The sequence below is a fragment of the Maniola hyperantus genome, chromosome 21 (assembly GCF_902806685.2).
Source record: "Maniola hyperantus chromosome 21, iAphHyp1.2, whole genome shotgun sequence".
Lineage (NCBI taxonomy): Eukaryota > Metazoa > Arthropoda > Insecta > Lepidoptera > Nymphalidae > Maniola > Maniola hyperantus.
Genome location: NC_048556.1, coordinates 4,207,289 through 4,351,467, shown reverse-complemented (window position 1 = coordinate 4,351,467; position 144,179 = coordinate 4,207,289). Strand labels below are relative to the sequence as shown.

Here is a 144,179-nt window from a genome sequence, read left to right as displayed (position 1 = left end):
TATGACCTTTCCCGGGATGCAAGCTATCTCTATACCAAATTTCATCAAAATCGGTTAAACGGATGGGCCATGAAAAGCTAGCAGACAGACAGACAGACAGACGGATGGACAGACAGGCAGACAGACGGACGGACAGACAGACACACTTCGCATTTATAATATGGGGGGATATGGGTTTACGCACACAGTTACAGGTCATGAAATTTAAAAAATAGCTAAATCGATATCTGGTTTAGTAATACAAGCATGTAACCATAAATTCTGCCAATCAGTACAATCGCAATTGGAAAGATTATCACTTTCGTACTAAAGGGGTAGAACTCTTGACCGGTGGTAGTGGTCTCGACATCTAAGCTCACCATACAGTAGTTGATAATAATCATCAAACGTCTGTCAATAAGCGACTATCCCACGCGAAATGTAGTGGCTTATAAGTGGCTTATGTAATTTCACTTTGAACAACGACATAACCATTGTTTAATGTGAAATACCGCTTTCCCGTACGTATGCATTCTGCATAATACAGAAGCTTATAGCTGGTTCACATTATTCCACTTGCTGGAGCCAGTAAGTTCAATCCAAGGCTGGACTGGACAAAAATGCACAGTTCACTTAGATCACACGGGACGATGTCAAAAGCTAATCTCAAAAAATATGCCAGTCATTTATAGTATAGGTTATAGAGCTACAGAGACACTACGGATTATGCAGCGCAGTCCAACAACGTCATTTGGTTTGACTGTTTTGGCTATTCCAGTAGCGCCAAATTAGGTAATCTGGCTTCATATGTAGGCTGTACCTAATTTAGAGAATAGTAGACTTCCTAATTTTCTAGAGTAGATTTCAATTTTAGTAATAAGTAGTAAAGTATAAACTGGACCGTGCAGTGGATTCACTAGGTACACTGTACTACTAGAATTAAATGCTGTTCATTATTTTTCTAGCAATAGATTATTTTACATTTTACATTATTAAGGATAAAGAGGCTGGACTGGAATTATGTGTGTCCCGGCTATTAGGAAAATAATTCTTGATTATGTTTATTTTTGAGCTATTAACGATTTAACTAATTGTACAAAGAATTACGTGATCACATTTGCAATTGAAAAAAGCGTGTTCTAGCGTTAATGATGTAATCAGCTTTATTGATTATGGCTAAAATAGATAACCCATGGCTCCATTTACAAGCATTAGCATTTGCAAAATAGTGTAATAGATGTTTTAGCGTTATTTTCATATTTTCTAACGAGTAAAGATGCGATGTAACCTTTGTCTAATTCTTTTTGTCTATATCTTATCTTTCCATTAGGTATATCATTTCTATACGAGCGGCCTCGTCTTTATCTGATGTTTGTAAAACAATTGCTAACATAGAATTTACCTAAGTACTAGCTTTTGCCCTCGACTTCACAATTATGAATTATGTGTCAAACTGCATTTTGTGATTAGTTAGAGCGGTATTTGAATTTTATCGAGGACGACTAAAGAAAAGGTGGACGGATTGCGTGAAAGAGGTCATGCGTGTAAAAGGGGTGGATAATACGTTGACGGATGACAGAAGTGAGTGGAAGAAGAAGACATGTTGTACCGACCCCACGCGGCGGCTTGTTGCCAGCGTTGCTATAGATATACTTTGAACATGCAGTCTCATATTTATCTGATGTTTGTAAAACAATCGCAAACATTGACTTTAGAATTAACAGAACCGCGAACCGCTGCGCCCACGCCCACACTGTTGTTTTAACTTACTGCAAAATAAATCCTGCGACTCATTTCTGATTCATGAAAGCATTCAAGTCAAATGTTCTTAGGCTGAGATCTATAGAGCGCACTTTGACTTGCTCAGACTTAAGATTGAGTTAAAATGAGACAGATTTATGTGAGAGATATGCATCTACCTCGTTTTAACTCTGTCTCAAGTCTAAGCAAAGTCAGAGTGCGCTCTATAGATCTCACCCTTAATCTCATTTTAAAGGTTTTAAGGGTGGGCGGAGAGTTGCTAAAGTCATAGATTCAAACATTTTACTCCGATAATCTGTGGATTCAAACTTTTCATCTTACTTGTTGGACTGTTATTGCACTTCTAGTACCTACAAGATTTACGCTTCTTCTTGTTCTTTTTCGTCAACCGATAGACGTCTGCTGTTAGCCATAGATTTCTAGACGCCTTAGTAGGGCGCCGCCTGTATATGCAGCGGTTCCCTGCGATTCGACCATCACACCTAATTTCTCCTTTTACCAAAGGCTGCCTGGTGGAGATTGCTCTGAGCAATAAGGCTGCCTTTGCAGTGTTTTTAGTTTTTTTGTTTTCGTCTTGGTTATTTCATGTTTTGTGTGCAATCAAGTTTTTCTATCTTTCTATCTATTGGAGGGTCTGCCAGCGCTGCACTTTCCGATGCGAGGTTGCTATTCCAGTCTATCGGTTCCTCGATCTATGTGCTCCACCCCTTGTCACTTCAGCTTCACAATCCATTGAGTTATGTCGGTTAGTCCACTCTGGCTCTGCTATGAATCTTGTCATATCTTATTTAATCGTGCGACCCGCCCCGGCTTCACACGGGTAGCTTATTACAATTTTCGTAGGTATCTCTAATTTTTTTAAACAAAAAAATATGGCCTATGACACTCAGGAATAATGTGGCTTTCTACTGGTGAAAGAATTTTCTAAATCGATTCAGTAGCTCCAGAGATTACTTCCTACAATCAAACTTACTTTACCTCTTTATAATATTAGTATAGAATAATATTAGTATAGATGTAGCGAAACTCTGATAACATAGTTCTTTCTGTCGCCTGGTAAATGACTTTTACTTTCTCATAAGGCCCGTAGCTTTAGTTTAGAGGAAATATAGGGATGTGAGCTGTTACAAAATATTAAAATAACGATAAAACTAATGAAGGTTAATGTCTTTTCAAGATTGATGCTATGATAATTTAAGAGATAATAATGAATTATTATAAGTGATTACCTATTTACGAATGTTTACGTAAGCAAGACTTTTTAATAAGTTTTTTAAATGTTGGATAGAATCAAGAGTTACTTTGCGGAATTCCACACGGGGGATATACAAGGAAACCCTTATTTGCTATAATCCGCCAAAATAGACCAATCTGTATACTTAATTCAACGTCCAGCCAGTATGCGATATGCTCCGCCCACCCTCCTATTACTAAAGAAGCAAGAAAAGTGAGCAATACACACCACCACACACGCGAACTCGACTGTCAGAGGAAAACGTACGTCGAGTGCGTTCTGGGAGATCTGCGTGTTGGTAGTGTGTATTGCTTCCTTTTCCTACTTCTTTAGTAGTGGAAGGGTTGGTTGTGCATATCGAATACTGCACGTTGTACCATATAGATTCGTCTGCTTTGGAGGATTATAGCAAATTAAGCTTGTAGTCCCTTACTTCCTTGTATAAATAAGTTTTTTTGACTTGTAGATTTAAAATATTGGAAAGTCAGCTCAACGTGAAATAAAAAACTTAGCGATTAGTTAAGTGAACAAAATGATGGAATTAAAAAGATCATCGTAAGAGTCAGTGTACTTATGTGAAAAACAGTGAAATAGTGAAAGTTTGAGTGAAAAGAAAAACGTTGTCCAAAATGAGTTTAACTGTTACTACCACTAGTAACAACAGTGAGGAAATCGGTAAGTTTAATTTTGATAAGGCTGCCATTACACCTGTAAGTTTTACTCACATAAGTAGGTAGCTTACGTTATTAATTATTACGTTATTAATAAAACGGAAGGAAGTAACGCGAACGTTACTCCAAGTTATATCCGATCAGCATCATATCATGTAGAAAGTAAATACTGTTTGGTACTTTAAAACACCTCAATAAAAGATGGCGGCCTCAAAACAGCGGTTCTTTTGGATTCAGACGGAAGTAACGCGAACGTAACTTCCGTTCGGAGATTTGAGTTGCTCTCAAGTCGCGTGTAATGAAGCTTTACTCCAAAAGCTAAGTGCGCTCAAGGCTCATAAGTCATAACCTAATCAAAACAAACACAATATTAATATCAAAGCAAAGTGAACTGCGTACTTGACCGCGCGGTCTCGTCCGCCCACACGCGTTACCCACGTCTGTCACCATTATGGACTAAGAGCCAGACACCCTTAAACTCTAACAATTTATTAAACTTTAAGGGCGTCTGGTAGGGGGTTGCCACTATACTAAGTGTCTGGCAATGCATGACATGATTTCTAATACTATTCCGAAGAAAAGAAAAAAATTTGAACTGTACTTTGACGTAAGATTTCTTACACCTTTCTTGTCTCAAAAAGCCACCATGATCCAAACTTCATAGTCGCTGATCGTTCCTCCCTGTGTTGGAGACAATACGCAGAGAAATTTTCAGCTTTTATAAAAAAAACGAAGGTCTGGCACGCGCTGGCTCTATCTCTATTAGCATCTCCATTTCTCTTCGTCGTCCTTTGTTATAATTGCACATTCGCAACGCATTTTTAATATTCATTTTTATTATTTACTGGGAAATAACAGAAGCTTCCTTAGCGTGCTCCTCAATGATCTTCATACAAACGTGGTTTGGTTCTCAATCAAACTGTAGGTCGATTTCGTACAACCTGCATCAATCATTATTACAATCCCAATTGTAGTGATTGACTAAATTGGTGCGATTCTTGTGACAACAATGCATTGTAGCCAATAGTGAGCGAGCGTCAACCAATCAGAAGTGATTGCGATTGTGACTTTGAAGCTCGATTCGAGCAGCTGATTTGTCAAATGACATTTAAAAAAAAATAGTTTCTATTGGTTTCATTCGACATACTACATAGATGCGACTTCTACACGCCTGTATTAATTTACATTATTTACACTGTTCTTTACAGTATCAATTTAAAAAAAAAGATTGTCATGATAAACATCCATTACTTTGATTTCCATTACATATTAAGAAATTAGAAATCGTACATTCCAATCTTTAATGATCATATTTTATATCTAACTATCTGTTAATTTTTCGTTGGATATCAATATCAATAAACAATTTCTTGTTGTTGATAAGTCAAAATAATATTGATTTATTGAAAAGTCTAATTGAAATAAAACTCGGAAGAATCAGTTGCTTATGGTATTTCTATTGCAACATCAGTTTTATTATGTTTAGTGTTTACGTCTTTTACTGCAAAGCTGTAAAAGACGTATGCCTCGGCTTCTGTACTAGTGTCCAGGTAAAACCTCTAGGTATATATTGGGGAAAACTTGGATGAAATTCGTTTAGCACTCTATTCTCAAAACGAGTAAGCTCAAAACTATGTCAACCATATTCTCCTTCCTTTTATGAAATATAAGATATTCAACATCTGTATCCATTTCACCAGGATGTTAATGAGATAAAATAAAGTAAACGGACATTTTCGTAATGCATACTCAGCCACGTGTTTGCTTTCAAACCCTTCGATGCTACTTTAGTTAAATAAAGCTTGCTATTAAACAAGCTATTTCTGTAGCGATGAATACGTAAGTCCAGATTAGAAGTAATTTTATTAGCCCGTCTCTAGTTTTCACTGTCTACGCTACTAAAGAGTTTGGGACTCAAGGATTTTAGAAAGACGTATATTTAATAAAGTTATAAAAATATGAAGTAACTTCCACCACACAGTATCAACTATCAAGTCACAGAGCCTTGAGTTTTTCAAGTAAACAACATCCGTTATCCTGCGCATATGCCTGTAAAGCACAGGGGTGTACATAAACACAGGTGTGTGCTCTATTCCCTCACTAGTGTAGTCCGATAGGTTAACAATCTGTCACGAATGTAGAGAGATAATACGTAGGACTAACGGTTATGTGGACTCTTAAAGGCACGAGGGCTTAACACCGCCACCTTTCCAATCCCGAGCTTTCCAACAACCAGTGACTCGATTCTCGAACCCCAAAAATTTAATGATTCGCAGAATTTTTTTTTAATTCACAATGCAGTTAACACAAACACTTACACTACTCGTACAGACTACAAAAGTGTCTATATAACTTTATTTCAATAATCAAAACAGGCATCATAATAAATTTCTTTGAAGATGAATACGCACGTCTTTAAAATTAGCAGTCATAAGTAGGTCGAGACGCACTCTTTTTCCTCTCGATCATTATCTATGCCGTGTTGCAACTGCACAACTGCAGCTTACGTAACGACAGCCGGTGGCAAAAACATTTGTGCCAACGGATTGAGTGTCAATTTGCTCATGCAAATGACCTTGCCTAGGCTACAAGTGGTCGAGCCTTATAACTGGACTTGTAGATTATGCATTCGCTTTTAGATCTGAATGCGTTATAACTTATAACCTCCAAGGGAGAATTGATGTCGCCTATACGCTTATATACATTATTATCATATCTTTCTTACTTCCATGCAGTTCATTTGAATTTGACTGTTTGGTTTGATTTTTTTTTCAAATCCTAAACCCAACCTAACCCAAATCAAAAAAATTGTTATGTCTAGGATAGTTTCTTGATATACTTAACCACTATTTGAAATCACAAGTTCTTTTTCGTCTAATTTTGTTGAAATAGTAGTAGATACATATTATATCGAGTCCTTGTGATGCGATCTTTTTTTACCTAAATTAAATAAAGTCCCACTCGGAACTTCACTAACTTAGATATTAATTTTATTTTAAAACAAACCTAGAGTATCTATTATTTAGTTCTTATATAGTTTTATTCTTGTATATATACAAGCTATTTTTAACGTTGACTATTTAATGTGCGATAAAAAACTAGTATACAGATTTCTGCATCTCATCAATTGATGTTAACGATCAGTTTGCTTAGATCGGCATTTAGAAATCTGCTTTTCTCATTATTACAAATGAAGTCACCGCAGTAGAGTCGTGGGAGTAAGCATTTAATAATGTTTTTGGTTCGCCTCATTGTTTGATCCTTTCTTAAGTGTTTTATTCAATTGTGTTAATATTTTAGCGGATTTTATATTCGTCTGACATCATTCATTTAAATAAATTATCAGTTACATAACTACGAACATCATAATTACTGAGTGGTTATGTCATACCTGATATAACTGAGGCTCGCTCAGAAAGCAGGTTTAAAGTTGTACCTATTAATTATTTTACATGACCAGGCAATATCTATGGTTTTAGTGAACTCGAAAACAAATTCCGTGTAATATCTCTCATTTTTGGCAATAAAAATCGATAAATAATTACTACATGGTAAAAAACACCGGTCTCTAGCTTTTGATCAATTAACCAGATATAATTTCTAATGTCACGATTTATGTTTACTTTTTACCTTCCTTCCTTTTGATAACAAAAATGTTATGATAGTCTTTAGCATTTCCTCTTACATAAAACCTAATTCAAGATAAAGAGATGTTATTAATTGGAATTTCCTCTATCTGTTTTATCGTTCAGTCGGATTAGTTAGACACCGTAATAAGCTTACGTGATTGAATTAGTTACGCAACTAATTAATTATTTGGTTCACGTCGACAGTTCCTGTACATTTTTGGTGCGGAATTCTTTGTGCTATACTTGCACTGCACATAGCGAATTTCTAAGGTGAATGACTGTATCATTGATCACTATTGTAGGCCAGCAAACTTTTTGCAAACGCATTGATTTTCGGCAAACCTAATAAAAATTTGACATACCTTTTATGAATGGTTCCGAGTGACAATAGCTAGTCTCCTAGAATTTTCACTATGCTAATGTACCCATCAGTATCCTGTTACGTCTAGTCCCATAATGCCCAGTATCAATCTCTCTTCGTTTTCTAATCTTAATCTTTTTCGTTTTCAATATTTCATATTTCCTTTTATGAAAAAAAGAATTCTCTTAGTCGTTAGTTAGTAATGGAAATGTTTTGCAAATGTGTCTTGCTTCGATTACAATATATTCATATTTTTATATTTTTAGGATTCATAAAATGTGAAAATAAAATGATCTTTTTTCAACGACCTCATCTATTATTAACATTATAGTTAAATAGGTTAGGTCGATTACTATTTAAACGTTTATTCGCAATTAGGTAGACCTACCAAGATAACCCCTTTATCTATGGCTTGTGTAATTGGTTGAACTTATTTTTATGAATCTCTAATCTGCATTGCAACTGGCAAGTGCAAATATTATATATTAATTTGTCAATGTCGCTTCGCTAGCAACTAAACGTACTGTTTTTAATATTGCTTCTGCAATTTGTAGAAAAACGTTATTTAACATCTCGAACGATTATGTGCTAGTTGCTTTGTGCATTCTAGAAATCTCAATCTTTCAAATTATTGTTGTATTGAGGTCACCTACAATTTGATTTTAGCCAATCAATCAATCTGCCTTTTTTACTCTCTGTTAATTTGAACTTCGCGAAACACAAATTCATTTTGTAATAAGGCCTATATTCGAATGTACATTTTAAGATAATAGATCGCCCCTCGGCTAACGTTAGTTTTCCGTCTGTCACAACCTATCCGCAATAGTCTGCCACACGTTCACCGGAATTGACGCCTTATACTGTTTGCAATAGATGCACTAGTCTAAAATTCAACCTTTGAATAACAAAATTTTCCGTCGTGATCTGAGATGTTCGTGCAACATTGATATCGTCTGTATCTAGTTGGAATAAAGGCTAGAGAAACAATAGATTGTTGAAACATAAATTGGTGCAGTTTCGACCTTGCCGCCTGGTCGACTCCCGCGCACGATCGGGTTGACAGTGCTATAATGGATCGAGATTATCATCCTCCTTACCCAGGTATTGTGTTAGTGCCGTGCAGATAATTGGTATAATTGGTGTTAATTTTAATATCCTCTGGTGTTCATATAATATTCTGTGCTAAATATATCTTGGAAATCATCTTCGCGAGTGCATCATTAACCTTCAGACAAATAAATTGTGTTAAAAACATTGGAATGGAAAAAAATCATGGTAATGTTTTAATTTTCTCAAAATTATATATCATCTGTATGAAAAATCTTTTGTTCGAAGGCTTATCTGTTGATAAATGAATTTAAATCTCTAACAATTTGGCATGAAATATTTTCAGCTCTAAGAATTTCTTAAACATACCTAATAGCTTTATTTTTACTCTTCATCAAATTTCTCTACATTAATATTCTATTCTATTAACTTTCCGCTGCGCTTTCGATAAGGTGTGAAACCTTATATAATTTGTTTGCTTTCTCTACACAAGTGTGTGGAGGATATGTTGCAACCATACAGCTTATTTTATTCACCATACAGTTTTTAATTAATTTGCATATCAAGTTCTCAACTTGTTATCTTAATTAAATTTAATACGTTCCATTTTTTGACCTTTTGATTTGTTATATTTGATACTGCTATAAGTTACGTAACAATAATATAACATCAATCAATCAAAATATAAATTGAGTAACGGTGCAAGAATTTTAATTAAAATTGAGTATTGGCTGCATTCGATTTAATCAACGTTGTGTTTAATCCAAATGATCGTATCTTTATCTGAAAAGGAAAAAAAAAGCTAAATCTCTACTGAATGGATTTTGTTCAAGTTTTCGTAAAGAGATAGATTGTTTATATAGAAGAAGTTTCTTATATCGTATACAATTCCACAAGTCACTACTCACTACCGCAAAGGAAGACGTGTGAACTGTGAACTAGCTTTTTATAAAGGCATTAATTTTATTTTTATTAAATTGATTCAATTTTATCGAAGATTGGCTACTATAACAATTTGTCTCGTACCTATTACGTATTTTCTAGTGGCCGAAATAAATAATAATAATAGCTATATGTCGCTAAGTTACTTAGCTTTGTTGTTATTTACCAAAAATTATATGGTATTTTTTGCCAATTAACAAAGTCGCTAAGTAACTTATCTACAGATTACGGATACAGATTATTCTATTTATTTCAGCCGTAAAGATCTTGCTAAATTTTATCCTTTGTTAGTAGTTTTACATGGTATTACAGTTAGTGTTTTGCGTTCGCACATTCATACAAAGTTATGACTAGCCTTATTTATCACCGTAATTTGCATTTTGATTTATTTAAGCCGTCCAATTTACAAATTGCGCTCCCAACAGGGAAGTAGTAATGGGTTGAATTCGACGTCGAGCCACGGAACATGAAATTGCCTTCCTGCGGAACGCAAATTGGTCAGTGTTCCAGCCAAATCGATCCTTGAAACAACTCTGTACTCGTTTGGCTAATTGTAAGACTTCATTGACTTCCCGTCCTTAACCTACTTTGAATGATTGGGAATTAAGGGATTTAAGGTCAGCGCAAACATACGGATTGGAGTAAAGCGGAGTCTTTTTAGTAACAACGTAATTTCAGCTTTATGCAGTTTGGTATACTGAAAATAATACACAGAACGCGCGCGGCGCTTGGGCGCGCATGAGCTTGCCGTGCGTCGACGCCTCTGTGCCAATCTAAATAAAATTTGGTTTGAGGGATGATTTATGCCAAGACGAGCCGTGCCATGTACGAGGCGCGGACGAGTCACGGATTCAAAACTTCACGAACATTTTATATGAAGCCGTTTATGCTACACCGTGCCATGTCCGTGCACGGATGCCACACGGTGAAGCATGAACTGCTTCATATAAAATGTTGTGTTGGCATAAATCATACCTAAAAAGGACGCTGAGCCTCGGCCCTGCCGGTGTGTGTTGCATCTTACTCTTTTTTAAGACATGCTTTAGAAGTTCGTGCCTCGTAATTCTACGAATTTGTTGAAAGTATAAACTCTATAATAGAAGCATAATTATTCTCTTAACTGATTTATTTTGGTCGTCTACCTATAGCAACCCTATAAAATTACTTACCTACTTATTAATTAATTAATATCTATCTCATCAAAATTCATAAGCTAAATATTGAAGTCATCTAGATCGGATACAGCGGTGCTAAGATGCAAATGTAAACAGAAACTTAGCATAAAACACGTTCTATATTTCTCAAGTCTACATTTCGAGTCGAAGGCCCAGAAAAATCTGGTTACAGTGATTAAATCACTTCCTGACAAGACCAGTCCGAAGTAATTAATTACGTACATATTGTGAAAATTTGCAAGATCGTTACACCCGCCAGTAAGGGAAGCCCGCACCGTGAACTTTTGTGACGACTGTGAACTGGCAACATTTATCTGAAATTTTGGACGACTTCTTTTTATTCTAAGTATTTCGTACTCCACAGTGTCACAGTTCACGACAGTTATCTAGCTTGGAACAAAAAATTAAAAAAACATGCATACAAGCGCGGCTTGAATTTAATGCAGTTACAATCAAAATTTAGCTGAAGGAAATTCATCTTGTAAATTATCAAAATACGAGAATCACGAGAAAGTTTATTCGCCGTGTGTTTAAGTAAGATTCAGTGCGTGGACTACAACCCGCCACAAAAAAAAACCTCGCGGACATATTTCGCAGTGCGTGCTTACCCTAAATCTGTCGGATTGTTTAGCATCAAAGGCAAGTTCATGGACCCGATGGTATTTAGAGAGCTATAATAGACACTTCTTCGTAAGTTCCGCCTGCTGCTGCGGCCATTTCTCATTTATGATCGTTTACAAGTACTTAACGATGTCATTTTGGAATCTGTATTTGTCTTCTGTCTTTCCTAATTTATGATACTTCCTCATTGTCTACAATCTTTATGGTTAACTTCGAACTTAATAAGTAAATCTGAAACTGCTTTGTTACTTGGATATGTTTTATTGCTTTTCCCTCGTGTAAAAATAAAATTTCGTATAGGTATAAATTCTATATAATTTTTCCTCGTAATTTTTTGTTTAGCGTTATGAAATGATGCTAGAATACTCACCTATTTTTGAAACTCCGTGCCAATCACCCCGAATGATGTGTGCTCCGTGCTTACGTAGCTTTGGCTATTAAAAGTTATCTAATGGGTTTACTATTGTTATTCAGATTATTATAATGTGTATAATTTTGATAAAGCTGACAGATAACGGCCAGTCTTTATCTATATTAGATTTATGTGCAAAAATTATATTATCGCTTGCTAAAATTGCTTTTATCAATAGGTAGGTATCCTTTGCGTGAGTAATAGCATTCTTCTCATGTAGGAAGTAGATTATTATCTTCCGTTAGGTTTACTACCTATACGATTTTTATCTTTATACTTACCTACTATTTCACTATCCATATTTTGCGGATATTATCTGGTTCCCTATAATTATGCCTAAGTACACAGAATTCAACCTCCAAAGTCGTACCTACTTCTAGCACACGCCTGACGCTTAGTTGGAGAGGAAAGGGGAATATTAGTCATTTAACATGGCTAATATTCTTAAAAAAAAAAAGTAGGTACATAGACACATATACAAGGTTTTGCATGAAAACAAAATCGTAAAATGTTGGCGGGGTACAGGGGAGAATGCTTTGTTGTGATTGGTGAACTCAAAAGTCACCTAACCAAGACAATGTGTGGAATGAGGGTACCGAATGGGCGTGGGCCGACTTTTATGCTAAGCAACTGTCTAAGCTTAAGGATCGGGGGTGTCCAGCTATTAGGCGTCTATAGGTTACATTGAAATTCTATATTAAAAAAATGCTTCATTCAGGCATACCAGTTCATCGCGGAATTACTCAATCGGATCGCTGTTGTTTCAATGATAATGATCACTGTTGGGCATAGGTCTCTTTTAAGGATTTCCATCGAGATATCTTATGTGACGACTGATGTCTAGCGACTCACCGCGACTCGTTCAACGTCGTCTAGGGTATTTACCAATAAATGTAGTGCGCCCCGATTTCCACGGGTCGTTACTAGTTTGAACAGCATCCGGGAAGCGTCTGGACTAGGCTTTCTAAACTGTCCTCTTTATGATTTTGCAATGATATCAACCCTAGAAATACCTATCTAAATTGTAGAATCACTACCCATATTATAAATGCGAAAGTGTGTTTGTTTGTTGGTTTGTTGGTTTGCCCTTCAATAAACGGAGCAACGGATTGCATGGCGTATCATTTTTTTTTAATATTAGCCTTGTTAAATATGACTAACATTCCCCTTTTCCCTCCAACTAAGCGAAAAGTTTGTGCTAAGAGTCGGTACAACAATAGTGCAACGGGTGGGGTTTGAACCGGCGCCCTTTCCGAATTCAGCCAGCTGATTTACCGTTGATCTATTAAGGCTATCATTGATTTATATCAGCTAGCAAATATGCATATCTATGTTAAATGTAAGTACACATACACACTAAGGGCGGTTACGCACTCATCCGATCCGAGTCCGTGAAAATACGTTCCTTTTTGTTTTGTATGCTTATGACATATTGTCGTAGATAATCGCTGGTATTCTCACGGATGACGGATAGAACTCGGATGGCGGAAGTGCAGTGCGTAATCGCCGTAACACTATTCTATCCCATTGGTTTTTTAAAAATCCCGTGGGAGCTCTTTGATTTTTCGGAATAAAAAGCCTATGTCACTCTCCAGGTCTTTATCTATACCCATGACAAAAATCACGTCAATCCGTTGCTTCGTTGCGACGTGATTGAAGGACAAACCAACAAACAAACACACTTTCGCATCTTTACATAGTATAAAATAAAGTCGCTTCCCGCTGTCTGTATGTATGTATGTATGAACGCGTAGATCTTTTAAACTACGCAACGGATTTTAATGCGGTTTTCACCAATAGATAGAGTGATTCAAGAGGAAGGTTTATAGGTATAGTTTAAGTCTCAAAAAATTAGAGATCCCTAGGAAAATTGAAATCTCACTGACACCGCATTAGTATCTACACTGCACCCATGCGAAGCCGGGGCGGGTCGCTAGTTTATAATAAGGCCTACTGATGTTATATATGTTTTGTAAATTTTTTATTAATAATAAAGAATTTACAAAATAAAATAATAAATGATAACCTCTGGCGGTCCTGGTATCTTGCTCTATTAAAGATACCAAGACAAGGTGTAGGTACCGTTAAAAATACTTTGTTTACATGCAGTAGCTGGCATGTAGTTTTGGCTGTATGTGGGTCGGTGCACGGCCAGTGTATGGGCTATGTGAGTTAGTGGGTTAATGTATGTATCATTACAACTGTTGGTTTTGTGCCAGCAAGACCGTACTTTTGGATTGATTACGCTTTGTAAAATATCCGTCGGATAAACAAAGATTTATGTGGTTGTCGATATATCTATGTGATGTACGAATTTCGTGCATATATTTTTATAAAGGCTACTCTTATTTTTTATTATGATAACTCAGGTGTAATTAAGAGTAATTACACCTGAGTTTTCATAAATAAAAATATGGTAGGTATGAGGGTTTCTAAAATTACTAATTAACATAATTTAACAGCTACTTAGCAAAACTTCTAAGCGCTAAATTAAACATTTCTTTTCGTGACCCCGTAAAGTAAGTACTGTCAGTTATTGTACTGTGCTCATTGGCGCATCTCTATTCTACTTAATAAACTTTTAATCAAGCTTTTTTGCTAAACAAGAGAAGGATTGTATTACACATACCCAATATATGAAGAAATCTCGTAATCAAATTAGCATGAAACTTAGGTAGATAATACATATGTTCATATTGGTCGAAACTTTGATCTTTTATGAATGCTTAAGCAATATATGTAAAAGAAATAATATAAAAATAGAGCAGCAGAGCACGGGCCCAATCCGTACCGCAGAAAAAGGTGGTTTAGTATGGCCATTTCTGACCTTTTTTTCCGATTCGCATTGGATCTGGAACAATACGCCCTTACTCCTAAAGATCTTACAGTTTTACACCGACGAAGTTCAAATATTTGCTAGGATAGTACCAGTCCAGTTTAAATTCCTCGCCAAAGAAGATTACTATTTGCATCTAAGCAATAGGTATGTACCTATTTGTATGGCCGGCTATTTCTATACAGCCTTTGTTGGTAACTGACGTCTTCCATGCTCAAATATGGCTCTGAATACCTATGTTAATGAATGGCGAACTATGTGTGAACATTTATTATAATGGAGCATAATATGTTGTATTGAAATGAAAAATATTCTTTTCAACTGTGTTTGAATGGAATATAGCAATATTTCTATAAGAATATTATGATAGACTTACAACTCCCTACCTAAATCTTTCTAAGAAATGTGCAAAAAATAAATACATTTCCTTTCCTAAAATTAAGTATAGAACGCACATTCGGAAACGTTCCAGGCCTTGCACATTCCTAGACTAAATTATTTACAGAATTGATAAGTATGTCTCTATTGTCTATGTCTACACATGTCTAGGTAGGTACCTATCTCACTGACGAAGACTTAGGAAAATGGTTCAAGACCACATATTGTGTACCACATGTGGTTCACAGGGTATTGTTAATAAGATATTTATATAATATCTATACTTGCTTATATAGGTAGACAAATTTTTACCCTCTATTTTGCCTCCTTAGGGGTTGAATTTTCAAAAATCCTTGCCTCGGCCAGATGTCTACGTCATAATAGCTATCTGCAAATTCTGCATGCCAAATTTAAGCCTGATCCGTCCAGTAGTTTGAGTTTTGCGTTGATAGATCAGTCAGCTTTTCCTTTTTTATTTTTTTATTTTTTTATATATTTAGATTAATTATCTAATTAATTAGCCATTGTAGTAAAAAGTAGGTACGGTACGCCTTCTGTCGTCCTCACCTGCGTTTTGCTTATCAAAAGGTTACATATTTGCATAGATATCAACCTACTGTGCATTTAGGCTAATGCAGAACTCTGAACGAATGAAAAATTTACTTGCAATTTACACTTTGCTAACATGTGGCAACTTTTTCACATTTGTCTCGGTCATTGTGCTAGAAAACTGCGAATTTCACGGAATGCTACTCTTTCGAATACGTAAAAATACATTTCTAAATAATGCAAGAAAAAATTATTTACAAATTACACATTCTGCAACGCTGACAATTTTAAGTACGTTGCAGTGAAATTATAGTAGGTAGGTAGGTACCTAAATACAATACGCGACTGATATCAGCGTAGGAGAAATTCGGGCTAAAAGGTAACTGATTGTGACCAACATTACCTACCTGTCGCTCACAAAGATACCCTCGTGAGCTGATCCTTTATAGATATTTTGTAAGAAACCTTAGGCCTAGGCGTTAAATTTCTCAACTAAATCATGTTCACTTATTTAAATGTTAAAATAAATAAACATTTTCTTTTGTCCTCCAGCTGTGTCAGCAAGATGGTCGGCGCTGCGAGCGGCGGCCATTCGTCGTGGAAGCGCACGTCGCTTGCGCCGCGAGATCGCAGCGCTACGCGAAACTCTTGATGATGTCTGCGAGCCTGGTGATTGCGCTCCCCAGCCACACACCAGAGCACAGCTGAATAGGAGGATTGAGGAACTCAAGGTAAGAAAAGAAAAGCAACTTCAAAAAGCTCTTGTTGATTCATGATAGCCTGGTATCTGCGCTTAACCATCCACTAACGATGAAGTCTCAACTCTACGTACGATTCTACACGTTATTGTTATTTTGGTGGCTGCTCTCTCCAGCTCAAGTAGGTATAGCTGAATATGGAATAATGAGGAGTTTAAGATATAGAAGTTCACCGGCCTAGATGAGGTCACGAAAATTCTTGAAGGCGAAGAACCGTATCCAAAGTAGACTCTGATAAGGTATTGGCAAGAACCCTATGCCACAAAAAACACTTGCCAAGACAAGATAGTAAAAAGTAGGTATACAACGACTAATTACAAGTACAAAAATGTACCTAGGTATATTTAGTAGACACAACCATTATATTCGACATCCCGTTATCAGTTCATGCAACCTACACTAAGCATAATGATCTGGCAACCTTTCAACCGATAGTACATCAAAATTGGAACGCTCGTGAATCAAGTTTAGCGTCGTATGAAACGACTTTGTCAGATATCAGATTAGCCCAACTGGTTTTAACTCCATCCATCCATCCAAATTGTTAGTCTCGCTAGTCATTCCTCATACGTGATAACATGGGGAACTGGTTTTGTATTATTATTTAGAGTCTATCTAAGAAAGCTTTCTCTTCTTTTCTTTTTTTTAAAAGAATATTAGCCATGTTAAATGACTAATATTCCCCTTTCCCCTCCAACTAAGCGTAAAGCTTGTGCTAGGAGTAGGTACGACAATAGTGCAACGGGCGGGGATTGAACTGTCGACCTTTCGGTTTTCAGTCCACTCCTTTACGTCCGTTGAGCTATTGAGGCTCATTGAGCTGAGAGTTTATTTTGTGCTTTTAAAAACCTGTAACAATACGGAAAGGTCACTTAATAGAACCATTTATTCTACCCATAGGAGCGACTGTCCCGTCTGCTGGAATGCAAGGTGTCAATGCTGAAGCTAACTGTGTCGGTGCGCCGCGCGCTGGGCGAGATGGAGTCGGATGACAGCGGCCTTACTGCTGACCTCACAGCCTTGCTTGCAGCGTGGGACGATGCACATCAACGGTTAGTAATTCAACAGCAAGTACAAAACGCGGCAGAAAATAATGTACATCGACCTTTAGCGGATCGAGATAGCCGATTTGTAGAGAATAGTCTCTGTCGTTGAGACCGACGAGTTTTTCGAGAATAGACTTGTTGTTCTCCAGCACAGCACATCTTAAGAGCGTCTATCCTTTTCTGCAGGGTCCACATTTCTGAAGCGTAGAACAATATGGGAACACAAACGCTCTGACTAACCGAGTTTTAGTGGTTTTATACAAGAAGAAACTAGAAATTAACGAGTGACGCTCGCTTGACTTCAACCTATATTTTCTAAGTCTGTTTTTTATACCAACTTCTATATTTTGTGTAAAATATAACCGCAGATAACATCACCAAGTGTATACATTAACCATGTACCTACCTAAACAAGGAAAAAATTGATAAATTGATTCGGCATAGCCTAATTAACTATTTAAATAGGAATAACCCAAATTATCCTATGTGAAGTAACTATACCTACGTCTGGTAAATGGTCAATTATTTTAACGAGGTAATAGAATGTCTCTAATTGGAAATTGTCACGAAAGGCCTTGTACATAATAATTATAGTAATTACACTCATTTTTGAGAACCAATTGGGAAAATTTTAAAGCGTATAATCACAATTCGATAAGTTTAATCAAAATCTGTTGAGTAGTTAGTACGGTTTGGCGAATACTACTAGACTGCAGTTTTACTGCGCCTGATAGGTCCATGAATCCATGATACTTGTTTAAACTTTGAAAGGCTCTTCAATCTTCCCACAAATACCATAATGTTCCAGAGAATCAGATATTGCAAAAGATTTCTGAAATCGCACTCACTTCTACAACTTTTCATACAATGATTTCTTAAACTGTTCTAAAATGCGTTTGCAGCTGCTAGAACAACAAATAATCGCAATGTGACTACTGACTATCAAAACTTTGTTGCGACACCTGTTGAATGTCAAAGTCGAAAATAAAGTAGTGAGTAACATAGTCTTAATAATCTTGTTTCTCTTTTACCTCAGCACATCAAACGAGCTGCTCTCTCTAGAGAAGGCAGTCTGCGCATGGGCAGAATGGGAAAGCGCACTACGGGAGCTGCAAGGAGCTTTGCGAGGAGACCTTGCAACGCTTCAATCGCTGCACGACCGCGGCACAGCGCTGGCGGATCACTCAGAACTGGCTGCTCATATCAGACAGCTGGCTGCATCGCTGCTGGATAAGAAGAAGGTAACACGTTATTTGCTAGATTGCACCAACACCGCGCTAAGCCAATCGCAAGGCGCGTGGAGAGACCTGGCAATGCTTCAAGCGCTGCACGAACGCATCACAGCGCTAGCGGATCATTCGACACTGGTTGCACACCTTGCTGCATCACTGCCGGATGAGAAAGATGACGTATTTATAGAAACACTTGGATAGAGATCATAGATATAATGTGTTTGCTCCGCTTCGAATGTAGGTACCTACCTAATCATACTTTTTTCACATTCTATGTTTCGTCAACAACGTACCTATAGTGCGACCGATAGGGCATGATAATAAATTAACCTAACCTACTACAAAAACTTGTACTCTTCACATTCTATACAAATTACATCTATGTGTTTCATCAACGATGTATAGTGCGACCGATAGGTCATGATACTTAACTAGTACAAACAATGTAACAGAATAGTTATTGTAATATTCCCATTTTGCTTCCAGGGTGGATCAACATGCGATTCATTGTCCGACTCAGGAATATCGGACGGCGACAGTGAGGGCGCGGGATGCCGCGCGCGACGCCTGAGTGCGTTACGCGAGCTGGCGCAGCGCCTCCAAGCCGCCCTCGCGCCCAACTCGCCCGCACATCGAGCCATTGCCAAGGTACGTAGCCCTTACAAAGTAGGTTCACAGCATAAAATCTGCATACATACATACATACATACATACACCCCCCCAAACACACAAAAAAACACAAACAACACAAAGCAAATATACTTATAATAAATATATTTGTACTCCTTACATAGTCTGAGTACAAATATATTTTTTTCCGTTGACAAGCTGTTAGCCATTGACTTCAATCTCATCTGGTGGTATGTAAGATCTCAGATTAGACAGACAGTTCTAATCTGAAAAGAATATGGCAGATTATAGCCCAGTCGGTTGCTATGTGGCATCATACCAGTGGGGTGATTCTCTAACTCAGTGTCTAACACTGAACGATAGCCACAGAGCTCATTTTTTAATCCGTTGAAGGTTTTCTACGAAAAAATATTTTACTACCACCCAGTGAAGCAGCAATATAGAACCAACCAAACTCGGTGGCTATCATTCTGTGTTAGACACTGAGTTAGCGAATCACCTAGCAGAACGCTAAATCGCTTAACGGCACAGCTTTGGTAACTTACCACGGCCAAAGGTTCCTACCAGAGCCAATTTTGAAGTAATTTTTCAGACTTTTCCTCGAACCGTGTACCACCCCTAGCGTCGCTATTAAGTAGAAACCTGTGTTATTCATTTCTGTCCTTTATTAATGAGCTAATATTATAATCTCCTTTTTAGCGCATGGAACAAACGGAGAATGAGGTGAAAACGCTACAAGAATCATGCCGGGCTTTGGTAGAGCAGAACATCCCAGACTTGAAGATAGATGAAATTTCGTAAGTTTATAAAATTTTTTCCTTGAATTTCATTGTCATAAAAAAAATATTCTCTATTACTCTACTTATTTCTCAAGACCTTCAAAATAAAAGGCATACTAGAGTACCATCATTACCAAAGTATGTATTAATATCCGTCCCAAGGAAACAGATCGATAAATAATTTTGGTTTTACCTTTTTTTTTATACCTTTAAAATACTCATAAAAACAACATTCCAACTCGAAAAACCTAGAAGTTTTCAGTATGCAAAAACCTTGCCGCAAGTCTCAACGACAACTGTGCAAAGTTTTATCGCAATTGGTTGAATGGTGTAGGAACGCATAAGGGACAAATAAACCAACAAAGATACATTCATTTTTAGTACCTATATGTGTAGGTACCTAGTTATTATATTATTTCTGTTTACTATTTAAAGGACTGAACACGCAATTGCCGTCTCGAAAAGCAAAACAGATTCTGGCGATCCGGACTACAACCCGCGCAGTGGATGGGTTTGGCGAGTATTGCGGTCCTCTATCCCCATACAACTGTGCCTCGTTGCTCTGCTCTTAGCCGCTTGGCTAGTGGAGCGGCCGAGGTGCTGCGACGCCTTGAACTCACTCGCGCAAACTTTGACTCCCCAACTACGCTACGTCCGTGGACCGCCGCCAGTGTGAATACGCCTTTACAAAAGCCTTGTGTCAACTTGGTGACAGCTGTCAATGTGACATCTGTCAGCGTAAAACCTGTCAATATGACAGCGCTGTCGGTAGTTTTCTACTCGGTAAGTTACGATTTTTAGTCGTTCGACATTTTGTAAATAGGTATGACAACTTATTTTGAATTAGTGTTGTCGGTCTATAAACAAGTCTAAAATCTAATAAATATCGAATAGTAGGTACGTCAATTTGTCATCGGACATTGTGACGGTGTAAAATATTATAGTTAAGTACTATATTATGTAAAAGATCTGTCAATAAGACAAGCGATAAGCGTAAATAATTATTATCGATAATTTTTAATGGAATTATACAATATCGATAGATGAGTATAAGCAGTATAAGTAAAAATTAAGGTTTGACATTTTAATGTGCTTATTATTGTAATGACACTTTGGATGATGACAAAAAATATCGATATGAAGTTACAGCAAATATATCGATAATAATGGTTGATGACATATTGCATTAGCAATAAAAAGCTAATCTGTAGCTAACTGGAAAGGAATTAATATGACTTTGGTGTTTTGGGGTAAAAAAACTGTCGTTGATAGAATCATAGATGGATTCGATAGTTTTGATACTTAAAATATCTAATCCATTGATGGGCGATAAACCGTAGGAATAAAGCTGCCTATTTTACAGAGAGGGCATAGGAATGAGAGTTGAAAGAACAATAAAAATAGCTTTTGCTATTCAATCGCGTATGCGAGACGTTTATCACTTAGCGTGAGTTTTTTTAAGGTTGTGACATTTGAAACATTAAATTAGTGTTGTGCTACTTTATTGTATCGTTAATATTTTAACAGGTGAATTTGAGTAGGTAGGTGTGTTTTGGTTTTTGGAGTTTGGTTCGTTTTAAAATCATAAAAAGTAGTGGCAGATGGGACACTTATCTTAGTCTATATTATGTTTGTATGGTAAAGAACATTTAAGAATAATATTTTCGAAATGACTTTGACTTCAAAATAATTGAAAAGTACTCTAACGTCGCTCGATTCGAGTAAGTACTAAGCGTTTATTTTAAAATCATTTACTTACTACAAAATGTAGCGTAAGGATAGGTACCTAACTGTAATTCCTGCATTTTACTAGGACCAGGCTTAATATTAAAAACTATTAAATAATTGCTCATGGCAAGAGTTCAAATGATAAACAGAAAAAGTGTTTCCAAAATAATATCATCTGTATCAGATGAAGTTCAAATTAGCTGTTTGTAGTAATAATTTTACTAACAATTGACATTATTGATAAGTTTTATTTAAGTATACCTATTTTAGTACAATAATTAATAAATAGGTTACTTAATTAGGGTGTGTTTGTGCTTAGTATGGTTGAAGTTTTTCAGGTTTCAAGTACCTACTTACTTAAGTCTAAAAATATTTATAATACCTACTTAATAACTAATGCATGCAATTCTTTACAACAATAAAAAAATATTTTAATATCATGGACACCACTAAGATTAGCAATGCTATTCTTTGAAGTTTTTAATAAAAGCTCTATATTATATTGTTTTTTAAAGTACCTAATGATGAAATATCATTAATTTTATTATATATCTATTTCGATAAGGCCATATTCGAACAAGATTATAATGGTTAGTTAAAATATTTTACTGCTTATTTCATTTATTGGCAGTAAGCAGAGCATTTTTCAAAAAAATAACAATTACTTTTTTCAGTATTTTTATACATATTATATCTAAACGAAAACAAATATTATGCCTTTCCTGTTACTCACCATATCATTATATAATACATGCAAGCTATCCATACGGGTTGTTAAATTAGTTCGTTCGTGATTCAAACTAGGATTTAATGATATTGAACTACCTACTAATAATATTATAAAACGTATATTTATAATATGAAGACCTATTTTTCTAGACAAAATTCTAAAAAATGCGAACGAACTTAAAATAACGTAAATTATAAAAATGTAAGGACAAAATATTATTTAATATTATTGCTATCGAAAATTATAAATTTCAATTTTCGGTAAGTATGTAAAAATTCCTCTATATAAAAAAGAATTCTTTTGGACTTTATAATTTGTTTACTTAATTTTTTATTATAAACAAGTTTAAATTTAACAACCCTTCCTCATCTGTGGCATTTTAGAATTACTTATAATAATTATGTATTGTATCACATTTTAAGACTGATATAATGAAAGTATGAAATTGCTTTTTACAATATTATTATATATCAATATAATATTCTATGAATATTATCGAGCACTTCAAATATTTGAATAGCTATTCTATTTATTATTTTATATGTGACATTTTCGTAGTTACTTTTATAAAAAAAACTATTTATTAACTAATGCACGAAACGTTGGCGTAACTAAGGAGCCATAATATTTTTCTACTCTTTACCATAAAACACATTGATATAAACTTTTCACGATAAAAACAATAAGATTAAAATTACCATGCTTTTTCTTAACAAGTTAATCAGATTTTTTTATGTAAGCACCTCTTACATGGCCCAAAGTATCGAGAATTGTTCAGTTGCGTGTGTTATCCTGTGCCTTAACAAAAATAGCCTGAAAGTTACGCCATGTTACCTTTATTTATTAATGTTGTATGCGAATATTATTTTAATGAAATATAATGATAATATAATATTATGATGAATTTAATTCTTTATATATTATATTGTATACCTACCAATTTTGTTATTGTTGATTTATATGTTGTGACTTACCAACAATATTATATTTTAATTCAAATAATGCGTATTATGTGGAACTATTTATCTGTATTAGGTTTTCTTCTAATTTTAGACTAAGGATGACTTTTTTTGCGGTAAAATTAATGTATAAAATATATTTTATTATTAATACAGTGTAGTATTAGTATATAGGTAATATTTTAGGATTAATTTTGCCGTAGAGGAACAGATAAGAACAAATAGAGAAACATTTTTTAAGTGTAGTGACACTGAAAATTATTTTTTCCCGCCAAATAAAACAATTTCTAATTACATACTTAATTATGAGTATTTAGGAACTTAATTTTAAACATAAGCTTTGTATTATGTAACTTATTAAAGGGAAATGGATTCAAATACAACTTCAAAATTATTAAATAGCTTAGCGAAATGAATTCGCGATTTACTTATGATATAACAGTCCCAACTACAAAGAATTTGTGCTTTAAAGAGTTTGTGTGTCAACTTATCAACTTGCACAATAAGTATAATTAACTTTCATAAGAAAGGGCTCAAAAGGGCAAGAATCCAGAGCCGTAAGGCAGTTAAAAGAATAACAAGAAAGAATTCCCTAAATATTATGGCATCCACGATGTACCCTTTTCTAGAAAAATAAGTAGAGAAATATAATAAGCGATTATTGCATCCTGTTTTTTCTCTGCAAGATTAGGAAATGGGAATGCATCGTGACGTGAACCTACCTATTGCCTGTATTTTGTGTCATAATATTCCCTATAACTATTTTATTTTAGCGTTAATTGAACGAAATAAGTAAAATAAAATAAATGTTTTGAATGAGACGTTTTAAGATAGTGCATTTAATTTTTTTGATAATTTTAAAGGAAGGGAGCATAATATAGGTTGCATAACATCATGTTGGATTTTTTGAATTGAAAGTAATAAAAATTAAAAAATTTTTTAAATAAATCATTTTGTTTTATTTCTTGAACTTTACAGACCCTCAAATCATTAAAACCTTCATACACCATCAAGTATAGCGTCCAATTTGCTTGAGGCTCGTTCCAATCGGCAGTTCGTCTAATTTGTACCTATGCTTGTCATGAAAACTGGGATCCCCACGTGATCAAGTTTGTTTGATCAATCCTTCAAGCCTCATGCTAATTGAACTTTATTATGTAGGTGATATCTATCATGGAATTAGGAAGTACCTACTTCGTCCACGAAGTAAATAAGAATAAATTGCTTCCTACATCCATGTGTGAAAAAGCTGTGATAGCCTAGTACTTAAGACGTCCGCCTTCTAACTTTTAGGAATTAGTAAAAAGGGACGAAAATTATCTGTCCCTTGACAAATTACACTAGAGTTGTTCTGAGGTCTACTGCACTGTTCTGAGGTCTACTGCACAATTTAGTAGGTATGAATCGAATCATTTACAGCGCACAACGCCAAAAACGCAAAATGCCAAAATTATTATTTGTGGAAATCGTAAAGGCATCTTAAATTTTATTTCTTTTTGGCAAGAAAGTGTGATTGCCAAAATTACATTTAACTAAATCAGTGTATTTTTGCAAGTGGACCTCACTGGGTGAGTGGGTCAGAAATGCGTAAGTATAAAGCTACAAAATATGAATAATAATAACTTTGACCTGCTATAAAAATGAAATACATGTCAAGAAATTAGGAACTAAAGTACCTATGCTTGGAAAAGTATACTACAGAAAAGTTACGATAAATTACAGGATAGCGCTGTTCACTACAAATGTGTGAGAAATATACTTAGACTAATTACATTAGCTTTTTTTTCCTGAATAGGCAAATGCAGATAAAACCGATTGGTTGCTTTTTTTTAAGCCCACCGCTCATCATTCTCACATTTCCGTACTGGTGCATTTCAGCAGCCACGCTATGACTCCCAACTTTACCATTCTCTCAAGTCTAATCTGAGTTAATTCTACTCAATCCTCAGATTGATCTATAGGTTCTTTTTTAACATTCACAAAATTCGGTTCAGGTGCGTTATGAACCACTGCAACTGGTTCGACATACACTTCAGTGAATCGCGCTTGTTGCTGCGTTATATCATTCTCAACAGCTTCAAGCTCTTTCAAGATCATCTCCTGAATCTTACACCGTAATTTAAGTTTTCGCATCATTGGAATGTTTTTCACGTACGGCAAAAGACTTTCGAAGAACTGTTGATCGTCTAAATTTCTTTCTTGATAATTATCTATGTCATCATATCTATTTCTTTCTGGGGGTAGTTCTAGCGATTCATTTTTAGTGGTCATAGAAATTCTTGGCTTCTTTCTCTGGCTTGAATTTGAGTCGGAATCTGAATTTGCTTTGTTATCGTCGTTATTGTCGTCGATCGTTTCGCCTATACTCGAATTACTATCCTCATTCTCTGCACGCACAGATTCCCTCTCCAGTCCGGGGGAGCAACACTTGAGGAATGATAGCTGATCGTAGAACTGCCATGTAATCGTGGACATTTGGTCGCCGTTGTCGCTTTTTCGGTGTACCTTTATGAAGTAGGCTCGCAGATTTTTCCATCTTGTCTTTATTGATGTAACTGAAAAATAAGTTGGTAGTTATTCTTCTATTCGCACATTCTCCAAGCTCATTTTAGAGCATTTTGATTAAAAATTAATTGTTCATAAAAAATTAGGCAAAATTAATACGCAACTGCGGCTAGCTATTTATGGTGTTAAAACGTGAACTTTAAAAAAGGGCAAAGAGCTTAATCTATAAATTTAAAGTCGCTCAGCGAGTTATGGAGAGGGCTGTGTTAGGAGTTTATCTGAAGGATGAGAAACGAAATGAAGAGATCCGCGGGAAAACCAATGGCAACAACATAGCCCAAATCATCAGTAAATTAGGTAGATAGGTAGTGTGGGGTGCCCTCCAGCTAGATGGACTGGTGGTATGAAGAGGGTGGCGGGAGGTGGAGAATTGGGATGATGTCAAAAAAACCGGCCAAGTGCGAGTCAGGCTCGCGCAATGAGGGTTCCGTACTACAGTCGTATTTTTTCGACATTTTGCATGATAATTCAAAAACTATGATGCATAAAAATAAATAAAAATCTGTTTTAGAATGTACAGGTGAAGACCTTTCATATGATACCCCACTTGATATAGTCACTCACTTCGAAAGTTGAAAATACTAATTATTAGTTCATGACAACAATTTAATTTTTTTTGTGTGATCTAACCCTAAATTCACGGTTTTCAGATTTTTCCCCAAATGTCAGATACAAGATCTACCTACCTGCCAAATTTCATGATTGTAGGTCAACGGGAAGTACCCTGTAGGTTTCTTGACAGACAGACGGACAGACAGACAGACAGACAGACAGACAGACAGACAACAACAAAAATCTTAGGGTCTTCAAAAATTCGTAAAATCCCATGTCCGCTGTTAGTTTTAAGTTTGCTATCTATTTTAAATTATCAATTTAACTAAAAAAAGCACGTCAAATTACGTCAAACATTTATGACGTAAAAAAAGCACGTCAAATTACGTCAAACATTTATGACGTCACATCAGTGTATTTCATACAAGCTCCCTCACTAAGCAAACGTTTTGACGTTTAATAAAAGTCGCTGATTTGACTAGTAGTCATCATCCCTATTTATACCATAGTTCCTATTCTCTTCGATCGATCTCCGAGTTCGACGACATCGCGTCGGGCTTCGTATCCCTTAAGTATTTACTTATTACCTAATGCCGTACCTAGGTACCTATTTAGATTAGCTTTATCTCCACTTGCACGTTTTCGGAAACAGATAAGTATTTAGGTACCTAAGTACCTACTTTAAGTAAGTAATTTGAAAGACCTAATTACTTATTTTATTTTGGAAGGTAGGTATAATAAGAACAGACAATTCTATTAAATAAACTTAAATCTAAATTAAAAGTTTAAAAAAACATTAAATTAAAACTAAAATAAAAACCACCACAGCGAGGCTGTTAATTTGAAATCATTAACGCTTCATAACAGGTAGGTCATTTCCGTTTCAAACTTTTCAGACGGCCAATTTTTATTCACAAACAAACCTTATGTCACCTATAGTACGCGACAGGTTGAAATGGCAATCGGGGAGGGAACGCCCCGCACAGCCCCCGCTCTAACCTAATTCGGGCGAGCGCGGGTGTCGTCCTAGGTGTGCGAGGCGTCACATCACAGCGTCTTCGCCGGCGAAGACGAGGTCCCCGATTTCTAACGTCATCCGGACGTGGACTCACGCCACGGCCTCGGGGGCGTACGGACCTACGGACTAACCAGTAGTCCAACAACTCCACCCATCCCAACGTCATCCTAAGCCGTGGTCCGAGCCTCGCAAGAGGCGCCCTTAGGAGGACGTTGCCCCCCGACCTCTCGAATTACCTATTTCTTCAAGGAGCTTCGCGCTCGCCAACCCCCCCGCTGACGCTGTAGCGGCCAGTAGGGCCTACGCAGCATAGTCAATGTAATGTAAATAGGTATCACGGTATTGTCATACAGTGATGCATGCATGATGGTGGTAGGATAATAATTATCGTTATAAAATTATTATTGATTAGGTACTACCTACCTATATGTACTTACCTAGGTAACCATAACGCAAAACGTTTTATATGTAGCCATATAAAACGAATATTATACAAATCGGTCAAGTGGGAGTCGGACTAGCATACGAAGGGTTCCGTATTAAGTACAAGAAATAACACTTAATTTTTTTGAATACCTTTCATGGCGGCCATCATGTCATTTTTAGTAAATAGGTATTTGGTTTTAAACTACACATTCTGTGAAAATTTCAACTCTACCTATTAGGTACGGTTCACGAGATACTAGTCTAGTCTTAGGCTCCGTTTTTTACTCTTCGGGTACGGAACCCTAGTAATAGTATGTAGTAGTAGTAGGACTAAGGTAAGATACGTACGATGACGGGATGACGTACCCATTTTGCAATATTTATTCACTGTAGTGATAGTCTCATCTGCGATATTATGAATGAAGTAAACCAACTACCTATGTAGGTATGATAACGCATCCAAACTAACAAAGCGAAATCGTTTTCGCCATGTTGTGATGTCTTTGCTAGAAAAATATATAACTTACATAATATTATTTCGATTCAATTAATTTTTATAGGTATATTTTCTTACCTAGTTAAGTATAGGTACCTAGGTACCTATTTTCAAGGGATTTTGTAGGACAAATTTTCTCTAGCTAGGCCGTCACAAAATCATAGCGGACACGATTTCCCTTTCTTAGTTTGGACGCGTTATACAAGTACACAATATTTTAATTTTTCCTACGAAAATACAAATTATAAAATCAAACAAACGCCTAGTAACTAAGTACCTACTCACCATCTTTACCCAATTCAATCGCAATACTGTTCCATAGTTTCTTTAGCACAACGGAGTTTTTGTGCAATTCACTAGCAGGGTTCCACAGAGGCTCCCTTTTAAAAACCGCAGCGATCAATCGTTCATCTGTATTATGTGAAAATCGAGGTTTTAACTCTATTGGAAGAGGAGTGACTTGGTACATTCTAATAGCAACTTCGGTTTTGTCAAATCGGAAGTCTACGGACGCGACTGCATGCTTCGCTACACGCCAAGCGACTAGCGAAGCGAGGGGTCGGGGGCGCGGGCGCCAAGCGTGCCGTTTGGCCGTTTAGTTGGGGGAGGTAGCCAGGCGTCTCGCTAATCTCTAAACTAGGGCAGGTGTACACATTTTAATCTAAATAAAGACTAGAGTAATTAATAGTAAATAGAGAATAAGGTGGGAATAAGAGATGGTTATATGGACCAGTGACGTAATGGACACTCTTATTTATACGAGACTAGATGATGCCCGTGACTTCGTCCGCGTGGATTTAGGTTTTTAAAAATCACTGTTCAAATATATAAATAAAAATATCTATATCTTAAAAAAACCGGCCAAGTGCGAATCAGGCTCGCGCAACGAGGGTTTCGTTACTATAGTCGTATTTTTTCGACATTTTGCACGATAATTCAAAAACTATGATGCATAAAAATAAATAAAAATCTGTTTTAGAATGCACAGGTGAAGACCTTTTATATGATACCCCATTTGATATAGTTATCTTACTCGAAGTAAGATAACTATATCAAATTGAAAATCCTAATTATTAGTTTATGACCACAATTTAATTTTTTTTTGTGTGATATAACCACAAATTCACGGTTTTCAGATTTTTTCCTCTAATGTCAGCTACAAGTCCTACCTACCTACATGCCAAATTTCATGATTCTAGGTCAACGGGAAGTACCCTGTAGGTTTCTTGACCGAGAGACAGACAGACAGACAACAAAGTGATCCTATAAGGGTTCCGTTTTTCCTTTTGAGGTACGGAACCCTAAAAAAATACCATCTTGTATACTTAGCCCTATGGTCCGTTATGACCACTTTCCAATATGACCATTTCCCGATACGACCACTCCCCAGTATGTCCATTCCCCGTATGCCCACTTCCCCTTATGCCCACTTCCCGTTATGGCCACTTCCCGATACGTCCACTTTCCGATATGACCACTTCCCGGTATGACCACTTCCTGATATAACTACCTCCCTATTATGACTACAACGGTATGTTCATTCCCAGTATGGCCACTTCTCGAAATCGCCGTTTATATTAATTATTTTTTACTTTGGCAAAATTCAAAAGGGATAATTATATTTTCGGAGTATTTTTTGTAATGTACTGGCAAGTGATTATAATAATAATAATATTAACTAAAATAATATATTCTTAGGTCACGCCACCTCTCTTAATGAGCTTAGCTATAAAAGCTGAGCGCGCCCGAGCACTGGGCTCATTTCGCTACTGATTTTTGTGCTGTATTCATCGTGGTCTGGTTTGAATTATGTTTTTCTTTATTACTGACTTTTACTTTTTGTGTCTTTCGTGTTAAATTTTGTTCCAATCATTAAAAGTTTGATAATAAAAGTATTTGGTTTTGTGTTAGTAAATTGTGTTTTTTTTAAATTGAATTTTACTTCTGTACCTAAATTCAGAAGTGGGATTCCTATTCAATAGAAAGAAAGAAAGAAGAAGAAAGAAAGAAAAACGTTTATTTTTTAAGGCTGTACCACACATTACCATTATTAGGTTAGGTTATCCCGGCGCCTCTTATACTTGAGTAGTAAAGTCAAAAGACCTCAAGTAGAAGAAGCGCCGGAATAAACCATGTCATGTGTGGCACAACCCGAAAAAAAAGGTCCCTACTCAGCATAAATGCCATATGTCTTGCACAAGTACAAAAACATACAGCGCTGGTTTTCAGTAGGAACCCTGATTCGGGTGGCGCCACGGAATTATTTCAATTGTACTTATATTCTAATCTATCTATTCTATATGTTAATAATATATACAAATTCACACATATTATACTTACTTATATATATATATAATTGGACACATCTATGCACATGTATAAGGTATGGCTATGATGTAACCTAAATCTTGTTACAAAAAGGAGTACTCCGCCACATGATCCTGAAATTCTACCTGTTTCTCCAAAAGGAATTTTTTCAATTTAGTTTTGAATGAAAATTTACTTTTTAAATTCCTTATTGGAGGGGGGATATTATTCCAACATTTAGTGGCGGAGTACGTAAATGAACCTCTAAATGCGGCAGTGCGATGGAATGGAATACGAAGTTGATGGCGACAGCTTCGCAAACGGTCAGATTCACCATCGCCTACCCAATGAAGTTTATCGGCTAGGTACGTGGGCTTGCTCAGTTTAACCACACCAAAAAGTAAACCAGCAAGATGTAACTTCCTCCTTGATCTCATCTTCAACAACTTATGATTGTTCAGAAAAGGGGTAATATGACTGCGCGGAGGAACCTCAAAACTGAAACGTGCACATGCGTTCTGCACACGTTGAACGAGACGTTTTGTTCTGCATAACAACCGTGGCCCATATATAGTGTCTGCATAGTTCAGCTTTGAAAGCACCAGAGCCTCTACCAACTGGATACGCAGTTCTTGAGAAAGATAGTTACGAACTTTGTAAAGTATCTTCAGTCGATAGAAGCAATTGCGAACTTTCTCGGCTATATGATTTTCAAATCTCAGGTCTGAGTCCATAAGCAGGCCCAAATTACGCGCCTGAAAAACTCTCTCCAAAGCTTCACCTCTTATATTTATATTAGCACTACTGACGTCGATTTTATCTCGCTGTTTCTTAGTTCCAAACAATATAAACTTAGACTTTACGGGATTAAGGACAAGTGAGTTAGAATCTGACCATTCCGCAATGCGATTAAGGTCATCGTTGATTAGATTTACTGCAGTTTGGAACTCCTCTGGTTTAAATGCATAATATAGCTGCAAGTCATCTGCATATATGTGATATTTACAACTTTTAATTTGCTGGATAATATCAGCACTGTATAGAATGAAAAGAAGCGGACCTAACACAGAACCCTGCGGAACACCCCTAGGAACAGGGGCGATCGCTGAGCTGCACTTTCTGCCATCCTCATGTACTATCTCTACGAATTGTGTCCGGTTAGAAAGGTAGCTATCGAACCATTTGACAGCATCAATACGAAATCCGTAATAAGATAGTTTAGATAACAATAGTGCAATATTGATGCTGTCAAAAGCCCGAGAAAAATCGAGGAGTACCAGCAATGTACACATCCCAGAATCCTGCGCTGTTAGTATGTTATCCGTAACATCCAAAAGTGCTGTCACGGTACCACGACCTGCCCTAAATCCGGACTGATATTCAGGCAATATCTGATTTTTTTCAAGATAGGCTGACACTTGTGAATATACAGTTTTTTCTAATATTTTAGAAAAACACGACAAAATGCTAATTGGCCTAAGATCCTTTGGCGAGACAGGATCGGGAATTTTAGGAAGAGGACGGACTAAAGCAACCTTCCATACACTTGGGAAAACAGATGTTACTATTGAAGTGTTGATGATTCCTTTTACAGTTTCTAAGCTTTGAGGAAGTGTCATCAAGAGCATGTCGAGGGTTATTTTATCCGTCCCCTCAGCGTTCGAATGTAATTGCTTAATTATTTTTAATATTTCAGTGTTAGTAATAGTTTTAAGTGAAAAAACAGTATCATATAATTTATTGAACTCGAAATATGTAAGTTGTGAGAAAGTTACATTTTTCGACCCAGGAACTTTAAGAAAGTGTGAATTAATTGCCTCCGCATCTGTAAAGTGTGCCGGTAATTGATCTAACTTTTTTGGTAGGACAGTATGCTTTAAGTTTTTCCACAGAACTTTGGGGTGTTTAATTTTACTGTTAATATCATATTTAAAGTACGCGCGTTTTTCATTATGGATAGCTGTAATAACCAATTTCTTATACTGCTTATAAAGTAACTTGTTTGACTCTGATTTATCATTACGCCACTGAGCATGCGCATCGTTCCGTAGGCTCATCATAAATTTTACATTACACGTTAGCCACGGAGTAAAGCGCTCTTTAACTACTATAGCTTTCTTAGGAGCATGTTTATCAAAAATTTCCATCACACATCTGTTAAAAGACGAGACCAAATGATTAACACATCCTGAAGTCAAAAGATCGTCCCAGGGTATAGCACAAAGATCCTCATTGAATCTATCCAAGCAAACGCTCTTTAGCGGCCTGTACACAACATATTTAGATGGAATTTTTCCCTTCTTAACACTCAGTACGCAATCGAGGAAAGCATGATTACTCAAAGAAGCAATTGGTGTCACATTTACATTTTTAACGGGCAGGTTGGTAGAAATGGTATCAATTAAAGTTTCGCTGCTTTCAGTGAAATGTGTAGCAGAAGTAATTATCTGAGTTAATTGTAAATAATTAAAGAAAGCTTCAAGTTTAATCGTTTTTGAGTCAGTTTTGTGTAGTAAATTTACATTGAAATCCCCCATTAAAATGATGTGATCATAATTCGATAGCGCTTGAACACTATCTGTTAGAGCATCTAAGAAAAGATCAGTATTTAGCCACGGGGGTCTATAGGCGGTACCGATGGCAATTTTAAGGGAGTTGATATTTAGACCAATCCAAATTTGCTCAACTGTCTCGTGTTTAGGAAATGCGCAGGCCCTAGTTTTGAGTCCTCTCCTAATGTAAAAAGCAACACCTCCGCCGCGACCTCTACGTACAGTGTCTGGGCGTGGGATGTGCTGAAGCCTATAACCAGGAACAGAAGGCGCTCGACCTTCTTCACCAGCACGCAACCAGGTTTCATTAATCGCCATGACATCAACTTGAAATCTATCCATAGCCAACAAGAATTCATCGTGCCTTGTACCTAGAGAGCCAGCATTGAGAAATCCAATTTTTAAAAATTTGTTAGCTTTGTATTGTATAATAATATAATATACAGATAAAGAGTTTACAAATAATTATAATATAGTTTACTATTTGGTTAATTGTGATTAATGTAACAATAACTGACACACACTGTTTATAATAGGTACAAAACAAGTCTAGTACTCTACGTGTAATAATATGAATTTTTAACAATAACACTAGCTTTGATTGTATGAGATATATATATAACAACGATTTTAAACCTCTATATTTAATTATCTTTAACATTAGATTACTTAGTAAAAATACATAAAACAACAATTGTCCAATCTTAGTGGCTCCTCCAAAGTATCTCTTAAAACTTAACAAAAAAATACAACGTAAATGATCCGAAATTTGAATCAAATTCCTATTCTTTAAAAAGAATCATTTAAAAAAACTTTTCTTATATCAGTTTCAGATCGTATACGATGTACGGGTCCTGTAACAGTCTTTCGTGCATAAATACGCCCTCCCTTGGTCCAGACAAATCTCCAATTTTTACTGCGACTTTCCTCGCGCGCTTTATAGAACAGCTGCCTGTTAGTACGCGTAAGGTGTTCGTTGACATAGAATCGACGAGGCTCTGCGTCAGTTATTATGCCCGATGAATCAGCACCGCGGCGCACACGGGCAGCGCGCAACAAGTTGTCGCGTACTGCGCGCCGCGCGAGGCGCACAACGATAGGACGCGGCCGCGGCTGGCGCGCCCGCACTTCACCGTCATCGCTCGCCGAGAGCGTGCGTCGCGGGCCCGACCGCTCGGCGGTGACGACATCGCGATCGTCTAACTCCACTCCTAACTTCTTCGCTAGCAGACAGGTAATACTAATGAGGTTTTCGCTTGAGGATTCCTGAAGTCCTGATATTTCAACGTCATTCATGAGAAGGTCCTGATCTCCTCACGGAAGAGGCGTATCTCGAGGCTCAGGTCGGATGACTGACTGGTGCCTGGGGACTGGGACTCACAGAGGATGGTATCCTTTTCAACACTCTCCGGTTTCTCCGCGCTTGAGCCTTCGCTCTCTATGTTGGATGGTTCGGTGCCCTTCACAGGGGTGTTGACGTTGCCTAATTTTGGCTTTTTTGCCATACACTCCGGGCACTTCCACTGTTTAGGAGATCGCCCATTCTCCGGGAGTCCGACACACACCCTATGGTATAAACCTGGACAAAGTGTACAGCTAGCGGCCCCTACTAGTGATAAGAAGCGTCCGCAAGCACTGCACTTCACCATATTGAGAACTTTATTGATCGGTACCTCCTAGTACAAACGTTCCCCGCTAGGTGGCAGTAATGAAGAGTGCCTGTGCAGCTAATTCTGTCGTCCCTTACGTTGTCTCAGCACCAACAAAATATTATAATTTGAAGGTAAGTATAAAAATTGTGATGACAACTTCGTGTCGAATAGTAAATAGTTTTCAAGTTTACGCACCCTTCCCGGCGTAATCCGTAAATTCTTAATGCTTTTTCCGACTCACTGCGACTTTTTGCTCCGCCAGAAATGGCACTTAACGGTGAAACACACAGATTTTAATTATAAAAACATAAAAATGTGGACGAGACGTAACTGCCCCGTCTGCGTCCGTGACGTCACACTATAGCCCACTATAGTTAAAATTTAGTCACTGACAATCAGTTTGCTTAAATTGGAACAAAATTCTAACCTTTAAATTTTTGTTGTTTTTCTTGTACAATGTCGGATCGCGGGTATCGTAACCGCGATCGTAGCCGTGATGTGCCGTGATCAAACTCGAATTTGTCGAAGCAGACCACGTTGATGTGAAACAGCAGGGCCTAGATGTAGGTCGCGAGATCACGCACTTAGTCGTGTTTTTATCCAAACGTTGCACTCAATAATGAATCAATACTCCGCGATCGAGAAAAACGTGTTGAGACTTGTCGAAAATAGTTTAACCTCGGTAGTAACTAAACGCGAGTGTAATATTAATCGTCTCGGTAACACTGTGACCGTTCAAACAGAATCCAACACTCCCGTTTCCGCACCTTGTTCCGCACAAGATGAAGTTACTGCAATTAAATCTTTAGAGTCAAGTACCTATACCTTTGGCTGTATGGCTAAGCACGTATTGGCCACGTGAACGTATCTAGTTCAAGTGTTCTTGTCCAAATTGAATTTTTGTCTAAAAGTTTTCACGTCTACCCTACGTGTTTTTGTGAATTAATAATGCCATCGTCTAAATCTGCTAATCGATTTAAGTATAAAAGTAATTCACGTAAATTGAATAATGAACAAAGGCGTGCTAAGTCGGTGTCGTACAATTAGTGGAACGTAGTGGAATTAACCAGGTGAGATCCAACCATGTCTTTATTTTTGGTCTCGATTTTTAATGATGTTGATGCATGGTGTAAAAAAGTTGATCATGTTCGTAACCTCAACCGATGGCATAGCCGGGAGGTAGTCTCGTGTATTGGAACTTGTACAAAAGGGTTTTGTTATGATCAGTCTTAGATCATTTTAAAACGGAATTTATTCCGCTGTGCCCACGAAAGGTTGATATTGAGATTAAGAACACGTCTATGTCGGTCCATTAGTCACTTCATGAAGTATCTCACCAAGATACCCGCAATTTAAATTTGCAGTTTAAGACTAGAAAGCGTAGTCTTAGTCATAGTACTTTCCAATCACGCTGTTTTCTGTGTGAAAATTAGGATCACAAAGTGTACCTACCTACTGTACGAAAAGTTAAAACTTATCGAAAATCTAAAACATCGACTTTGATGCAGTTCAGTGTTAGTTTTGTAAAAAGAGTAACCGTAATGTAGGTAGATGAGTTTTTGCTCAACAATTATTTTTGCCACGAGATACAAAAATTGAGCTTCCTGACATAAGATTAGAAATCAATCTTCATGTGGTGTTAGATCGTTGTATGAATAGGTAGACCTGTCGTAATAAGGACAGATGTACTAAACCAACTGGGAAATACTTATATTCGAACATGATTCGAACATAGTGCTCACATTTATCTTTCTTTTCTCGAATGTTCCGACGCAATGCTGCGCCCTTGGCTGCGGGCTTTGGAATTCCGCATGAGAACGAGGCTTGCCATGCTCTGGCCTGGCAATGCGCTGGTGCTGCGGCGCCGTGTCGCGCACACTGCCGCGCCTTTCTGCGCTCTGCACGAGCGTGACGGTGCGCTGGCTTTGCTGCGCCGTGCCGCGCCGCTGCCGCGCCTTTCTGCGGTCTCGGCAAGCGAGACGGCGCACTGGCGTTGCTGCGCCGTGCCGCGCCGCTGCCGCGCATTTCTGCGCCCTTGGCGAGCGAGACGGCGCGCTGGCTTTGCTGCGCCGTGCCGCGCCGCTGCCGCGCCTTTCTGCGGTCTCGGCGAGCGAGACGGCGCACTGGCGTTGCTGCGCCGTGCCGCGCCGCTGCCGCGCATTTCTGCGCTCTTGGCGAGCGAGACGGCGCGCTGGCTTTGCTGCGCCGTGCCGCGCCGCTGCCGCGCCTTTCTGCGGTCTCGGCGAGCGAGACGGCGCACTGGAGTTGCTGCGTCGTGCCGCGCCGCTGCCGCGCCTTTCTGCGCATTTGGCGAGCGAGACAGCGCGCTGGCGTTGCTGCGCCGTGCCGCGCCGCTGCCGCGCCTTTCTGCGGTCTCGGCGAGCGAGACGGCGCACTGGAGTTGCTGCGTCGTGCCGCGCCGCTGCCGCGCCTTTCTGCGCATTTGGCGAGCGAGACAGCGCGCTGGCGTTGCTGCGCCGTGCCGCGCCGCTGCCGCGCCGCTGCCGCGCATTTCTGCGCTCTTGGCGAGCGAGACGGCGCGCTGGCGTTGCTGCGCCGTGTCGCGCCGCTGCCGCGCCTTTCTGCGCTCTGCACGAGCGTGACGGTGCGCTGGCGTTGCTGCGCCGTGCCGCGCCGCTGCCGCGCCTTTCTGCGCTCTGCACGAGCGTGACGGTGCGCTGGCGTTGCTGCGCCGTGCCGCGCCGTTGCTGCGCATTTCTGCGCTCTTGGCGAGCGAGACGGCGCGCTGGCGTTGCTGCGCCGTGCTGCGCCGCTGCCGCGCCTCTCTGCGCTCTGCACGAGCTTGACGGTGCGCTGGCGTTGCTGCGCCGTGTCGCGCAGCTGCCGCGCCTCTCTGCGCACTGCACGAGCGTGACGGCGCGCTGGTGGTACTGCGCTGCGTGCGCCGCTGCGGGCTATGGTGCCTCTTGCGAGCATAGCGGCTCACTGGTATTTTGGCATGATACCGCGCGTGCCGTGGGGCTTGCATAAGCGCTGCCGAGCCCTTGTACGAGCTGATTGGTGAGAATGTTCTTTTTAAAGTTAGTGTCCATGATTTCGATAGGTATGTGTAATGTGTTGTAGTAAATCACGTTACCTACGCATACCGTCTTGGACTTAAAGGTGTTTCGTATAATATGCGAGTCAGTGACGCACTGTAGTGCGTTCGTAAATTATGTAACGTGGGTAGATTCAACTCTTTTAGAAAATCTGATAATTCCCGTTACCGATTGTTTCCGATTTTGCCATTTTGACTGGATTCATTTGTTAGGGTCAGGCGGGGCCGAGTCTTAAAGACAAGGCCATTACCTAAAGTCCTTACCCCTTGAGTACATTAAACAAATCTGGCAATCTAAGATCTAGCTGGGTACTTTATGCGCTACGTTGAGGAGTATGCTATCCAGACAGCCTGCCTTGCCTGTCGGAAAAAGAGGTTTCTTTTCATTGAGGCCAGAGCAGGAAAAGGTACCTCAGAACATCACTCGGCGACTCACCACTGAGTCCAAGGTAGCAAGGTATCTTGACAGATTTGCCAAACAGAGGTGCACACTGACTTCAGCAGCATCGGCTATGGCCCGGCGCTGAGGTGGACCCACAACGACGGCAAGAAGCGTGTGGTCGCCTGTTTTAGCAAGGTTTACCCAGGGTGCAGTGAGTAGGTAGTACTCCTACGTGCTGGAAGCAACTTCCGCCACCATTTGGTTTGTCTTCAGTTTAAGGGTGTGACCAACTACAACGCTTTCACAGCCACCGAGCGCTGCTGCTTCTGCGCGTTACCCGTAAGTGGATTTATTTCCATGACTTCATCTTCACCTTTGAGTACTAAAAGCGCACGATGATGTGTTATGGCGACTATCTTAGCTGCAACCCTTTAAGTCAACGGCATAACCAAGCCGAGCAACTGGGTTTAGATGGTGCAGGTCGCAGATCGGGACACGCTCGTCGAGTATCTGTAAGTGGGACAGCTAGACTATCATCGGTATGTGTACTAAAGTGTTACGCTCTATTACCGCTACTCACCAGTAGGAGCGGAAGCGTGGTTTTTGTGATACCGTCTTAGTCTGCTGCAAGTCTTTGTCGAAAAGACTCTGGACCTGACCCTGAAGTACCTCTAGTTTCTTGGGCTACGTGAGTTCGTAGTCAAGCATGTGGTTCACTGCCTGGTTTGTATATCAAACAAGCAGGTCTCCAGAGTTCCTCACCAGCACACAACAATGTGGTTGCTGAAACTGCACGGCTTGATCGAGTGGCATGGCGTGAAACGTGGCGCTCCAGGGCAAGTAAGCTGCTGAGGTGAAATCAGTCCCGGCAGGATGCCTATGCTAACCAGAATCGTCGTCCACCTCGCGTGTTGAAGGCTGGAGGCACGGTGTTGGTGATCAAGTATTCCCAGTCAACGGGGAAGTTTGACTCTGGCATGTGAGGTCCATAGAAGGTCCTGAATCGGCTGCTACGAGCTAGAGCTGCTGAGTGGGTCGTATGGCAAGACCGCTCAGGTGGCGGCGGAGGGCATGGTGCCCTGGCAAGGAGAGTGGTGCCCGGATGCGTGTGGTACTTTCTTCGAATGTGAGTTCAGCTTGTTGACTACTTTGTGGTGGTGAAGATGAAAGTCGTGATTTTGTTAATCATAGCCCCAAAACTCTCACCCTCCTTACTAAAAAGGCCTTGCTTGCTCCCTTACGTACTTATCTACTGACGGACTGATCCACGACTTCTATTTTTGTGCTATGACTAAACAAATCACGGTTACGCTTTACTCCTCAAGGGAAGTTCAACGGTGGCTGGTTGAGATGCACTTTCATAGACTGTTGCCCGAGTCCGGTGGTCTGATGATGGTCATCTCAAGTTCCTGCTCCATAGACCGTTGCCCGAGTCTGGTGGTCTGAGACCGTTGCCCGAGTCTGGTGGTCTGATGAAGGTCATCTCAAGTTCCTGCTCCATAGACCGTTGCCCGAGTCTGGTGGTCTGAGACCGTTGCCCGAGTCTGGTGGTCTGATGAAGGTCATCTCAAGTTCCTGCTCCATAGACCGTTGCCCGAGTCTGGCGGTCTGAAGATGACGAGAAGAAGCGCGCGCTAGGTTTGAGACGTCTCATAGGTTGATAGGTGTCACCTCCTCTGGGTGATACGGACACCCCATAAAACTAAATGATTTATCTATTTGTCTAGCGAATACTAAGTCGCATTTCGAATTGCTTACCCATTGTGTTACCATTTATAGCTATGGAGTTGTGCTATATCGAAGCTAATTTCAGGTGATGACTATGAAGTAGTTGGCCCAGGTGCTGGTCCTCCTTCCGCACCTGAGTCTGCCCCGGCACCTCCAGCGGTAGAGGCAGAGTCATCGCTCCTTTCGGCGAGCTCCTCACCGGTCTTCCCTCACGCACCGCACGCCGACAGCGTTGCGGCACCAGCTGCAAGTCTCCGCAGAGAAGATCTCACGACCTTTTCTGGCTATGATGGCGGGCGAGGACGCCGCACAGTCAGGAGAGGCCGTCTTAGGTCACGCCACCTCTCTTAATGAGCTTAGCTATAAAAGCTGAGCGCGCCCGAGCACTGGGCTCATTTCGCTACTGATTTTTGTGCTGTATTCATCGTGGTCTGGTTTGAATTATGTTTTTCTTTATTACTGACTTTTACTTTTTGTGTCTTTCGTGTTAAATTTTGTTCCAATCATTAAAAGTTTGATAATAAAAGTATTTGGTTTTGTGTTAGTAAATTGTGTTTTTTTTAAATTGAATTTTACTTCTGTACCTAAATATATATATATATAATATTCTCTATATATACTCACTCTCATAGACCGATGGGACGGAAATCCGACACGACTGGAGAGAGATCATGAGCACGACCAACATTTTTACGTGCTCTCTGAGGCACGGGGGGACACATCGCTATCTTCCCTGCTTTTTGATTAGTCGGTTCCGGTGGTCGGTACAGTAGCGGTGTGACATCAGCATTCAGCACACTTCGAAAATAATATCAACTATCGTGTATTTGTTGGGGCTAAATAACTTTTGCAAGTAACGAAAAGTTTTTATCCATGTACAGAATAAAAAAGAAATAATACTTAGGTATATCAAATGCTTTTGAATATTATTGCCCTAGCAATAACGAAGCAAAATACAAGGCTTAGGGAGTAATATGTAAGAATATTCGGCTAGTTTAATAAAAGTACAATTCGATTTCGAGATAAGTAACTTTCAATTTTAAGTTCCAGCTCGGTAAAATGCCGGGCGGCTACTGGACGAGCCAGCAGAGATGCAGTAAACCAAATCTAATGCTACCGCGCTTACCGCACCAATCAGAAACGCTCCATAGAAATATAGGCGCTCGTTAAGCTTTCGGCACCGCGTACCTATACAGAGCGTGCTTGTTTCACACCGCTGCAGTACCAACTAATCAGAAAGCGGCCTTACTCCAGGCTAGTAGTACTGCGAATTTTTAACACTTATAAATAGATACTCAATAAGTATTTATTTTTGGCCCAACGCGAGACCCAGGACCTAGTCACCTGCAGTCGAAAATGCCAACCACTAGCCCAAGGAGGCAGTTATTGATTATACCGATCAGTGGTCGTATCGGGAAGTGGCCGTATCGAGAATGGTCGTATCGGGAAGTGGACATAAATCCGGAAGTGATCGTATCGAGAAGTGGCCGTATCAGAAGTGGGCATATCGGGAAGTGGTCATATCGTGAAGTGGTCGTATCGGGATTCGGAAAATGGGCATATCGGGAAGTAGTCATAACGGACCCAAAGGATTTTCTCGACAGTGAAATTTAGTTGGCACAGCTTCATCTGTCAAAAGTATCTTCTGACTGAAGCCCATTTTGTATTTCATGTAGTTCTTTGTATCTTTTTCCATCTGTAAGTCCATATTATTGCCATTAAAACAAATGAAGTAGGTAGTATATAGTATAACATTAAAAAAATAAGTGAACATTATGTATGACAACACAATAGACATTTTATGACAGCACAGAAAACTGTAAAACAAGTTACAGTGCGACAAGGCTATCTTGGCGCGTGACGAAAATCGGAACTAACATTTGCCGTCAACTTTGTTCTTGTTTGAATAGTCTAAAACCTTGTTCGCCAACAGCGCCCCCTGTCAATTTGATTCAAGTGCCAAGAAAGCCTTGTCGCCTCAGCTTGTCGCACTGTAGCTACAGTACACAATATCGGATAAAATTTGAAAATGCGATAAAAAGCGCGCTATTGTGCTGCAATGTAGGGTTGAAAGTTCTGTAATCTGTGGGTTGAAAAGGGTTATTGTACACTACGTCCGATATATACTAACGATAAATCGAACTAAATAAATAGTGTCTTATCTCCTAAAATTATTATCTTATATTCATATATTTAACTACGCGAGGATATATGCACGAAAGTTCGCAGAGAGCCTATGTTCAGATCATAGATATATAAATACTCGTTCAGACTCATCAAGTTTATATCGGACGTACTGTAACTTACTACGTTATGTTGCAAGAATAAGCCATACTAAGGGACTAAAGTATCAAAAGATGTTATTTTGTTTTACGCTATCCACCTACTTACTCAAGTAGGTACCTATATAATAAAGTTAAATGTGACTTACATCAAAGTGATCTTCACACATAAAAACATTTGAATTCGTTGCAATGCTCTTTGGATCTCTTTGAGCTAATTCTAACCACATCTTTCGTCTTTTGGGATTCGCTGGGACAGAAACAAACAGTTTGTTTGGACTATTTATAGACGTATTTTTACAATGTGCCACTACACACCATTTATACGTCATTTTATCCAATATTGGAGAAAAGTGATGAAATTCCAAGTGAATTGCGCTGTTTTAATAAAAAAATCTTAATTTTTATGTTTTGTTGTGATGTGAACATGATGTGAACCTAAGTGAACTTGGTGAACTTGCTTACTAGCGTGTGATGTCACACGTGTCATGTGTCCAGCGCCATTACAGAAATGTCGTTTTGGCGCGGTTTTCAAAACTTAAACTTTATTTTAACTATTATTCTTAATAGGCACAGTAGACCTTCCGAATAATATCAATGTATTTAGTGTGCTTATTATATTTAGTTATATTGTGATAAAGAATACTTTAAATCGATTTCGATCGAGGTTTAAAAAAATGTGCCTTTAATCATAAAGTTAGGTATAGATAATAAACCATAGCCGACAGACCGGACATTGTTTAATTTACATATTTGGCAGTTGGCAGCACTGACAATAGTTGACAATTGACATCAGTGTTCCCACTCTTAGGAATTTCACTCTATTTTAAGGCGCAACGACTAATGTTAAGAATGGCTTAGTGCATTTTTTATTATGTATGTTGATCAATAAGAGTGATTCACATTCGGAGTGAAAATTAAAATCTAGCTTCAGATACCTAAACTTGGTTATACCTACCGATTGCAAATTTTGTATTTTTATGATTCCGTGCCTCAAAAGAAAAAACGAAACGTAAAATACGACTGTAGTACGGAACCCTTGGTGCGCGGGTCTGACTCGCATTTGGTCGGTTTCTTTTAATTTACTAAAGCGAAATGAAAAAACTTTTTCATTCTGCATTGCAGAATAATAGCGTATTTTTATAAGTTGTTGTACTAATTAGCTGGGTATTAAATTATTCTTTATTATATATTTTATTTATTTATTATAATTTATTATATATATGAGACAGAAATTATATTTTGAAATAAATGTAAAAACATTATAGGTACCTAACTAAACAAACATTCCGGCACTGATTGAGCCAGCAGGGATTAGTCGGGATGATGGCATTGATGGATTGACGCTGATTCCCTAGGAAAGGGGATGAGCCCTAACGTAGGGCGCAACTTGCGTTGACACATTGGCCCCATATCATATCAAGGAGACATCATCAAGACCGAGAAAAGCAGCAGAATTGGCTGAAACCGACAAGCTGCGCAAGTATTCCTCTCTTATCAAGAGTTACATTTTCGTTCCGTTTGTCGTGGAGACCCTGGGAATTTAAAAAAAAAGAGACATATCATCACAATTTATAGCCTAATCTGGTGACAGAAGGGCAGGCTTATTTTTTGCGCCACGGATCAGCCTGACTGTTCAGTGTAGAAATGCAGCCAGTATTCTTAGCACAATTCCACGCGGGCATGATATTTTGTAAGATAAAGCTAGCTTTAAGTCTTATTGTAATATAATATTGGGGCCGATTCTCTAGTACACAATCTCTAAACTAAACTAAATTAACAGGTCTAAGTCTAGTGCTTTCCTTTTCCGCAAGCAACATTATGAAAGGGATAGCAATAGATTTAGACGTGATATTTTAGTTTAGTTTAGAGATTGTGTACAAAGGAATTAGCCACATTGGGGCCGATTCTCTAGTACACAATCTCTAAACTAAACTAAATTAACAGGTCTAAATCTAGTGCTTTCCTTTTCCGCAAGCAACATTATGAAAGGGATAGCAATAGATTTAGACGTGATATTTTAGTTTAGTTTAGAGATTGTGTACAAAGGAGTTAGCCACATTGGCCCCGATTCTCTAGTCTCTCTCTAAACTAAATTTAGAGTGTCTGCATCCTTTTCTTTTTACTAATGCTAAAAAAGAACGGAACATGACTTTCACATTTAAAGACTCCAAATTTTAGTGCACAATACAAATTTAAACAGTAGGTTCGCGAGTGCGTGCTAAAATCACGGGTTTTACCATCTAAAAATTAAATTTAGAAATGTCAAACTGCTTCTGTCCTTTTCATATTACAATAGTAAGAAGAGGGTGCGAATACTCTAAAATTAGGTTGTGTTTAGAATCGGTGCCTACGTGACTAATTCTCTAGTACACAATCTCTAAACTAAACTAAAATGGCACGTCTAAATCTATTACTATCCCTTTCATAATGTTGCTTGCGGAAAAGGAGAGCACTAGATTTAGACCTATTAATTTAGTTTAGTTTAGAGATTGTGTACTAGAGAATCGGCCCCATTGTATTATTTAAATTAAAAAAAAGCTAATTAACTATATTTTTCGTCACAATCCTTTAAATTTAGGATCGTGAAATGATATTAAAAATTGAAATGATTTATTGTGTTAAATAATAATTAACGTGTAATAATTGTTATCAGGGTATTTAAAACAAAATTGGGGTAACTTACGTGAATTTGTACAGAACCTAGAGTAAAACCAAAATCATAAGTGGAAACACTGATTGACATCTTTTTTAATTAAATTCATTTCCGGTACAAAAATCTTGTTCTTGGTGAAATGAGAAATCGTAGGCTTGTGTTTGAAGTGTGCGTACAGTAATTGCAATTTCACATAATTTTCGTTATAAATGCGATAAATACCGCAACTTAAAGGTGAATATTTATGAAGTATCAAGTTTGTTAAACTAGAATATAAAAACAGGTAAGTTTGTTTGGGGGTTTTTGCAATTTGGTGTTCGTGCTCGCGGCGGCGCCATATTGTGTGACTAAATCCAGGGGCTTTCGGTTTATCAAATTCAATTTCATAAAAAAGGTATTCTGCGCTTCATTTATTATAATAATACTATATGTTCATGGCATGTGGCTATTTATTTTCTCATTTATAGCTTCGAAAATTGGCGTATGCTAATATTTGCCACGATGATTTGCCAGTTGCCTACCGCGTGGTGAATTGCGCCGATAGCGGTCGCCCGCCATTCTATATTTTATCAAATCTTCAAAAATACAAGCTTTCGTAGAAAAATAAGCTAATTTTTTACGCATCCATGAGTTCTTTGAACGTTCTCGTATGTAATTTACATTAGCAATGCAAATATATTATATGGATTATCAAAATGCGTGGTTGCTAAGGATTGTTGTAATCAATAAGCAATATCGCGTCGCGTTTGCAAAACTTCTAGAATTACATAATGTGAACGTGATAAGGAGTCGTGTGCTTATCTTTTACGATGCTACTTGAAGCGTGGCCAACGAAAGCAAACGAAAATAGTACCTACTAGAATTAGGTTAGGTTAGGATTTAATAATAAGCATTAGATTGCCGCCTACATCGTGGATGTCTGTTCTTAAATGGCTAATACACTACAAAGAGCTGTTCACTTAAAGAAATAATTTTAAAATTTGTATAAGATAGGTAGGCAAATTAGTTTAAAAGTACCCTTTTACACATTATTCAAAAGTATGGCACTAATGGTCTTATAAACATAAATAAATATGAATAATTTTCTTTTTGTTCCAGAAAAACTTATAAAAATGGTAGGATCCAGAGTTTATGTTGGTGGTCTGCCATTTGGTGTTAGGGAGAGAGATCTTGAGAAATTCTTCAAAGGATTTGGCAGAATCCGAGATATACTCATCAAGAACGGATATGGTTTTGTGGTAAGATTTTTGTTGCAAACCTGCTGCATTTGAGATAAGCAGTACAGTACTGGGCTATTGCATGTCAAACTTTAAAATGATATTCATTGAGAACAAACAAAATGTCACATAGGTGATAGGAGGCAGAGATGACTTGCACTCTACGAAGCAGAAATCGCTATACTTTAAGTCCCAATCTGTCAGTCGGCCAGCGAAGCGATGATCATCATGATTGTGATGATGACTGTAAGGCCCCTGTGGCCAGATTTCAAGAAATTGAAAACAGGCATTATGTTAATCAGTTTGGGTATCAGTTTAAGTGACATACTGTGCGTTACACATTGTTTCACATTGTAAATACTGATATTCTTAAAAAAATCTCATTTTGAAAAAGTTACACTTAAAAATTTGCACCAGATTGAGAACTTCATTGAATAAGGAAACGATGCTTTATACAGGAATTTGAAGACTATAGAGACGCAGATGATGCAGTTTATGAATTAAATGGAAAAGAACTGCTTGGAGAAAGGTAAGATACAACATTTTCATACCAAATTATTCATCTTACTGCAAAAAATTTGAAGTTTGGACAATTTTTGTATGAAAAATCTATCCGGCTTAAAATAAACATTTGTGTCCAATTCTTGTTTAAGATTTTTGTGGTAAGGCCTAAAATGTTTACTCAAATATGATTTCCAGTATTTCTATAATATTGTGGCTAATTCTCTTGTACACAATCTCTAAACTAAACTAACATTACACGGCTAAATCTATTGCCATCCCTTTCATAATGTTGCTTGTGGAAAAGAATGGCACTAGATTTAGATCTGTTAATTTAGTTTAGTTTAGAGATTGCGGATAAGAGCCCCATTTTTTCATTTAGCAAGAGCTGTGACCTGTCAGCTCAACTGGCCTCTCTACTGTTACAAGTACTATGCTGGACTTACGATAATATTATAATCTGTACAAAATTACTCCTCATGCGCCATTGTAGTCTGTGTCAACTGTAATGTCGAAAGTGTGGTTCACCTTTAAAATGAGGACTAAAATCGAACTTTTGACATGAAATTTGACACAAAAAGTTTAAAATGGTGCGTGAGGAGTTAAAGTTTACGCGTTATAAATCCAATTTGACTGTTGACAGCTGCTATTAAATGATTTTTATGTTGGGATGGGCAGATCACAACTGCGATAATTGACAAATGTATAAAAAATATTGAATCATTGGACAGACTAGATGATGCCCGCGACTTTGTCCGCGTGGAATTAAGTTTTTTACAAATCCCGTGGAACTCTTTGACTTTCCAGGATGAAAAGTAGCCTATGTTACTCTCCAGGTCTTTATCTATACCCATGCAAAAAATCACGTCAATCCGTTGCACCGTTGCGACGTGATTGAAGGACAAACCAACAAACAAACACTTTCGCATTTATAATAAGGGTACTGATTTTGAAACATGAAATTGAGATACCACAATTGTGAGTGGGTTCTGTATAAAAGATAAACTCAAATTATTTATTCAGAATAGGTAAAATTTTAATTTCTAAGATGATATAGTGGTGATAATTAATACGTACTTAAAACTAAAGCTACGAGGGTTCCAAACGCGCCCAGGTCTGAGAAGAGCCCACAACAAACTCAGATAAATTATTAGTTTCAACTTGCTGTATTTAATCTTCTAGATTTCTCAGCTAATCCAAGGCCAAGTGCCCGTTAGCAATAAAACTTGCAGAAGTAAGTCAGCACTGGCAAGTAACTTTCACTGTGTGAATACTTGCAGCTTTTTACATTGTCATGACGATGACAGCTGACTTCTGCAAGTATTTCCATATATAGTACTTAACTTTTGCAAATTGGAATAATATGGCAATAATTTTTGTATTTTGTGGCCCGTACTATATTATTATGTTTTGTTCTAATTTGTCTATTTGATGTGGACTAAAAAAATTAGGTTATGATAATATAATAGGGGCCTAATAAGCAATACTGGATCTTAGTAACTTGTTACAATACTGTTTTAATTTAACTATAACTAAATACTTTTCTTTATTAGCCGGCTCCACATTTTGAAAGTATTTTATGATAAACTGGAGTTATTTTTTTATTTGTGAGTTATGTATGAAAGTGAAAAAAATACAAAGTGATTGCTGATTGATATTTTGCTATTTTTGTTATTTTCTTTTTAATTTTTTGTGTTTTTTTATAGGCAAATTTCTGAGACTATTTGTTGTATGGAAATGAATGTAAGGGTGGGTAAATGATTTTGTGGTTTAAATGAAACAAAATCGATGTTATCTACATATTTTTTTGTTGGTATAACTATAACTGCTGGAGGATTTTTTTATATTATTTATCAGTCATAAGTTTCCGGTAGGTACATTATTTTGTTGATCCTATGATGTTTTTAGGACAAACTTGTTCAAGCATAATATTCTTACTTTAAGTACATAAAGTAAAAATAAGAATATAATATGTGAATTATAAGAATCATTAATTGCATGTACAAGTATGTAACAATATTAATATTGTAAAATAATTTTGCGCACTACAGTAAAATTATTGAGTGATTGATTATAAACCTCTTGGTCTAGATTTTCTGAATTAAACTGGCACTTTTAAATATTTCTGAGTACCCATAATGGAGACCACATCTAGAGACCAACTGACTTCAATTTATTAAATTCTTTCAAAGCTCTGAGGCATAAGATGAAGTGTTTCAAACAGCGAATTCATATAAATCAATCATCACATCAGTAGGGCGATTGTCTAAAACCTGCATCAATCATTATTACAATCTCAATTGTTCTGATTGGCTGAATTTGTGCGATTCTTGTTGCAACAATGCATTGTGGCCAATAGTGAGCGAGCATTAACCAATCAGAGATGATTGCGATCGTGACATTGTAGCTGTCAAACAACCGCGGTAGGGCCACGGAAGTGAGATCATATTATGACAGTTTATATCATGCGACTATCATCTGTCGTATATGTTGTAATTATACCAACACGCGTGCTATGAATTATATGATGACCGCTGGGAATGAGTGGTGGTGGGTGAAGAGGTTGGAGGCGAGTGGCAGGCTAACGCACGGTGTGCTGCAGGGTGGTGGTGGAGCCGGCGAGAGGAATCGACCGCAGCGCGGACCGCCACCGGCGCGACCGCTACTACGAGCGCGACCGCGGCCGATCGCGATACGAGTGAGTGGTTGTGTTGTAGGGTGTCGGTGGAGCGCGCGCGCGGCATGCCCCGCGGCTCCGACCGCTGGCGCGCCCGCGACCAGCCGCCGCCGCGGCGCCCGCGCGCTCGTCCTCAAGCGTTTGTATCGTCGCATTACACTACACACTGCACTACTCGACACGACACGACACTAATCCGCGCACACACACACTCACTGTTGTAGGGTGTCTGTGGAGAGCGCGCCCAGGCGTGGCTATGGTGCGCAAGCGTTTTTATTGTCGCACGACACGACACTATCCCGCACAGTGAGTTGAGTGGTTGTGTGTAACAACACCACAGTACACGTTCACAGACTAGTACTACACCTGCATTTCAATTGTATCTACAGATCCTCTATTTGACCCAGGGACTGTGTACTGTACACTGCATATGCTCAACAATTATGTCAATCTAACAACTACACTACACCACCTATAGCTAATTTAACATGATCAATACGTGTATTTTGTCTAAATAATTAAACCTAAAATAATTTAATGTCTGAGGAAGTCAAATATTTAATTTTTTTAGCGTACAATTTTAGTATTTTCTCTTAGTATTTTTTATTATTTTTTGTTTAATTTTCTCAAGCCACTTGGTTTTCAAATTTTTTATTTTAAGAGTTAATCTTTGGCTACCTGTTTTACATTCTCAATAAGCTCATAGTGCCCTCATGAAAAATTTTCCATGTTACCTATGGCACGTATGACGTATGGATGTTTCTATTACCTAAACAATAAAATTTCTTGGCATTTTCCTTGATTCAAAAATCGGAATCTGAATATAAATAAAAACTATTCCGATACCTTGTGAACCAATAAATTAAGTAAACAATGACACAATTTTTTCATGTTGGTGTCGGTATTGTTATGTAAACATTCACGTGATTTCCTTTTAGAAATAATATTATATCTAATTATTTTTCCCGAATTCAATTTCCTACAGTTAGTTACACTTTAGCAAAAAATTTAATTGTACAAAACATTTTTTTATTTATTGATTTTAAATATTTCACTACTATAACCATAGATAAGTCAATTTCTGACTGATATCCAGGGCCGTAAAATAAATTAAAAAAGAAATGACCCGTCTAGCATACCGTTTCTGAGACGGTTCCAGAAGTAGCTGCGTGGTGCGGACATTGACTTTTGACAATAAGGGGCCGTATTGAAAAATGCGACTTTTGAAAAGGATGGAAACTATTAATATAATATATTTAAATATATTCTTTGCGTCTTTTATCTAATTTTGTTAATAAATAGAAATATGATTTGATACAATTTTTCGATGAGTAACATCATTTTATTGGAAACGGTATATATATTTTTCATTTGTGTTATATTTTATAGTTTGTGGAGAAATTTTATTGTTTATCATAGTTTATTTCTAAAACGATATTGTTTGAATTTTTTTTTGCTGACGTCGCGACAATTATTCATCAATAGATAGATTTACTATCCACGTTTTTGAAAAATTATTTTCGTTTTAGTTCGGTAAGTCGCCCTCACCCTTCGCACCGCGCAAGTCCGTCAGGAAACGACTCAGTCAAACGGTATGCCTATTATATTTATTATATACAATATATTCTTAGAGTAGCCTTAACCCAAAGAGTCAATAGTTATTACTAATTAGAAAGAAAATGCATTTATTTCTCTGACTTAAGATCAAGGAGACTTGGCATCAAAATAATAACTTGTTAGAGCAAGCTAGGTGTATAGAAAAGCTCTGAAGGATGAAGACAAAAACACATTTTTTTGCCTTTGTCATAGTTTAGCTTTTTTTTGTTGGGTCTGTGTTCATAGTTGTCGTCTGTGCCCAACAAACCTCTGATAGTAATTTATTGCGAATATTACGAGTTTTTATTTAGTTTTCTGTTTAAAATTTAGTAATGAAGGTGTATAGAAGCTATTTATGGTGCAATTGCTCTGTGATCGGCTGTAAAGGTGGATCCACACATGCCGCTGAGTTGGGCCGGCGGTATGGAGCCAATTTTTTATATCATTGCCGCTGGGCTGCAGAAGCCGCAGTATCGCTGTGATTATCGTTGAAGTTAGTGGCGCTCGGCCCGCGGCAATGCCGGCGAGTAACATCCGCGGCTTTGTTGTGTGCCGCCGGGCTGGTGTGGATCTACCATAACAGTTGTAGCGAATGCAAATTATGAAACATAACCTTTCATACTTGTATACTTGTAGTATGATTTCTTTTGCTGATTTGTCCCTTTCGGGTATACGCGTCTGACAAGTCTCCTTGGTCCTTAGTCTGAAATTTATTTGATGGAAGTGTCACAAACAAACAAATACATGATTTAATAATGCTTATAGTTTATTTGTGACACTACCGAATGGGTATATGTTTAGCCTCTGCATCATACGCACAAATGCGCATACAATGCAGGGCGCTGATTTCAGCTGTGATCCGTTTTTAGGGTTCCGTAAACGAGGGGTGTCAACGGGACCCTATTACTAAGCCTCCGCTGTCCGTCTCAGCGGGCTCTATCTCGTGAACCGCAATAGATAAGAGTTGAAATTTTCACAGAATGTGTATTTCTATTTCTACTATAACAACAAATAATACAAATTTCGGAAATCGGACAAGTTTTTAAAATTACTATTTATCATCAAGATATTGAAAACATTGCAATTTTATGTACTTAGTAACTTCTGATTTCGATGTCTTGACGTTCAAAAGTTAAAAAATGGTTTAATAGTTCATTTCAGTTAACAAGAAGGTAGTCAAGAGAATAAATAACCATTTTTCACCTTGTCTTTACATCTAACGTACAGATTCTCTTTGACAGTGACAACAATTACAGATACGGCCCGCCGACGCGCACGGAGTATCGACTAATCGTCGAAAATCTGTCTAGCCGCATTAGCTGGCAGGTAAGAGCTCTGCCGGACCTGGCCGCCACTCCATCATCCATCACTATCACTCAGGGGGACGACACACACGAGGGCCGGGCCTACACGCCGCGTGGCATGTCGCGTTCACGGGAGGAGGCACAAGAACAAACACGAAGAGAACACCAGTACCCAACTGCAGCTTGAAGAAGGTTGAATCTATTTGTGGAAAGAGACGACGTCCGTAAACCAAGGGGGACTAAACTACTCCAAAATGTAGAAAATCCTAGAGAAATTGCAAGGATGGTGAAGAACCAGTTGATGCTTTTGACGAGACAAGCGAGAGTCTACACCGGAGACCAGTCAGACGATACAATCCCGTGGAGGAGCCCTAACCTTCCGAAAAACAAGATGCAACGTCCACGTAATAACAAACAGTGAACAATATACAAAATTATCTTTTCATCAATTAAAGTAGCTTTCAATTGTCTATTTGTATAGTTTGCCAGTCTTATACATACATTAATTTAAATACAGTAAAACTCTAACACCTGTTACATTACGAGCTTATAGATGGTTTCTTAAATAACGACAGAAGGTGGCGATTCGTGCCCTGAGCCCTTCCCCGATGTAGCCCGTGTGCGATGTGGTCCGAGGCGATGTTAGGAGGTATCGTTGCGGCCGAGGACGGACTATGACGCCCCAAGTGTGCCCCCATGCCCCACGCAGCTGGCAGCGCCCCGCCGGGCTCCGACAAGGTAAAGTCGCCAGGGGGCACTACAGGAGCCGATCTCGCTATGTGCAATCCCATTTTATCTCATAAAACATTTCTTTTATTATATTTAAGCTTTCTCCCAATAGAGATCAACCAATGTTGTCAGTATTGTGGATGCATTGTTTTTTTATTTTTTTAGTGCCTATACAGAATTTCGTGTTCGGTTTGTCCTGTATGGTATCATAGCTTATCGAGAATGGACTCTGGCTGCAAACTCTTCAGGATGACAGAGGTAACATTGGTCATTTCAATCTGGCGCGGACAGTTGCAGTTGGAACTTTAGGACCAAGCCAAGAGAAGGATTGGGAAATCAAAGTTGTATCACATGATTCAAATATGACATTACTGGAGCAAATTTTTGAATGAGCCATAGAAAAACAGATGATCATTTAGATGAAGAAAATGACCCATGGACTTGTCAGAATCAACTGGACTGGGGACTACCCATTGGAGGAATTAGAAAAAGCATTCAATGTCACGGGACAGAAAACGTAAAATGGCATCCATAACAAAAACAAAGACAAAAACTTGCAAGAGAAAGCCGTTTGAAGTGAAAATCAATGGAACTTTTTGATAAAAGGATCTATCTATCTACACAGCCTGCACTGAGGACATTTCGGAAAAATCTGGTACACGGAAAACTGGTCGGACATGGCGCCTTTGGAGATGCATTATTTTGAGAGGATGGACAACGGACAATAATCCTAAACAAAAGGGACAAGTAATCACACCACAACCATGAAACTGGATAGATGTTCGGAAAACTTAACAGAAAATTTTGACATTCTTGGATACCATGATGACTGGGAAAAGACATTTTTTGGATTATCAAGGGATATTGCAAAATTGAGCTACTATGGACCACATTCAAATCAATGGAACTTTGGATATTGTTGGATCTGATATGAAAAACTACTGCTTGGCTGAACTTTTGGGCGCAAGCAATGATTTCACCAATGGCAAACCGTTTACGAAATATCTGTATAAGCACAAATCATATTTCTTTTAATACTTTGTTAGGGTTCGATCATACGACAGGAAGCACGTACCTACATCGTATAAACTTATGCTGATCGCAGATTACATACGAGCTGCACACATCGGGTTTTTACATTGAATTAATACTTTAAGGTTCCGTACTCTAAGGGTGAGATCTATAGAGCTTGAGCTGACTTAGCTTAGACTTAAGACGGTTAAAACGAGACAGCTATATCTCTCACATAAATCTGTCTCAGTTGACTCAATCTTAATTAGAGCAAAGTCAAAGTGCGCTCTATAGATCTCAGGGTGTCGACTGTCAACTATTACTAAGCCTCCACTTTCCGTCTGTCTGTCAGCGGGCTGTATCTCGTGAAACGTAATAGGTAGAGAGTTATCACAGAAAGTGAATTTCTGTTGCCGCTATCACAACTAATAATAAAAAATTCAAAATGGCCGCCTTGAAAATATAAAAAATTCAAAAGTATTATTGTTTCTTGTGAGGAAACCCGTTCTCAGTAGTGAGCCTGCGATGGATTGATGATGATGATGATGATGATGATTTCTTGTACGACGGTACGGAACCCTTCGTGTGCGAGTCCAACTCGCACTTGACCGATTTTTTAAAATTCCGAATTGCTCAAGAAACTGATGTCACGAGCACGCATTTCTAGTACTGAAAAATTCGTTGCTTGCTTCTCGTTTTGTATTGTGCGATCAGATTGCTAGGGCGATCATATTGAAACTTTCTAAAATTTTCATAATCAAAAATATGTATGTAAATCTGGTGAGCAAAAAGTACACTTGTCTATGACGAAATATTTTTTGAGCTTACACCTCTATGCAGCTCTAAAATTACATTAGGAAGAAATCAAAACCAGTTAGTATTATTATGTATCTAGTACAAAAGGTAGTGTTTTTCAAACATAACCAAACTTTTCCTATATCAATTATATTGATACTGTTTCGTTCAGTTTTTGCTTATTTAGTAAGGCCCCTATCCCACTGGCGTTATGCGAGCGTTGGCGTTTCTCCAACGTCTGCGCAGCGTTTTCATTAGAGACTCAACGTTGACGTCGCTGCACAGACATTGAAGAAACGCTAACGCTCGCATAACACTAGTGGTATAGGGGCCTTATTGGTACAAGTCTGTTTTTGTTCGCCAGGTTTTCAAATGTTCATGATGAAATCGTATTTTAACCATCTTTCGGGGCTGAGAACCTTGATGATAAGAATTTTATCTGATGAGAATTCTAGGAATGGTTACACAGCGACTAACTAGCATGAAAATAAACAGTTTCGTTGGTTTTCAGGACTTGAAGGATTATATGCGTCAGGCCGGTGAAGTGACTTATGCCGATGCACATAAGCAGCATAGAAATGAGGGGTGAGGAGAACTTTTTATTTTTATCTAATATCTTTGGAAATTGTCTATTAGAATATCGAAACGAAGGTTGAGTAGGTGAAGCTGAATGAAGGGACGATGAAGCCAGTTCTGACGTTAAAAAAATTTACGTCTTTAGTCTTTACTGTCATTAGACTGATCCTTACTGAACTCAGAAACTAACATAAATATTTTGTTATCTGTCAGTAACACAAAACGGTTTGTATTGTGTCATTGGAAGATTCGTGTGTTCTAGTGACTACGGGCTTGAAAAGTTTAGCTTACAAATCCTTTTGCGTTTGGATGCTATACGGAATCCTCTTGAACAAGCAAAATAAAATATGCAACCCTATTGATTTGATTGATTCTGAATTGACGATATGTCAAATGTTAGGCTATGTCGACATTAAATCAGAGAAATAGGGCTGCCTGCCTCAAATGTACTTACATTTGATGCCAGTGACGTCGAAACCTCGCCGATGAAGACTGTCGTGAACTGTATAGGTATAAGTATCTTTCTTCAACAAATTTATTATTTGCAGTGTGGTTGAGTTCGCTACCCACACGGACATGCGTGCAGCTATTGAGAAGTTGGACGGAACTGAGCTCAACGGTCGTCGCATCCGTCTCGTGGAAGACCGCCGCTCGTCCCGTCGCCGCACGCGCTCGTCCTCGAGCCGTTCCCGCTCACGATCCCGCGAGCGTCGCCGCTCCAGGTCTGTGTCAAGGGATGAGCAACTCAATACTGAGGCTGGAGAAGTTGGATGGAACTGAGCTTAACGGTCGTCGCATTCGTCTCGTGGAAGACCGCCGCACGCGCTCGTCCTCGAGCCGTTCCCGCTCACGATCCCGCGAGCGTCGCCGCTCCAGGTCTGTATCAAGGGATGAGCAACTCGGGAGAAGTTGGATGGAACGGAGCTTAACGGTCGTCGCATTCGTCTCATTCGTCTCATGGAAGATCGTCGCCGTCCTCGAGCCGTTCCCGCTCACGATCCCGCGAACATCGCCGCTCCAGGTCTGTTACATACTTCGATACTATCAAGAAATGAGCGGCTGAGTACTGGGGTTATAGCGAAGTTGGACGGAACTGAGCTCAACGGTCGTCCCGTCGCCGCACGAGCTCGTCTTCAGGTGTATATACCTAGTAACAACACCTTTATAATTACTTCAAGGGACAAATCATTGAATATTGGAGTTAGAGAACATATGCACCATTCTATTGTTGGAAGAAGTCGCTGCATTCGATCGTTGTCGCGTCGTTGCCGTTCTAGATCTCTTACACACCTCCATAGTACCAAGTAACAACACCATCATAATCACTTCAAGGAAGAAACATTGTATGTTTGAAATCGAGAACATCGGTACATTTGATTAGTGGAAGATGTCGGCGCATTCGATCGTCGTCGCGCCGTTCCCGTCCAGGATACCGCAAACGTTGCCATCTCAGGTCTGTTATTTATAATCATTTCAGGGGAATAAACTGGGTATTTCTGGCTAATCGGCCCAATATCCGATTGGTTTAAGATCGTTCACGAGCTGTTCCCACTCACGATACCCCTTACGTCGCCGCTCTAGATTTGTTGCACCATTACAAGGAGGATAAACTGATATTGGCACATTCGATTGGTATATCATCGTTCCGTCGTCGAATCACATCGCTGCCTGACAGCAAAACAACAAAAGAGACAAACTTAATGAACTCACAACTCTATTTCATGATGATACTATACATTTACCATCTTTCGGGGCTGAAACCTGTGAATGATAAAATCCTAACTGAAGATAACTTGACTCTACAACATAACGCCCTAGTTTACCCACAAATCTGAGACGTACCGTTTTTCCTTCTACAGCCGATCTCGTTCAAAGTCCCGCCCGAAGAGCAAGAGTCCCGCAGCCAAATCCCGCTCGCGGTCCCGCTCAAAGTGAGTCGCTTACTTTATTGCTTTATTCAGCACCTTTTTGTGACTTAGAATTCTAAATTTGGAAATGTTATAGGTGTTTCAACAATTATTGAAATCCTGATCGATATTATGAATTTTCATTTTAAGTGCACTTGCACCATTATGTGTTAAATAAAGTTAAATTTTCTATATGGGTACTGATTCTGAGCACGACTATATTTTAGAGTATTCGCATGCTCTTCTTACAAATGACCCAGAAAAGTACAGACACAGTTTGACAGTTTAAATTTAATTTAGAACTGTTAAATCGCGTGACTTTAGCTGCCTGTCACTAGCCTATTGTTTAAATAACTACTAAACTGCGTGCACTAAAATTTAGTCTTTAAATGTAAAATACATGTTCCGACCCGTTTTAGCAATATTAAAAGAAAAAGGTGCAGATAGTGCAGATACCTCCTCTAAATTTAGTTAGAGAAAGACAACAGAATCGGCGCTATTGGGGCTGATTCTCTAGTACACAATCTCTAAACTAAACTAAATTAACAGGTCTAAATCTAGTGCTTTCCTTTTCCGCAAGCAACATTATGAAAGGGATAGCAATAGATTTAGACGTGATATTTTAGTTTAGTTTAGAGATTGTGTACAAAGGAATTAGCCACAATGTCTGTCTTTTTCTAGTCAACCACGGAATCAAAAGTGACACTTTTACAGAATTTAGTTTTGATTTGAAAGAATAATTTGAAGCTAGTGAGTTATAAGTCTAACTTTTAACTAAGTATTTACTTACAATAAATTCTAAGTCACTCAGGTTTTTTTACTGTATTTCAGTATTCTCCAAAAAAAAACTTGCAAGTCCACTTGTTTTATTGATATAAAACTAATGTACTTGAAAGTTTTTGGTAACATGCATCTACAAAATATATGCATAACATATTGTGTACAGTACGCGGCCTAAAGTGATGAACATCGGCCTTTAGAATGACATTTCAGGTTCGTAGAGCGTTGTCTCTGTCACTCATACCCCTATGACGTTTTGTCGGACTCAACGACCGAGACAGTGCTCTACAAATCTGCTATCTCCTTCTAAAGATCATCACTTTTCACCGCGTACTGTAACTGTGTTATTTGTCGTCTTATTAATAAAAATTTACTACTTTGCACTTTGCTTTAACCAGCTATTCATTTGACGTGTATAAATTATAGCGACATATATAATTTTCGATAATGAAATATACAATTTTCGTATGGATCTCTAATTAAAAAAAATATATAGCCTATAGCTCTGATGGATAATGTAGCATTCTAATGGTGTAAGAATTTTTGAAATCGGTAAAGTAGTATTTGCAATACAAACATCCCGACTATCTCGACTAATATTATAAAGGCGAAAGTTTGTATGTGTGTGTGTGTGTGTGTGTATGTTTGTTATTCCTTCACGCAAAAACTACTAGACGGATTTGGCTGAAATTTGGAATGAAGATAGATTATACCCTGTATTAACACATAGGCTACTTTTTATCCCGGAAAATCAAGGAGTTCCCGCGGGATTTTGAAAAACGTAAATCCACGCGGACGAAGTCGCGGGCATCAGCTAGTACAAATATACAAATCTACAAATCATTCCTTTTTATAATATTAGTGTAGATGTAGATAACTAAACTGTGTAAATTTTTATTAGTAAGAACTATAAATTTTATGTTTAAACGCTTGCACGTGTTTAATTCTTTAACAAAATCTATATTATACCGCCTAAAATTGCATGAATTGTATAAAATTAACATAGTTGTTCATTTGGCTAGGTGTGTTATTTCATGTGCCGAACAAAACTTAAAATCGTAAGTATTTGTAGCCCATAGTGAACTCTTTCAGTAGTTAGTTAGTGTATAATAAGTAGCTGTTTAGTTTGTAGCTGGGTAAAATGTAATTAATAACTTTTTACATAATAACTGGATGTAGAATATAGTTTATCATCATTTCATTGGTTTTTGGAACAAGGCCCCGGTTAAAAGTGAACAGATCACAACAATGAAATGATTGAATGAAATGAAACAGAGGTATCAATCTTCAAATAATACTATAAAATTATCTATTCAGCTTTTTTAATGCCCAATAATACACTAGCTTACGTGCACTACACAAATTTCAAACCCCTATTTCACCTCTTTATGGGTTGAATTTTCAAAAATCCTTTCTTAGCGGATGCCTACGTACGCACGTACAGCTATCTACATGCCAAATTTCAGCCCGATCCATCCTGTAGTTTGAGCTGTGCGTTGATAGATCAGTCAGTCACCTTTTCCTTTTAGGTATATATTTAGATTGAATATTATTCTTATTTTATAAATATTTTAAAACAGATTCGGGGGAGTGTGAGTTTAGTATTAGTAAATCAAAATATGTTTTCATGAAAAATCTAAATATGTATTTAAACAGAATTTTTGACTCTCTTACTGATTGACCGATCAACGTCTAGCCCTGACGCTTGGACCTAGAAAACTGAATTTTATCGTGTAGACAAGGAACAAGGCCGCATTGTTAGAAAATTCCACGGAAGCGAAGCAGTGGGCGGTCACCAGTTTACAAAATAGCAATTATTGCAAAATGAAATGATGATAAATCAACCCAGATTGATGTGTAGCTGTAGCCTAGTGGTGTAGCTAAAACTAAACCGCCCGTTACCGTCCGTTTGTCCGCGCCCCGCCCAGGGACCGCAGCCGCTCGAGGTCGCCGTCGCCGCGTAAGTCGGAGCGCCGCTCGGCGTCGCGCACTTCCCGCGCCCGCTCGCCGCGCAAGTCGCAGGACAAGAACGGCCGCAGCACGGACTCGCGCTCCAAGTCCCGCTCGCCCAAACACGACTCCAAGTAAGTTGTGCTTTCAATCCCGTCTGACGGTTGTGTTGCTATGCGAGGTTATATTTCACCCATGCTTCGTTTCTAGTTTATTTTAGGCAAGCGCGCTCCAATCTAGACCTCATCATTGGTGTCCAGCGCGAACCTATCACGCAATAAAAAAAGGTATTGAGGAGTTGAACGGCATTCAATTCGTTATTGTCATAACCAATTTCAGTTTTGTCAGTAAATTCAGTTTGGTGCTGTAGAAAAGATGATCGAGGAATGATTTTTAGCCATGTTGTAAAAACTAAAAGTTTTCAGAATAAAAGTTTCAATGGAGTTTCGAATTTAGTTATACTTTTTTCAGAACAGACAGAACAGAACTATAACCTCGCATCAATATGAAACACTTTTGTCAGATAGACGAGGCAATTTCGTATTGTATTCGTAAATAAATGTCTTTAAAATTCCATAAATATTGTAACTAATTGATTGCACAATCATTTATTAACTCTTACCATATTTTCCCGCATCATTGAAGAGCGACTGCCGCCAAAGCCGCCAGGTGAGCATTCGGTGCTTTTGACTTTAGAACATAAAAGCGAAGACATACTGCTGTGTTGTGCTGTGTCGTGATGCGACAGGAGGCTATCAGAGTAGCGATAGGCGATTCAGTTGAATAACAATCGAAAAAAATCGATTTGTGGTACGCGGGTCTGAAACGAATGAATCTAAAATTAACAATTGATTTAGATTTTTGATTTATTGGTTCCAGAGTCCAGACCTTGCGCTTCATATTTATACATTTAACAATCGTATGAAATGAGCAATTGTACAATCGATTTCCGATTTTAATCGATTGTTTTTTGTGAAGACAAATAAATCGACAATCGATTGTTCGTGACATTCGATGTTTTTTTTTGCAACGATCGCCCATCGCTATATCAGTACAGCGCAAGCCACATCGCGAGCGAAACTAACAGCTTAGCTCACGTAGCTTCGGTATCTTTTCATATATAAGTTCTCAGCGTGCTATACTAGCTAAACGAACTCAGTGCTGCCAACTGCATTCCAAGAAATGCATTAAACTGAACACAACTATGATCCGTGCGAGGCAGATTCGAATCCTGCCGGTTCCTCTATTTTTGATATGTATTTAAAATGATTAAGTTTAGTGCGCGTTTTGGCCAACGCTATATTCTCGTGGCATTCTGGCATGTTCTTCAAGCCACGCTTCAATCAGTTGATTATAACACTAAACACACCATAACACAGAAGTGTGTGTTTACCTTTAGAAACGCTTTCTTGTGTCTCTTTAGTAGTTTTAGAAGCTAGTTTTTTATTTTGCATACTGCACATTCACCATACTAAACCTTTCCTTTTTCATATCTAAGAATTAGCTTTAAACGTGAATACGTTTTGATGAGGTAAACAGGTTATTATAATTTAGTAAAAAAAATATCTGACGTCAAGCTTATAGTGCGCGACAGGTTGAGATGGCAATCGTGGTATTTACAGACTAGCTGATGCCCACGACTTCGTTCGCGTGGAATTAGGTTCTTTAAAATCCCGTGGGAACTCTTTGATTTTCCGGGATAAAAAGTAGCCTATGTCACTCTCCAGGTCCTTATCACCTTACACATGCAAAAAATCACGTCAATCCGTTGCGACGTGATTAAAGGACAAACCAACAAACAAACACACTTTCGCATTTATAATAAGGGTACTGATTTATGATACCTGAAAGCTCGTATAATTAAAATATGGCGTTTGACAGCTCAGTATAGCCGGTTCCACAGATGATACTCTACCTCCAATGCTGATTCGCTTATACGCAACCTGCGGGATAAGTTGTCAGTGGATCCCCGTTGCAGTCGTATGTCGGAATCGCACCTTAACTCTTGCGGTTGTTCCACAGGGAAAGATCTCGTTCCCGCAGCAAGGACGCGGGATCGCCCAAGCGTGAAGCCAGCAAGGAACGACGCGGTGCAAGCAAGTCGCGCTCACGCTCCCGGTCGCGTTCCGGATCCCGCGACCGCTCCGGCTCCCGGGAGCGGTCCCGTTCCGGATCTCCCCGCCAGAATGGCGACACTCAGGATCGTGGGGGCAGCACCGATCGCTCTCCCCGTAGTGGAGACTAAACTAGAATTAAGGCTTACGGTGCATCTTCATATTGGCTATTCAATACTCAATTTCTTCCTCGAATATGGATCAACCGGTCGATCAATTACTATTGAAAGTAACAACCAATTTAACAATTTAATTGTATTTACACATAATTCAATTTAGATTAAGATTTTTGATAAATAATAGGAAGTGTCTAGATTGCCACAAGCGGTCATTTAGTGAAAAAAATATCCAGCCACAATTATTTATACTCCGTACAAAATAACTTCTCATGCGCCATTTTAACTCTATGCGTATACGCGTATGCCATGTGAAAAGTACGGTTCAAAAAGTTAAAATATCGCGTGAAAACTAATTTTTACTCCCTTTGAAAATTTGTTCCTTAAGATAAGATTCAATTTTAAATACTTAAGGTTCGTACGCACCTGAGCGGCGCGGCGCGGCGCTTCAGTGAGCTTCACGTCGCGGCACAGAGCTTCAAAATATCATTTCTATCATTTTGTATGGCGCATATCGCACTAGAGCGGCGCGGCGCGGCGCTTCACCGCGCGTTGCCGCGCGGCACGGCTGGAGAGAATATTTTGAAGCGCACTGAAGCGACGCGCAGTGCAGTGACGCTAGTGCGACATACCCAGCGGCGCGGCGCGGCGCTTCAGTATGCGTACGTCGCTCGAATAAGATACACGCGCATCTTGTTAGGTATTTAAAGTACAGGCAAGAATCGGCAAGATAGACCTCAAAATAAATAACGTAGGTTTAATTTTTGACACATGACGTGTTCCTCATGCTCTTAGAAGTATATCCTCAAAGGTCCCAACCCCTAGGATGTCGGCTTCCCCCCTTCCCAGTGTCTAAATGTATAAATGTCTCTCCGAGCGTTATGAGAAAACATCAATGGTAAAAATAATCCTGATTAAATAACTATAATATATTATGTACATATTATACCTACCTACTTCATCTAGGTAGAATTAATAGTTTCGGAAATATGCCTACCTATTGTTGTACTTGTATTTATATTATACTAGCTTATGCCCGCGACGTCGTCCGCGTGGACTACACAAATCTCGAACCCCTATTTTACCCCCTTAGGGGTTGAATTTTCATAAATCCCTTTTTAGCGGATGTCTACGTCATATTAGCTAGTTAGCTAGCCAGCATGCCAAATTTCAGCCCGATCCGTCAAGTAGTTTGAGCTGTGCGTTGATAGATCAGTCAGTCAGTCACCTTTTTCTTTTATATAGGTATTTAGATATAATATGTACCTGTGTTTACCTGCCTATTTTATATATTCTATTGCACATAAAACAAAGACATTTTGCGAAAATGCTTTTTCTAATGTAATTTCCACAGAACCTAAGGGACTAGCTGATGCCCGCAACTTCGTTCGCGTAGATGTAGGTTTTTTAAAAATCCCGTGGAAACTTTTTGATTTTCGGGATAAAACTAGCCTATGTGTAGGTACACATAGGCTACTTTTATCCTACAGGGTATAATCTATCTCAGGTATATAGGTACGAGTAGGTAATTCCCGGAAATGTGCTCACCTATAGAAAAATCTAAATCCACGCGGACGAAGTCGCAGGCATCATCTAGTTGCATTTTTTTTTAGATTTTTAATCCCGTGTGAACTCTTTGATTTTCCGGGATAAAAAGTTGCCTACCTCTGTCAATTCCCGGAATGCAAGCTACCTCTGGTCCAAACTTCATATAAATGGGCCTTTAACAATCCTGTGGAAATTCTTTCATTTTCCAGGATAAAAAGTAGCCTGTCCTTCCCCGGGATGTAATTCAACTTTGTACCAAATTTCATCAAATTCGGTTAAGCAGTTGAGCCGTAAAAAGCTAGTAGATAGACAGACAAATACACTTTTGCGTTGATAATAATATAAGTATGGATATGCATAAATATTTTTTTATAATTTCCATAAAAACTATCATCATCATCATCATCATCAACCGATAGATATGTCCACTGCTGGACATAGGTTTCTTGTAGGATTATATTACCGACCTGTGTGGTATACCTATTGTTTCTAATGTAATTTCCACAAAAACTATTAGGCAATAGCATAAAGAATTTTGTCTTCGACATTCTGAAGTAAATGTGAAATGGTACAGAGTCATTAAGAAGGCGAGGAAACAAAATGTGATATCCTTCTTGATAGCGTGACTTTGGTATGTCAGCAATCCATTTCTTCTTCTTTTTTAGGGTTCCGTACCTCAAAAGGAAAAACGGAACTCTTATAGGATCACTTTGTTGTCTGTCTGTCTGTCTGTCTGTCTGTCTGTCTGTCTGTCTGTCTGTCTGTCTGTCCGTCTGTCTGTCAAGAAACCTACAGGGTACTTCCCGTTGACCTAGAATCATGAAATTTGGCAGGTAGGTAGATCTTATAGCTGACATTTGGGGAAAAATCTGAAAACCGTGAATTTAGGGTTAGATCACACAAAAAAAATTAAATTGTGGTCATGAACTAATAATTAGTATTTTCAACTTTCGAAGTGAGTGACTATACCAAGTGGGGTATCATATGAAAGGTCTTCACCTGTACATTCTAAAACAGATTTTTATTTATTTTTATGCATCATAGTTTTTGAATTATCGAAATCATACGACTGTAGTACGGAACCCTCATTGCGCGAGCCTGACTCGCACTTGGCCGGTTTTTTCTCTTCGATAATTCGTTCTTCTTCTGCACAACAAAGAAATAATAATCAAATCCTCTTCACTGTCGCTCATCTTGCGACGTTGTTGCTCGTACGCGAACGGGTGTAAAAGTGACGCGCAAGTGACGCGAGGTGCCGCGTACTGAAGTTGTAGTGCGGTAGGCACCGTCGAGCGGCCTGAGGTGACGCGTTCTGCAGTCGGACTGAAGCGCCGCGCCGCGCCGCTCAGGTGCGTACGAACCTTTAATGGCCATGGGGCGGTTATCCTTATAAGTAATAGTTTCCTACTAGGTAATTTTGAACTTAAACGATCTTCTACTGAATATTTCTATATTTAGAATATTTACTTTAGTAAATAATCAATAGACTATTTTTATCGTAAGATTAAGTATTTCTTAACATACAGCGTAAAATATTATTTAGGTTTAAAAAAATTCTGTTTGTCTTCTTTTCTTGTCTTTCTAAAAATCTTGTTGTCAACGTTATTCGTGCCCAGAAATGAAAGGTTATTCACGAAAACTTGATTCATATTCGGTAAAGAATAAAATTTAAAAACGTTTGGAATAGCTAATGTGACGGTACAATAATAATATTAATTATATATTAATTAGTTTTAATATAAAGGACGTGTAGTGTGTATGATCTCGTGACTTTTCGATTTTCTTTTTTTTTTCAATTTCATGTTGGACAACCTTGCCACTTATATTATGCCAGGACTCTAATCACAGACTCGGAAAGAAAATTGTACTGAGAGGAGCCGGCCAGAAACTCGGCAGTTACTCTTTTAAATAAAACAAAAATAAGAGTGTCTAGCTTAAATTCTTTTTCATTTCAGCCAAAGTGCCTGTCATAATTTTTGTTTTTAACGTAAACAAAAAATGAAAAGGTTTAAAAAATATTCAAACCCTGTCTGTCTGTGTGAAAACAATAGCATTATGTTTAGATCATTCATTAGAATAGGCACCCTGAACAATCGGCATGGATCGAAATTAATACAATGCAATCACAAGTTTCGTATAAAATAGTACAAGCTTGTCTATGTAAAGTCCGCGGCAGGTCGAGATGGCAATCGGGGTATAAGGCGGAATGACGCCCCACACACCCGTACGTAACCTGTGCTCGCCCGCACCGGGTTAGCGCGGGGGCTATTCGGGTCGTTCCCTCCCTGATTGTCTCAACCATCGACCTGTCGCGTACTATACACATGTATGTATGTATGTACTAAGTCACGTATTAAATTCAAATTATTGTCTTGTGGGCTAGTGAATTAAAAAGTTTTTGACGTAAGGTTAATTGCACGTAATTTAGATATTTAAGAGTGATGGAAAGAGCAAGTTTTATGTACTTTTCTAATGAAGTAAAAAATGGTTAATTAAGTATATATATTTTGACTTATGTGCAATCCCAACCTTCATTTGATCAACAATTTTTGAACGAGAATAATTCTTACTTTAAGGTATTTTGTAAATACTAAATTGTTTAAGGCACCAAATAAATAGATAAGTTGAAATTTTGTTGTTTTATTATATACCGTCTACCCACCCTATTAGATTAGATTGCCACATACTATTAGCCTGTGGCCCAGGTGGGAGCGGGGCGGCCAGGCGTGATGGACCCTTGTGCCGTGTGACCGTGTCGAAAAGTGATTTAGCGTTCCATTACGTTGCCGTGCAGAAACCAATTGGGGTAAGCTAAGTATAGGTTCAATAAGTTCCATAGCCAGTTTGCACCATCACCATCGGTGGTTCGCAGTCAAGGGCGAATTTGTAGGTAGTCGATAAAAAACCGGCTAAGTGCGAGTCGGACTCGCACACGAAGGGTTCCGTACTATCGTACAAGACATTTTAACATTTTTGTGCAACTGCAAAAGAATTAATCATATAGATGGCTATATGATTAATTCTAATTTATTAAATCACATAGATGGCGCTGTAAACGAAAAATATGATTCTAGGTCAACCTCCAACGGGAAGTACCCTATAGGTTTTCTCGACAAATGCGACAGACAGACAGACAACAAAGTGATCCTATAGTGCCTATTTTTTTCCTTTTGAGGTACGGAACCGTAAAAACGACAATTAGATGACTGTAGAACATTTTCATCAGGGTAAGAAATTAAATGCATTTTTAATCTTTTGTAAACAATTGTTTATTAACATTTTATTTCTCCTTGCATCGTTGCACAATAATACACATTCGTCACATACACGCTTGACGCTGGCAAATATATCACCGCATTACATTACAATGACTTTATTTGTGATAGGATCTATGGAGTTATCTTTTACGCTTCCCATCTACTTAGGATTTGCTTTCATTTTTCTTTTGAATTAGAAAAAAAATGTGAATATACTAAAAGCAAACACAAGGAAAAGACAATAAATTATTACGCTTTATCTAACTAAAGAAAAAATAGAATATAATTAAAGATAATCACTTGTTTCGCATGCAAAATAAAAATAGATAGATAGAAAATATTTTTTTTTGTTTACAATAGTCAACTTACAAGAAATGGAATGATTTGAATTTCTTTTTCGTCTTTCAGTATACTCACACCTAACTATAAATGCATTCATTATTCTCATTTAAATGTGTACATACAAATCAAGAAGACAATTTCGCTTCAGTCAATTCAAAAACAGAGTTCAAAAAATAATTAAACATGATTTTTCAATTAAATTAAAAGTAATTCACAATCATTTGTTTTAATAATTATTTATATAAATAAATTAAAAATACTGTCATTTTATTGGTTTCAAAACGAATTTTATTATATTTAGGCGCATAAAATATCTTTAAAAAAATGTACAATGTTCTCAAAAAGAAAAATGAAAGGTAGACACACAATCAACTGTGATCAATTAAGTACACTAGATATGATTATTATCTCGCTTGGTAATGTTTTCCTATTTTCACATAATTTATTCTTACATTTTGTCATCTTACAAAAATTAAATACAAGAACATTATTATTGATCATCAGTCTATTCATAGTTTTTATATAAATTTTACAATTTTGTCGTTTAACCCTCATTAATCTATGAGCGCAAAAGGCAACATAAGAGGTAACGCCCTATCGCTTAAAAAATAATATCTACAGTGTGCTCCACTTTCCATAAAAAGGCAATTTAAAATAAATTATTTCTAACGACGATTCGTCGACGGCGCGTCCCACATTCGTCGGTAAGTCAGAACATGCGACGAGCCGTGGCTTGGAATCACGCGTGGAAACTCAACAACTCTGCACTGGACGCATTCAAATAAATAAGTTACAACAACCTGCAGTATCGAGTCCTATGTTGCCTGATGACACCGTATTGTCGCAATACTCTTACCAAAGTAATGGAGAATATACTTAAATAACTAAAACTTAATAGTTTTTTTTATACACAATGACTTAGGTTTCGACATTTGTTTCTTATAAGTACACAAATTACTTTTATCCTATGATCTAATTACGTGCGCTGTTAATTACTGAGATTCGAGAGCGATTTTTACCCCCTCCACGTTTAGCGCGTAAAGGAAACAAAGATGGCGCTCGGATCGAGGAACGTGTTTTTACTAAATTTCAGATATAACAAAAGTTATAAAAGGTACCTATGTGTGCAAAAAATCTTTGTCGATTTTCAAAAAAACCGTAACAAGATTTTTTTCAAGTGTTAAATTAACAATCATAATCATAGGAACAATGACAACAATTAGTCAATCACAAAATAATCAATGTAAAAAAACAGATAAACGCCGATTTGCGTTATTTTTTTAATTAGTCTAAAAATCTTATTTAACGCACGTTTTGGTTTCTATACTGGTGCGAGTCTAAAAAGGGACAGCGGGGTGTGAATCATAGAACCGATACTGACTACCAAGGAGTTCTTATCACAAAGATTTATTTTTAATCTCTATTTAGAAAAAAGACATTAAAATATATAAAAAATGTGCTGGTGCAGGAAGGTTGTAAAAAGATTTAAAAATAGAATGTAAAAAATTGTAGAAATGAAAAATAAAATTGTCTATGGTAAACAAAGTTTGTGATAGTAAATAGTGGTGTCCAGTATCGCGTCTTAGTCGCGGACCACGCGGCGGACCGAGACCGCGCGCGCCGCTTCACCGTTACCTACAGAGATCGCAGACAGTGGACCGCAGTCCACTACCCCACAGCAAGCGCGGTCCTCACCCGCTGCCGAACACAACCCTAACTCACAACACTAGAGTTCATTTTACGAGTGTTCAGCTCACATCAGTGAAAGGCATACCAATTTCAAATTTCGAAGTCGAATGCTTTATTCAAATTTCGAATTTATGATATGGAATGTGGGCCCCTATTCTTAACCTATGCCATTAAAATGCGCGTGAGTCGCAAATAATTGTGACGTGAACTTGACAGTACTTGCGTAAGATGCATAAAGTGTTGACGTCACAAAATTACTTTTAATCAATTTATTAATTAATTTTGTGACGTCAAACACGTCAGTCTTCAATGTCATAGAGAACAGAGGCCCCATGTGGTAGATGCACTATGCAGTTCGGGCGACGCTTGCCGATAAAGGGTGGAAAAGCGATCCGATCGGCCATTACTATTTACAGGGCGTACGGATCGCGCTCAAATAAATATATCCGAATACTTAACACTAGCCGTCTATACAGGGGTCACTTTACACTTTACGCTATATGTACACGCGGCGCACAGCCTGAATCGCACGAGCGTCCGTTGTGAATAAATAATAAGTTAATGTCCACTGCCGCGTCAGTTGGCACTACACTTGCGTCGCAAACGTGGGCGGCAGGCAATGGTCGTCGAGCACGTAGACCCCTCCGCCTTCTAGCGCTCGCTTCACGAGCGACGTATCGCTGCAACAAACAGGGAAACGGGTTAGCTTCATTTGAAAGTTTTAGTGAAGAGGTCTTTAGGAGAAAACGTATGAGTGACAAAAATGTCCCACGTTACAATGAGTGTGTGACATTTTTCAAACAGAACCGTTTAAGTCAGCGGCGGAGTGCTATTTGTTGCATTGAGGAAAACAAACATTCAAAATTACCTGCAGACTTTTGTCAATCTGGCACATATAATAAATAAATTTAAATAAATTTTGGATGAGACCGGAACTTAATGAGTTTTGTTGTTAGAGCTGTTGGTATAAGAATAGAAACAGAAGAATATAAAGGAGAAAGAGTTGGTATAAAAGCATAAGAATAAATACATACCTATTAGCGCAATACGCCGAGTCCGCGGAGAGCCGCGACAGTCGCGGGTCGAGGGCCGCGAGGAGCCGCGCGGCGCTCTCGGTGTTAAGCGTCTTGCGCTTGCACTCCTCTGCTGCGGCGTTGTGCGCGTTCTGGCACTCAGGCACCGGCCCCTCGCACTTGCCCCACGTGTTCCTGATGACACGCCCGCCGCCGCCCGCGTTGGCGGCGTTCTGCGCTCGCGCTTCGGCGTCCGCCGCGTTCTGCGCGCGTTTTCTTCTCCTCCTGATACAGGCGACGGCCACGGCAGCCGCCAGCGCCGCCGCGGGCACCGCAGCCGACAGCGCAGCAATCAACGCCACGTGTCTTCCACTCAAGCTCTCTTCTTCCGGCGTTTCGTCTCCGACTCTTCTCAAGTGACCCCCCGCCGGTTTGGCCGCCGCGAAGTCCGCCAGCGACACCGTACACGATTTCCCGCCCCATCCGGGCGGACAGTTGCAATGATATCCATCCACGCGATCTCGACAAGTCCCCCCATTCCGGCAAGGGGATGAAGCGCATTCGTCCACGTCAATACTGCAATCTTTTCCGGCGAAACCGGGTCGACATCTGCACTCGTAGTCGTTGTCGAGGACGTGGCACTCGCCGCCGTTCGCGCAAGGCTTCGCCAGGCAGAAGTCGACTCGTGTTTCGCATCGAGGGCCGAGAAAGCCGGGCGCGCACTGGCATCGCTGCCCGTTCACCAAGTCGACGCAGGTACCGCCGTGTTCGCACAGCACGCCCGCGCAGTCGTCGATGTCGATTTCGCACCGGTTGCCTCTGTAGCCAGTCTTGCAGGCGCACTGGAAGCCGTCTCCGGCCCGCGTGCAGGTCGCGCCGTGTCGACAAGGGTTGGCAGCACAAGGGTCGGCCTCGACGGCGCAGTCGAGACCCGCGTAGCCGGGTGGACACAGGCACACGTAGCCGGATTGTCGAGGCTCACAGGTGCCGCCGTTTCGACAGGGTCGGTCGGCGCAAGTCAGTCTTCGAGTTTCGCAGTGCGCTCCCTCGTAGCCCGACGGACACGCGCACGACAGTTCTCCACCTTCATCGGGCACGCAGGCGCCTCCGTTGAGGCAGGGTCGCACGGAGCAGGAGTGCAGCGACTTCTCGCAGTCCGGGCCGGTGTACTCGGCCGGGCACACGCAGGTGTAGCTGCCCTGGCCCGTGTTGTGGCACACGCCGCCGTTGCGGCACGGCTTGTGGTTGGTGCAGTAGTTGAGGTCCTGGTTGCAAAACAGGCCGCCCCAGCCCTCCTCGCAGATGCAGTCCCACGGCTTGGAGCAGGTGCCGTGCACGCAGCCCGGATGCCGCTCGCACTTGTCGCACAGCTCGCCCACCCAGCCCGAATGACAACTGCGACAAACAAAGACACGAGTCAGTAAACTATACGACGTGATAACGAGCGACTAAATGCTCCTCCGGGCGCAACAATGAGGCGGCTGAATGATTCAGCGGCGGAGGGACGTTTAGCACAAAGGTGCGAAGTGGACACTTACATGCATTCGTCGGGCTTGAGGCAGTGGCCGTGCTCCGCGTCGCAGCCGGGCAGGCATCTCGCTGCAACAAAAGAAATAGGTTCGTTAGCGCGTCGCAGAGACAAAGCGGAGTACAAGTGCGAGTAGCGGTGATACTCGCAGCAAAAACGGTCGATAGTTCCTCACCGGTACGCAGTTTCGCGTTTTAGCTACGGAATCTATGAGGCATCGCAAAGGACACGGCAACAAAGAGAGAGGTTCGTTAGCGTCCCGAGTCGGGGGCGAGGTCACGCGCACCGATCGTTTATCTTCCACTGCGGCCGTGGCAAGATCCTATACAGACTATTTCTTAAATTAATTATTCTTTTATTTGCATGCCTACGCGTTTCCAGGACGCGAATTCATTCCTACGCGTATCGCTGCTCGTTTCGTAATGGCACGATATTTATATTGGATTGTAAAGATTCATATTTTATGCGGACGTGATGTATTACGAACGTAATATGTGCGCATCGTTAACCGCGTGATTTACGTGTTATACTCGGCGAACCTTACCCTGTTCTGGGGCTACCATGTGAAGAAAATGTGCCGGTACAAACCGAGACTGCGCGTGCATTGCGGTTTAAGTACAGACAAAGATGTTAATAACAAAAGGTGAAGTAGTAATGGCACGGTGCGCATTGTAAAAAATAGTGTTTTGAATGTTCTGCGCGGCGCGGCGTCGTGTCGGTCGGGTGCGCATGGGCAAGTTATCGGAGCGAATACGAGGGGGCAGATAGCGCGGGGAGTCTAACCGTCATTCGACCGTTACTAGTCCCCTAACTCGCTAGAAAAATACTAAGACGCCATTTTGTTCACATTAGCTATCCAAATGCACATTCGAAGCTGGCTTTCGCGATCTAAATTGAACGAGGAAACGGTCTCGCGGCGGCTATATCTCTGGATTTCCGAGCCTGAGCGCAGCAATAAAGGAGATTAGTCCGCCGCCGCTCCCTAGACTGTAATATCGGTTTAACCCCAGCCAGCAGCGGCTAACAAAGCCCCAAACTGAGTCGGAGTGCTCGCAAAGCCGCTTACGAATTGCTCAACCAAATTGATGGAATTATATTGTATTATACGCCGCGATGATATGGAGATTGTAGATAAAATTGAAAATATAATCCGCTTTCGCAAAGCGAAGTTTATACTTTCGCAGGTGAAATTTGAATTTTAACAATCGCTTCGGTTTCTCATGACCTTTGTGCGGTTGTTAGCGTCAAATAAAAGTTTATAGGATGCATATAAATCGCCGAAAAGAATGGAGGGCGCCAAGCTTCTTCGGCTCGAAGGCGGATCAAAGACTTTCATTCGAGTGCCGGCATCATTGCCCGTCGTGCAATCCACTTTATGTACCGCCACTCGACCTGCGTTATCGTAACCCTTGAACGGTAGGTAAAACGGGAGTCGTAAAAAATTACACTTCAAACTAATATTGGGGTAAGTGGACACGAGAGGCGTGTAGTAGATGTTTACCGCTCCCCAACCTATTAATTATTATCAATGAGTACGAGTATCGATTTCTAATACCGAGTTGAGGACGCCGCACCGCGCCCTGCCGTGGTTCGGAATTTTGGACATTCGAAACACAAATAAGAAGTAGTTTCTGGGCCTTCAGGTCAGGTAACAAAAAGCGTCCTTCCTCGAGGATGCACGTGTTGGGATCGGCAAATATTTAACTGTTCCGACATCTGTTTCTATTCTAAGCGGAAATTAGGTGCGCGTGGGATTCGAATCGCACAGAAGGTAATATTCGTGAGAACTTCACTCTCGCTAACAATTAGGCGAAATTAAGCGGCCGTAAAGGGCTCCTCTCGCGATGTTTACCCTATCATTAGGAAGGAGAGCCGGACGGCGCGGATAATGCTGGCGGGACATGCAAATAAGTTTTCGGGATGGTTAGACTTTCCCAGAAGGCGAGATACCGTTCGGCAGATGTGAGGCAAGTATCATGACACGGTCAAGTACAAAGTTTATTTCGATTGGTGTTCGGTTCTCGTTTAAAGGTGTTTTTGACCCGGTTCGCAGCGTCTGTGTTGCGCTGACTGTTAGTGTGTGTGCGATCGCATAGCGTTGTTTTCATTTCATTATGGCCGCGTCTCTCGCTTTTATATTTTAATAATCGTCGATGCACCTCCGGGAACAGGGCTGTCTAGGCTTCCTCAATCCGCGACGGAAGATTACGGTGAAAGTAGCCGCCTCGAGTTTCTCTCACGAATAGGACGGGATATTTCTCGTTCATCAAAAATAGTTGGCATATTTGTCGACCGCAGCTGTTTACTTTTTAACCAGAAAATTGTGATTTCGTGGTTATCCCGTCGCGTGGTGGTACTAGGATCGCATGGCTGGTGGCAAGCGCGCAGCCCTGGCGTGCGAGCGGGAGGGCGCGCTACCGGCGCGGCGCTCGGCGCGCTGTCTCTCTCCGGCGCGTTTTTTTGCGGCGCCGGAGTGTGGGAACGCGAAGGCAGGTGGGGCTGCAGAGATTGCGACGCGACATCCGCCCGCCACAATGCATCTCGAGACGAGCCGCTTTGTTTTACAATACGAGACGCGATGTGCTTAACATACGTCAGAACTTTGTAATGACGTTTGAAACGTTTAGATTTTTTGCTGACGGCCATCCGTTCGCGATTCATTAAAATTGCAAATGCTCCGCGGAACTGGTAAAAGTGGGTGCGATCTAATCGCTCAGGCTAATCTCCGTAATGACGAGGCTTTCACCGCTGAGCATGAATTAAAACACATTGTGTATTTAGACTTTGTATTTAAAAAACCGGCAGTAAAAACGTTTGGAGAGTATGGAAGTGATAATAAAAAGTGAGGGGTTTAATGAATGTCGCTAATAAGCCGGTCGCGGCGGTTTCTCGCTTGCTTTTGTTTATGAATCCGGCATTCAAGACAAACAGACCACACGGACGGCGGTCGCCGGTCACACGCTCCACGTCAACTATGTGACAGCACGACCAACTAATAATAATTTCTATTGATATTAGGAGTCAATCCCACAGTCAACGATCCAGAGTTCTAAGTTCAGAGTTCTGCGTTCACTGTAATCTAAAAGAAGACTCCAATTTCTATAACATCATTAACAACCGATAGACGTCCACTCCTGGACATAGTCTCTTGACTTCCACATGCCACGGTCTTGCGCCTCCTGAATCTTTCGGCTCCCTGCTCAAAATGACAAGTACTTGATTGCTGCAGTGGTCCAATAACATTCAGGTAGTGAAGGTAGACGTGGAAGGCTGAAGTTTGATCTAAGAACTTTAGACAGTTGATTATAGAGATCGACACCTTTTTTGAAATAAACGAAATAAAGTAGCAAAGGAATTCCAATTGAAATAATCTTTAAACAAATCAAAAAACGTTTAAAGTTCTGCTAAAGCTTCTATTGAAATATGGCCTGACGAAATAGTTTCACGAAACATAATTATGTAAATCGAATTGGTACAACTACCATGAAATGTCCTTGTAAGTATTTAAGTTTCATTGGATCTCAATTTAAATTTTTCAATTTTCAGATCTAGGTTGGTAGATAGCTTTGATATTAGGATACATTGAAGAAATTAATTTTGTAGAAAAAAATATGTAAGTGAAATTAGAGAAAGCATCTAAAATTCAAAAGTATGGACAAAATAATTTTATTGATGTAATCCAAAATTAAAAAAATTGCTTTTGAAGAAAAAATTGTAAATTGAGTTAGAATTAGAGAAAGCATCTAAAATTCAAAAGTATGGACAATAGTATAATTTCATTGATCTAAATGATGTAATCTAAAATTCAAAACTCAAATATCGGTAGCAATATATAGGTTGTAAAATAGAAATCATTTCATTAAATGTATAAAATGCTTGAGCTATCAAGGTCTAAAAGAACTCTGAACGAACATTAATTTTAGTGATTTAGTTATACCCACCGCAATAAACTTTAATGATGGATGAAGATACGCATCTAAAGTTAAATATTTGAAGCAACGACCCGAAGATTATAATAAAACGAGCGCGGGAGAACTAATTAAACTATAACAAGATGAGAAAAATTCCATTAAAACAATTGCTAATAAAAATTATTATGATCTTAATTTCGACAAGTGAACGAATTTTTAGTTACTTTTAAAAACAGGAAGTGACATAACCCTGATAGAGATATGAACTTGTTTTGAGTACATAATTTGGTTTTCATGTGATCAAAATTTTAGGCTAATAAAAACGTTTTCATAGCTATTACCTGTCTTAATGTTAGTACAAGACTTGGGTCCTATTTAGGTAATAAATTATTATAAGCAAATCTCGATATTTCCATAATATCGTTCTTTGTCAGTGTTCAATAGCTTAGAGCTTCTATGGTTTATGCGAGGTTGGGAACCTCCCTTGACCTCGATGACTCACCATTATTCAGGCTAGAAAGTACTCCATACACTCGCCACGGGAAAGGTCACATGTTCAAATTAGGTTTATGAGAGGATGTTCGACCGAATTTGTCATCGTAACCCATTAATGAGGAAGAGTGAATTGGGGAATGCTGTTTTTAATGGCCTCAAATGGCCATACAGATTATTTAACACGTACATTTGCATTACATAATATTTGGTATGCTACTGATAAAAAGAGACTAGGTATTTACAATTTATGGAAGAAATATTGAGGTAACCAGAGACGAGATCAAAGGATCTGAAAGAGTCTGAAGCGCATATCGTGCGGGTTCAACCAATATAGGCACAGATAACTGCAGGGGAACTTACGTTTCGAGCAGTATTGCGCCGTCCATCCAGGCTTGCAAACGATCTCGCCAGTGGGGGAACAGGTGTAGTGTCCGAAGGCATCATCCCTCGGCCTGCACAGAACTTCACAGCCAGGGCCATAGTAGTGCGCCGCACACGTCACTCGGTAGGACAGCTTAAGATGCGGACCCCCCGCTCCTCCCCACCGCTGCTCCTCCTCGATCCAGGGGCCTCCGACGTCAGCTATACTCTGCTTCGTCATCCGTGCAATGAGCGTATCTGAAATAACAACATCGTGATCACAAACAAATTCAAACTTTAAACAAAACGCAGCAAGACATTAAATTGGCTAATGCACCAAAAAGAGATCGAAATCTGGTAAGGATAACGACACGGCTTAATTCGATAAAGAAAATGTAATTTGTTTATCAGCGTGGGAAAGGGTATGGCAGCAAATTGACCTGTTACTGTGGGCCGTTTGACGCCCGCATTCAAACGTGAGATTTCATTGTTCCCAGCGTGATTCACTGTTTTGGTTCGTTGGCGCTCGTTTGATTGATTAAGAGTTTTAACTAGATTCTTGCGCCGTGTATCTCGTTACTATAAACTAGCTGCTATCCCTAGAAAGATGTGAAGATAACTGATAAGCTCGGAAAAGGGCGCGCAATGATACTTAGGATTACATAACTGCCCGTAAAAAGTGAACCGTGGACCGTGGAAGCTACCTGCACTGATTTGAAAAAATAAACTGCCAATCCATTCATCAAAGCGATGTAAGGCTGTGAGACAGAGGCGGAGGTGCGCTGGGAAACCTTCGCGTCGACCAGTTCCTTTATTTATTTCTCCTCGTGTATGCCCGCTTTTTTCTCTTTTTGCTTCGCTCGACGTTACATTCCTAAGCCGGTAATCCCGACAGCAGATAAAATTAAACCAGACGCGAAACAAAATTAAAAGGTATATAAAAACGATCGATCCCGACTAATTTCGTGGCGTATGGCATTGGATAGCGGAGAATTGTTCTTCGTTATTGTGTGGGGTGTCAGCGATAAAGGATATCGAGTAATGAGACTGGGTTTATCTTCGATCGGATTCTTTATGCTCTTTTGTTTACAAATTATCTCCATAGAATAATTTAGTAGTCCCTTTCTTTTTAATGCCTCGACAGGTATCGACAACGTTCAACGGAATGCATCTTCCGAAGGAGGTAAGTATCACTCGGTTCTCGAATTGAATTCTTACGCAACCTGCAATGATCCGTAATAGCCGATGAATAATCGCAATACGAATCCGGAATAACTCATAGTTTATTCGATTTAACGTAAGCCTACACCGATCGTATCTGTGCAATAAATCCAGAAGATAAAACACGTACCTACACTCGAAGCTCGCCCAACGAAAATATAATAAATATCAATGAATCCAATTCGCGATCGATTCGAATAGAAAGCGTAAATCGTGTTGCTGGAGATTTTCGCGCGTGAACCCGCAAAGCTTTTTATTGGAGCATCATATTAAGATCGTGATCTAGAATCAAAATAAAAGAAACCAAATATCTAATCCACGGTATTATAAATCTTATGTGTGGCAATTTTAGATGTAATGGGATACGTTTGCAACAAAGAAGCGTTATTAAAGCGAAGTGCAGAGTTCGGAGAGAATTAGAAAAATGATGTGTGGGAACGGAGTCGGAGCAGCGTGCAATTTAACTCGAATGTGCGCGGAGAATTATGGCAACCGTGCATCTCAGGTGCACTAGGGTTGCAGCAACTATAATATACGATCCTTTCAATACCATCCATTTTTAAACTGCACGCATATATTACGTCGAAGCAAAAAGTAAAACAACATTTTGAAGACTAGCATAAAAAAAGGTTTATGGCCTAAAATTGTTGAAAGTTGAAACCCTACATTAATGCAGACAAGAAGTAATTTGTAGGAAAATTGCTCGACGCTTTTTGCGATCTCTACAGAGCTAAAAGACTATTCGTTACTACAACTCACAAATTACACTCATCATCCCAAAATTGTTGTTGGAACGATATTAAATGAAGGTGTATCCGATCTCGTCTATTAATGTAGTTCCAATTTACAAATAAATAACACATTTAAAGCGGAACGGGCAACAACACCGTACGTGCCGGACCGGCATCTCGTAACCTGCAATTACGGCGCAGAGGTCACTCAAATAAAAGAATAAATCCACCGATACAAACAAAAGAAAGCGAAATAACAGATAATTTGGCCGAGCCCCGCTATCGGAGGCGGACGATATCGATTTGGAATATTTTAAATGCGATTTTGGGGAAGAAGGGGGATGCGAACACGCGAACCGGCTTCCGTTGATCATCGATCAATCAATAGGGCCACCGGATGCGCGCTCTAGTTCATTATATAGGTTGTGTGACGAGTTGTACTCGATCTGGTTCGGTGGTGTAATTATTGAGAGCCCGCGGCCAGGCATCAATGAAATCGAAATCGCTACGCATGTCTTTGTCTCTGTTGTTCTACTGGAGAATCGGCGATTGACGTCTCGATTTCTCGTTTTAGACACCTGCCTAACCGGCCGACCAGTCGTCGCGGGCTGTGGGAAACGGCATCTCATCAATGGACTGGGTACACAACGACGCACTGCTTTTGTTTATAAAACTGTCCACTTATACTCGACGTGTATTTCGATTGGAGTACCGCACTCGGCGTCACGCCTTGCACTAGATAAACAGTCCGACGATTTCTCGTACGAGTTTAAAACTCTTGGTCAATTTGAGAGCTAACACTCGAAAACCGTTGTTGCTTAAGATGTTTCGCACATGGACACGGTACGACGGGCTGAGATTTTAATTTGCTATTGTTTTTTGTGTAAAGAGGTATTTTCGTTCCGCGCAGAGATTTTAATGAATGCAAGAGATTGCGCAACTGCATTAGTTATTTTCGACGGCGGCTTAGCCTTTGGGAAAGCAAATTAACATAAGAATCCATACTAAATGCGAAAATGTATGTTTCTGTCTGTCTGCTAGCTGGTTAACCGATTTTGACTAAATAGTTCCTCTCAAGCTCCCCGGGGGTGCGAAGCCGGGCCGAGTCGCTGGTTCTAAATATCCAGACTAATATTATAAATGTGAAAGTGTGCCTGTCTGTCTGTCTGTCTGCTAGGTTTTTAAGGTCCAACAGTTTAATCGATTTTGATGAAATTTGGTAATGACTAATGAGATAGCTTACATCCCGCGGAAGGACATAAGCAACTTTTATCCCAGAAAATCAAAGAGTTCCCACGGGATTTTTAAAAAACCTAAATCCACGCGGACGAAGCCGCGGTCATCATCTAGTGGATAATAAAGGAAAGGGTTTTCCTTTGAATAAAATTCAGTGCAGTTTAAACCACAAGCAAACGATTAAAGTATGACAGCGTCACGAGTAACTGTATCATAATCGCAGCTCGTTTGTTGTATTAGGTAGCGGGCCTGCGGCGACTTGCGCCGGCGCAGGCGGGTAATTGGTTTACGAATCTGTTATCACTACTCTCTTTTCACACGCCTCTATTCCTGTTTCTACAATATGGAGGTGTAAAGCGAGACAGTGCAATAATCGTAAACGAAGTGGCGACTCGATAAACAGACCCGAGACATTGTTGCGTACCTATTATCCGGGAGCATGTGCTCGGCATCTGTCGACAGCGTTTCCCGAGTGGCCTGTAGATGTTACATCATAAATCGAGCCTTCCTGGGCGTCTTCCGTGATTTTTTACCCACTCAAGCCATACGACGACGAAAGACGAAGTGTAAACTAAAAATCCACTTCCTCGGAGGTAAGTTTTTTAGCACCGGGTAAACAATGCGTCGGCCCGTTAGTGAGTTCCAGGTGCGAGCCGACCGCCTCGGGCTGTACACAAAAGATTTCGTTGAAGGAACGAGCAACTACGTCAGAATCGCAAACGAAGCCAGCTATTGTCGCGGGGCTATTTGTTTAGCCGAAGAATCCCTTTATGCGTCCCCGTGAGCCATCAATTCTTTGTGCGCATTCGTACTTATCTATGATATATTAGATCCTTTAGACGTGTGTCGCTAACTGTGTAATCGTGAACTCGCTGGATGCAAGGGTCGCTGGTCGTTTACAAGAGAACGTTATCTCGTAGACGAACGAGCGCAGCTGGTTCGAATTAGAAAAACCGAATGTGATTTAATTAAACATTAGCCCATCGGTCGATAGTGAGTGAACAAACGGCGTGCATGTAACCTGTTATTATGGTTGATTAGATTTCTGTTGGTAACATTTCTCGGTAGTGAGTCGGCGCCGCCCATCGCTCCCGCGCCGCATTAAAAATATACCCGTCCTCTTAAGCTATCCACTTCGACGCTAATGATTTTCGGTAAACCGGCCCGTAGCACTCCTCCTATCTGTGGATCTCTTTTAAGTAAATCACCTACAGTTTTTGTTAGTCGGTCAGGAGTAGTAATTATGTCGGTCAGAGTGCAGCGGGATGAAAATCTAATTAAGGAATGGGCGGCGTCGGTCAGTTTTCGCGTCCGCCGTTTTGTTTATAAAAATCCGTAGACATTTGTGGGTTTCCTTTTTGGGGACTTGGATATTGAGTCATTGGATATATAGATGCAGACTAATTATACAATTATATGTAATGGGATTACAGTGGCGGATTTGTGACATTTTAAAATGCATTTTAAGAATAAAAACCGGCCAAGTGCGAGTCAGGCTCGCACACTGAGGGTTCCTTACTACAGTCGTATTTTTGCGACATTTTGCACGATAGTTCAAAAACTATGATGCATAAAAATAAATAAAAATCTGTTTTAGAATGCACAAGTAAAGCCCTTTCATATGATACTCCACTTGATATAGTTATTTTACTTCGAATATTGAAAATACTAATTATTAGTTCATGACCACAATTAATTTTTTTTTGTGTGATCTAACCCTAAATTCACGGTTTTCAGATTTTTCCCCTAAGCTATATGACCCACTTACCTGCCAAATTTCATGATTCTAGGTCAATGGGAAGTACCCTGTAGGTTTCTTGACAGACAGACAGAAAACAAAGTGATCCTATAAGGGTTCCGTTTTTCCTTTTGAGGTACGGAACCCTAAAAACGAACTTCTATGCTTCTAGTATGTACTTAGGCATCTCTTAGAGTTTGGATATATTTCTCGATATGGAGAGCTCATACAGACGGATGTATGCGGCGAATGATTACGATGATGTATTTACGCTAGGCAGTGCGGTTACAATTCATTGGGAATCGTATTTTCGGTCACGCCATGTCGCATGCGAGTCGTAAACCCGTCGATTCTTTATTGGGCGTTTAGGCGAAAGAGCCGAAATATAAATGTTGATTCTATCGGAATTATTAAATGATTGATATCTAAATTCATTTCTGCGTCTCGTAGCAACTGTTTTGCTGTAACTACATTAAGTTTTTTGATGTTTATCTCTTTTGATGTTTATAGACTTCCTTAAATGGACGTGTGTCTCAATTCGATACGATTTTTGTACATAAAATAATAAGCAGGAGATTTTCAATTTAATTCGTATATATATATCGTGTATACATTCGTATTCGTATATATATATATTGATAAAAATTGAATGACATATCACCGTAGACCTAGAAACTTGAGATTTATTACGCAGACCATGTTATTAAGAAAACCTACCTACATGCACTAAAAAGTATTTCAGAAATTCTACCAAAGCCAAGTCGGGACGGGTCAGCTAGCATAAAATATACCTATAGAACAAGCAAAACATAATATAGTAGGTATAATACATATAAATAGGTGAATAGTCGGAACAAGAATTTGTCACGTGCGGGACTCGACCCCGCGACCCCGATTCAAACAGGTACCCTACCTACTCTCACATCTGTGCTAGACGGCGCGGCTACATTTTTATATAAAAAAACCTTCATCTTCGCGTTTTTGGAATCTTTGATTTTACATAAATTTATTTATAGCCTCTCGGTCATTGGTATTAAAATCAAGATACTGAACTTGTTAGAAATAAAGTTCGTGCTTAATATTCTATCTAACTTTTTAAAGAAATGTTCCTATTTAAAAAAAATTAAAAAATATAAGAGATAAAAAAAAATCTAATTAAGTACATATATTTACTTGTATTCGTACTTTACCGTAAATAGACGTGATTCAGAAGAAAAATCTTATGAGTGAATATTTGCCATGATACTTTTAACTATAAATTCCAGTTAACCAAATAGGTAATACCTAAGTGCTAATTATCAATTTTAAGATGCCTTATGTGAACCTGTACAGCGACTGAATAGTCTTGAGTTTAGGTACTTAGTAGTAATAGAAAAGTAGGTACGTCGAAGCTACAATCGGTCATACATCGGAATACATTAGAGCATTTCTACTAAATTTTCGTCCTACAGAAGGCTATGTTTATTAGAATACAAGCGCGCATTGGGACACAGAGCACGCGCGTCGCCGCGTGTCCTGCACGCCAATCGCACACTCCATGGGAACATTTTTGTCTTCCACGATATGATAATATAAGCATTCAAATATACATACTGTCCGTTAAATGCACGATAAACGCCCAGAATTACAGTGAAATCTGTATGTGAGCCAGTCGTGACGCGCGTGATATGAATTTTACACAATTTTCGACGTTTTCATGACACTTTTTATCATAATTGCAGCTCAGTTTTATTTAAGTTTCCTCTAATGTTCAAATGCTTCTTCACGTTATCAGAGCTTCTTATAAGACATCACTTGTCTACATACTAAAATATAAAGACAAGTGTGTAGATAAATAGAATTTAGAGACGTTCGTTTTTAATATATTCGTATGACAAGTGTTTCTTTTATAGGCGAGAAATGTCTTTTAAGAAGTTCTTTAGTAAAGGAGCGTCAAGTATCAAGTGCATGTCCGAGTGTTCTCTATAAAGGTGTGTTAAGTAAGCCAATCTGTACTAGGCCAGCGTGGTGAACTATGGTGTAAACTCCCTTCTGATTCTGAGAGGAGTTAAAATGATGGTAATAAAATCATTTAAAAGTTTACGATAGCTACCAAACTCCAGTTTAGAGATTAAATTGTTTGAAAACAGAAAAATGTGATTAGGAGGTAGGTATGTCTACAGGAATTTTTCATTAAACTTTGTACGATAAATAATTGCAATAGGGTTACATTCTATAATTGAAACCTGTGAGTGTATCTATCTATGAATGAACCCGTAGATCAATTTATAAGCTCACGATAACTACAACAACTTAACAGAAGAGTTTGGTTTTTTAAGACCAGTCTAAAACAAGGCCCTTTTCATAACACTTATAATAATAACGTAATAGGGTTGGATAACTTACCATCAGATCTTGACGTTTCGTTCGTATCGTGCCACGCTTCGACGATCAGAGAGAAGGTGCCCTGGAAAGGAGAAGACAGCATAGTTATTATACTTGAACTGTCGATAATAGAAAAGTATACAAAAAACAACAATTGGCACTCAGTGGGGAAAATTTAAAACTATGAAATAACTGTGGATTTTTTTGGGTTTTCAAATTAATAGTATAAGTAAATAAGTAGTATCAAAAACTTAAATTTCATAATTTGTAAATTAAAACCATTAACATGAGTTTTACATTCGCACTCCGAGCACTATTAACTTTAGCGGTCGGTGAGGCGACCTTGAAGTTTTTACCCGTCCCAAAATCGCCCAACGCACCTAAACAATATCAATAAAACAGAAATAAAGCAATTAAAGTTGTGTGTAATAACTAATAACTAAGTAGAAGGTTGTAAAAGGAATGGTTGACGAAACCATAAATAAACAAAGGACAAACAATTTCGTAGACAAATTCTTTGTTCGAAAGTTCAACGCAAGAGAGCTCGCGTCGTTCTCTCAATAAGATAAACGCGAGATACTTGTATCCTACCATCTTAAGCTGAGACCAACTGAGACCTTTAGAATGGGCGCGCCGCTTGAGCATTTCAAATATTTCCTTTACTTTACGACGTCTGTACATATACTCGATGCATCGTCAGACAGGCCAACTTCTAAGACCGAATTAGGTCGGCAGACGATTTTTCGCATATCTGTGAGTTGGTTTGCTAGTCGCCTTAATACGTATAGCCACTAACTTATAAACTTTTACAATTAGAAACGCTAGCGGCATTTTATTCACTTTATACATAGTTTGGCTGAGCTTTACAGAGCGTACTTTGCTCAAACTTTACTCGATTTCGTTTTATCTGTGTGTTACTTCTAAGCACTGTAGATCTCATCCAGAGGCCCGAATCATCCACCTATCAGCTACACTTATTCATAATATATTGGTTGGAAGTTGGAATATTCTGCAAGCGAAAAGATTGGTTGACAAGTTGACTTAATTATTATAACTAACTAGGTTGGAAGTCTTGGAACGTGTCTACAGAAAAGTTGTTGGTACATCTGTAGAAGCTATGTGGCGGATGAGTGTAAATTAACCATGATAGACAGGTGAACTGAGCAGATGGCTGAATTGTTTAATACAAGCTAAAAATATAATACATAAGCCGGTCTTGGAGTACTTAGTGCCTAATATGGAGGACTTGTAGTTTCCGTGGCACCGGCGGGGAAAAAATGGTTAACGGGTGCGTATCAGATAGGCCCGATAGGGAGCTATTGACTTTTGTCCAAGTTTACACAAGGAGCCGAAACGGCAGTCAAAATTCGATTATCAGTGATAAGGCGACGAGTCAACAGCTTGTAGGCGCCCGTCAAGTTTATCAATGGGTTTTATGACATATTTTGGACACGTTCATGCAAAAATGTTACCAAGACTTCATGAAAGTTTCTCTAACGCAATCGGAACCGGTTCCTTCTGTGAACCGTTCGTCGTTCAGTAACACGGAACACGGCATTTTGAGCGGTTTAGGAATAATAACCTTTGAGATATTTCCGACCGCGTATGTTAAAGACAGCAAGCAAATAGGTATGTTGTATGAAATTGGTAGTTATCAAATATTTATTGATTTTATCAACTGCTTCCTGTTTTATTTACTCGTACAACACAAATAAAATAAAGATAGGTTTCCAATATATCCGCGGAGGAATCATTTTTCTATTTGCACTCAGGAGTCTAAAGAATTTTTGATTTAATAAAAACACTTGGGTATTAAAGCACCGACATATTTGTTTGTAGGCTTATTAGTTATTATTGATTCCCAGGTATTGTAATTTTTGTGTCCCACTTTCGCCGGAACGATAACTAAGTGATTGACACGAATTGATAGCGCTAGTAATAGTTGAAGAAATTGTAAAGAAACGGGTCACTCGCTATCAATAAAGCAATCAAACGTACAGAAATACCCGGCAGGGCCCGTGGCCGAATGTAATTAGACACAAACGTCACAGATGCAGCTGCCGCCGACGGATGTAAAGGGTCACCATTTTAATTCCTTCATAAGATCACCACACGAACTCTTAAGGAGTGATTCAGATCTGACAGATGTCGCCCGTCGTCAATTAGCTCGACGAATGAAAACATAATTTACATCAGCGAGAACTAACAATGAGCTATTTGCATAGGAACTGATAAAGGCCTCTCTAACGAACAATAATCATTGTCGGATGGTGGAAATCAATAGTAGAAATCCAGTTTCTCAACGCACATCACACGGCTCGTATACGGTAAAAATGCACGAGTTTTTTCTTAAAACTCTTCAAACCCGAGACTGCAAACGCTCATTCGAAGCTTTCGATGCGTAGTTTTGACGAATTTATAATAAGTGAGCCTCATTTAATACGTCGGCGACACAGGCGGACGTGTTATCGAACATTACTGAATACCAAGCAGGCTACGAAGCGCGACCGGACGATTTTGAACCTTATTTTTTCTTTTGACAATGCGACGTCTTTAACGTCAAGCATTCCCGCTCTATAAGGAGCGAGGTTGTCGAAATATTTTATTATGATTAGCTTGCACGATCAAATATGGTGAGTCGTAGTATACGCTGTATTGATTTGTTAATCGAGTATGGAGAGCGCATTTCGGTCAGCTGTAGTCGGCCGTAAGTATATGCCGGTTCCCACGACAGTGACTCGAGCAGCCCATAAAAAGAGGCGAGGACGTAAGCGTACGTGTACAGGTAGCCTTTATAAACGTGCCCGAGCCAGTGATACCGTATACTTATGATACTAAACGAGCTTGAAACTTAGACGAGGAAACTTTGTCTGTGCGGTGGGTGTGCACTTAGCTTTATGAAATCTTAATTTGAAATTCGATCGATTGCGAACCGAGCGTTCGAAATGTTCCATTTTTGAATCTAAAGCCACGTCGACGTTTTAATTGGCTGCCATTACGAATTAGGATTTTTTAAATTGAATTAGATTCATAGACTATTTTTGTTAATACCGTGAGATCGTGCTGTATCATCGAAATTGTACTATAACATGGAGCAACAAAATAAATCGGGGCTTGAACTTTGAATGCTCGAGATTAGTTATTTGATAATAATCGTTTTATGGGGGTGTCTAAAGAGACTCCTATATCAGGGACTGGTTTAAAGTTATTTCGTTATTAATTAAAATGGAGGATACGTGGGAAAGAAGTGTTACTTTTGTGTTTGTTTTAAGCCATCTGTTTTGGGTTGTTTCACAGACTTAGGACAAAAGGTATTAACATCAGGTGACCGCTTGCTTTCGCACATCTTTCGTGCACGTGTTTCAGTCGTCATTGTTTGTTTCTATTACTTATCTGTTGCTTTGTTGTTTTTTTCAATGGGATGAATGGTGAAATGCAACAGATGTCTTACATTTTGTTTTTGTCAATTTCAAAAACAAATATACAGATAGGAAATGATAATCTTATGGGGTGAGAAATGAGAATGTTACAAAAAATAAAATAAAATAAGAGATTCGGTTTTTTTTAAAACTTTAGATTATGTACTAAATACTGAAAACTATTTAACACAAAACTGCAACAAAGTAATAGTATAGATTAAAGCTGTTTACTATGTGACCTTATTTTATTACTCTAACTAGTTTTCAATGGAATTAGTTCTAGCAAATTTTTTGCAACGTTAAACTAATGCGAAAATTCCAATAACTGCATATCTAACAGTAAGACTTACAATTACCAGTAAATAAGAATACATAACAATAAAACTTTACAGAAAAAGAACTACACAAGTTTAAAAATCTATTAAAAGTACGCTCCTAAAAAAAGCATATCATACAATCAAAGATTATGTACTTAAACAATAAAAAAATGCCAAGTGCGACTAAGATTTCCTTTATTTAATTTAAGCGCACCTAGGGTTTCGTACTTGGGTATTTTTTCCGGCATTTTGCACGACAAATAAAAAATAAATTATGCATAAAAATAAATCAAATCTGTTTTAGAATGTACAGTTTCATATGAAAGGGCTTTACCTGTATCATTGATACCCCTTTATTATATTGTATAGTTATCCTACTTTGAAAATTGACAATACTAAATTTTTTTTAATGATGTAACCACAAATTTACGGTTTTCCGATTTTTTCCTTTACTTGTGCTATAAGACCTACCTATCTGCCAAATTTCATGATTCTAGGTCAACTGGAAGTACCCTATACCTCTTCTTGACGGACGGGCAGACAGACAACGAAGTGATCCTGAAATGGTTCCTTTTTCCTTTTGAGGTACGGAATCCGAAAAAGCATGTATTTGACTAGCTCCAGCAATGCGCGGGGCTGCAATTGCTTATAACATATAAAAAGAGCAAAAGTATTTTGACGATTCAAAACCACTTGAGTTTATTTGAATAAAAATATAGGATCCTATTCTATTCTATTCCACATCTCTAGTTTCGATTTACACTACGAGAAAATACCTAGTTAGTTATTTAAAACACAAACAGCCAGCCGTGTAGAGGAGTCGTGATTTCATATTTCACACTTGTATGTAACTGTGTGGTAACATCGAGACTTGAGACAGGTTTTTTCATTTAACTATATTATCCGAAAGAATTTCGACGCGGGATTTTTTTATTTGATATCCGATGCAGTGCTTCATTTCTTTTTTTTAAAAAGCTATGGGTTTGATGTTTTCAAATCAGACATTGAATTAAAAGATATATGCAAATTATTAATTAAGTGATTATCTCAAGTCTGGGTTGAAAAAAAGCTGAGTAAAAACTAAAAATAATTACAAATTATTTTTTTTTAATTTTAATCTTTTAACGAGCCTTTTTCACTAATTAATTGAAAAAAAAGTTAAATATTATTTTGCTATAGCTACTATTCAATCTAAAGAATTGATAGTTATTTACAGCCGAATTATGCCTCAAAATATTTTTTTAAATATAAATATGTAGTAGGTACATTTTGACAGTCTAACCGCCGCACTCAGAGTCGCTAATCGTTACTTAAAATTGAGTTAAAACGAGACAGATTTATGTGAGAGATATAGCTCTGTCTCGTTTAACTCAATCTTAAGCAACGATTAAGCTCTGAGTACGGCTGTACAACTTGTTTTTAAGTAAGATTTTTTTGTGTGTTTTTTAAAACCATGATGAGTTGGCAACCCTGATCCAGATACAAGAACTTGAAAATCAAAAATAGCGTAAAGTATTGCGTATCGAAATTGTATAATCAGACTTATTAATTAAGCACCTATACCTACCCCAGTATTTCTATTCTTGTATCTTCGATTGCTAAGATCGTTGAATAGAATAGAATAGAATGTTTTTTATTCATGTAAACTTTTTACAAGTATTTATGAATAGTCAGCTAGTTTTAATTTACCACTGGTTCGGAATGCCGTTCCTACCGAGAAGACCCAGCAAGAAACTCGGCGGTTTCCCGGTGACCCGGTGACTCAATATTCGGAAGACTTTTAATAAGATTTTAATAAATATGTGACCGCGGCTTAACATTATAAGTCCCGCAAATTGGTATTGCGCTGGAATCATGTCTCATTAACATCGAAATGACGTCATTTTGACGTCAGCCGAAATAAAAATATACCATCAGCTCGAAACTTCAGTCTAGTGCTGACGTCACTAAAATGGTGGCCCCGCGTAATAGCAATTTGCGGGACTTATACCATGTCTAATACCTAAAACTAACAATAAGCTCACAGAAGACTTAATATTGGAGATGTCTCTCAACAAGTTCAGTTTTATAAAACGCAAACTTATTGAAAAATCTTTCTACACTGTAAAGGATTATTGAAATTATACGAAACCTTAGGAATGTGTAGTTAGTTCAAATAAATTTTGAGTGATATTGTGAAATGATGATGATAAAAAGAAAACCCATAAATACGCTCTAAAATCTAGATACACTGAGCCAAAGCCTTACAACTTTGATTAAAAATATGTAGTAGGTAAGTATATCTATTTTTTTGAAACTTTCAGGTATGTCATAATTATGTGGGATTTGGGTGGGTAGGTTGATGAATCAAAAATTGGTTTTATTGGGGTAATCGATATAATAGTTTGTCACACCTTTTTAAATAAACTTTATCTTAATTTAAAATGTCAAATTACCTTTTATATATATGTAGATAGACTAAGCTAGGTTTTGGATTTTTCAGACCTGATACTCACTCAACATTAAAATCACTGAGTAAAATATAAATAAACCTACCTATATATAGGTATACCGCTCCTATATTTTGAAGATAAAAAACTAGATTTTTATTCAATTTTTACCTGTTTTCTATATTCCTAATTTACTTTTCAAAAAGTTACGAAAGGCGGCTCAATAATCGCTTACAGAGTACCAAAATCTCACCCTATAGAGGTACCCTGTACAGATATTCTCATACAAAAATATTCAGGTCGACATTTTATTGGCGACAGAACTACATTCGGTTAGAATGCTAAGCAGTTTCGTGGTAAACAGTAAACACGAGTAACTATGAGCGGTATTGGCCCTATGTATTAGTAATACTGATAAATTGTAAACGACATAATGATACTGTCTTGTAGGACAACTTGAGGTACAATTTCCAGTGGTCGTGTTATACCTGTTGGTACTGCGAAGTGCACGAAGACAAAAGAGGTTCTCAAAGCAAGCGACCTCGTGGCCTATGTGAACTTATGACGTTCGAAATTGAAATTGTCTAAGAACTTCACGTACTATTCGCGTCTTAGATTATGGGATTCGCATACACAGTATTTTTTTTTTTACAATTTATCTCACATGCAAAGATCAAAAACCATACAGCCTCGTCAGTCGTAAGATCGAGCTAATGGACGCGTAAATTTGAAAAAGGACCGCGTAATCATTTGTTGATAAACTTTTGGTAGGTATTCGACCAAAAACTTATATTTATTCGTTGTTTTTGAAAGTCCGAATCCCAAAAATAAAAGATATATAGGTACTTAATTAATTATTTATTAATAGCATTGAAATAAAAACCGGAGCGAATTGAGAATTTAATTTCCTCCTTTTTTGAAGTCGAATATAAAAGTGAAATGTTTTTTTAATGACGCACAAAGTTAGCAATAGGTAAGTAGGTACCTACTTAAATCTAATATCTTATCATACCTATGTACACTAATATTGTGGTTTCCAACTTTTTCCAAACACATTTAAATTTCTTGGAACTAATTTAATCAAAGAATTAGTTCAAATTACACGCACAGTACCTACGAATCAAAACTTCGCACATATTTTTTGAAAATTTTTGAGGTGTTGAATAAGTTTTTCAAAAATAATGTAAGGAGCCCCTTGATACAGCACATATAAAAATTGTGTATATATAACGACCATAAAAAAGTGCCAAATAAAAAGATCTCATGAGTCATGTAGTTAGTCTGTGGTCACAGTGGTCATGACATAAACACACATAAACATCAAGAGTAATTATCACAGCTATAAAACGTGGTTGCCACAGTCGGGGCGTAAGTAAACAGTTGGGGGGGAAATTAAGCTGTGAACAATCACAGACTACAGAAAAACTTGGACAAAAAGTCAACAAAAATTAAACGTCTACCTCATAAACCAAATTGGCGCCGATTCTGTTGTCTTTCTCTAAACTAAATTTAGAGTATCTGCATCTTTTTCTTTTTAATATTGCTAAAAAAGGACATTATATGAATTTTACATATTTAAAGACTATAAATTTTAGTGTACGCTACAAATTTAAATAGTAAGCTCGTGACTGGCAGCTAAAGTCGCGAGGTTTGATAGTTCTAAATTAAATTTAAAACTGTGAAACTGTGTCTGTCCTTTTCATATTACAACATTAGTAAAAAGAGGATGTGAATACTCTAAAATTTAGGTGTGCTCCAAATCAGTACCATTATCACTATAAATATATCTCTTGATAACTACCGCTATAATTATGCGATAAAATTATGAACCCACATCAATTATCAGATAAAAACGCAATTCCATATTATGTAGGTAGTAACTGGTATATATATTAAATATTTACGCTAGAAGAAATTAGTTTCAAGCGTACTAAAATCCTTTACGCATTTCTTTTACCTCAAGCCCAAAATCCTCCTGTTTTTCGTTTTAAGACAGTTGAAGTTTGACAGTGTTTAATGTTATGATAAGGAAATAATCAATTATTCATTACACTTTTACACAGGTCAAGTAACCAAATTCATCTTTTTTGTCCTTCAATATTTATCAAAGATAATCAAGCTTTATTTATCTTAATAATTAATTATTATCTGTCTAGCACCAAGTTTGCCAGTTTCATTGTGATGATCGCAATGGTCTCTGATTGGCTGACCACCACTGTTGGCTCAAATACAGTTCAGAGAGTAATTACCAAAAATACATTTGCCTGTATCACAATGTGATTCGATAATAACATCTTCCGTGCTAGCTTCACAAGTCGGATCGTGAGGTCTCCGTCTGTCTTCTATCCGTCATCTGTAGTCTGTGGCTTCATTATGAAAGGATTAATTACACCTCTCTAGTTTTACTGGGAAACATTAAAAGTTGAACGGTGCGTCGTAATTTAAAACATAATGTTATACTTTTATATTATCATTTATCTGTAACAATTATATTTTAGGAAGACTAGGAAACATTAAAAACAGACGTAACAACTTTTTAGACATGAACAACCAGTTCTAAAGCAACACAATATGTGAAAAGAATTGATAATTTTCCATATTAAAAATAGAAACGAAAAACTAAACCAAATCTTTTAATCCTTTGATAAATAATTACTTTTCTTTTGGTTCTGATGCAAACAATATAATGTGACACTTTTTCTGTGATGCCGCATAGGTATTTTCACAAAAATGGCATACTTTAAGTTGAAAGTAGCTACATGTACTTATTGAACATATATCCACGATCCATCATATTTGACTGAAGCTCATTCATCAGATTACCCATTTACTAGAATTCACAGGTTTTTAGTAGTGAGTAGTTATCATAATATTATTAATTGACTCATCAATCAAAAGTTTCAAAACCTTTTCTAGAAACCCTAGACATTAACAATTTATTACCCCCCCCCAATAACAATCATCGCGAAAAAACGGGCACTTCACAGCGGGAATTCGGGACTTTTAAAATCTGGCCGTAGTGAAAAAAGGAGGACTAAATTTAATTTCACATGGCATTAGCGGCATTCGGCCTTACTCAAGTCCCGTGGAATTCGAAAAATGAAAATGTCGGCCATAAACAACGGAATGATTTGAATGAAGCATATAAGAATTAAAAAATAAAAGCGCTCCTAACAAATTTTCGGAGGCGTCCTCATCGGCGTCCGGTCCATGATTAAGGTTGCCAGGTCTCTTTGATTATATCAGGATTGTACTATTTATCGTTTACTTGAGAAAAACTACTTAGGCACTTATAGAGAAGTCATTTTGGATATGCTAAGTTTCAGTAGAATCTCTATTGTAGTCCTTCATGAAAAAAATTAGTGATTTTGATTTTTCGATTGTAAGTATTGAGATTTGTATGTCGCCGATTTAGCACTAATGTATTTTTTTCTAATCAATTATTGTTTTTCAGTGTTTTAATGTAGTTACTTTTAAGAACGTGTTTTATTAAATACTTACATAATTATAGTTAACACAAACTATGACTATACTCACTCTTTATTTGCTATTTGTACTTAATTGTTTAAAAGATAATATAGGAACGAACAGTTTTCCTTAATCGATTATCATGGTCGTCCATTTAATCAATTAGTCTGCATTTTTTGTTCGAACGTTTTTGTCTTTTGTTTTAGTTAAAGCTTTTTCATTAAAAGATTAACTCACTTCAAGGTTCTTGATAACATTTCAAATATGAACGTCTCGAAATAGATTAATGTTATATCTACCTTATTCTGGCTCTACGACTCTTGATTGTGCGATAAGCCCTGAGAAGGGTTAAGCGTTGAAACCGAAACCTCGGTAAAAAATAACCGGTCAAGTGCGAGTCAGATTCACATACGAGGGGTTCCGTACCATCGCACAAGAAATCTCGAACCAGTAAGTGTACAAAAATTTAACGCACCAACTACAGCTGTACAACACTGCAAGTTAATGACTGACAGCGCCATCTATGACGTGATTTAATAGGAAACATATTTCGTCTTAGAACTTATTTTTTTGTGAAGTACCACAAATTCACGGTTTGCGGATTTTTTCCTTTACTTGTGCTATAAGATATTGTTACCTGCAAAAGTTCATGATTCTAGGTCAATTCGAAGTACCCTCTAGTTTTTGGTTGCCCTTGTCTTGACAGACACAACAGACAGACAACGAAGTGATTCTATCAGGGTTTCTTTTTTCTTTTGAGGTACGGAACCCTAAAAACAAAAATCTTCTGATCAGTTCATCCGGATTTCATCCGAAATGACGCGCGGTGTAGTTGCCTTGCTCACCTAATACAAGTTTAGACATGATTCTCTCGATATGTATCTCAGTTTTTTTTTCTTCTAATCCACTTTGCATACCTATGTCGGCAGTCAAATAAAATTAAACAACTCGAATAAATGTATCTAGGATATTCCAATCACGGCAGACGCTGTGGAAATAAACTAAAACTTTTGTCTAAATATACAAATCGAGGCGAATGAAAACCTTAGTTTTACGCATCAACAACAAATCAGTGTTTCCCAGAGTCATTACCTACACTTCTGAATTCCTTACATGAAGTCTCATTATCTTCAAAGTAGAAATGAAATAAGGAAGCTAAAATGGCTGTTCAAATAATGACTCGCATAATTCCTGTCAGAAATGGAATTGCAGAATTAATACCACAACTAAAAACCTGATATAATATGATAAGTATGAAAAGTTATTGTTCTATAAAATATTATGATTGCTTAGATATAGTTGGATTAAGTTTTAGAATACCAAATTACTAGTAGAGTCGGGCTAACGAAATAATACTTTAGAATTACTTATTTTTATTTCTGTTCTATCAAATTAGGTTATTCCAGGTCTGTCATAATAATTTCAGAGCCATACTGATATTTTTTTAATTTGTCGCACTTTTCCAGTCTCTTCTTTCGTTAACCAGACTCTAAGTAGAAACGAATACAGAGATAGGATATCTACATTTAAAATATCGAGAATGCTAATTTAGAAGGTTCCCAGACTATGATCGGCCTTTGACACGTCCATAAATTCGCCGAAGCAAGTACAAGGCACGTAAGTACAGCGCCTCCTCACATACTAAATAATGGCAGCGATTTATTCGTAGTTGCGGATACGAGGAGAGCATGTGAGCATTAGCGACTCAGAATTCCTAGAAAGAGCGCGCGTGTGATGAATAAAGACTGGAACGCGAGGAATTCTATCAGAACAGATTTGAGGGACCGTCTCGCCCTAGCCAAACGTGAGAACCAAAGTTAAACTAAGTACCTCTGCCTATTATAGATAAAAGCAAAACCACAGGTATAAAAATAACTAATGTAGATAAAATTTTACAAATTGCTTAATTTACGTAAATAAGTGAGAATCTCAATACAAAAAACAAAATTATTATCAAGGACGTCATATACTTAAAAGTTACAAATGAAACTTCATAATATGTTATTTGTCAGGTCTAATTATTATATTATCGTAAATCGCGTAAATCAATTTTATCGCCGAATTTGCAACTCTGTGACCGTTTAATTAATAAAATGATTCACACAAACTACTTAACTTAATTCGCACATTTGTCGCCGTAGAAAAATCCCATAACTTTGGGCTACCATTATAAATCGGGTTCTTTGAACAATTTTATTAGTGCCGTAAATGTTAGAGAGACGCAGTTAAAATGTCAGAATCTGACCGTAAACGAGCGTCCATTTGAAAAAGGAGTGTTTTCTTAAACTCGTCTCTCTAGACATGCCGCAATAACAAGACCGTTATACTTTATTGTCTATTCATCCTCTTGATGAGCTTATTTTCTTTATCTCTCCGGCTATGATGAGTAATCACTATTTACGAACTCGGATTTGAGATTCCCATTGAAACGTGTTGTTATTTTAGTAATTTAGTGGTCTCTGTACGTCGAATGTTATTGTGCGAATAGTTTGTTTAGGCGAATTTGTGTATAAAGGCCGTTAATTGACAGGTTGCCGAATAGCTGTGCAGTGGCTTCGAACAATGCAACCAGTGCAGTAATTATACACGCTCCGATTCTTTAAATTTGAAACTTATGAAATCAAATAGCAACGGCGCGGTACTCCTCGGTCTACTCTCACGAGGAATTCCATTTCGCAATCCTTTTTTTGTTCAACTTTAATTGCTATTCGTCGAAAAGGAGAGATAAAAGACGGTGTAAAAGAGGGAACACGGTCGAATGAGGCATGGAATGTCATGGCTTCGGTAGATTATTAAAAGAAGCGGATGTAGGGGTAAGTATTTTAAGAGGATCCGACGCGAGCGGATTCGAGATAAAGGAAATTATTAAGAGCACTCTTGGACAAAAACGCCGTAGACGGAAGTTTGCCGCTTCATACAGCTTTGTGGCGTCTATACGGCGGCGTACCTACTGTATGGAATTATAAAGTAATGAGTCGATGATCCATAAGAAGGTTTGCGTTTTGTGTTTTTTCCCGAGGAATCGGAGGACTTATGTAAGGCCCGCATCGTGTATCGAATAGTAATGCCGGACGTGTTAACAGATTATAATTCGGTCGTAATTATGGACGATTTGCGGCGCCCCCAGTCGTGTTTGGTGTTCGAATTCATGGAGGCGTGAAGATTTTATGAGACGCCGTGTTGCTTGTTAATTACTTTCTAATGAGGAAGCTCAATAGGGTTGTCTTTGACCTTAATACCTTAAAGTTTCTTTTGGGAACATTTTCCACAATGCACAAGTCTCACAGTTTATTGTGTAGTTAAGGGCATAAAATTATGCAGTTATGCATATTATATCCAATTAGGGTAATAGATCCTGATGATATGATGAGCATATTATGAAATAGTTCATATGTATAATCTTTCCATTATATGTAGTTAATATTAATAGCTATTGCAGTGTTGCCAGTTAGGTTAAATTAAATAAGCACAAAGAAGTTTTTTAACAAGCAAAAAAAATTGACAGTCAGTGGGGTATGCCGGCAGAAGCGAAAACTTAAAGCTATGAAAAAAAAGTGTTTTATTTTATCTTTCAATGAATTTTAAATAGTATCAAAAATTTAAATTTCATAGTTTGTAAATTAAAACATTTAGTTTTTACATCTATCGGTACTCTGAGCACTTTAACATTAGCATGTCAGTGACGCGGCCCTTTTTACTTTTACTCATCCCAAAATCGCTCAACGCACCTAACTACTTTAGGTGCGTTAGGCGATTTTGATTCACTTCAGAAAGTTCTATTAAGCGCTATTATTGGTGCCACAAGTCAGAGCACAACCTGGCAACCTTAAAGGCAAATAAGGTTGGTATTTCACACGTAGAAGTCGATGCGCGTTGCGTTTTACTGAACTATTGTTTTGAGATTCGAATCAAATGTGACGTCAGCGCAACGTTAATTTCCAAGAAGCACACACATTATATACCGTTTTTCGCACATAATCAAGGTATGTCGACACCGCCTTCAGAGATGCTACTTTCATTTAAATTTTTGCCAACATTCAGAGCGTGAAACCATTGACGAAACATGCAAAATAACGAACAATCTCTAAGAATTAGTTACGCCGTTGCTTAGTCTACTTGCTCCATAATAAAGACGTGTGTTTCTTCACATTATGACATACATGCATTAATAAATGGCTTAACTTTATATGACCTTTTTATTTTTAAATATTCTGAAATTGTACTGCACTGCTAGCTATAATATTGGTAAGGACCACTGTACTTGTATAATACACTGCTAGCTGTAATATTGGTAAGTACCTTCAAAAGAAGAGTGAATAGGCATCTTCTACGTAGCCGCGATCTAGCTTAGGCTGCATCATCTATTGTTTGGTGTGATTGCAGTCAAGTGCATACCTAGTTATGAAAAAAATTACTACCTAGTTACGAAAAAAATGGACACTATACAACTACGCTGGAAAACATGTGCCATACAGAATGACAGTAATTTTTTGCGCCCATTTGAAGCGTCCCACCGAGCGTAACTGAAACTAAAATTGACACTTTGTGTCAAAAATGGTCTTCGTGTTGACACTATGTTGACAGATGTCTCATTACTAACATTCAATTCAATTAAATTCCCAATTATTGGCTTTTAGGTGTGCCAACTAGGCACAAATTGTCTCGCCAGTGTCAATTAATAACATTAGGTTCCTAGTACGCTCACATGACGTTTACTGCTGCTATGAGCGCCAAAATGGCGAAAATTAAGTTGCTTCAAAAACAAATCAGCAATCGCAGGTCCAGCGAGTATTAATAGACGTCAGACTGAAATTGAGTAAAGTTTTAGGGTATGTGGTAACTTTAATGATACGAAGAGACAATTGCATTGTTTTAGTTACGAAAGAGTAATAAAAACTTGCTTTGGCGGATGCTCGGCCAATAAAAAGTCTGTGGCAGTCGTTGCCAGCGAGAAAGACATAAAAATACAAATATGAACGTAAATGCTTTGCTCTTTGATTTAATTAACCTTAATTAAGTTAAAGCACGCTACTTCTTGACAGCGTCTCACGGTAAAAAATCGGTCAAGTGCGAGTCGGACTCGCACACGAAGGGTTCCGTACCACTCCAACATCTGTACAACACTGCAAGTTAATAACGGACAGCGCAATCTTCACGTGATTTAGGTACTTATTATTAAGTTACTAGATGATGCCCGCGGCTTTGTCCGCGTGTATTTAGGTTTTTAAAAATTCCGTGGGACTGGGAACTCTTTGATTTTCCGGGATAAAAGTAGCCTATGTCCTTCCCCGGGCCGCAAGTGCTTCCAGGGCCATGAACAGATACACTTTCGCATTTATAATATTAGTATGGATTAACAAATAATTATTTGGTAGTGGACACTTTTTTAATTTTTTTGTGATTTTAATTTTTTTATGTGATGTTGTTAAGGGTTTTGTGCCTTTTCAGTTACGGAACCATAAAAATGATTAAACCCGCGGTGTTGCTCGTTTACCTGAAATTAATTCCTTCCGGTGATAGTCTTGTGTTGCCAGTATATAAAATAGACTACAAATAAAGTTGTCGCACTGAGCATTGGTAAGCGATTAAAGCATTGGTGAAAACAATGATAATTTATAGTTCCTGTTACATTCTGCTTCTTAGGGAAACAGGTTTCCGTACGTTTATTTCTAAATTAAAACGGAATAGATACCTAGTTTATTGAAATAAAAGTAATTATTTTATTTCTCACTCTAGCTCTCGACAAAGAATTCACATTCTTCAGACAGAATAGCGCATTCAATGCGTGCCTACCTACTGGATGTTTAGTTTGTTACTATAAGTCCGCGACAGGTTGAGATGGCAATCGGGGTATGAGGTGGGGGGACGCCCCGCACAACCACACGTCATCCGCGCTCGCCCGCACCGGGTTAACGCGGGGGCTGTGCGAGTGTGCGGAGCGTTCCCTCCCCGATTGCTATCTCGAACTGTCGCGTCATCATGATCAACACATCGCCGGCTCACTACAGAGCACGGGTCTCCTCTCAGAGTGAGAAGGGGTTGGCCATAGTCTACCATGTGCGGAATTGGTAGACTTCACACACCTTTGAGCACATTTCTTTCTTATATTGTGTGAGCTAAATAAACTTTTACTTATTTATTTATCATGCAAAATGAATACTTTTAACAGTTCTTAAACTGACGAGTGAGATTTCATGTTTTAGGCATTATACGTCCTTGTATCGTATTCAATGAGACGTTGCGTTGATAGGACGCCGACTCTTCTGCCGGTAAACGGTTTGGCTAATTTCTGTTTATTTAAGGAAACAGTTTACCGAATGTTTATTCTAAAATTAAACGGAACAGATAATTAAAAGTAACGCCCCGCCTCACACTCGATCAAGAGAATAATCGACGTGTTTTTGTAGGCTTTATGTAGGCCGACCTTCCTCAGCAATCTGTGTGGGAAAGTGACTTGCCAAAACGATTGTTCACAGTCCTTTCAAGAAATATTATTTTGTAGCGCTTTCAGTACAACCGTAACGAGTCGCCATTTAATTTAATTTAATTTTCGATAATTTTACTATCACACTTAATATTAAAAAAGCGAAGGTTTGTATATTATGTATATATGTGTGTGTATGTTTGTTACAGTTTCACACTTATAAAATTCGTGTATGAGCCTTACCTATCAGGAGTTTTATAATATATTTCAGTACAATTTCTTGAGCATGTGTTCTTTCAACTGAACATGAACATAGTTAAGTAACTTAAGTACACGGTATAGTACGCGACAGGTTGACATAGCAATCGAGGTATGAGGCGGGGGGACGCCCCGCACGTCACCCGCGCTATCCCGCACTGGGTTAGCGCGGCGACTGTGCGGGTGTGCGATTCGTCCTTATCCCGATTGCCGTCTCGACCTATCGCGTTTACTGAAGTAAAGTACAAGTTCGTAAATTATATTCATGAATTATATACAAAAGTTGACGTTATGTTTTAGCCATTCTTAATAATTTATGTAAGCCCTTCGTGAAACGAAAAGAGTGCTTTTGAATAAGCGCCTACATTTCATAAGTAGGCTAACTTACTTACATAAAGCTCGAAAGGCTTTTTGTACGCAGTACACTGAAATTAATAGAACTTGAGAACAAGTGTATACCTATATTTCGGGTTCGATTTCAGGTTGGCTTAATTCCTGAAGAAATCGATGTAAATTTACTTTGGAGTAGATCGTCATCAGTTTATTTATGGATGATTTTTTTTAGAAAGATGGAAAAGCTTTTCGTAACCAGTACACTGAAATTAATCGAACTTGAGACCTAGCGGATACCTAACCTATATTTTGGGTTCAATTTCAGGTTGGTTTCATGCCTGAAGAAATCTTTTGACTTAAGAGGATAAGATCGTCATCAGTTAATTTATGGTAGATCGACATAGTTAATTATGATTTTTTAGAACTGTTAGGTATATCTTTCAGTTTCATTACTCATCAATACATCGCTCGCCGGCCCACTACCGAGCACGGGTCTCCTCTTCTGAGAGGCGGCCTTAAAGCCTTCTCATCAGAATGAGAAGGTTTTAGGCCGCATATTTGGCTGACTTCACACACTTTCAAAACGTTATGGAGAACTTTTAGGCATGTCTCATTCCTCACGATGTTATCCATCACCGTTAAATCAAGTGTTATTTGTTTTAAAACGCACAAAACTTCGAAAAGTAAGCGATGCGTGCAGCGAGCCGAATAGGAAAGGTTCTAGCACAAAATGTCGTATTCGCGACCGGCGTACGTACCGACATGAGCGTAGAAGTAATGCAGGCCATTGCATCACCTTCTATTAGGTGAGATCGCGGTCAAGCGCGAACCTGTCGGTAATAATTTGTGTATAATGAACGAGGTATTGATCAGTTTATCTCCACCACAATGAGATGTTGACGGACTGGATGAGATAAAAACTCAACAATGGTGCCTATTAGTTACGTCTAGGCTAGGACAACCATCCAAACAGATTTCCGCGGATTTTTTTAAATTCATAGGCTTTCCCAAGAGCACGCCACCACACACTATTGCCCTTGGGAAGGCATCCACACACTTTTGTTCTTGGGAAGGCCTATGTGGCAGTGGATGCAAACAGGCTGATTGATTGATTGATTTTATATTCAATAATAATATACGAGGGGTCCGGTGTCCAACCTGTCATTTTTCGGAGTTATACGCGTTTTGTTTTTATTAATTTATTTCCAACTAAAAAATTATATAAATATTGGTTTCTCGCGCTCGTAAGCGTTTGACGGCTTGTCTGAGCATTGCATATTCCTCTATCATTAGTTTACTGTAGGTAAAAAGTTAGTTGTACTACTACAACAATTGTAACAATTTAAAAAAAAATCAAACGTAATGATAAAATAAATAATAATAATATTTTAGTAATTAAATAATTATATTTAGTTTTTAATTAAATTTGCTTTTTAACAGTGAAGGAAATCGCCGTGAGGAAACCTGTGTGACTGAGTAATGTTCTCAAATCTCCATGTTGTGTGCGCATTTGGCCAGCGTGGCGTGGTAAACTATTTATTGCCTAAATCCTTCTAACATAACTTTCAAAATCCAGTATTTTAGGGCACCTTGTCCTGAATTTATGTTGCGATTATCGGTTTCATGGCAACCCTACATGTCAATGCAATACGGATCTATGTTTAATCTATTAAAAAAAGTATAGCTCACGGTCATTTTCAGGTTAAATGAGTTTATGTACACCTCCATTTATTAAGCCCGAAGATCTGCATAGTGCATATGCGTGGAAATCTATCTTCTTGCTTACTGTTAAAAAATGTAACTGTGCGTTTGTTTGACTGTATTTTGTTTGTTTGCTTATAATTTTTCCTCTTATTATCCGACTCTGCAAAGCTTTTAGCTTATGATTTTAACAGTATGTATGTATATGTGTATGATTGTAACTATTTTGTGTGTCCCACTGTAACGGCTAAACTACTGGACCGATTTTAATGAATGAGGTGTCAAACGATTCGTTTATATGGTCCGGGTGACATAGGCTACATTTTATACGGATAATATTGATCCGAAAAAAGTGGGGGTCCCTAATTTTTTTTACTTAATAGATTTTGTTAAAAGGCTTATGAATAAGTTCCAAAAACATATAACAATTTTGTCACACCTATAAGTACTTCAAATCAAATGCGAATTTACTCTGAATTTCATGCAAGCAAACTCGCGGGCAATAACCTAGGGAATTTTCTACATCTGGTATTTCGTGTCATCTTTGTCACACTGCCATGCTATCCCTTTCTAGCACGTAGGCAGAATACAATATTAGCAGGTGTTTTTAAATGTGCAATGCTACATTTTTTCGCATTAAAAGCGTCGCCCGTAACGGTTCTTACGCGACCCGAGAATGAATGGACGGGTTACGAGTTCATTCTAACGTAGGGTGTTATACTATACGCCTTTTACTTATTTTGTAAACTACAACTTCTAATTATTATTTACATCGTTGTTAAGACAGTATTTTTTCGCTTGAAAACGTGTACAATTGGGTAGGTATTTGACTACATCAAAAATAAATTATTTCTCAGTGATTACTGATTATTAAATAGAGGGACTTCCAAAATACGTAAAATCCACGTCCTTTGTTAGTTTTAGGTGTAATAACTAATAACCATTTTAAATTATCGATTAAACTAAAAAAGTACGTCATTATGTCACGTCACATTCCAGTATTTCATAGAATATCGCATACTGTGTGTGTTATGACTTATGACGTTTGATAAAAAGTTACTGATTTGACTAGTCAAATATCGTATTAGGAATCTGCTAAGTCTGCCGAATAATTTGGATTGGATATAAAAGTAGGGGGTAAAGACTACGGATAGAAACTGGAAGAATACGGTAGACTAAAATAAATAGTAAAAATAAGTTGGTAAGTAGTATTTTTAAGCTATGTTTTGTTGGAATTTGGGACCTATGTATTTATCTATCATCACAAAGATTATTTTTGGTCTACAAAAAATTGCACACTTTCAAAATAATAACACTTTCATAATATATATATATTATTTTTTAGGAAGATAGTTCTGTAAAACATAATAACAAAACCGCTAGAATCTAGAGCACTAACCAGTTTAACAAAAGTTATAGCTAGTTAGTCAAGAAGGTAGGTACCTAGTTAGGTCCTAACTTCTGAAAACACTAAAATAATAAATATCGATACTTCAAAATATGATTCTATCGTTTTTTTACATTCGACACTTCCTCACTGGCATCGAATCGAGTATCAAGTGGAGACGGTGTAGGTAGGTACTAGGTAGGTGGGTACAATAACTTTTTGCGTTTGCACGCGATATTTGTCCCAATCCGGTCCTCTACGTCACGTCCGGAGTTCTTAACGGGTTTCATAAAGCTTGTGAACACATCACATTATTGTTTAAATAAAATGAAACATAAAACGTTTTAACTACGACGCGCTTACGAATATGTAGTCGTATAAACCGAAAAGTTCTAGGTTCGATTCTCGGTGAGATTTAGGAAATCTATCCATCCAAGAGATTAGTTCCCACGGCATTTTTAAAAACCTTAATCTATGCGGAAGAAAGTAGTCGCGGACATCATCTAGAAACAATTAAGAGGAACAAATAGGTCTAGGTCTATAAAATAATACACGTAGTCAGGTTTTATAACACTCAGTGTAACACTTACACTCAGATTCAATAACATAATGTCGCTGCAGTTTTTCTTTTTTTTTTACAATTCCAAAATCGCCCAACGCGCCTTAAGAAGTTTTGCACTTTAAAAGGATGATGGGTTCAGATTCTAATTAGTTAAATTCTTTTGCGTGGATTTAGGTTTTAAAAAATCCAGTGGGAACTTTTTGATTTTCCGGGATAAAAAGTAGCCTATGTCCTTTCCCAGGATGTAAGCTAGCTCTGTACCAAATTTCATCAAAATCGATTAAACTGTTGGGCCGTGAAAAGCTAGCAGCAGACAGACGGACATACAGATAGACAGACACACTTTCGTATTTATACATTTTATTAGGGTTCCGTACCTCAAAAGGAAAAACGGACTCCTTATAGGATCACTTTGTTGTCTGTCTGTCCGTCTGTCTGTCAAGAAACCTGCAGGGTACTTCCCGTTGACCTAGAATCATGAAATTTGGCAGGTAGGTAGATCTTATAGCTGACATTTGGGGAAAAATCTGAAAACCGTGAATTTAGGGTTAGATCACACAAAAAAAATTAAATTGTGGTCATGAACTAATAATTAGTATTTTCAACTTTCGAAGTGAGTGACTATATCAAGTGGGGTATCATATGAAAGGTCTTCACCTGTACATTCTAAAACAGATTTTTATTTATTTTTATGCATCATAGTTTTTGAATTATCGTGCAAAATGTCGAAAAAATACGACTGTAGTACGGAACCCTCATTGCGCGAGCCTGACTCGCACTTGGCCGGTTTTTTTATTATTTATTTAGTATATGGATAGTTCGTACAGGTAGTTTAACAAGTAATTTTACTGTTCGAAGTTGTCAGTAATATTAATATACCCGTGACCTATTATCGCACAGGTCAGATCTGAACGCGTGCAGTAAAACCCGATTTATTTCATGGAGATTATAGTTTAGTAACTTTACTACGAGCAAGATGACTTTATAGCATCTATATAGAATAAGTATGCAGCTTTATAGCGACATTTCGTTACACAAAATGTTACTGAATGGAGATATCATCTTTTTCTTTTAAATATATAAAAGGAAAAGATGACTGACTGAAGGACTGAATGATGATCTATCAACGCACAGCTCAAACTACTGGACGGATCGGGCTGAAATTTGGCATGGAGATAGCTATTATGACGTAGGCATCCGCTACGAAAGGGTTTTTGAAAATTCAACCCCTAAGGGGTGAAATAGGGATTTGTAATTTGTGTGTGCGGGGCGTCCCCTCGCCTCTGACCCCGATTACCATCTCAACCTGTCGCGGACTATACCTACTGTGGCGTCAAGAGCGCATGTGGCATGAGTAGGTAAGAGTAACTATCTTTACAAAGTTTGTAACACGATAGTACACACCGTTACGGCTCCGCGACGAATAAGGAGTCAAGTTACAAAATATTGTGATACTGGCCACTGACAGTTGACACGCCGCGCCGCTAACTATACGATAATAAATACGGCGAATTCAAAAATCGAACACTAACTTTTTAATTACTAAGTTTGTAAATCTTTGTTTTATTTTACGTACTTAAACTACAATAGTTAAGTCCTTAATTAAAAAATAAATCGAATTTTAAGTGTTCATGTTCGGTTAAAAATCGAACACAGTAAATAAGAATTTTTATATGCAACATAAAATAAAATTAACTACTTTATGACTCTCATACACTCGGTAAGATCAAAAAGAGGGTCTCAGTCTAGAATCCAAAGCCGTGAAGAAAAATTTATTGCGTCAGATTAATGATATAATAGAAATCGAACACGATTACTATTTCTTTAATTTTAAATAAATTCCTAAAAGGCCGGCAATGCATCGGCGGTTCCTCTGGTGCTGCAAATGTTCATGGGCGGCGGTAATCACTTAACATCAGGTGACCCGCCTGCTCGTTTGCTCGCTATATCTATTAAAAAAAAAAAAACGAGTAAAAATAAATAGATTAGGTATTCTACAGGTTGGTAGGTAATACACCTGCGAGGCACGAAGGCAATTTGCAGATTGTTTGCTCAAAGCATAATATTTTGCGCTGTACTGAGTTTGTATATCTATTGGTGTATTAAGTACTTGTATTCATTTTGTATGGCTCATGTAACAGAGGCTTTTCTGATGACCTCATTGCGAAAAAACTGTTAATAGCACTAGGGCCGATTATTTAATTTAAACGCGGCGCACCCAAGTTGAAATTATTTAAAACGCTTTGTATAAAGGTCACGATGTTCAACTAAATATTATATCCTCCATATTTCCATATGCCGCAAGCATATGGAAAAATCAGTGTTAAATAATGTACTTTCGTTTTGGATTATATGCGTCTGCAACATTCGCTATCTTCAACTACGGATCACTGCACTGTGATCTGTAGTTATTGTTTAGTCTGTGGTCTGGCTGTGACATTATTGGAGGTGCAAAGCTGCGCTTCAAAAACGAGTAAACCACTGAACTAAGTACCGAGTGTGAATTTAAATCAGTACCCTTATTATAAATGCGAAAATGTGTTTGTTTGTTGGTTTGTCCTTCAATCACGTCTCAACGGTGCAACGGTTTGAAGTACTTTTTTCAGAAGTAGGTACTAGGCAGCCATGTTGTGTGAGTGAAGACTAATGTTCTCTATCGCGGTCACTCTGTTTCTGTCTGGCTGATGAGTGTAGAACCCAGAGCCGTAAAGTCAGTTGAGAAAAAAAATCTATATGCACAATATATTTCGATGACTAAATATTATATCCTCAATATTGCGCCATATGGAAAACATTAGTTACCTATCCATTCCAGATAAAAGACATATGGCACAAATTCGACAGCTCTTCGAGAGCTTAACCTGTCACTGAAACCCAATAGTTTCGCGTCACTTTCGCTCAATTGATCCCGTGTCACAGTCTGACTATATAACTCTATGTGAAATTAAACAGGAAGTTTCAATTTAGCGCCAATTCGTATGGAATGATACTGCCAGAGGAACCGGACGCGTTTCCACGCCACGATCGAAAAAAGTTTAGAGTTTCGTCTATATTATGGTGTCCACGGTAAAAGAAAAAATAATTTCGTCAATATGATATCCGAAAAAGTTTTGAGTGGCGGCTATGGTATCAGCACAAAAAAAATTGTCTATGATATCCAAGATTGAAAAAAAGGCCGTATATAAATTTTAAAATAAAAAAAGGTTGTTATGATCCACAGGACTGGATAGGTATTTTTACTGCTCTAGAGAGGTCATCAAAAACGTCACGTTTCCCTCCAGATGGTAAACTTGTGCAAGCTTGGGCAGTTGTGTTTACTCAAACATTACGAGACGGTACGACATTTGAAGCGGGCCGCTAAATAAAATACAAATACCACTCGAAGCCTCGAGTGACCATACTCGGGTTGAGTGTAAACCAGAGACAATTCAAGCCAGCGAAATAAAATAACCGTAACTATAAAAAATCCAACTATAGTCCATAAAAAATGACTTCTAACGCGCCATTTTAACTATATGGTTCAATTGTCATATCAAAAGTACGGATTATTTTTAAATTTGATAAAAAGTTAAAATGGAGCGTGAGGAGTTATTTACGCGTCTTAAAAGATCTTGATTGAAATAAAAAAAACAAGATAGTATTTTGTTAAAGTTTGAAAAGAGAACGCATAATGCTTAGCGCACTTCAATTTTTTCTAGTCCCTGAAATATGGAAATAAATTATGGAAAAAATTGTTCCCAGCAAAATAACGTCTTTATTTCTTTAAGTTAGACCACCACAAGTGATTTTGTAGTACGTAAAATGTAGCAACTTTAAATAATATGTACGTAATTACTTACTTAATTAAAAAAGTAATCTCTTGAACGCTGTAACATCCCACGCGTCGACTCGTTAACCCATAGACAAGCGTTAACCCATCAAATATTCTTATCGTCATCGCTTCTGTCAAATTCAAATATCGAATCTCGTAATTTCTTTTTACTATTATTTACGTTACGGAATGTACTTACTTATAAACTGGCCTTGGATTGGATAATCGGAATTTGTTGGTAGTATCGAACGAATTTGATTTATTGATGCAGGGTTGCTACTTAATGCTTCTTTAATGATATATCTACTGACTTTGGTCGTGACTACAAAATGAATTGGTAATATCAAAGTATGGATTTACGGATCCTATGTAGTTACATAATTTGAGAACGTGTGCTTCATCCACACTATTGCATGACTTTTGAAACACAAAAAATTACAGGTAACTATGTAATATTTTAATTTGTCGTGATAAGCATTTTATAAAAATATAAGTCGTAGTATTTACTCCATTCGCTCTTAAAAGTGGTAATAAATAGCTTAGTAGGTTTATACTGTAAGCCATCCAAGCACTCATAGCATCCAAGTTTAACCCCTAGACCTAGAGGAACGATCGCAATCACCTCTGATTGGCTGACGCTCTCACGGTGTTGGCTAAAAAGCATAGTTGCGACAAAAATACCATAACTTAGCTACCTAATTGTACATCCAAATTGTGGAACGAACTTTCTTCGGCAGTGTTCCCACTTTTCAACGTGGGGTTATTCAAGGGGTATGTAATAATATGCCTAATATATACATATATACACTAATTCCTGAAAAGCCGGCCTTGGTGCTGCAAATGTTCATGGGCGGCGGTAATCACTTAACATCAGGTGACACGCCTGCTCGTATTTATATTTTTTTTTATCGCGACTATTGCAACGTGATAATCACATCCGTGTTAGTCCCCCTGCTTACCCTAAATATTGATTGAGACTCTTGAGAGAGATTGTTTTCGACTTAAATGATGAAGAATGCTAAAACACTTACCGGCCACGTGAAATCGAAGGGAAACACGATGGGGTTGGTAAATCCTTGCACGTTAATGTTGGGCACGTCCAATGAGTTGCCGCCGAGCACTGGGGTAGTGATGTCACCGAACGTACACGGTGATGTGGTGTCGATGTTAGCTTGATAGATTTTTAGGCACACGCGGAATTTAGTCCTGCACGGCGCCAAGCACGGCGCATCACTACTTGAGGAACCATCACAGCACTGCCCACTACTTAACCTACCCAATGAGTTCGTGAAACTTTTTATCCTAAGTTCGAAGGAACCAGACGTCAGCACCTGGAAAGAAAGAAAAGAAATTACATTAAAAAGTATCTAGAAGCATTTACATTAGAACAACACGCAAAACATAATAATGCTACAAAATTTTCAATTTTATGAAAGACAAGTTCATTAAGTAACTTTTATGTACCTAATATTATTATTTTTACTAGATTTACAAGATGATGCCAGCGACTCGAACCGCGTGGATTTAAGTTTTTAAAAATGCCGTGGGAACTCTTTGATTTTCCGAGATAAAAAGTAGCCTATGTCCTTCTCCGGAATGTAAACTAACTCTGTACCAAATTTCATCAAAAACGGTTAAACTATTGGGCCGTGAAAAGTTAGCAGACAGACAGACAGAGACACTTTCGCATTTATAATATTTAGTAGGTATGGATTTGGAGCCAATTTATCAATATGATATCGTGTCACATAAACACAGGGAAGCAATACATTACAACGACGCCCCCAAACACATCCTAAAAATAATCTATTTGCACAACTGTCCGAGTGATCGATCCCGCTGAGACATTAACGGTTTTACTGGACAGCTATAATGTAGGCCATTTAAAATGGGGTTGGCAATGCTCATGTAGGGTGAGTGACACCCCTAACCCGATTCGAATTTCGAGCGCGGTTTATGAGTTTCATTCTTTTATTTCCAAATATTATTTTTGAATATCGAACTGTCAAATCAACCAAACCCCCAGCTTTGTTTTAAGCGATGTTTTTGTGTTGCAAGCTCTCAAATCGATGTAGCGTTGACAGATACGTGTAGACGTTAAAAATTTAAAAAAAGAAGAATGGAATGGCTTGAATTCTTTTTTTGTCTTCGCATGAATAATAATAGCGCACTGCCCTCTAGGGTAGCAACCCTTGCATCAATGAAAGAATGCGCAGTTGGCCGCGATGCATGTGGGATTAACTAGTTTTAATACAAACTTTATGCACTAGGGAATACGTTGATGTAAATAATACCACCTTGCTTATTTATAATCGATTTAAAAACATACTAAATATAGGTACTAGCTGTTGCTTCTAGTCGCGGCTTTTTTTTTGCAAGTTTTGTGTAACTAATGGAATAAACTTTAGTTTTTATTAGACAAGTTGAAAGTTCCGTGCATGTTAAATCTAAGGATTAAAGAGGAAAAGATACAAGGAAAATTAGTAATATTTATTTGAAAACTATGTACGTAAATACCCAATTTACTTTAAATACTTAAACTTATTTTTATTTATATATATTCGAAAATAATGTCCGTTTAGCATTATTAAACATTTTAAAATTAGAAAAAAAAATTGTCTATGATTTTTTTGTAGGGCTTTTTTGAAGTAAAGTTATTAAGTACTCAATAAAAAGGTTCTTTTAAATAAGTATTTGCTGGGTCTTTACTCTTTTTATACATGACTAGCTTACGCGACTTCGTCCGCGTGGACTATACAATTTTCAAACCGCTTTTTCACCCCCTTAAGAGTTGAATTTTTAAAAATCCATTTTTAGCGGACGCTTACGTCACAATAGCTATTTGCATGCCAAATTATAGCCCGATCCGTCCAGAAGTTTGAGCTGTGCGTTGATAGATCAGTCAGTCAGTCACCTTTTCCTTTTATATATTTAAGTGAAGTTCCGAGTGAAGTCTTAAAATACGAACATACGAGTAGTTATTCGAAAGCGTACGTCCGATGGAAGTAATTATAAGACATCGGAAGGAAGTGGGAAGGATTAAGTTTACCGATCGTACGTCTCGAACAAATATTATTGTAATACTAGATGATGCCCGCGACTTCGTCCGCGTGGATTTAGCTTTTTAAAAATCCTGTGGGACCTCTTCAATTTTCCGGGATAAAAAGTAGCCTATGTCCTTCCCCGGTATGTAAGCTATCTCTGTACCAAATTTCGTCAAAATCGGTTGAACGGTTGAGCCGTGAAAAGCTAGCAGACAGACAGACAGACAGACAGACAGACACACTTTCGCATTTATAATATTAGTATGGATTATCAACTTCTGAGCTTAGCGTTGATGTATCGAAAAAATACATATTGTTTCCTGCACTTTCTAGTCTAGTCTAGATAATTGTTAGTGGAAACTACGTGTGCATTATAGGTAAAACAACCTATGTATGTTGTAATAATAGATAATAATATACTTTCAGTATGTTTCGCATATTATGTTTCGTAATAAGTTACAGTTATGAACTATGTATAGTTCGCATTAGTGTATGAACTATGTACAGTTATGAACTTGTGTAGTTATTTGAATTATGTGTAGTTCGCGACAGGTCGAGATAGCAATCGGGGTATGAGGCGGGGGAAAGACCCGCACTCGCCCGCACAGGGTTAGCGTGGGGGCTGTGCGGGTGTGCGGGGCGTTCCCTCCCCGATTGGTATTTTTAGTGCTATTGTTACTTAATGAACTAGTGCAAGCGGTCTTGTGGTAGATAGATAAATGCATTGGGAAAAAACATTGCCCGAAAAATACTTAATTAGTTAACTAATCTAACTAATTTTATAATCAAAAATTGATAAGAAGTAAATAATTTAATATTGTAAGTCGGAAATGCCATTAGATAATTAAAAGATTACTTAGTATGACACCGGATGCATTTTATTTAACAAGAAATGAAATAAGTTTCATGACCTAAGTATGTGTACCTACATGCAATTATTGCTTAACTTTTAAGAACTTAATTACTTTAAAGTTTTGTAAAAAAGAATGTTGTAAGATTTGAACAAAATGTTCCCACGTCCAATGAACTTTATCTATTAAATATCGTGTGTAATCGCCAAAAGTTTACAAAAAAGAAAAAACCGGCCAAGTGAGAATCAGACTCGCGCACTGAGAGTTCCGTACACCAGTCGTATTTTTTCGACATTTTGCACGATAAATCAAAAACTATTATTGCGTAAAAATAAATAAAAATCTGTTTTAGAATGCACGGGCAAAGCCCTTTCATAGATAACCACTTGGTATAGTAATTTTACTTTGAAAGTTAAAAATATCTACTAATTATTTGGTATATTTGTCATGAACACATTTTAACTTTTTTCTAATGATGTAACTACAAATTCACGGTTTTCAGATTTTTCAGGCTTGTAAGTACCTGAGAAATTTCATATTCTAGGTAAACGGGAAGTACCCTTTAGGTTTCTTGACAGACACGACAGACAGACAACGAAGTGATCCTATAAGGGTTCCTTTTTCCTTTTGAGGTACGGAACCCTAAAAATACAATGATCCATTCAAACCACGCGTCTTATCTAGCGATGTTGTAGTCTGTAATATTAAAAAATCTAACCACAGATTAAACAAAGAGCTAGTGTAAAAAAGACACCAGATTTTAACCAACTTCCTGTCAAGTTCATAGGGGTTGTTTCAACGCGCAAAGGTCATCCCTCTCGTTTATATCGCGTACACAAGAGCAGGATAGCGAATTCACATTCACGTGGCGAATGCCAGGTAGGAACGGAACACAAAAAGTGCGGGAAAAAAACTATGGCCACTCTAAACATCCCCTTTTTTATTAAACTTGATGTATTGTTTATCAAATCCGTAGTAGCTTGTACGAGTAGCTTATCGGTTTGGAATAAATTTAATTACGATTAAAAAGTAGGCTGATGTAAAGAAAAATGATTCGATAATAGACTGGCAACATTAGTGAATGAGTGAACGAAATTATGTTTGACTCAATAGCTCAACGGTTAAAGGAGCGGACTGAAATCCGGAAGGACAGCGGTTCAAACACAAGCTTCACGCTTAATTGGAGGGGAAAGGGTAATGTTAGTCATGATAACATGGCTAATAACATGGCTGTGAACATGGCTAATATTCTTTTTAGGGTTCCATACCTCAAAAGGAAAAACGGAACCCTTATAGGATCCCTTTGTTGTCTGTCTGTCTGTCAAGAAACCTACAGGGTACTTCCCGTTGACTTAAAATCATGAAATTTCGCAGGCAGGTAGATCTTATAGCTGACATTCGGGAAAAAATCTGAAAACTGTGAATTCGTGGTTACATCACCCAAAAAAAATTGTGGTCATGAACTAATAATTAGTATTTTCAATTTTCTAAGTAAGATAACTATACCAAGTGGGGTATCATATGAAAGGTCTTCACCTGTGCATTCTAAAGCAGATTTTTATTTCTTTTTATGTATCATAGTTTTCGAATTATCCTGCAAAATGTCGAAAAAAAGTACGGAACCCTCATTGCGCGAGCCTGACTCGCACTTGGCCAGTTTTTTTTAAAAACGGGATGACGCCCACGATTACATCCGCGTGGAGGTTATTTTAAATCCCGTGGAAACGTGTGATTTTCCGGTAAAATGATCCTGGATCATTTTATCTAAATCTCGCAAAAACCGTCTATTAATTGGATGAAGACCCAATGAAAATGTGATTACAGACAAACTTTGAGACGAACTTTGTTATGTAATATAATAATGGAAAAGCTAAAGAAAGAATCCGTATTGTGTTGTGTGCGGTCGATCTCGCTCGAGGCGCTTCACAGATTAACAATTAAATAATACTTACGGACTACCGTATAAGCTATATTTTATTATGTCTTCAGGCGATTTGACCCGATGATTTGACTGACGCCTCTTGAATATTGATTATAAGTGGCCTATGCTTTATGGAAATTTCTTTTTAATTCTCAGAAAAAATTCCATTAAAAGTTTCTCGCACTTAGTTAACATTGAATTTCTTACTATCTGTAATATAAACTAAGTAAGTACTTATTCCTATAGGTATTATTTATTTTCAGGTCGAGAGGACAATCGGGGTAGAGGCGAGGGGACGCCCCGCACAACCGCACGTCACCCGCGTTCGCCCCGCAACGGGTTGGCGCGGGGGCTGTGCGGGGCATTCCCTCCCCGATTGCCATCTCGACCTGTTGCGTACTGTACTTAAGTATAAGTACTTACTTATACTTTTTTTTTTCTAAACAGTATAATCGTGTTGAATTGACTTTTACCAACATCCTACGAGTATATTAAGTAATAAGTTGAGACATGCATGTAGTATATATAGCTAATTTATTTAACATACGACAACATTTAATGCATTCGACGTCGAGTCGTGCACATCAATATAGTTTTTTTTTTACACAAATGGAAAGTACTGGCACGTAACATTAATTGCGCCGGCGCACCATACTAACGGACTAAGAGCCAGCACGTGCCAGAGCTTTGTTATTTTATAAAAACTGAAAGTTTTTCTGCGTGTTGTCCCCAATACTGGGAAGGACGTTTGTTTGGATCATAACGCTTTGAGAGATAACGAGTAATAAAGTAAAAAATCTTGCGTCAAAGTATAGTCTATTTTTTTTCTTCGAAATAGTATTAAAACGCATGACATGATTTATAAAACTATTTCGAAGAAAATATTAAAAAAAAATTACACCTTTATTACCTGTTTAAAAAAAATTACACCCTCATTACCTCTTTTTCACCCAAAGCCACCATGATAAAATATTCTTCTTGGCTTCATAGTCACTGACCGTTCCTCCCTGGGTTGGGGACAATACGCAGCTTTTATAAAATTACGAAGGTCTGGCACGCGCTGGCTCGCTATCTACATCCAAATTGATTTTGAGTACCTAATCGTGAATCTCGTTACACCATCTCTGGTTAATATATCGCTTTACATTTGTTACTTACAATCATTTTAATTGCAGTCACGTTATACATTTGAAAAAATCTAACAAAATTATAATTTTTTATGGGGCATTACATTCTCGTTTAGTAGGTATAGTAAACTGCACGGTGCAAGGCCATTGCCTTGAAAAAACGGAAAAAAAGTTTCGTCTTTGGTCGCAAGGTTCTATAAAGGGTAAGCTCATTCAAAAAATATATAATATAATAAATATCTTAGTGTAGTCTATGGCCATAAGGTCTTTTAAAATGTGCGATTACAGGATGTTGTTTTTTGTCACAAGATAGGCTATTACAATAATAGATTGTACAACAAGGGCATAAAACAAGCCATTTTATCCGAAATGTTTATCTACCCGATAATAAAGGCGCTGTGGCAAGGTTGTATCGGTCGCAACCTCATCATAAGTGCAAAATGTTACTGGCACTATAGAAATTACATAATTACAATTTTTTTAACATCCATATGACATTCAGACAGATTGTTGTTTACCTATAAACACTTTATGCACAAGAGCATGAAAAGCAGTTTTTGAGTCCGCTTACAGCCAGCATAAAGTAGGACTTTACGAGCATGAGAAGTGAAAATGTTTTTTTTACATAAGTAACTTAATTAAGGCGCATATTAATCTTGTATCCGTAAGCCTAAGCAGTAAGCAGTGTCCAGTATGTTAAATATTTTTTGTTAGTAAAGGCCACTTTTATCATCATTAGCCTGAAAATTACTCACACTGCATTATCCCGGTTAAGGAGCAATAAATACGAACATCATTGTATGTAAGTAAGCCAACGGAGTAAACACTCGTTCCAGTCGGCAGGTTGAGCGCAGTCTAAAAATAGCGCAAATAATGAAACACAGGGGAATGTTTTTCATCTCGACCGTTATACACACGCAAAATGTGTTAAAATAAACACCCAAACAGTCTTCATATTAATAGCGCGACGATGTGGCCAGTGCATCAAATTCGCAATTCAAAATTTATTTTTGGAACCGTCTTGTCTCGGTATGGTTTATTTTGTTTTTAAGACAACTTTTTTTAGGTCGTTACACATGTCGTAAACTTACTTAAAAATTATTTAACAGAATAGAATAGATATTTTTTTATTCAAATAAACTTTACAAGTGCTTTTGAATCGTCAAAATAATTTACTATTGAGTAGGTAATTCGGAATGCCACAATGAACCCCTTGAATCTAGTCTGGGCACGTGGGTAAGTCTTTATCTCGCAGATTTTTTTTAAACTCGCTTTTACGACTCTAGGTTCTAGCCTTTTAAAACCTTTGATCTTTCCTTGGTTAACTGGTACTTAAATGTTACGAATTAGAACAGCTGACAATATTACTTACCGTTCTACTAATTGATGACTTTTAAGAAAGTAAGTGACATTATACTGAGGGGTAACATGGTAACATCATACAATACAAAAGGCATACAGTTTCAAAGAACACCACGCAAAGAAAATAAAAGGACACGGAGTCTTGAAGGGAACAAAACGTTCAGAAATTCGACGTTTGCGCGACAAAAGTTGCCAATTCCCTTTGTTGTTGCAGCTAATACATGACAGCTGCGTCGGAATTATTTTAACCGACTTCAACAATAAGGTAATCTGAATGCAACAACTCGTTTTTTAAATCGTTTTTTATACCTATTTAAAACTAGATGATGCCCGGCCGCGACTTCCTCCGCGTGAAATTAGGTTATTAAAAATTTTTTTTACCAGGCTATATAGCTATTTGGTTTACCAGGATAAAAAATAGCCTATGCCCTTCCTCGTGATGCAAGCTATCATCCTTTCCTCCTTCCGATATTGACCTTTCGTCAAAATCGGTTTACCGGATGGGCCATGAAAAGTTAGCAGACAGACAGACACACTTTCGCATATTTTATAATATTAAGTAAAAAATTTACTCTTTAAGAAAGTAAGTCAATAAAAATAAGAATAAAATAGTCTATTTAAGTACCTACCTATTTACTTTTATAAGAAGTCGTGTTGTTGATTTTCAATTTATCCATTTCGAGACATGCAAAGGTCAAAGCCCATACAGCCCAGTCAAAGTCGTCTATTTTTTTCTCCCGTTTTTTCTTAGTTAGGACTAATAAAAAAGGTAATATTCAAACCTAGGTATACATACAGTCTTTGACAGAGTTTAAGTAGACTGAAAAATATTACTAGAATAATAATACTACTAAATCAACTAGAAATTTCATAAAATAAAATATAGGCAGGATACGTACCTATTGCAATCCTATGTTAAATTAGTGAAGTACCATGGGTAAGGTACGGTAATAAGGTCCGTAGATTGCTTGGAGATGGCTTGGAGCTTATATGGAAAGCGAGTAATAAGGCATTTTGCGGTTATTTAAGCTCAACGCTGAAGGGAATTGGTATTTCGTGCGTCGGCTTGTAGGTACACTATGATCGAATACACTGATATATACAAAACCTAAGATACTAACTGAAGAGCTGGCGAGCAGAACCGGACAAGTCCTCTTTAACTCGAACACTTTTTTAAAAATCGTAGTACTTATCTTGATCCAGTTACGTTGATCTCCGTTAGTATTTACAATGAAAACGAACTCAAAGTGAGGGAAAATAGCCTCAAAATTGCGTTTTTAATCAAAATCGGATTAGTCCGATAGTTCCAAGGAATCTTTTAAATGCAATCGTAGCCTCAGTTTTTTCCGCTTTCCCGTAATATTTAATTGCCGGTTCTGTTCGCTAGCTCCTCAACTGTGATCAGTGCTGTCTTGACATAACACATAACAATTTCTATTACTTTAAGGACTAACCAATAACTTAAAATTATATTTTTTGGTAAGCATTCGCGCTGCGCCTTTTAAATCTAAGCATAACAATAAGCAATTAAAAATATTAAATAGGTACGTCTATCACAATGAAAAATAACGAAGTTATTCTTATTTGCGACAAATAACTTGTTAGTAAACCTATGTTACTGGTAAACGCTATAAATATTTTTAATCTAATAAAACAGGGCGATATTTTTTTGCCATTTGGTGCCTAAGTAATTTTTGTATGCCTACTTACTTAACCAACCACGTACTTATCTTCGGTTTGTTATTATATCAACGGTCTGATGAGAGTGAATTCGTGTCTATGGAGTAATATCTACGTAAACCAGATCTTGCTTGGAATTGTTATTGGGATTATAGTATAATCATAACACATAATCATTACATGGTGTGATTTCTATCTTACGAGACTCTAACTATTGAAATAGTTTGCTTGGAGGAATTTTAACTAAGAAGACAGTTTAATGTAATTGGCTTTCTGTAATTCTATATTTACTCGTTAGTATGATTTAGTTATACTTATTCGTTACGTATACATTTTTATCGACATATCGGTTGGCACTTAATTTTCTCGTCGATCATTTCATTACTTACCGGTTACTAATTTTATTATATCGATGTTAAACATCTCAAAATGGGCTGGAAGCTAGAGCTTTAGTATAGTTAAATATTAAAAAAAAAACATTTTTTTACTTTTAATTGCACAGAGACTTTTTAATAGGTACCTGACCGTCTGAATATTTTATCGATGTATTTTAATAAATTATAGGTACTCGTATATTATTTTAAAAAGAGAATAGCTTACGTTGCCATACATGGTAGAACATAACATTAAATTGCTGCTTGCGACAGAACATTACAATGCTATTCAATTAAAGCGAAACTAATACAGCGTACCTACTTAATAGTTTATTAGCATCAAGTTTACTTATTCATAAGTCATATAACTGTCATCTTTGGCCTTAACTGAACATCCCACGGTATGACGCTAATATGACGAAACCGTGACACCTGAATTTTTTAAAATTAACTTAACGGCTGTGGATTCAAGGCCTTTGACCCTATTGACACTTGAAGTACTCAGTTATTGCAGTATTGCTACCATTTGACACATATTTTAAAACATTTCATTGCTGGTAATTTTTATTGCCCGCCAAACAGAATTTTGCCGTAGTCTTACCTTTTTCGGTTGTTCTTACAAACGATGAATCTTAATATTAAGTAACTATTTAATTAAAATAATAACTGTCACTAGTTACTTACCCACCCCTAAGAAGAAGAAAGTTTCCTTAAAAATATCTTAATTTATGCATTTTTAATAAAAAAAAATATCTAAATACCTACCACTTTAAAAAAATAAAAGGCCAAAAATATAACTATTCTGAAGTAGGTACCTACTTAATTAAATAACTTACCTAAAGTGAAGTCAAATGTGCCAAGTTTACCATAGATGAAATTATAAAATAGGGCGTTATACGATCAGTTTAATCATTTTATTTTATTTTATTCGTTTTTTTTGCAATCAATAGCGATATCAATACTTATAATAAAACTGTAACAGGTCAAATTCTGTACATTGAAGATATTTTGAAAATTTTTTTTCGAGGGCACTCTATAATCGATACTGAACCCAAAACTGTAATTTTTTTCATTTTTGTCTGTCTGTCTGTCTATCTGTCTGTCTGTCTGTCTGTATCACGGCCGCGCATCACGCTGAAACTACTGAATGGATTCCAATGAAACTTGGTACGATTTGAGGTCATACTATGAGGTCTAACATAGGATACTTTTTATCCCGAAATTCAGCATGGTTCCCTTAGGAGAGGGGTTGAAAGTTAAAATGTATACTGAGCTGTAATTCATTAATGCGTGGTCCGATTTCATTCATTCTTTTTTTGTTAGAAAGGGGATATTTTAAAGATTGTTCTGTAAATATTTTAAAGTCATCAGTTTTGTAGTTCAGAAATAATAGACATAATAACCCTCAGTTTATGGTCCAAATAGCTTGAAACTCGGAATATGCAGAAACCTTTGAACGTATGGCTCATCTTAAGCTGGCGTTCCCACTTTATCGTATAGGCTTAATGGATAGACCTGTTGTGAAAATTAGACCATTCCAAAGGAGACAGTTAATATTGCATACTGCAGGGTTAATTTTCCCCACAAAGCAAACAAAGCTTAGAGCAGAACTGTTCTATAAGTAGGTACTTATTAATACAATAAGTAGGTACTTATTAATACAATATTAATTTTCATGGTATCTATGCAGTGCTCATAATATGCAATGTAAACTGGTGTCTGCTAGCATCCATTCGCGGGGACGGGAGTGGAGAAGGCGGCGCAAGGGGAAAGAAACATCTATAGGATAGGTATCCGCGCGGCGCAGTCGGCGCAGTCGCACGGTCGGCGCGCTACGCAACTGACGTGTCCAAATTACCTTTAAATTTAATGCTAAGTGGCAAGTTTCCGCGCGGCTCAGACGCGTGGTTGGCTCCCTACGTGACGCACGCATCCACATTGAGCTTAAAAATTGAAATCTGATCTGAATATCTGGAATTTAAAATCGTATAAAAAGTTATTATCAGAACTATATTTTAGTTACTAATTAGGTCGGTACCTACTTGATTATTGTTCTTCTATAATATATATTATTAAGTAGGTACTTGGTTTCTTCTGTATTTTTAGGATTTTGTTTGGTTATAGCATAGGTTTATGCAGGCGTTTTTTGTGGTACATACTACAAACTATCTTCTATAAATATTAAGTGCTTGATTTTTTGGATTGCAATTTTTTGGATTTTGTTAAGATATGGCATGGATATGGCAAAGGTACATGCAAGAGTTTTTTGTTGTAAATAATTAGAATGTAAAATTTTACTTTCGTTGTAAAAAATAAGCTTTATTCGTTAGGTTTAATTTTCTTTTAGCTATAATGACAAATTGACCATTGTTTACCGTTGTTTTATATGTGCTTTTTGTACTTTTTATAAAAATGCCCTCTAGAAAGAGACCTAATCTTTCTCAGTCTACGAGAAATGCTGCCAGAAAGAGACTGAGAGTTTCTCAAGAAACCGAAGAAGAACATAATGCTAGACTGGCAAATGAGCGTCAGCACTATGCTGAATCTAGCTCTTCTATTCAACGTGACTCCCGTTTGGCATCCATGCGTGCGAGAACGACTCAGTATCGTGCCAATGAGTCAACTTCAGGTCGTGAATCACGTTTAACTGCTGACGCCCAGAGACACGCTGAGTCTTTGACATCCGAGACACGTACTCAGCGCGAGGAGCGCTTGACGGCTGACAGTCAGCGTCATGCCGAGTCTCGCGCTTCTGAGACATATACACAGCGTGAAGCGCGTTTGACGGCTGACAGCCAGCGTCACGCCCATTCTCGCGAATCCGAAACTTTTACTCAGTACGAGGAGCGCTTGACTGCAGACAGTCTGCGTCATGCTGAGTCCCGCGCTTCTGAGACGTATACACAGCGTGAAGCGCGTTTGACGGCTGACAGCCAGCGTCACGCCCATTCTCGCGAATCCGAAACTTTTACTCAGTACGAGGAGCGCTTGACTGCAGACAGTCTGCGTCATGCTGAGTCCCGCGCTTCTGAGACGTATACACAGCGTGAAGCGCGTTTGACGGCTGACAGCCAGCGTCACGCCCATTCTCGCGAATCCGAAACTTTTACTCAGCACGAGGAGCGCTTGACTGCAGACAGTCAGCGTCATGCTGAGTCTCGCGCTTCTGAGACGTATACACAGCGTGAAGCGCGCTTGACGGCTGACAGTCAGCGTTACGCCCAGTCTCGGGAATCTGAGACTTTTACTCAGCGCCAGGAGCGCTTGACTGCTGACAGTCAGAGTCATGCTGAGTCTCGCGCTTCTGAGACGTATACACAGCGTGAAGCGCGCTTGACGGCTGACAGTCAGCGTTACGCCCAGTCTCGGGAATCTGAGACTTTTACTCAGCGCCAGGAGCGCTTGACTGCTGACAGTCAGCGTCATGCTGAGTCTCGCGCTTCTGAGACGTATACACAGCGTGAAGCGCGTTTGACGGCTGACAGTCAGCGTCACGTCCTGTCTCGGGAATCTGAGACCTTCACTCAGCGCGAGGACCGCTTGACTGCTGATAGTCAGCGCCATGCTGAGTCTCGCGCTTCTGAGACGTATACACAGCGTGAAGCGCGTTTAACGGCTGACAGCCAGCGTCACGCCCAGTCTCGGGAATCTGAGTCATTCACTCAGCACCAGGAGCGCTTGGTCATGGCTAGGGATAATTATGACCACCGGAATCAACAGTATAGCATTGTTTTATCGTCAGAGAGAGACAGAATAGCAGAAATTCGCGGAACAGAGACACAAGAGCAACGTCAGTCTCGCTTGACCGATGATCGTCTACGGCATTTTTTGAACAGAATGTCTATTTCATCTGAAGACTCCGCCGAAGACGTGCTGCCGTGGACTGATAAAGAAAGGAGTGGATTTTGCTACTCGCCAGACATAAACTATGTTGAGTACGCTGGTATAGGTGCAATGCAAGAAGTTTCACATAACGTAGTATACAGGGAAGCTTTGTAAATATAGGTAACACCGTCACAAAATATGGACATAAATTAGTGAAACTGCATGATAACCCTATCAGGAAAGGGAATACTTTACCATGAAGCCTACCCTGAAATCACGAAAAATAATCAACTATTCCATACTAAGAGTTCATTGACGCGCGGAGAAAGTATATGAACCAACTGATTTTTTCGTTAACTCTCTTTCGTTCCTGATAACACTTAATTGATATTTTATTGTAATCTTACTTAAAATTATTATGGTTTTTATTCATGGGCATCTTAATGGGTACTTAAGGATATATCATCATTTCAGCCTGTGAACGTCCACTGCTAAACATGGGCCTTTTCCAAAGAATGCCACAACACCAGGTCTTCAGTCATCCAGCGACTTTTCGCCACTCTCTTTATATCGTCAGCCCATCTTGCTTGAGGGCCATCACGCTCCCACCGAAACTTGGCCTGCCCACTGCCACTTCAATTTGCTGACGGTTTTGGCTATTGGGAACTTGATTTGACACCTATCCTTCAGATAAACTCTTAACATAGTCTTCTCCATAGCTTGCTGAGGCAATTTAAATTGGTAGATCAAGCCCTTTGTTAGTGGCAGGTGTCCGATCAGTTAATCCATACTATAACATTCATACTAATCTAATATTGTAAATGCGAAAGTGCGTCTGTCTGTTTTTACTGCCCATCTATTAAACCGAGTTTGTCAATATTTGGTACAGAGAAAGCTTATAGAAGGACATAGACTACTTTTTATTTCAGAAAATCGTAGTTTCCACTGGATTTCCCTAAAGAGCGCCACCACACCCGGTCCTCAGCCTTCCTCATCCAGCCACTTCCCGCCAGCCTCTTTATATCGTCGGTCTATCGTGTTGGAGGGCGTCCCACACTATGCTTGCCTACCTACGCGGTCTCCACTCAAGGACTTTCCGGCTCCAACGGCCATCACCTCTACGACAGGCATGACCTGCCTTCTTTTATCCCGGAAAATAAAAGAGAGAGAATTCCCATGGGCTTTTGAAAACCTACATCCACGCGGACGAAGTCGCGGGCATCAGCTAGTATACAATATAATTTTACATAATAACATCATTATCAAGTCAACGTGATATCACTACAAAGCACGGGTCTCTTTTCAGAGTGAGAAGGGTTTTGACCATAGTCTACAACGCTCGCGCTGGCCAAGTGCGGATTGGCAGACAAAAGTTTATCATAATTACTTAAACAAGTATATTGTTAGTTCACAAACGTTTAAGTTTAAAATCGTTTGATCTTGTGGTTTGATCTCAGTTCATTTGAGAATACGGGCCGAGCTATGCGCCTTGTTTATAAATAATGCATAATATTGACTTCCCCAAGCATCCAGCTCGGCGACATTGCGTTATCTGATCAATGATCCTGTGCGATGTTTTTTCCCCCCTTTCTGCTATCGGGAATCAATTAAACGTCCGGTCGGGACTTGGGAGCGATGCGAAAAATGAATTGTATTAAAGCTGTGATAGCCTAGTGGTTAGGACATCCGCCTTCTTTCAACCCATCATAATACACTTCCCATTAAAAAAATCGAAACACCTCGCCCCTTTTAGTATGGAGTTTTGATGAGAAGTATATTAAATACGACTTTAGAGTGGTTGTAAGCTGTGATAGCTTAGTGGTTAGGACGTCCGCCTTCTAATCGGAGGTCGGGGGTTCGATCCCAGGCACGCACCTCTAACTTTTCGGAGTTATGTGCGTTTTAATTAATTAAATATCACTTGCTTAAACGGTGAAGGAAAACATCGTGAGGAAACCTGCATGCCTGAGAGTTCTCTATAATGTTCTCAAAGGTGTGTGAATTCTACCAATCCGCACATGGCCAGCGTGGTAGACTATGGCCAAAACTCTTCTCACTCTGAGAGGATACCCGTTCTCTGTAGTGAGACGGCGATGGGTTGATCATGATGATGATGATTAGTCTTGGTAACACAACTCGCGACGACTACGTACGTATAGTGTGTAGTCCACCACGCTGGCCAAGTGCGGCTTTGTAAACTTCACACATCTTTGAGAACATTGCGGAAATCTCTCAGGTATGCAGGTTTCCTCAGGTGTTTCAAAAAATACACATGTATGCGCGCGTATGACGTTTTACAATGCAGCTGGCCTGGCTTTGTGTGTGTCGATGCCTTAATTATTTTAAAGAAGGTCGTAATGAAAGAATAGTCGCACAGACAATAGACTATAGAAGCGACGCTCCCGCCTTTGAGGCGTAATGAATTCGTCATTTGTCAACGTTGGGTCTGACAGATGTGGGGAATTAAGACGTAAAGGCGTAGGCCTCTCTCATAGACGAAAACAAAAAATAAAGTAAGCTGTGTGGCCGTCGATCTTCGCCTGTTTGAACTGAAAAGGAGATTTAAAAAAAAAAACGTCATCCCTTGATAAGAAGGCTTAGTTGATTCCAATTTTAAACTTTACTTAAGTAAATGGGGAAAACAACATTTTTAATTCATGCAACATTTCCAATTTGACTCAAGTTTATTTTTCTTTGTGAGCCTAATTTTAGTATTGTGAAATTTCATCAATGGAAAACTGGCAAGTTAGGTACCTAATGGGAAAACTACGCACAATTTACCCAACAATACCAAATTCCTGTCAGGTTTTAAAATAATGGATCCCTTACAATTCGGGTGAGGCATACACAATCGAGTCATTACTGGGCCCTGTCATATACAATGAGACGAAAACTGAAAATTTCACATAGTTAAGACGTTAAAAACCGGCGATTATGTGGATTTCGTACTAGCCCGCGTATAATTGAGACGGTTCTCATAGCTAAACAAAACGTTTCGGACAATGGTCTGAAATATAACAGGGTTAAACGCCTTCACATACACATATTATAAGCTTATTGCGTCCAACATGACATATGACTATTAATTATTATTATAGTAACTATACCTAGTTGTTGTGAAAACGTTAGGTACAAAATTGCTTTGACTGGTTAACGTAATACGCATATTAAGCTAACATTTAGTAATTGCTGGGAAATGTCTCAAAATGGATAGCGGTTGGCCAATCTTTTCAAATTTCAATGTGGGAAAACTAAGACAATTATAGTAGTTAGGTACCTTACCTATTTAAGTACCTGAAACTACATGCAAAATAATTGTGACATCCCTGTGTTTGACATTTTTGATGTTGTTAAAAACTAGGCTACATAATACTAAGGCTGAAATCTATAGAGCGTACTTTGACATACTCTGACTTAGTTCAGACTTAGGCTGAGGCCACAACACTGCGATGCGACGTCGGGTCGTAAAAATCTACGACGTCGCACAATGCACTGTGCAGATTTCCGATGCGATGCCGCACCGTACAAACTTGCGATGCGATGACGTATTCCCATTCAAAATCAAAGTACGCTTTATAGATCTCAGTTACTTAAAAGTGTGTTAAAAACTAAAAAGTTTCGCCTGGGATTTAGAGTGATTAAACACGTTATGATTTCTTGTGGAGTTTCCGCAACATTTGCAATTTGTGTCGCAATTTGTCCACATTCGGGGACATTTCTTGCCCGAATGACTTTCTTTTTTGTGCCGTCTGCTTGCGCCTAGCCCCCAAATAACTGTACTAAGGTTTATTATACCGATTTGGGCAATAAAGATGCCAATTAAACCAGCTATTTGACAAATATAATAACACGCCTAGGGTTGCCAACTTGCTTCCAACTAACATATAATATATATGACATATATATTTAAAATATAAAAACCCGGCCAAGTGCGAGTCAGACTCATGCACCGAGGTTTCCGTACTATAGTCGTATTTTTTCGTCATTTTCCACGATATACCTAAATCAAAATTATTTACGCAAAAAAATCAGTTTTATAATGTACAGGTAAAGCCCTTTCATATGATACCCCACTTGGTATTATTAATCTTACTTTGAAAGTTGAAAATACGAAATAATGTTCATGAACACATTTTAATATTTTGTGATGTACCTAACCACAGATTCACGCTTTTCAGATTTTTCCACGGAACCCTAAAAAATAGTCATGTTAATTATGACTAGCACTATTCTCCTTCCCCACCAACTACGCGTAAAGCTTGTGCTAGGGGTAGGTACGACAATAGTGCAATGGGTGGGACTTGAACCGTCGACCTTTCGGATTTCAATCCGCTTCTTAACCGTTGAGCTATGGAGGCTATAAAACGCATTTTGACGAAAGTAGGTACCTAAGTACTGAAACTTAAGTAATACTTATCTACTTACTTTTACAACTAAGCATGCGAAAATATCAGATTTCGGATCTCAAGACACTAAGGAAATAGTTACCTAATTACTTAGAAAGTAGGTACATTTTTATCTACGTAATTTCCGAGTTTGTTATATTAACGGTTTGAGACAAACCAGCCCCCCAATTGTGTAAGAATAACCATTTCATGGCTATCGCAATCGTCAAGAAATTCTGCCTTTTGATTGGTTGATTTGCCGTTTACATTTTTTCACAGCCAATCAAAGGGCAGAATTCTTGACGATTGCGATAGCCATGAAATGGTTATGCTTACACAATTGGGGGGCAGATCATATTTCATTTGACGATTTCAAAAGATTTCATATTTAACGTGTATTTTATTGCCAGCGAAAGATAATTGACCGAAAGATAATCGAATTTTTTCAATTTAAAAAAAATTCGTAGTCCACAGCTGGACACAGGTCTCTTGTAGGGATTTCCATGCGTCAAGGTCTTGCACCGCTTTAATCCAGGCGGCTCCCTGCGACACGTTTGTAGTCTGTCTACCAAGTGAGGGGCCTGCTAACGCTGCACTTACCGGTGCGAGGTCCTCATTCTAGCATTTTGAACTATGTGTGCCATCTATTGCCTACTCAAATTCTACTTCAGCTATTCAGCTATCAGCATAAAACGTTAACTTATTGAAAAATCCCATTATAATGTAAAGGATTATTTAAATAATAAGAAAGCTTGGGAATGAGTTGCTTAACAGCTTTATGATAGTTTTAACAAGTTTAAGTGATTTTGTATAGTGGTGATAATAAAAAAAACTCGGCTGAGTTTGTTGTGCGCTCTAACTCAACCTGGACGCATTTGGAACCCTCATAGCTTTAGTTTTAAGTTCGCGTAAAAACTATCACCACTATACCATCTTACAAATCCAACAACCGACCATCAAAAAGTGTAATTTATTACCTTATTTGAATAAAATATTTGACTCTGACATTGGCTACACTAACCTTATATATTGGGAAAACCTCATTTCAAATTTCCTCATTTTAAGCTTAATTTTCCCCAAAACAAGTCGGCAGCCCTACACACATCCGTCCCCAAAATGAACTCTACACGTCCGAACGGTCAGTTTGAAATCGTGTTTAAAAAAAAAAGCAGATGTTAGGGTTCTTTAAGAGTAGCTATTAATTTAGCACCTGCTTGCAATGTGGGCCGTCCACATACAAGTTAAGAATACCACGTTAAGAAACAACTAACTAACTTACCAGCTTGATTATATCATGAATCGTACGCAATCAATAACTAATACCTAATATCCTAGTCAAATAGAAATTTCCTAATCCATGGTAACAATTTTTTTTTACCCTCAATTTTTTGTAATCTATTTTTACTTACTTAAGTAACTACTAAATAAGTATTTTATCTATCACTTAGATCTATTTTTTTGTAACCATGAATTTTCTCATTGTGAAATGAAATTTAAAAAAATCTCTCCTGTCAAGATGAGTCATTATTTATTTATTATTAAGTAGGTACTTATTTGTTTTATATTTTAATTATATTGGTACATGAATAAATAAGTAAGTACCTAAATACTCACTTTAATAAAATAAAAATCTCAGCAGCAATCTCATAATAGGTAAGTAGGTAGGATAGGTACATAACTAGTTAAGTATAGGTTATTTTCGGAATGGGAACTTTTCCGCCATTTACAACGAAATAGACTTTCAAAATAAACTTAGCTTTCGAGCGTCATATTTTCAAGCCTACCTTCGATATTACACATGTAAACACATGTGTAAAATCGAAGGTAGGCTCCTCGATGAAATGATAGACATACATAATCCTTTTAGTAACGTTTATTTCTCACGAACGCTATTAGTTATTTGTTGCGATTTTCTTTCCTTTACTTCTTGAGAATTTGATTATTCACTTTATTAGGTTGTTCGTAAATTTTCGGCAGTGGACCGACATTAAAAATGCGTCAACATTGTCAGAGCTAGACTATAATATGGTCAATACCGCCAAAAAGTTCTTATTTATAGACGATACGATTTTAGTATCATGACTTGTAAAAATATTTCTACTGAATTTATTCAAATATGATTTATATATTTTCATATTTAAATTTGAGTCAAATGAAGACTTAATATTTTCTTTATTTTAGTCAAATCAACCTCAAAGATTAATTTATGAAATGGTAAGCTAACACATGATTGAATATTTCTATACAACCAGAACATACAGTCGTTCCATATGAGCAGACACGCTACGCTATGTCCTAGATATTGGACAGGTAGCCGAACAATCTCGATATTAAATACAGCCATGTCGCAAACCGAATAAAAATACTGTCGCCGGCCATTTGTGGAACATAACACGCCTACATAACATAAGTAAAGTTATCATTATGTTACTTACTTAAGTACTACTTGCTTAGATAGTAGATGCAATGGCGAATCAAACAACTTATGTTAAGTAAGTAGCTACTTTAAATAAATGTCAGTGAATTAATGTGCAAGTGAAGTTGAACTTTGGAGATAAGTTTGTCCTTTAAAAGGTACAATTTTGATTTTTTATGTAACTTATCGCTATTCTTTATATTATAACATAACATAAGTTCTACTATTATTCTTCAACTATAACATCTGTGAATGTCAATTTTTGTTATTGATTTTACCAATAACATAAATTGATAGATACTAAAAAAATCAAGACTAGCTTATGCCCAGTAAGTAGGTATGTGATGCAATGCGACTTGCGCGCCACTACTTTTTCACGCAAGTGTCAACAACAACTGTACAAAATATAATAATAAATAAAAAAAATTAAGTAAGTATGTACTGAGATACTTAAATGGCCGTCAATAGGTACAATTTAAACTTAACAACACTAATAATACCTACAGTAAGTTGGAATCAATAGTTAGGCAGAAATCATAAGAATAACGTTTAAGTTGTTAAAAATGTACCTACTTAATTGGGAGAAGTTATAAAAATTTAACTATCCTCGTTTCGCGTAATTGGCGAATCATCGAACTTAGCCTTCGGACTAACTGAATTATTTATAATAAATGGAAATTTGGATTATTCAGCTGCGGTTTTGGGCAGACGTGCTTCCTCTGCCGCTTCCGATCGGTCGGCGCGGTCACGCGACCAGAACACGGTAAGTATGATCGCTCCAAGATATATAGAACACGTGCTGTTGGACCTAGCCTTTTCCTGGTAACTAAGTGTTTAAATGGGAAGATCCAACACAGAATTGTGTAGACTGTGGATTCACGAGTTGATGATGTGTCCATCTTTTGATGGAAAGTCTACTTTTTAGGGTTCCGTACCTCAAAAGGAAAAACGGAACCCTTATAGGATCACTTTGTTGTCTGTCAAGAAACCTACAGGGTACTTCCCGTTGACCTAGAATCATGAAATTTGGCAGGAAGGTCTTATAGCTGGCATTACGGGAAAAATCTGAAAACCGTGAATTTGTGGTTACAACATCACACACAAAAAAATTAATTTGTGGTCAATAATTAGTATTTTCAATTTTCGAAGTAAGATAACTATATCAAGTGGGGTATCATATGAAAGGCCTTCACCTATGCATTCTAAAACAGATTTTTATTTATTTTTATTATGCATCATAGTTTTTGAGTTATCATGCAAAATGTCGCAAAAATACGAATGAATTACGGAACCCTCGTTGCGCAAGCCTGACTCGCACTTGGCCGGTTTTTTTAAAATTCACATATAGGTTAGCCCTTGACTGCAATCTCACCTGGTGGTAAGCGACGATGATGTGAGAGACCTAGATAATATTAAGTATGTCTAGCAGTAGACTATTGGTTGACAACAATGATAATCGAAATATATAGTGATTTGTCTTTTTGGGTACCATAAAAAACTGTTCTGTTGAAAAATAAGTGTTAAAATTTACATATTTTTTAATTGGCATTACGGCTCTGGAATTAAATTTAATATTACCACTTTGGCAAAGACTTATAGGTAACTATACGAGTAATGACTGAGATACATATATAAGCAATTACTTGTATCTATACAAGGAGATAGGTATACGATTTCTGCGGATGCGCCGAGAACATAAAGAATCCCGATCGGCGGACAATTACATCAATGCAACGCCACACGTAGACGGCAGGACGAACCAGTTGTCAACCCTTTTTTGTCACGTCAACAAAACAACCCGATTTCATTCATAATTTATTTTAGTACTATAACATGGTGTATGCGCACACATACTTGCAAAGTCTATATATTATCTCTAATCTTAATATATAAAAGGAAAAGGTGACTGACTAACTGACTGACTGACTGACTGATCTATCAACGCACAGCTCAAACTACTGGACGGATCGGGCTGAAATTTGGCATGCAGATAGCTATTAGGACGTAGACATAAGAAAGGATTTTTGAAAATTCTACCCCTAAGGGGGTAAACTAGGGGTTTGAAGTCACGGGAATCAGCTAGTTCTTTATAAAATATTTTTATGATCGTAGACTAGGTAAGTAATCTGTGATTTCTAATGAAGTCTTTTTTATGTGACATGTGCATTTTCCGGTGAAGAAATAATCCATGCTATCATTAGATGTGAAATCAAATAAGTATGTACCTACATTTTGTAACAATATAGTAAACGTTATAAAATCAGTAACCTTATTATAAATGCGAAAGTGTGTTTGTTTGTTGTTTGGTTTGTCCTTCAATCACGTCGCAACGGTGCAACGGATTGATGTGATTTATTGCATGGGTATAGATAAAAACCTTGAGAGTGACATAGGCTACTTTTTATCCCGGAAAATCAAAGAGTTCCCACGGGATTTTTAAAAACCTAATTCCACGCGGACTAAGTCGCGGGCATCAGGTAGTATCCCTATAAAATAGGAAAATTTACGGTGAATTATGATGAAGCGATTTGAAGAATTTCCATCAGTTCCGGTAGTAACTATTTGTTTAGCTATTTCGGTCTTCGTGTTTTATTTTAGAAGGAACATCCGTGAAAGAATTAAACTAGAAAAAGCATTGCAAATTGAATTAAAAAACCTGGGGGCCCACCACTAACTTGTTTTTGGCCTGTTTATTTAAAGTACATTGGGCAAGAAAGATGATGTTATTCAATTTATATATGCAACCAATTATAGGGATCTTTATTCTACAAGATAAAGTTGAAAATTAAAACCAGACTACGATGGTCTTAATAAACGAAACAAACTGAAATATTAAAATTGGGTTTCTGTCGCTTGGTATATTTTAATAGTATACCATACTCATATTTAAGAACTCAGTATTTTTTTTCCATTTGACGTACCACTCTATCCAATAGCAATCAAGTCACTTTTTTGGATGTAGCATCCGTCAGATCGATTTTGTTCGTATAAAATGTAGCCTATGTCACCCGGACCATAACAACAAATCAATAATTGACACCTCACTCATCAAAATCAGACCAGTAGTTTAGCCGCTACAGTGGAACACACAGATACAAACATACATACACAGACTGACAAAATCATAACCCTTCCTTTTGGCTTTGCCGTAGTCTAAATATATAAAAGGAAAAGGTGACTGACTGACTGATCTATCATCGCACAGCTCAAACTACAGGACGGATCGGGCTGAATTTTGGCATGAAGATACCTAGCTATTATGACGTAGGCAACCGCTAAGAAAGGATTTTTGAAAATTAAACCCCTAAGGGAGAGAAATATGGGTTAGAAATTTGAGTGGACGACGCGGACGAAGTCGCGAGCATAAGCTAGTTGGATAGTAAAAATAAAATACCTAATGTATGGACATATGAGTCCATAGAAATCCCTAATCAAGTAGGCTTGTCTCGATGGTTTATAATAATAAATGCCTTTAAGTAACGGAGCCTGTTTTCAGACAATTGTACCTTTTCGACCACATAAAAAACATAAGACCTAGGTTGTATCTAAAAGTGCACAAAAATCACACGATATCGCAGTTCAGTGGCCTTATAAGACAAGTTTACCTACCTATTAATAACGTTGTATTGCATGTGTGTGTAATAATAAACATGTATGGGTGAATATTAATAAATGGTTTTTGTAATGCGCGCGCGCAGGGGGTAAAAGCTTTTATTTGAGAAAAGTAAGCGTCAAATCGATAGAAGGGGGAACTTTTTGGACCCCATTTTTTTGAATTGGACTCTCAAACTGAGACGCTTCTTAAAAGTTTAAGGTCATCTTAAAGTTTGGTTAACAGTTATATTTTAATTGCTATCCTGTTCATAGGTACATACTTACATGGCAAATCTCAAAATGCGTGACAAAATTTTTAACATATAGGCCGTAAAATATGACTCAGTCAATTGTCATGACATAAGTACGGTTCACCTTTAAAATAAGGACTAAAATCGTATTTTTGACATGAAAATTGACATAAAAAGTTAAAATGGCGCATGAGGAGTCAAATTTTACGCGTTATAAAGTGACGTTTCAGTATTTAAAGAAGTTTTAAAGAGGTTTTATAGTAGGTACTTAGGCAAAATACGTACTTAACTAAACGTTAATGTTATGCCTGATCTTAGAGTTAAGTACCTATTTGTAATGAAATAAAAACGGTCTATCAGTGTATCGGTTCAAAATAATGTTAGGTAGATTACATGTTAACTCGTTGGATGTTACACCTAATAAAATCAAATAGACCTTGGATCTGTTTGTACGGTTTTTTAAACCGTTAGAGAAGTTCATTACTTGGAGATAATTAATTTTAATCACTAGAACGGTAATAGTACTTAAGTAATTTGATTAAGGATATTATATTGAGGTTAACAAATTAGTAGAAAATACCTAAATCTAGGCAACTCGTTCTCAATACGTTTTTAAAATGAATTTTGTTTTTTCCATGCCTTTGTTAGAAAAAAGCGCACCGACGAATTAAGAACCTCTTCCTTTTTGGAAGTCGGTGAAAAAGAAACAATAATAATTTATTTCCCATAATTGTTGTGTTTATTAAAGCTTCTATAAAACATTACAACTTTTATAGCTCATGAGTTATGCTATGGTTATGAGTTATGATTTTATGAGAACGAGATGTTCTATGTGGCAAATAAATTACTTATCCCAAAATACTGTACGACCCTTACGGGACAACCTTGACACTATATAGGGCACTGACCTCTGGATATTATTATTAGTTTAGGTACCATTATTTTTTTCAATAAACATGGTTATTTATGCTCCAAACAAAGTTTAATGTGACTGAAAATTGGATCAGTGCAACTGCCCGAAATATCGCGCTTTCGAAGAGACTTAGCAGTGTCCAGCTATTCCTGTACATCGCAGAATTAGTCCTTTTTGGAATCGAAATCATCTCGAAGCAAGTATGCATCTAATTTTAAATGAAGGGGCTCGCAACCTGGCTGACCCCGCGCCGTATTAAAACCTGAACTTTCTTTATAACTATGTGTTAGTAGTTAGTACCGAGCACCGACTATGTTTGCTCGGCAAACGTATCGAACACACACTAGCGCCTCGCTCCGGTCACGACTCGCGGCCTAGCCTAGTGCCTGCACCCTCGCCAGTATCCAGGACGATCTAGGCTCAGTACACTCGTGGGAAAGTCTGTCGTGACGCGGCCTCCACTAATCTGCGCTTCGATTCGCGATCGGGAGGTAAACAATCGGGGTTTCGCGGTTTTCAGTGTCGATGTCCAGTACCTGGGGCAGAAACCCTAGCAGGGCGATGAGCACCGTCGGGGTGCGCATAGTGGCGCGACCACCGGCGCCTGGGCATACACGGGATCCGAAACCCGTCACAGATCGACTGCAGAGTAATCCATCACTCGCACATGTCTCCACTGAGTTTCACTAAGTCACACAACACTAGAGGTGTCACTGGTCGCGCTCATCGGCTTCGGGAACCGGTCGCGGTGTATGGTGCACTACGTTCGAATCGCGCGCGTGCGGCCGGCATGCAGCAGCCGTAGTGACGTGTGATCGCGGCGGTGCGTGACGGCGGACTGAGGGCGGGTGGCGGCCGCGGTGCGGGCAGCGCACACCTGGCGCCCGCCGCGCCGCTAGATGGCGCTGCGCGGCGCATCTGCCGCCTGCCGCGCGCCCCCCGGCCTCCGCGCGCCTCGCACCCGCTGCGAGCTTTCAACCAGAAAATACACGGAAAACAGCCGCCTGTCTTTTGCTAAACATCTTGGGACACGTGCTCGTAGTAAAGCACAATAAAGACACGGGTAAAAAATATTTCAAAATAAATATAATATTTGATTGAAATGTAGTTTGTAAATTATCAATCATTACCTACAAACAGATCAATTGTTTTGTTGCGGGACCTAAAAGAAAATTTTGTTTTTAATAAACTTACAATAATAAGTTAAACGACTAACATTCCCCTCTCCAACTAAGCGTCAAGCTTGTGCTAGGAGTAGGTAGGTACGACAAAGTCGGCATTAGTGCAACGGGCGGTTTTTGAACCGTCGACCTATTTCGGTTTTCAGTCCACTCCTTTAGCTGTTGAGCTATTGAGGTTCAAAAATAATTGAAAAATGATATTTGAAACTTATTACAGGATACAAATTTCGATACAGTTACACTGATGTAAAAAAAGTCACGTTTCCGCTCTCAATCGATATAAAACTTATAAAATTGCCACAATTATTTTTCGATACATTAAAGGTAGAAACACATTAGCAGCACGCCTCAAGCTCCACTTACTTTTACTTACAGTACGCGGCTGAAAGTAATGTACATCGACCTAAGAAGGAGATATCAGATTTGTAGAGCATTGTCTCTGTCGTTGAGACCGACAAAACGTCAGAGACAACGCTCTACAAAGCCGAAATGTCATTCTAAAGGCCGATGTACCTATATTACTTTCTGCCGCGTACTGTACTTATACGTATAGGTCGAGATGGCAATCGGGGTGGGGTGGAGACGCGCCGCACACCCTTACAGCTCCCGCGCTAACCAGGAGCGGGATAGCGCGGGTGTGCGGGGCGTTCCCCCGCCTCTTACTCCGGTTCCTATCTCGACCTGTCGCGAACTATAGGTACCTGAAACTTTAACGCTAATAGCACCATGTAGTTTCCGTCATCTGTGCAGTGGCGTAGCTACCTAGGGGCAGGGCGGGGAGTGCCCCGGGGCCCTAAAGCTCAGGGGGCCCTCAAATCCTTACCAGAAAATCTCGATCGAACTAAACTTTTGAAAATATCTCCCATTTTCAAAATAAATATGACTGGTTGCAACCTGATACCGCGGAAGTCTATCGTATTGATTACTAGCTAAGTTTTTCAAAATCTCGTGGAAAACTTGTTAATCCAGGGTATAAACTATCTCTATTTCAAATTTCAGCCAAATCCGTCCTGTAGTTCTTGCGATAAAGAGTAACAAACATATACACATATACACACACACACACACACACACACACACGCATAAAAAGTTTCGCCTTTATAATATCAGAATAGTGTGAAGTGTGATAAAAAATCACTACCCCTATTAGAAATGCGAAGTGTGTTTGTTTGTTGGTTTGTCCTTTGTCGCATCGGCAGATGCGGGTCAACGTGATTTTTGCATGGGGTTTAAGACCTGGAGAGTGACATAGGCTACTTTTCATCCCGGAAAATCAAAGAGTTCCCGCGGGATTTTTTAAAACCTTACTCCACACGTACGAAGTCGCGGGCATCAGCTAGTAATAATATAAAATAATGAAAACACGTTTTGACTCCACACGCGATGCCTGGCGTGGCGTGGGGCAGCGCGGCGTGTTGCAAGTATGTTTCTACCACAATTTAATCTCGCGTGTTGGCCGTACATTCACGTATGCAAATTTCCGAAATCTACGCAATGGTTCGCAGCTGGCCGGGATGGGTTGCGAATAAAATAATATAATTTTATTCCTGTGGGGCGATTACAGGTTTTTTAATAGTAACCGGGGGCTGAGTGAAATTCGGTGGCAGTATACCTGAACTACTGATTGATTGTGCGTGTGTGCTTTTTCGGAGGGATAAAAAAAGAAAATGATATCATTATCTTAAAACTTCGAATTCGAAATTTAAAATTAATGTTAGGAATAAATCATAGACTTACAGCCGCACTCAGGGACGCTTAATCGTTACTACTTAAGTTTAGTTAAAACGAGACAGAGCTGTATCTCTCACATAAATCTGTCTTGTTTTAACTCAATCTTAAATAACGATTAGCGACTCTGAGTACGGCGGTTAGGAACTTAATTAACAAATATACAATGCGAAATGAATGTTCCTTTTTAACTTCAATCATCATCATCATCATCTCAACCCATCGCCGCCATTACAGCTCTATGACAGGTTTCGTTTTACGATGACTGAAAAGGCTGTATCTCGTGAACAGAAGAATTTCAAAATTAGCACCATAAAAATTAAAAAAAATTAAAAGTGCTTTTTCTTGACCCTTTTGCGGTGGAGACCGTGGGGGCCATGGAGTCTTAATGCTAAAAGAATTGCGAGACATTTCACCACGATTAACAGCCTCAACTGATGACATAATGGTGGGCTCATTTTTTGCGCAAAGGATCAGCCGGGCTGTCCAGCGCGGAAATGCAGCCATTATTCTTGGCTGCATTCCACGCGAGCATGATTTAATTAGATAAGGCTAGTAGAGAGAGAGAGAGCCAGCGCGTGCCAGACCTTTGTTATTTTATAAAAGCTGAAAGTTTCTCTGCGCATTGTCCCCAACACTGGCAAGAACGTTTGTTTGGATGTTCATTTGGATCATAGTGGCTTTGGGAGATAACATGTACTTAATAAAGATGTAAAAAATCGTACGTCAAAGTAAGAAGTCTTATTTTAAAAAAAAATCGAAATAGTATAATAAATCACGTCATGCATTGCCAGAGAGTGTTGTGGCAACCCCCTGCCAAAAGTTTAAAATTTTAAGCGTGTCTGGCAATGCATGACGTAATTTCTAATAATATTCCAAAGAAAATATAAAAAAATTAGACTTGATACTTTGACGTAAGATTTTTTACACCTTTGTTAATTGCCTGTTATCTCCCAAAGCCACCATGATCCAAACAAATGTTCCTGCCAATGTTGGGGATAATAAGCAGAGAAATTTTCAGCTTTTATAAAATAATGAAGGTCTGGCACGCGCTGGCTCTTAGTCCATAGCTTTAAGTTTTATCGTAATAATTATTTTCTTTGACGAAGAATTTAGATGAATAGTAATTACCTTTTATGTTAATGACGATTTATTATATGTTTTAAAAAATAATGAATCCAAAGACCTATTAAACAGTGACGATATAAAATTTTTAGAACTTTAGAATTCCGCTCAAATAAATAAACGCTACTTAAAATGAGATCGACGCTGTTCAAACACGTAGGTTACCTACTATGGTTATATTTACGGTGGTCATAAAATCCATTAGGTACCTATTTCACCGAACCCGAAAACTACGTTATATCATTATTCAAAAAGCAGTCAAGTGTGAGTCGGACTCGCACACGAAGGATTCCGTACCATCGTACAAGATATACTCGAAACTTTTATGTAGAACACTGCAAGATAATGACGGACAACGCTATCTAGGTACGTATTATATAATATATCTATGTGATTTTTTCGTGAGTTAGCGGTTCGTAGAGCGTTGTCTCTATCGTTGAGACCGACAAAATGCCACATAGGTACGAGTGACAGAGATAAAGCTCTACGAACTCGATGTACATATTTTCTTGCCGGCTACTGTACCTACTCTATAGGTTTTCTTGACAGACAATAAAGTGATCCTATAGGGCTTCCTTTTTCCTTTTCAGATACGGAACCCTAAAAACCGGCCAAGTGTCAGTCGGATTCGCACACGAAGTGTTCCGTACCATCGTACCACGAGTGACATTTTTTTATTTGCATGGCGGCCATTTTGAAATTTTTATTTGTTGTTATTGCGGCAATAGAGATACACACTCTGTAAAAATTTCAATTATCTACCTATTACAGTTCATGAAATACAGCCCGCTGACAGACAGACTGACGGGTGGATAGACAGATGGATAGCGGAGGCTTAGTAATAGGGTCCAATCAAATTGGCACCCTTCGGGTACGGAACCCCAAAAATGCATAAGCGAAATGTAAGTAGCTAACGGGAATGTGAGTAGGGTTGTAAATTAAATAGTTTTACGCATTTGCATTCCAAAATAAATTTATACCTTCAAATATTTTCGCCATTGCATGCCAAATATTCAAAAATTTGTTTTAATTTCATTCAGAAATTCGCAATCATAATTATTAATGTTCTTTATGTTAGCCTGATAAACCATAAATGCAAAAATACATAAAAATGCGTAATTTTGTTAATTAAAATACTTACCAATTTATTTCTCTTTTGCAATCCTGTTATTTCACAATTTGCGGGCGGTAGATAAAGATATTGCAAAGCGTAGATCATAGCTCGAATAACTTTAGCTTTTGATTATCCTTTTGCCTGCGTATAGTTAACTATAGCTAACAAAGCCTGTTAATCCTTGACATAGAATAATGAATTCCATGGAGTACCGACCGTATGTTTTTATCAATCATTCGCATCTGCATTCCAAAGATGTTTGAAAGAAATTTTAGATGAATTTCGATTTGTTTTTATTTATTAGAGTTCCCTAGCTCCAGAGAAATAAGGAACCAGGATCATTTCGTTGTCTGTCTGTGTGTCAGGTCTGTCAAGGATATCAAAAACTAACCGTAATCTGAAAACTATGAATTTGTGGTTATCTCATAAAAAATAATTAAAAGGTGTTTATTTCTTGTACAATGATACGGAACCCTTAGTGCGTTAGTCCGACTCGCACTTGACCGGTTTAATAGAGTATATGATGAGTTTCAACCCTAGCGTATATACCCAAATTAATTAAGTAAAATGGTCCCAATAGAATTTATTTCATGCAAAATCTAATGAAAAAACTAGTTTTAGGTTATTGCCTAGACCACGCCTCAGTGCGTTCATTGACCAGTGATCAGTTGTTTTGATTACCCACCTAGTTTTTTAACCGACTTTAACAAAGAAGTAGGAGGTTTTCAATTCGATTTAGTATTATTAAGTATTTTTTATTGATTTAAATTCTAAACAAAGCTATTGTTGGCGGATTAGTAAGTTTTAGATTTACTTTGTGAAGAAAAATTTATAACTCAAGCAGCAATTTGTCAATCAAATTAGCAAATTTATCCAAATGCTAGAAAAGTATAGGTGTAAGTAAGTATAATAAATAATTTTTAAGTTTTTAATTTTCTCAAACAAACTGTAATACATATAAATAATATAATATGTATTTTAATTATGCACAAAAAAGTTTGTAAACACCACACAAATATTTTCAAAATAGGTGCTTAACAACTAAACCATTATTTTAACTCCGCCTATGAATTACTCCGATGACGTCCGCATGATGTCATTTACTTTTTAATGATACAATTAATAAGGCAATGGCTTCAATCCTGGAGGCAGACATTACAAAAAAACACAATTAAAAATTATAATGGCGATGCAAAAACTACTGCTTTATTAAGGCTAACTTTTAATGTTGTGTATAAAAATAATTAGGCATTATAATAGCACAGAGGCGTAACTTATAATACTTAATCGATAATAACAGTAACGATCTTTGAAAAGATTGCCGAGATTATTACGTAGAGATTACAGGTATATTACTTGTAACTTGGAAGTGAAATCTTTAAAAATTGTATTTTTTTTGTTACTTTTAAATCCATACTAATATTATAAATGCGAAAGTGTGTCTGTCTGTCTGTCTGCTAGATTTTTACGGCCCAAAAGTCTAGCCGATTTTGATGAAATTTGGTACAAAGTTAGCTTACATCTCGGGAAAGAACATAGGTTACTTTATATCCCAGAAAATTAACGAGTTCCCAGGAGATTTTTAAAAACTCACATACACAAAGACGAAGTCGCAGGCATCATCTAGTATAAAAATACTACAATAATAATGTAGTTTTTGAGTTTTAATAACCTATTTTTCACTCACAAAATGCGACACCCTTACTTGTTATGTCAATTTTCTCCAGTATTAGAAGTTGGTAATAAATTAACAATTATTAAAATTGTTTTACGCATTTATGTCAAGTCGAGCTTTGATACAAAAGCTTCTTTATTTATTTGTGTGCACTTCCTTGTACTTATAGAAAATAGAAGTGAAGTTTCTAGAGTTAAGAAACAAAATAAATTGAGAGAACCTCTTCCTTTTTAAAAGTCACAAATGAGCTTTAGTGTTAAACAAAATACAAAATTCACATAAATTTGTAATTTTCATTACTTTTACCCTCTATGTGCAGAATCTCTGTCTATCTCTGTACCATAAAGCATAGAGCCATTTTGCCACTCGTACTAATTGAATACAAATAAAAGCTCAGTTTTTCACCAATTCAGTTTTCTTTTGCCAGACAAGTTAATTCATTTAATGAGGTCAGGTTTTCGCGTGAACAATGCTGATGAAACAAAGCGCCCCACCCACCACCACGCCCGCGATGCTAACTGCCCCTGACACACAATAATATGACCTTCTGTTTGTTTTATACTCTATTCCTTTTATTTGGCTAATTGCTCTTTTCTTTTGAGTGGATGGAATGCAAATGCGGAAATGCGGAATTAAGGCTAAAAGGAAGTAGCTTTACAAACTGAAATATAAGGATTCCTTCCGTTACGTTTGCTATCTGCTCCTGATATACTTCATTTCTTTTAACGATTGCACTTTTTTTTGATTCGCATTTGCATGCCACCCAGATTATAGGTCTAAAAGTAAGTAGCTCCATAAAGTAAAATAAAAAGGATATTTTCCACCATACCTGTTAACTACCCATGACACAATAATATAAACTACTGTTTTTTTACATTCCATTGCTTTTATTTGGCTGATTGCGCTTTTCTTTTCAATGGATAGAATGCAGATGCGGAATCAAGACCAAAAGGAATTGATTAGCTTCACAAACTAAAGTATAAGGATTGCTTCCATTACCTACACTCGTGATGTTAACTGATATATTTTTTATTTGATTGCGCTTTTCTTTTCGATTCGCATTTTGTATTTACAAACCAAACTACATTTAAATACTTAATTTCTTTTTTCTAGCTCGTGATTCTTCCAGCTCGTGAGACATAATAATCTAAATATTATGTAAAAGAAAAAGCTGAGTGACTCACTGACTGACTGACTGATCTGAGAACACCCAGGTCAAACTACTGGATGGATCGGACTGAAACTTGGCATGCAGATAGCTATTTGCTCTTGCTTGAAGTATGTTGGGCTTAATAAGAAGCGCCAGAATAATCAGCTCTTAGTTATAAGATGTGATGTGTGGCACAGTTTGGGAAATAAACGTCTTTTCTTTTCTTTCTTCTATTATGACGTAGGCATCCGCTATGAAAGGATTTTTGAAAATTCAACCCCTAGGGGGTAAAATCGGAGTTTGAAATTTGTGTAGTTCACGCGGACGCACTTGCGGGGATAAGCTAGAAACAGACCAATTACTTACAAAATTGTCAACTTTTGAAATGCGCCCAGGTATTTGATATACCATTAGATTGCTCTTTCTTTAGAAGTTAAACAGTGAAATAGGTTCTGGTGAACAGCTTACCGTTCTGTTTCACTTTATGCATGTACACGTGGAGACAAAAAGCATATAAATATAAACTAGGTATTACAAGTGTATGACAGTATAGTTTAAGTTATATTTTTTGCCCTCTGATGTGGCACTCTTGTAGAGAGAGAATATTTACAAGTCAAACAGATAGTATCAAAAGGATTTCCGGTATTAGACTAGTCTAGCGTCTAGGAAAAACCTAGAAGATCTCCGCAACAATAACACCAAACAATTATTCCGCTCATTAGTGCTAATACTTTGGACTATTCTTTGGTTATAATCCTAACAACTGAGATTTATGAAACTGATCGCATATTAGACGGGAACTACACGCGTCGTACGGTATGATTTTTTCAGTAGTGTAAATATGAATGACGTTAGCAGGTACACGTATCCACCTGACACATATTCACTTAAGACATGTGCATGACGTCAGCTGCAGTGGTATCCACATTAAATTATTCGGCGCATACGATGATGCTATTCGCATTTTCAAGATTTTTCGTCCTTCAGAAGAGAAGAAAAGGGCCTGTTAAAACGTTACTCGTCGACAGTCCTTGAGACCATTGGTGCATTTCCGTGCCGGATTATTTAGCCAGCCAAGATGACTCTGGAACCCAATGCCTAGGAAAGTTTTCAAAGCCCTTATTCACTTGCCAAAAGTTGACAGCTCTTGTATGAAGAAATGTAAAAATTTTGTGAAATACTGAATGGATTTCACACGTAGTTGCGATTCGATTGTCGTACATAATATTTATATGGGTTCTGTATAGTAAAATAATCCTTCACTAGGGTAGACACTGAACAGACCTTTTAAAGCGTCAGGCGAGACGTTAGAGCCACTGGCTACTGCATAGTGTTCTGAGGAAATCCTTGCAAGATAGGTATCTATGATCAACAGTAGATGTTGTATCGGTTGCAAAGATGACGTACTTCTATTCGGCGCGTACGGCGTTCTAATGTGCGATCAGTTATATTCATCTGAAGGTCAGTAATGATTACTTCTAGATACAATTGTATGACTTGTTTTGTTATTAACGATATCAAGATGATCCTGAGTGGTACGTGCTAATGTACAGGTCACGGAATTTATGATTTCCTTCTCAAGGAAACAATAATTACGATAAAAAAAAATATTTTAGATATGAACAACACTTAGCATAGAATATTTTTTGTTGTAGCTTTATCTTATTTATTGAGCACATCCATCTTCGACCTTGAGTGATCCTTGTAAGTTGTACTTATGATTTGAATCAGTTTATCGAGCACCATAATATTATATGCCTAAGTGATAATTAGTTACGACCATTACAATCTGTATATAATTTGGATAGAAGCAAGCGTTCCCTTGCGGAAGTCCATGATATTGTAGACTCTGCAGTAAAGGCTAAAATAAGGCTATTTTATTATTTCCTTATTTTAGTTTAGAAAGCATAATATGTAGTAATAAATTCATATTACCATTTATATTTGACAGTTTTTACTCAGGGCGATGGCTCAGTGTAAAAACTTAATTTATTGAAAAATGCAAAAAATGTAAATAAATTATTTAGTCTGGAAGTTTACTCGCCTCTTATAAACAGGTTTAAGGCAAGCCATGCATGACCCGACGCTAAAAACCGTGCTCTTTTGACAGGTCAACATGTATATTTACGTTATCTACTGTTAAGTGTATGGATAAACATTCAAAAATACTCAAGCATTGCACATATTATACATAATCAGCTAAGATATCTATCCAAACACAACATAACCCTGTTTTTGGCAACCAAGAGCAGGTACACGATTCCTCTAGCATATTTTTATAGACATAGAATTTTACATTTAAATTAGATAAATAGAGATTTCTGGGCAAAGAAATATTTGCGATTAATATAACTCCCCTAAATCACCTACTAAAGCCGTGTTGAAAAAGATCTATTGTCCAAAATCTAAACATCATTTTAAATGAAATGAAGCGGTGAAACAGAGTGGCAGTCAAAGACAAAGCGATTTATTCAAAATAGGTACCATTGTACACTCTTTGATCTCTATATATAAAAA

At 38.1% G+C, this 144,179-nt stretch overlaps 6 protein-coding genes across 18 annotated transcripts in view; 3 read left to right on the top strand and 3 right to left on the bottom strand.

Moving 5' to 3' along the window:
• Positions 1-24,401, top strand: part of klar (klarsicht) — a 351,127-nt gene extending 326,726 nt beyond the window's left edge. For all 3 annotated transcript variants that reach the window (XM_034980055.2, XM_069505871.1, XM_069505870.1), the window contains 6 exons: positions 16,148-16,326; positions 17,254-17,405; positions 18,436-18,640; positions 19,118-19,279; positions 19,961-20,058; positions 20,476-24,401. In XM_034980055.2, the coding sequence (XP_034835946.1) occupies positions 16,148-16,326; positions 17,254-17,405; positions 18,436-18,640; positions 19,118-19,279; positions 19,961-20,058; positions 20,476-20,716 (1,037 nt within the window). In that variant the 3' untranslated portion in view covers positions 20,717-24,401. The remainder of the gene's footprint in view (positions 1-16,147; positions 16,327-17,253; positions 17,406-18,435; positions 18,641-19,117; positions 19,280-19,960; positions 20,059-20,475) is intronic.
• On the bottom strand, positions 24,395-42,917 carry LOC117992390 (uncharacterized). Of its 2 annotated transcripts, XM_069505913.1 has the most exons (4): positions 42,625-42,917; positions 41,778-41,889; positions 28,800-28,925; positions 24,395-26,012 (listed from the first exon to the last, which is right to left on the bottom strand). In XM_069505913.1, the coding sequence occupies exons 1-4, from the start codon at positions 42,805-42,807 to the stop codon at positions 25,396-25,398; spliced, it is 1,038 nt and encodes a 345-aa protein (XP_069362014.1). In that variant the 5' UTR covers positions 42,808-42,917; the 3' UTR covers positions 24,395-25,395. The 2 variants fall into 2 exon arrangements, with proteins under 2 accessions (XP_069362014.1, XP_034835969.1); XM_034980078.2 differs by lacking the exons at positions 41,778-41,889; positions 42,625-42,917 and having other exon boundaries at positions 28,800-29,085.
• Positions 32,692-35,376, bottom strand: LOC138403856 (uncharacterized). Its single transcript, XM_069505947.1, has 2 exons — positions 34,702-35,376; positions 32,692-34,669 (listed from the first exon to the last, which is right to left on the bottom strand). The coding sequence occupies exons 1-2, from the start codon at positions 35,020-35,022 to the stop codon at positions 34,163-34,165; spliced, it is 828 nt and encodes a 275-aa protein (XP_069362048.1). The 5' UTR covers positions 35,023-35,376; the 3' UTR covers positions 32,692-34,162.
• Positions 42,918-45,228: 2,311 nt separating the features above from the next.
• Positions 45,229-62,818, top strand: B52 (serine and arginine rich splicing factor B52). Of its 10 annotated transcripts, none has more exons than XM_069505727.1 (12): positions 45,229-45,365; positions 46,230-46,369; positions 46,807-46,877; positions 49,452-49,547; positions 51,056-51,118; positions 52,364-52,448; positions 55,473-55,546; positions 56,086-56,259; positions 57,397-57,468; positions 60,153-60,308; positions 60,820-60,843; positions 62,197-62,818. In XM_069505727.1, the coding sequence occupies exons 2-12, from the start codon at positions 46,244-46,246 to the stop codon at positions 62,417-62,419; spliced, it is 1,164 nt and encodes a 387-aa protein (XP_069361828.1). In that variant the 5' UTR covers positions 45,229-45,365; positions 46,230-46,243; the 3' UTR covers positions 62,420-62,818. The 10 variants fall into 10 exon arrangements, 9 of the variants coding, with proteins under 9 accessions (XP_069361828.1, XP_034835961.1, XP_034835958.1 ...); XM_034980070.2 differs by having other exon boundaries at positions 45,254-45,414; positions 52,379-52,448; XM_034980067.2 differs by having other exon boundaries at positions 45,254-45,414.
• Positions 62,819-67,196: 4,378 nt separating this feature from the next.
• Positions 67,197-134,538, bottom strand: Delta (neurogenic locus protein delta). Its single transcript, XM_034979978.2, has 7 exons — positions 134,226-134,538; positions 108,978-109,277; positions 83,859-83,919; positions 76,548-76,805; positions 71,792-71,852; positions 70,275-71,648; positions 67,197-69,920 (listed from the first exon to the last, which is right to left on the bottom strand). Exons 1-7 carry the CDS (start codon positions 134,271-134,273, stop codon positions 69,827-69,829), a joined length of 2,196 nt encoding a protein of 731 aa, XP_034835869.1. The 5' UTR covers positions 134,274-134,538; the 3' UTR covers positions 67,197-69,826.
• LOC138403822 (trichohyalin-like) lies at positions 119,266-123,367 on the top strand. The gene has a single exon (XM_069505724.1). It carries the CDS (start codon positions 120,718-120,720, stop codon positions 122,302-122,304), a length of 1,587 nt encoding a protein of 528 aa, XP_069361825.1. The 5' UTR covers positions 119,266-120,717; the 3' UTR covers positions 122,305-123,367.
• Positions 134,539-144,179: the final 9,641 nt, after the last annotated feature.

Bases quoted from the DNA above. Each gene is read 5' to 3' on its own strand.
- LOC117992390 (XM_069505913.1), bottom strand. From the start codon at position 42,807: ATGACGTATAAATGGTGTGTAGTGGCACATTGTAAAAATACGTCTATA. The intron at 28,926-41,777 runs GTCCGTTATGAC...CACATAATACAG, and splicing joins CTGTCGAGAAAATCCTTTGG to ATGAACGATTGATCGCTGCG. The intron at 26,013-28,799 runs GTGAGTAGGTAC...CTTATTTTTCAG, and splicing joins GATTGAATTGGGTAAAGATG to TTACATCAATAAAGACAAGA.
- Delta (XM_034979978.2), bottom strand. From the start codon at position 134,273: ATGCGCACCCCGACGGTGCTCATCGCCCTGCTAGGGTTTCTGCCCCAG. The intron at 109,278-134,225 runs GTACTGGACATC...CTTTCTTTCCAG, and splicing joins TGCTAGGGTTTCTGCCCCAG to GTGCTGACGTCTGGTTCCTT. The intron at 76,806-83,858 runs GTAAGTTATCCA...TTGTTATTTCAG, and splicing joins CGAAACGTCAAGATCTGATG to ATACGCTCATTGCACGGATG.
- LOC138403856 (XM_069505947.1), bottom strand. From the start codon at position 35,022: ATGGTGAAGTGCAGTGCTTGCGGACGCTTCTTATCACTAGTAGGGGCC. The intron at 34,670-34,701 runs CGCCTCTTCCGT...CAGGACCTTCTC, and splicing joins CCGACCTGAGCCTCGAGATA to ATGAATGACGTTGAAATATC.
- LOC138403822 (XM_069505724.1), top strand. From the start codon at position 120,718: ATGCCCTCTAGAAAGAGACCTAATCTTTCTCAGTCTACGAGAAATGCT.
- B52 (XM_069505727.1), top strand. From the start codon at position 46,244: ATGGTAGGATCCAGAGTTTATGTTGGTGGTCTGCCATTTGGTGTTAGG. The intron at 52,449-55,472 runs GTAAGAGCTCTG...GTTGGTTTTCAG, and splicing joins CTAGCCGCATTAGCTGGCAG to GACTTGAAGGATTATATGCG. The intron at 60,844-62,196 runs GTGAGCATTCGG...GTTGTTCCACAG, and splicing joins ACTGCCGCCAAAGCCGCCAG to GGAAAGATCTCGTTCCCGCA.